The sequence below is a fragment of the Numenius arquata genome, chromosome W (genome assembly GCF_964106895.1).
Source record: "Numenius arquata chromosome W, bNumArq3.hap1.1, whole genome shotgun sequence".
Taxonomy (NCBI): domain Eukaryota; kingdom Metazoa; phylum Chordata; class Aves; order Charadriiformes; family Scolopacidae; genus Numenius; species Numenius arquata.
Genome location: NC_133615.1, coordinates 24,715,089 through 24,859,267, shown reverse-complemented (window position 1 = coordinate 24,859,267; position 144,179 = coordinate 24,715,089). Strand labels below are relative to the sequence as shown.

The 144,179-nt window shown below is 43.2% G+C and overlaps 2 protein-coding genes across 4 annotated transcripts; one reads left to right on the top strand and one right to left on the bottom strand.

Annotated features, from left to right (window-relative positions):
• Positions 1 to 28,177: 28,177 nt before the first annotated feature.
• Positions 28,178 to 81,402, top strand: LOC141476802 (mitogen-activated protein kinase kinase kinase 1-like). The gene is given in 15 exon segments (XM_074165603.1): positions 28,178 to 28,608; positions 35,362 to 35,483; positions 44,227 to 44,308; positions 44,440 to 44,620; positions 54,936 to 55,226; positions 55,655 to 55,773; positions 56,964 to 57,055; positions 57,311 to 57,500; positions 57,833 to 59,104; positions 62,281 to 62,431; positions 63,738 to 63,900; positions 65,767 to 65,898; positions 66,874 to 67,016; positions 67,841 to 67,972; positions 81,253 to 81,402. Coding segments are annotated over 15 exon segments (3,651 nt in total).
• Positions 81,403 to 122,176: 40,774 nt separating this feature from the next.
• LOC141476572 (mesoderm induction early response protein 3-like) lies at positions 122,177 to 143,663 on the bottom strand. Of its 3 annotated transcripts, none has more exons than XM_074165280.1 (12): positions 143,627 to 143,663; positions 141,273 to 141,418; positions 134,818 to 134,952; positions 133,185 to 133,305; positions 130,903 to 130,988; positions 130,615 to 130,687; positions 127,958 to 128,109; positions 127,560 to 127,641; positions 124,717 to 124,811; positions 123,108 to 123,235; positions 122,775 to 122,914; positions 122,177 to 122,634 (listed from the first exon to the last, which is right to left on the bottom strand). In XM_074165280.1, exons 2-12 carry the CDS (start codon positions 141,369 to 141,371, stop codon positions 122,177 to 122,179), a joined length of 1,569 nt encoding a protein of 522 aa, XP_074021381.1. In that variant the 5' UTR covers positions 141,372 to 141,418; positions 143,627 to 143,663. The 3 variants fall into 3 exon arrangements, with proteins under 3 accessions (XP_074021381.1, XP_074021382.1, XP_074021383.1); XM_074165281.1 differs by having other exon boundaries at positions 141,273 to 141,430; positions 143,624 to 143,648; XM_074165282.1 differs by having other exon boundaries at positions 124,717 to 124,808; positions 143,627 to 143,648.
• Positions 143,664 to 144,179: the final 516 nt, after the last annotated feature.

The window sequence follows — 144,179 nt, the reverse complement described above, 5'->3', positions numbered from 1 at the left end:
GAAAGGACATGGACCTGATGGAGCGGGTCCAGAGGAGGGCCACCAAAATGATCAGGGGGCTGGAGCACCTCTCCTATGAGGACAGGCTGAGGGAGCTGGGGTTGTTTAGCTTGGAGAAAAGGAGGCTCCGGGGAGACCTCATAGCGGCCTTCCAGTACCTGAGGGGGGCCTACAGGAAGGCTGGGGAGGGTCTGTTTACAAAGGCCTGCAGCGACAGGACGAGGGGCAATGGTTTTAAGCTGGAGAAGGGGAGATTTAGATTGGATATTAGGAAAAAATTCTTTACCGTGAGGGTGGTGGAACACTGGAACAGGTTGCCCAGGGAGGTGGTTGAGGCCCCTTCCCTTGAGATATTCAAGGTTAAGCTCGACGAGGCCCTGGGCAACCTGGTCTAGTAGGAGGTGTCCCTGCTGACTGCGGGGAGGTCGGACTAGATGACCTTTGGAGGTCCCTTCCGGCCTGGACCAATCTATGAATCTATGAATCTATGAATCATGGTTTAAACCATAATGCTGGCTGCTGATGGAGAGCCTTGTGTAATCTTGTGGATCTTCTTGATTAATGATGAAAAATTACTCTCTCTTTGAGGGAGCAGGACACTGGCCTTCTGGCCTTGGGTCAGCCAACGGGTTTGGTAAGATGTAAATGAGCAGCAAATCTTATTTCCAGCCTCTACTCCCCACCTCCTTCCTCACTAGCACAAAGAGGGGATGAAAACAGATATACCCTAAATTAAGTTATGAAACACCAGCCTTTTGAATTCAGCTTTGCCTCAGTAAAATGACAATGGTTTAGCTCTTATTAGTTCACTTTTCTCCAGTGTAATTAAGACCATCGGAATCACCGAGGCTGAACAAGGTCATCAACATCAATGCGCTAACTTTGAGCACATGGGTACTGACTGCTAAAAATGAAATTACCTCAAGTGAGGGGTATCTGAGAAAGGATAAATTGCATTAAAACACGTTTCTACTTTTTACATGTTTACTTCCTGACTTTGTTACAGTGAAATTAGATTTATTTTGTTTTAGTTTGGTACCCTGGTGTTTCTAGAGGTCCCTTGACCTTACCTCATTTGTGCAGGTCCCTTGACCTTACCTCATTTGATGGCAAAACCGGCTTCCAGAAGGATTCGAATTACCTTCTCTCCCTTCTCTGGGAGAACTTCTTCTGCTGTATCACCCCATACAATGATGTCATCAATGTATTGCAGGTGTTCTGGAGCTCCACCCTTCTCCAGTGCAGTCTGGATCAGTCCATGGCAAATAGTAGGACTGTGGGCAATTGCTTCCAGGTATACTGGACACCCCTCCAGGTGAAAGCAAACTGTGGCCTGCACTCGGCTGCTAAAGGAATAGAGAAAAAGGCATTAGCAATGTCAGTTGTAGCATACCATTTAGCCTCTTTTGACTCCAGTTCATAGTGAAGTTCTAACATATCTGGGACGGCAGCACTCAATGGTGGTGTGACTTCATTCAAGCCACGATAGTCTATTGTCAGTCTCCATTCCCCATTAGGCTGTCACACTGGCCATATGGGATTATTAAAGGGTGAGCGAGGGCTACTGATCACCCCTTGGCTTTCCAGCTGATGGATCAACTTCTGACTAGGGAGCTGTGACGAAACGGGAAAAAGGACTTCACTGAGAGGTTCAAATTAACAATTTATTTGGACTTCACTCACAGGTCCAATACGTCACTATTGCGAGTTCTATGTGTACAATGGCGATTACACTATTGCAATTTAAAAGCAATTCGCGGAATACGCTATTGCAACCTACAAGTGATCCCGAAAAGTAACAACACAAACCACAAGCGCGCTAGATATTAATACCTTAAAAGAGTGCACAAATCACGATCTTAATAGCATGCCATATACCATACGTATGTTTCTTTATCACTTACCCTTTCTCTCAGGTAAGGTCGCTCAATCCCTGGGAAGTTACCCTGTACAGCGTCCTGGACAAGGGGGGGGACGAATCTCCTACAGGCCAGCTGTATCGTTGGAAGATTACCCCCCATTTTCCTCCTCAAACCTTGCGGTTTATATTTCCTGATTCTGTGGGGGTGCAGGATTATGCCTGAGTGGATTACACTATCTGGGATGTTTACCTCTGGTGGTGCGATGGCCAAGTCTCTGTTGCCAATTTTGTGATGTCTAGCACTCAAAGTCATGGGACTAGTGGTGGGATGGGACTCAGGGCATTTTATTTGTTAAGGGAGTTAAGGCTCCATTCGGTTTCGGTTCTTATTGTGATGCAATCTTGAGACAACCCCGGGCTGAGCCGGTTTTGCAGCTCCCCCCAAGTTATCTCTGCATAGACAAGGCAAGGCAGAGATGAAGCTGAGTCAGATGACAACCCCCTGCATCTCACCTACTGTGCTCTGAAACCGGTTTGGCTGGGTGCTCCCATACAGGAGCAAAGAATCTGGGTTGGTGTGATATTGTCACCTATGCACAGCTGTAGTAGCAATGGGCACATTTTGTTCCTCGACCCTCAGCAGCCCTGCAATAGAAGGGTCCTCTGACAGGCCAGGCAAAGTAGACAGTTGCACAACTTTCTCCGTCTCCACCGCGGCTAAAACAAACGCCTTTGATACAGTCTCCCACAGTATCCTCCTGGAGAAACTGACTGCCCACGGCTTGGATGGGAGTACTCTCCGCTGGGTTAAAAACTAGCTGGAGGGCCAGGCCCAGAGAGTGGTGGTGAATGGAGTTAAATCCAGTTGGCGGCTGGTCACGAGTGGTGTCCCACAGGGCTCGGTACTGGGGCCGGTTCTCTTTAACATCTTTACCAATGATCTGGACAAGGGGATTGAGCGCACCCTCAGTAAGTTTGCAGATGACGCCAAGTTAGGTGGGAGTGTTGATCTGCTTGAGGGTCTGAAGGCTCTACAGAGGGACCTGGACAGGTTGGATCAATGGGCCAAGGCCAATGGGATGAGGTTTAATAAGGCCAAGTGCCGGGTCCTGCATTTCGGTCACAACAACCCCAGGCAACGCTACAGGCTTGGGGAAGAGTGGCTGGAAAGCTGCCCAGCAGAAAAGGACCTGGGGGTGTTGGTCGACTGTCGGCTGAACATGAGGCAGCCGTGTGCCCAGGTGGCCAAGAGGGCCAACGGCATCCTAGCCTGTATCAGGAACAGTGTGGCGAGTAGGACTCGGGAGGTGATCGTCCCCCTGTACTTGGCACTGGTGAGGCCCCACCTCAAGTACTGTGTCTAGTTTTGGGCCCCTTACCACAAAAAAAGACATTGAGGTGCTGGAGCGGGTCCAGAGAAGGGCAACCAAGCTGATGAGGGGTCTGGAGAATAAGTCTTATGAGGAAAGGCTGAGGGAGCTGGGGTTGTTCAGTCTAGAGAAAAGAAGGATGAGTGGAAACCTTATCGCTCTCTTACAACTACCTGAAAGGAGGTTGTAGTGAGGTGGGGGTCGGTCTATTCTCCCAAGTCACACGTGATAGGACAAGAGGAAATGGCCTCCAGTTGCGCCAGGGGAGGTTCAGATTGGATATTAGGAAAAATTTTTACGCTGAAAGGGTTATTAAGCATTGGAATGGGCTGCCCAGGGAAGTGGTTGAGGCACCATCCCTGGAGGTATTTAAAAGACGGGTAGACACAGTGCTTAGTGACATGGTTTAGTGATGGTTTTTATCAGAGTTAGGTTGATGGATGGACTAGATGATCTTAAAGGTCCCTTCCAACCTAGACAATTCTATGATTCTATGATTCTATTCTATTATTCTATTTCCCTCAGATTCTTAACACCTCAGTAGTTGTCTACTTGGATGGCTGGTACATGATATCATCCCTATAGGGATACCTGCTCCTCAGCCTTAACAGGAGTCGCCTCCAGAGGGTGAGGGATTGTGGTGGTCTTCCAAGAGCTCTGTCAATACCCGATTCTCTAGCCAATGGTGCTAGCCACTTGGCTTCTCTACCATCTAAGTGCAAACTATCAGCTCCAGTGTCCCAGCATTGGAGCAGCCAAGTAATCGCTTGTTCTCCTTCCTGACGGCTGTAATACTTATGTCTTGCAGCTCACTTAGGGTTAATGATTGAGTGGTTTCCTCTGTTACCATATTGCCTGATGTCCCTGGTTGACCATTGTCATCTGATGCTACTGCACGTTTCCTCTTATGTACAGGGCTGACTGACACTGGCCCTGATTGAGTCTGTAGGTCAGCTGCATCATCCATCACCAAGGTCAGCATAGATTTAATACCCATTGCAGCTGCAGGTCTTCGTCATGAGAGCCAGCAGGGTCTGGATAAGATCAGGGTCTGTCGGGAGGGCTGGCGAGGTCTGCACGGGCACAATGTCTATCGTGGGGGTCAGCAGGGTCTGCGCAGATACAGTGGTTGTTGCAGGAATCATAGAATCATAGAATGGTTAAAGTTGGAAGGCTCCTGTAGGCTCCCTTCAGATATTGGAAGGCTGCTATGAGGTCTCCCCGGAGCCTTCTCTTCTCCAGGCTGAACAACCCCAGCTCTCTCAGCCTGTCTTCATAGGAGAGGTGCTCCAGCCCTCTGATCATCTTTGTGGCCCTCCGCTGGACCCATTCCAACAGGTCCATGTCCTTCCTGTGTTGAGGACTCCAGAGCTGGACACAGTACTCCAGGTGGGGTCTCACAAGAGCAGAGTAGAGGGGCAGAATCACCTCCCTCGACCTGCTGGCCATGCTTCTCTTGATGCAGCCCAGGATGCGATTGGCTTTCTGGGCTGCCAGTGCACATTGCCGGCTCATGTTGAGCTTCTCGTCCACCAACACCCCCAAGTCCCTCTCCTCAGGGCTGCTCTCTAGCCATTCTCCACCCAACCTGTATTTGTGCCTGGGATTGCCACGTCCCAGGTGCAGGACCCTGCACTTGGCCTGGTAGAACTTCATGAGATTTGCATGGGCCCACTTCTCAAGCCTGTCCAGGTCCCTCTGGATGGCATCCCTTCCCTCCAGCGTGTCGACCATGCCACCGAGCTTGGTGTCGTCGGCAAACTTGCTGAGGGTGCACTCTATCCCACTGTCCATGTCTCCAACAAAGATGTTGAACAGCACTGGTCCCAATACCGACCCCTGAGGAACTCCACTCGTCACTGGCCGCCACTTGGACATTGAACCATTGACCACAACCCTTTGAGTGCGGCCATTCAGCCAGTCCCTTATCCACCGAGTGGTCCATCCATCGAACCCATGAGTTTCCAATTTTGAGACCAGGATGTCGTGCGGGACAGTGTCAAACACTTTGCATAAGTCCAGGTAGATGACGTCTGTTGCTCTGCCCTTGTCCACCAAGCCTGTGGCAGTATCATAAAAGGCCACCAAATTTGTCAGGCACGATTTGCCCTTGGTGAAGCCATGCTGGCTGTCTCCAATCACCTCCTTATTTTCCATGTGCCTCAGCAGAGATTCCAGGAGGATCTGCTCCATGATCTTGCCAGGCACAGAGGTGAGGCTGACTGGCCTGTAGTTCCCTGGGTCTTCTTTTTTTCCTTTTTTGAATATTGGGGTTATGTTCCCCTTTTTCCAGTCAGCGGGAACTTTGCCAGATTGCCACGATTTCTCAAATATGATGGAAAGCGGCTTAGCAACTTCGTCCGCCAGCTCCCTCAGGACCCGTGCGTGGATTTCATCAGGTCCCATGGACTTATGCACCTTCAGGTTCCTTAAGAGGTCTCGAACCTGATCTTCTCCTACTGTGGGCAGTTCTTCATTCGCAGAGCCCCTGTTTTTGCCTTCCGTGACTTGGGCAGTGTGGTTAGAGCCCTTGCTGGTGAAGACTGAGGCAAAAAAATTGTTCAGTAGCTCAGCCTTATCCATATCCTGGGAGGCCAGGTCTCCCGTTTCCTTCCGGAGAGGGCCCACATCTTCCCTAGTCTTGCCTTTATCCCTGACATATCTGTAGAAGGTTTTCTTATTGTTTTTTATGTCCCTGGCTAGATTTAGTTCTGCCTGGGCTTTCGCTTGCCTGATCTGGTTCCTGGCCACTCGGACAGTTTCTTTATATTCTTCCCATTCTATCCGTCCCTGCTTCCACCTTCTATAGGCCTCCTTTTTGGTGCTGAGCTTGTCCAGCAGTTCCTTGTTCATCCACGCAGGCCTGCTGGCTATTTTGCCTGACTACTTCTTTTTTGGGATGCACCTCTCCTGAGCTTGGAGGAGGCGATCCTTGAATACCAACTAGCTTTCTTGGGCCCCTCTCCCCTCCAGTTCTTTCTCCCATGCTACCCTGCCAATCAGATCTCTCAGGAGACCAAAGTCTGCTCTTCTGAAGTTCAGGGTAGCGAGCTTGCTGCACAGCCTCCTCGCTGCCCTATGAATCTTGAATTCTACCATTTCGTGGTCGCTGCAGCCGAGGCTACCCTTGAACTTGACATTCCCCACCAGTCCCTCCTTGTTGGTAAGGACAAGGTCCAGCACGGCTCCTCTCCTCGTTGGCTCCTCGATCATTTGAAGAAGAAAGTTATCATTAACGCATTCCAAGAACTTCCTGGATTTCTTGTGCCCTGCCGTGTTGTCCCTCCAACAGATATCGGGGCGGTTGAAGTCCCCCATGAGGACCAGGGTGTGCGAGCACGATGCTGTTCCTATCTGTCTATAGAGGGCCTCATCCTCCCTGTCACTCTGATGAGGTGGTCTGTAGCAGACCCCTACTGTAACATCATCTGCCCCCGTGCTCCCTTTAATCCTGACCCATAAGCTCTCTGTCAGGTCTCCATCCATCCCCAGGTGGAGCTCCACACACTCCAGCTGGTCGTTGACATAGAGGGCAACACCCCCACCCCGTCTGCCCAGCCTGTCCTTCCTGAAGAGTCTGTAACCCTCCATTCCAACACTCCAGTCATAAGAGCCATCCCACCACATCTCAGTAATGCCAATAAGATCATAGCCCTGGAGGCATGCGTGCGTCTCTAACTCCTCTTGCTTCTTCCCCATGCATTTGTGTAAAGGCACTTCAGCTGTGCGCCCAATGGGGCTGACTTACTGGCTGGAATGGCTCCATTTCCTTCGTGTCGCTCTTCAGGTGGCCTTCCTTTGTGGTGCTTTATCTGTGTTTCCCGGATTCCTTTTGCCTCAGGAGCCTCGAGGACAGGCCTGATGTTATCATCCCCCTCCCCCTTCACATCTAGTTTAAAGACCTGTCAATCAACCCCACAATCTCTTGGGCCAGAATATTCTCCCCCCTTTGAGAGAGGCATCTTCCATTTCCTGTCAACGAGCCCGGTGCCGTATAGGCCAACCCACTATCAAAGTACCCGAAGTTATGGTGGCAACACCAGCCACGGAGCCATGTATTGACTGATTTGATCCGTCTGCTCCTCCCAGCATCATTGCCTGCCACTGGAGGGAGTGACAAAAAAATCACCTGCACCCCGGATTCCTTTACTAAGCCTCCCAACTCCCTGAAGTCTCTCTTTATAGCTCTTGAGCTTCGAGTCGCTGTCTCCTCTGCGCCTACATGGAATATCAGTAGTGGATAATAATCTGAGGACCGTACTAAACCAGGAAGTCTCCTGGTGACGTCCTTCACCTGGGCTCCAGGAAGAGAGCAGACTTCCCTCTGAGGAGGGTCCACCCGGCATATTGGGCCCTCTGTCCCCCTCAGGAAGGAGTCCCCAACAACTATAACCCTTCGTTATAGTTGGGGAACCGGCGGTGTCTGCACAGACACAGTGGTTGTCGTGGGGACCGGTGGGGTCTGCACGGGTGCGGTGTCTGTCAGGGGGGCTGGCGAGGTCTGCACGGACACAGTGGTTGCCATGGGGACCGGCAGTGTCTGCACAGGCGCAACGTCTGCCGCAGGGGCCTGTGGGGTCTGCACTGGAGCTGTGGGGTGGGCCGCACGATGACCAAAACATTCCATGGGTATTCCAAACTCTCAAAAACTGTTACTATTGAAGCTACCAGACCACACAAGTCCTCAAAAGATGTGTGTGTGTCCCCTTGCTAAATGGCCAGTAATATAACCCAAGGTGTAATTAAGCGCAATGCCCAAAAAGGGGCTCCCGCAATCCCAAGGTGAGTCTGACCGTGGCGATTCGCGAGATGCAATTACATAAGTGACAAAAACCGGAACGATTACAAAAGACCCGATAACATAGCAAAATACCACCACACAAGATAACAAGGCAATGTTTTTAACTCCACATTTAGAAATGATAAGCTGCCCTAAACCAATGAGAAATGGCAACAAACTTGCACCGCTCCCATAGCTGCCCACATATGGCTACAGAGAGATACCAGAGAACTCTGTCTACAGTCCTTTGAAACCACTCCAACAGATCCATAATGACTGTTCTACAAATCCAATCAAATCTGTTTAAAACTTCAACCCTTCAGAACTCTCAAATTAAGGCCCATGGGTCTCCCATCACTATTTGAATTAAGTGCAAACTATCACGTTAAGTGCCAAGTTCGTTAAAATACCACACTGCATGTCAAACTTTGTTAAAATACCATGTTATGCACCAAATTCATTAAAATACCACATTGGGTGCCAACTTTGTTAAGATAGCACGTTGGGCACAAAATTTGTTATGGTTTGAGAAAACCCATAACAATTTATTGTCATTTAGACAATTATTCAATCACCCAGTGACCCCTCCCCACCCAGAAAGGGGAATCGGGGAACACAAAGAAACACGAGGGTTGAAATATAAATAGATTTAATAGGATAAGACTAAATAATTAACAAGAATACTAAAGAACCAGTATTAATCCCAATACTGATATAAGATATACAAGGATTATACTCAGCCAATCATATCAGTAGGAAGCTGTGCACTCCCAGCAGTGGACAACAAATCTCGGACACTGCGAGCACAACGGCTTCAGGAGGAAAGGAAGGCCTCAGGGGTCTGGCACCGGGGCAAGGAGTTCTCTGGACCGCCGCCATCAAGGGAGAGATAACCACGCAGCAAACTTTTCTAATTTATATTGAATGTGATGTCCATGGTATGAAGTAACTCTGTTGGCCAGCCTGGGTCAAATGCCCAGGCCTCACTCCTCCTCATCCCTGCACCTGGCAAGTCTCGAAAACATTGAGACCTTGAATCCCACATAGCCTAGCTGGCTATAAAGTAAATATTTTCAAGAATTCAGACACCAGAATCTTCTAAAAGTGCAGTTTTCCCCAGCATTAGAAGAGAAATTAGTTTTGTGTACTCAGCCCAGGACAGAGATAAAGGTCAGGTTGGCGCCTGGGGAGGGGGGAGCACGTCATCACACTTCATAGGAAAAGTGCTTCAGTCCCCTGATCATCTTCATGGCCCTCCTCTGGACCTGCTCCAACAGGTCCATGTGTTCCTTTTTCTGCGGGCCCCAGAGCTGGACGCAGTACTCCAGGTGGGGTCTCACCAAAGTGGAGTAGAGGGGCAGAATAACCTTCCTTGAACTGCTAGCCATGGTTCTTTTGATGCAGCCCAGGATGTGGTTGGCTTTCTGGGCTGCCAGTGCACACTGCTGGCTCATGTTGAGCTTCTCGTCCACCAACACCCCCAAGTCCTTCTCCTCAGGGCTGCTCTCTAGCCATTCTCCGCCCAACCTGTATTTGTGCCTGGGATTGCCACGTCCCAGGTGCAGGACCCTGCACTTGGCCTGGTTGAACTTCATGCAGTTTGCACAAGCCCACCTCTCAAGCCTGTCCAGGTCCCTCTGGATGGCATCCCTTCCCTCCAGCGTGTCGACCGCGCCACCGAGCTTGGTGTCGTCGACAAACTTGCTGAGGGTGCACTCTGTCCCACTGTCCATGTCTCCGACAAAGATGTTGAACAGCACTGGTCCCGTGGACTGATCCAGACTGCACTGGAACATGGTGAGGCTCCGAAACACCCGCAGTACATTGACGACATCATCGTATGGGGCAACACAGCAGAAGAAGTTTTTGAGAAGGGAAATAAAATAATTCAAATCCTTCTGAAAGCTGGTTTTGCCATAAGACGAAGTAAGGTCAAGGGACCTGCACAGGAGATCCTGTTTTTAGGAATAAAATGGCAAGGATGATGCTGTCAGATCCCGATGGACGTGATCAATAAAATAGCAGCTATGTCACCACCAACTAGTAAAAAGGAAGCACAAACTTTCCTGGGCATTGTGGGTTTTTGGAGGATGCATATCCCAGATTACAGTCTGATTGTGAGCCCTCTGTATCAAGTAACCTGGGAGAAGAGCGATTTTAAACGGAGTACTGAGCAGCGACAAGCTTTTGAACAAATTAAACAGGAAATAGCCCACGCAGTAGCTCTGGGGCCAGTCTGGGTGGGACAAGATGTTAAAAATGTGCTCTACACTGCAGCCAGGGAGAACAGCCCTACCCGGAGTCCCTGGTAGAAAGCGCCAGGAGAGACTCGTGGTCGACCCCTAGGGTTTTGGAGTCTGGCATACAGAGGATCCAAAGCCCGCTATACTCCAACAGAAAAGGAGATACTGGCAGCATATGAAGGGGTTTGAGCTGCTTCGGAAGTGGTTGGTACGGAAGCACAGCTCCTCTTGGCACCTCGACTGCCAGGGCTGGGCTGAATGTTCAAAGAAAGGGTCCCTGCCACACATCATGCAACTGATGCTACATGGAGTAAGTGGATTGCACTGATCATGCAGCAAACTCAAATGGGAAACCCCAGTCGCCCAGGAATTCTAGAGGTAATTATGGACTGGCCAGAAGGCAAGGATTTTGGAATGTCACCGGAGGAGGAGGTGACACATGCGGAAGAGGTCCCACTGTATAATAAACTACCAGAAAATGAGAAGAGATATGCCCTGTTCACTGATGGGTCCTGCCGGATTGTGGGAAAGCATAGAAAGTGGAAGGCTGCCGTGTGGAGTCCTACAGGACAAGTTGCAGAAGCCACTGAAGGACAAGGTGAATCAAGCCAGTTTGCAGAGGTGAAAGCAATTCAGTTGGCTTTAGACATTGCCGAGCGAGAAAAATGGCCAGTACTTTCTCTCTGTACTAATTCATGGATGATGGCAAATGCTCTATTCAATAATAGAAATGTCATTTCTATTATTTGTCATGCAGCATTATTTTATGCCATTTGCTTTTGAGGTGTTTCATTTAGCTACTGATGATTCAGGATGAGTGTGAACTCTGTTTCATATTTTTTAGCTCACAAATACTCTCAGAGAAGAGAAACACAAGGTGGTCTCCATTTTGCGGGGCTGGTTACCTTGCAGATTTTTTAAGAAGGCTGCAAGTTATAATTTCTATTAATATAGAATTACTACTGCGGTTCTCATAACATCAGTGGTCTCTAAATTAATGTAACTATATAAAGGAATGGTCTGAGGAAATCCAAGTGTATGGCTAACATTTCCACAGCCAGTCACTGAGGTTAGAGGAAATTCCTGTCTGAAATAACTTAAATTGTAAAATTTCCCACTCTAAGAGCTATGTAAGCAGACCATTCTTGTCAAAGAAAAGCACAAACATATAAGCCTTTCATGTTTTGACATCCCCAGTTGTTTATGCTGTTTTCTCATATAATAAAACATCATAATCATAAAGATTGTTCACGGCGTGAGAGAAAATGTTTAACACCCTCTACCCCTTTTAACTACATCCTCTGTTCAATCAAAGGGAAGTAGTAAATACACAATAGGAGTGAATAAGATACATTTTTATATCTTCTTCATCACTTTTCTCTTTTATTAGTGTTCAGATTTGCTCCCCAAAGTGTGGGCAAACAACACTGAACTTTTGTAAACATATGTTTATGATCACAGCACACAGGTTCAAACCATGCAGAAATAATAATGTGTTCTCTTATAAAAGACTCAGACCTTTGGTCTGCCTGCTTTCTGTCTCCGGTCATGTTATTTTTGCTTTTCTGTCTTGGCATTTTATTGCCTCAAAGTCTTCTTTATCTGTGCTGTGTTTTCTCCTCCTTTTCTTTCTCCCCTAAGTATTGATTTGGTCCTGAATTGCTTAGGGCATTGAAGGCCCCAAGGTAACTTCTTGTCTAAGGACAGAATAAGATGAACTGCAGAACACAGCATAGTCACACAATCCTACCAGCTCAGCGTAAGCCTCTGGTTTGTAGGGCTATCCCATCTTCTCTGTGATCAGTGTGCAACGTCCTAGTAACTGTGTGTGATGCCCTTGCTACATCCTTGCACTTACAGCAGCACGCAAGTTTATAATCATGCACATTTTGAATCTAATTTTCCAGTGTTTGGGTCCACAAGCTTGCAAGAATATAATCTGAAGTGTAACTTTGTAATAGATATACACAAATGTGCTTCCAGATTTTTTTCATTGTATATATTAAAATGCAAATGCATAGTGTTTTTCTCCAAGTCAACAAAAGGATTAATGATGCTTAATCACGCATGTACATCAAGTAATTTGGAGTCCAGGAGAGCGACTCTGTTCCTCTTGGTTCACAACTCCTAGGAGCATGCTATGCACAGGCACATCCAAAGTCTTCAACAGTGCTTTCAGTAGAGCAGGTTCTACCTACTGAATGTGATGAGTTTCCTGAAAGATAAAATAGCCTGTTACACTGAAATTCCAGCTAACTGGACAGCCTTCAAATCAAGTTAAAGAAATCCAGATATAATGTGCTCTTGTAATCATAGAATCATAGAATCGTTTAGATTGGAAAAGACCTTTAAGATAATCGAGTCCAACCGCAAACCTAACACTGCCAAGTCCACTACTAAACCATGTCCCTCAGCACCACGTCCACACCATGTTTTAAATACCTCCAGGGATGGTGACTCAACCACTTCCCTGGGTAGCCTGTTCCAAAGCTTGACAACCCTTTTGGTGAAGAAATTTTTCCTAATATCCAACCTAAACCTCCCCTAGTGCAACTTGAGGTCATTTCCTCTTGTCTTATCACTTGTTACTTGGGAAAAGAGACCAACACCCACCTCCTTACAACCTCCTTCAGGACTTGAGGATCTAAGTCCCATAACTGATTCATGGACAATCCTAAAGATTTTTCTAGATTGTGTTAAACGTTGCATGCGCTTATGTGATAAGTACTTCCTAAGTAACTATGATATGACAACTTTCATAGCCATTTCAGTAACCTATTCAATGTTCCCTGAACAATGGGACATCAAGAGGCATTCAAACACAGATATCATGAGCACCAGCTAATTTAGCTCATTCCAGCAATATTAGGCAGTGATAAAACATTTTGTAGGCCATTTTTTAGTATTTTGCAAAATGCATCTTGGCCAAATAGAAGACTGTGAACTTTGTATTCTCTTTTTCAGTCCAGGAAAGTATGTTTCACCATGAACAATCACATTAATATAAAAAAGACTTCTATTTAGATTAAACATCTCTGCCTTCTCACATCTCTATATCCGTGTGTTACTTTATGTTTTTAAAGGAAAATTAACCTTCCTCTGCCTTTAATATAAGTGCCATATGAATATGTTTTCACATTTATTCCGATGCAAATTTTATTCCAAACTTTGTAATGAAGATGGATATTCCCTAATTCTGTCCCTCTGCCCCTAACAGCATCTGGTATATTATAGAAGAGTGGAGGTGAAGCCAATATGATCTAACAATAGAGTTCAGACAAAGCACCACATGCTGTGTACCAGCAATGTGCTGTAAGAACAGTCTGATCTTATATAAATTGTAAATTCCTTTCCCTGAACATAATGCTTTCTTGTGCATCGGACTACCTCAAAAAGAAAGTATTTTCAAGTGTTTTCTTGCAGGAAAAAAAAAGCCTGCCTTTGTTTATTTTATTTTTCCAGACATGTAGATAATTATTCCCCCAATTTTCTGTTGGGGTAATTGGTACAATGAGAAACAAGTTGAGAAGAGAGATGCATTAAGCCTGAAATTTTCCCTGCTATGCCAAAAAGCCATACATGGTTTGGCAGAAAATAAACCACTTGAATTAGGCTGCAAGTCTCTTTTTGATAAAGTCATTTCAGGGTTTAATAAAAATTCTATGTTATTATTATGACTGGAGCAACTATGAAGCTCCCTTATCTAAGCAGTACATCACAGGTTAAATGAAAATAGTACCAATTTCTGAATACAGTGCAAATGACGCAATCCTTTCCTGCCCTGGAAGTCTCTTGACCTCTCATTTAGAAAGATGATCTCTTCTCATGATCATTCCTTGTCCCCAGACTGTCAGCTATATAGCAGTAGTGATGAGGATATGTAGCCCTTAAGAAATGGAAGATGGACACTTAGAAATCAGATAACAGACTTTTTTATTAGTACTATGACCTACCCCAGAACTGAACTAGAAATTATTCTAACCGATCTAATAATTCTAACTTAATTCTATCTTAGTAGACTTTAAAATTGGCTTAAAGTAGTACAGACCCAGAGTGTGCATACCTGTAAACCAATTTAATCCTTGTTGAAATCAGTTCACACATTACTTACAAGATAAAAATTGCTCTAAGAGACTCTAATACATATTCCCTTTCAGATCTTTGAATTTTGATCTCCAAAATGGCTTTGGTAGAACTGTTCTTATGCTACAGGTTGTTAAAACGTGAAAGCATTGTAATTGAAAGAATACTGAAATTTTGCATAGCTAGTCCACATTTACAAAACACAACTTTCAGTGCTAAATATGTGCAGCGCTGTATCCATATGATCATGATTCATCTTCTCTGTCTTTCTCAGTTGCTAATTCTATGCCAAGTTTCACTACTGGCACTTTTGTATAGTATAAAGATTTGAAATCAGTATGTGGTTGGCAATAATTACAGAAATAAGTTAAAAGATCCCAGTTCATTTTTTTTTTTTTTTCTCAAGTCAGTAGCACAAATCACCCCTTTTGTGTCTTGGGCTAGGCTTCTTTCAGTTGCTGTTTCACAACATCAGTTTCGCAACACTGAGGCAACAGGCAAACTAGTCTGCCTTGGCAACAGGCATTGCTATCAGTTTACATTTTCTTTTAAATATTGCTGGAAAATAAGGGAGGTGGGGGGGTTGCTGCAAAAATACATTTTAGCGTCATTGAGTTAGATATGAGACGAACACTTATCTCTGACTATAATTGCAAGAACTATATATGAGGCATAACTGATAAATCTTGATGCTACTTCATGTCTCAAGCTTTTTTTCAGCAAGTACACAAGATTGCTTGGGTTTTGCCACCTTGCGGGAGGCAGACAGGGTAGCTCAGGTGATGAACACAGGCGTAGGTGACTAGGGCCATATCATTAAGTTAAAACCCAAAGAAGGGGAGGTGCTGCTGGAAAACATATTCTCTGGCTGTTGTAACTGGCCCGCCAAGTGGCTACGTTTGTCTCGTGGCTTCCCAGAGCAAAGAAAGTGTGTTGTGCTGTGCTGCCGGTGCTGGCATCACAGGCCTGCAGTGGGGCACATCGGTTGCTATCAGTACATTTATAACAAGGAACTGTCCATCCTTTGCCTGTGCCCTGCAGCGAACTGTGCTGGCCCTTAGCATCCTGCTGCTGCTACAGGGAGAGGAGTTCCTGTCACTCCAAAGCATGCAGGTACAGTGATTTTTTTGTCTGCAGATGTTAAACTGGATTGTTTTCCCATTCTTTTTATTTACAGAGGAAAGCATTATAAGTCACAAATATGAACAATGCTGCGGTGACAGTCATCTGTATTGCCTTCTTCAAGGTCTTTCATGTTCCAGTCCCAGATAAATTAATTTATTTTGGACATCATGTCTTCAAGTCAGTAAGATGTTGATCTACATTTAAGTGCATGTAGTCATGGCCTTTATTTGCATAGTTCAGATGACAGAAGAAATGACACTTCCGGTTTTGAAGGCTCTGCCACTGGATTATTAAAACTCTGCACATATGGTTCTTATGTGAGTGGTTAATATAAAACAAACAAATTCCCTGTTTCTTACCTCTGTTTACTGGTTCTTGTGGTGGAGTAGAAGGAGGTTTAGGAGTGGTTTGGACAGAAATGAGGCTGATGTCTCAGTGTCCTGCTGCTCTGTTGCAGGGCAGGCTGATCTGTGTCCAGACCTTCTTCCAGCCTGTGTTGACTCATTTCTCTTCAGATGGAAGGGATCTGGCTACTTAACATGCTCTATGCCAGCACACCCTGCTTTCAGTTGCTTTCAAACCCCGCCCATCAAAATTTCCCTAGTGTGGCAGCTACAGCTAGCCAGAGCAGACAGAGCTGGGTATCAATGTGGGAGGGGACAGTCCCTCCCTGGAGAGCATGTTGGGGTGAGTAAGTCTATGCAGAGCTCCAGAAAAATCTCAGATTCCCCAAGCCTTGTCCCACTGACTTCGTTGCTGGACTCTGCTGGGACTTGGTTGTGCCAGCGTCTCCTGCAGTTGCTGTCCTACGCACATACGTGCCATGGGCACTGATAAGGTTTTCTTTGGGAAGAACTACCACAGAGAATGAGAATGCTTGTAGGGCCCATCTGACAGAAGGTGACATTATCAGGATAGGGGCAGCAGGGCATATCTCCCTGTAGATAACAATGACTGAATATGCATATTTGCAATAACTGGACCAAATTCCCTTGTCATATTAGAGCGGGGCTGTGGCTGTACATCAGGACCCTGTCAAGACAGAATGCAATTTTCGAGGTTATCAGCCATGGCCCCTTATTCCTGCCTCCCGGGCTAGAAGCTACCATCTTCTCTGTTGTACCAGTAGCTGTTGCTGTATCTGCTCTTAAAACTGGATATGCTTATGATCTGACTCAAAAAATAGCAAGCAAACAAAAAGAGTGACTTTTTAAGAAGGTTCTAATTCACCAGGGGGAAAAGCATGCCTCGAGACAGCTGATAAGGTCATTACTGACAATTTTATTTCCCTACTCCACAGTTGCAAGAATGGCTGAGATGTACACGAACAAGCTGCTGAACCAGCACAGTTTATAGCAAACTTTGAAGACAAATGCCACGTTGTAATCTGCAGTACTTCAGCAGCTGATCCACCTTCCACAGCTCAGCCATCTGTGTACAGAGAGCAGTGTCCTGAGCTGCCAGCCTCAGCCATGCCATGTCTGCTCAGGAGTCAGTGCTCTTGGCAGAGGTGGTTGGGATTTTAAGCAGGGTCATTGCACAACTTTGGTTTAGACAAGTGTCGTGGTTTTGGCCGGATTGGCCAATCAGAATGACGGATGGCCCCTCCCTCCCCCCTCTTCAAAGAGAGGAGAGGAAGAGATAAAGAGATTTATGAGTTTAGAAAAAGAACTACTTTAATGAAAACATTAATAAATAATGAAATAATAAATAATAATAAGAAGAAAATAATAAATAAAGAAAAAAGTATACAGTATATACAAAACCATATCAAGCTCCCAGGGTGATGATCACATCACCAGCAGGCACAGGGGAAAGTCCCAGGCTGGACTCAGTGACAGACAGGAGCTGGATTCCGGATCTAGAGTCAGGAATGCACGGATCGGGATCAAAGGCAGAGAGAGTCCTCCTCCGATATCAGCCATTGAAGGAAGAGAGATGACCCTTTGATCCCTCAGCTTTTATACTGAGCATGATGCAGATGGGATGGAATACCCTGTTGGTCAGTTTTGGGTCACCTGTCCTGTTCGCTCCTCCCCACAGGTGGATTTTCCACTTCTGACCCTCCAACAGGGCAAACAACAGTTAGCTGACCTTGGTTGTTATAGCAATAAGTATACCTCTCTACATACCATTCCTTGGTATTATCAGGTCTTATCACTCCTCTGAGAGTGGACAGTTTCTGAACAATATGCTGTTAATTTCAGAGTTTAGTTAGTTAGAAGAGGCCCAGCTAAAAAGTAAAATTACTGAACAGAAAATTGGTTATGTTTTACCTCAAACCAGGACAACAAGCCATATAAGAAACAAAATAGACACAACTGCTGGGACAGAAACTTTTGGGATGCTTAGACCAAGGTGCTGGGCTCAGAATTTGGTAATGTCTTGAACAAATCTGTTCCCAACAGACTAGTTATGTGCAATGGGAATCCAGGCTGAATGCAGAGATGAACTGGACCAGAATGCAGGATTTGAGTATGACACAGCTTGTGATTCAGAAGGCTATAAAAGGAGAAAATATGTATTCTCCAGTGGCAGTTTGGAGGTTTATGCTCCCAAAACTTTCTGGGTTTTATATGGTGAAAAAAAATCACTGTATACAAAAAAAAATCCCCTAAAGTAAAAAAGACTAATAAGAAACATAAGATTCTTTAATTTAAAATGAAGCAACAAAAGAGCTTTCTTCATACACTAACACTTTAGGAAATGTTAAATGTGAACAGTTAGAAATCCATGGCCTATTCCTGGAAATATTTATTTGCAGAAAGTTCTTCCTCATGTATATCTTCATTTCCTGTACTGAATTCTTCTTTAAATATACATTGTCACAAAGCCTGTGAAATAAAGAAGCTGGACTCAATAGCCAATGTGACTATCAAGCAGTATTCTTTATTGCAGCGCTGGGGTTGCACCGGGATTTTTCCTCAAGGTGCTCCTGCTCAGCCACGATTTCAACAGGCTTATATTTACAAAAGTTTTGCATAATCATAGTCTTTCTGCGACATGATTAACATAAGTCCACCTTTCTTAGAACTAATTACATATTCAGGAGGTGAGTTTCTCCACGGTCTTTGCTGCCATTTATTGACCGTTTTCAGGAACCACAGTCACTCTGGTGGTCGTTTACTTCATCTGGTGGTCGTATCTTCCTCTTCATCTGTTGTCCCCTAGATGAACTTGGGTTGTTTTGCTCCCTTTTCTTGCTGACTTGGTAGCCGGCCTTGCTTCAAGCCGGTTTTCTCCAGTCTTGTTGTCTGAGCTCCCTCTATCTTGTTTTCTAGTTCTTCTTATGATAAGCGAGACTAGTTACTCCATTGTCTAACAATCATGCAGTAACCTTAGAATGTTGACAGTCACACAACAGCTTACAACAGATAAGCAAATTATTAACTGCTTTAGCAAGATTCACTAATAATCACAAGGCCCTTTATTTCACCTGTACATTTCATTTCAAGTCTAATCATTATGTGATCAATTTATATACTGTAATATTAAATAAATAATAACTTAAAACTGCACAGGAAAAAAATTAGAAAACAGCCGAACAGGACAGAATCTTTAAAGGGCTTCTTTACCCAAACAAAATTTAGCCAAATAACTATATGCCAAACACTATTTTAGATGTGATTACACTTCTAGGTAGAAAATGGTTCCCTTAACTCTTTCTGCCTTGCTCTAATTAACAATAATGCATAGTATATATGTGAAAATAGTAGCTTCATATTAGCTATGCCCCATATAACATGCTTATACTTCTCTTGCTTTGGCTTTTTCCCTGTAACAAAAAAAAAGGTGTCTTTCCAGTTCTAGTAAGACATTGGTAATTAAATAGGACTGTGGTACCTTTCCCATCAACGAATCCTTCATGCAAGTTAGTAACCTTTAGAAGACAAAAAGGTAAGACAAAAGTTACAGAACACAATGCCTGTGCTGATCTGCAGTTTTCCCCCTTTTCTTGCAAAGGGAAAGATGAATACCAGAGTCCAGAAAAGGGCTAAGTATTGTTTGTAACAGGAACTCACCTTCTTATTCACCTGTAAAACTGGGTTACTGACTGTAACCTATTCATAAACTTCTTCAGCATCTCCTTATATATTGGTTGAGGCACCATCCCTGGAGGTTTTCAAAAGACGGGTTGACATAGCACTTAGAGACATAGTTTAGTAATGTGTGTGTGTGGGGGTGTTGTATGGTTTTCTTTTTTTTTTTTATCAGTTAGGTTGATGGTTGGACTAGATGATCTTAAAGGTCCCTTCCAACCTAGACGATTCTATGATTCGATAATACAAGACCTAGCTAATATAAAAACTCGATTAATTCCTCTCCTACCATAACAGACAGCATACTATAGCAAATCAAGTGTTTCTATTTTTCTGAGATCAAGGGTTTTACTAACTTGGCAATTCTGCAAGAGCTCATTCATTCTCATGCTTTTTTCAGATAATAGAAGCCAATCAAAATGTAAGATCCATTGTATTCACACCAAGCTTAAAAATCACAGGACTGTTGAAACGTTGTTTGGAAGGGCTCTCTTGAGGTTATCTAGTCCAACCTCCTGATCAAAGCAGGATTATTACCAGCATTAAATCAGGTCAGTTGTGCTGTTGTCCAACTTAGCCTTGGAAACCTCCAAGGATGGAGATTGTCACTACATCCTTCAGCATTCTGTTCCAGTGACAGAGAAAGAAGGTTTAATAGAAAAAAATATACACTAGCAGCCCACTACCTAATAGCTCAGTGTTAGGATAGCTTAACTGAAAACATAAGTGTCATGGTTTCAGTTGGGATAGAGTTAACTTTCTTACTAGCAGCTGGTATAGTGCTATGTATTGGATTTGGGATGGGAAATAGTGTTGATAACACACTCGTGGTTTTGGATGTTGCTAAGCAGTCAAGGCCTTTTCTGCTCCTCATGCTACCCTGCCAATGAACAGGCTGGGGAGGGCACAAGAAGTTGGGAGGGGATACAGCCAGGACAGCTGACCCCAACTGACCAAAGGGCTATTCCATACCATATGACATCATGCTCAGCAATAAAAAGCTGGGGGAAGAAGAAGGAAGGGGGGGGACATTTGGAGTTATGCTGTTTGTCTTCCCAAATAACCATTACGTGTGATAGAGCCCTGCTTTCCTGGAGGTAGCTGAACACCTGCCTGCCGATGGGAAGCAGTGAATGAATTCCTTGTTTTGCTTTGCTTGCATGCGCTGTTTTGCTCTACTTGTTAAACTGTCTTTATCTCAACCCACAAGTTTTTCCTCACTTTTGCTCTTCCGATTCCCTCCCCCATACTAACTTGGGGGGGGGGGTAACAAGCAGCTGCGTGGTTCTAGCTGCTGGCTGGAGTTAAACCACAACAGTAAGCAAAGCTTATCTCTGCATCCAGATGGCTGGATGGAAAATGAGGTGATGTTTCAATACAATCATTTTTATTGCTTCTTGCTCCTTGTTAAATTTTTTTATGCTCATACTTCAACTGTTTTATATTTTGCTATAGCACTGTATTTTGGCTGTTAGATGGTTTATTTATCATCTAAACATAACTGGAGTGAATTTTCTGTGGCCTGACTTTGATGGGGGAAGAGAGACTCTAGACGTTTTACAGATGCTTCCAATATTTTTTGCATTGGCAAAAAGTAGGTTCTAAGAGATGGAGGCTCTTTTCTGAGCTAACATTGTATAAAAAACACTTTAAAGTACACCAAATAATAATTTTGCATTTTTTACAATTTGATTGTGATTACTAAGAAATCACCAGTGCATCATTACAAGGTTAGCAGAAATGTGATCCTCAAAACACATTCATGGCAGGAAAACTTGGAAACCCCATGTGGCTTTGTGGCTGAAACACTGAATTGGGCCGACGCAGCTTTTTATTCCCAGCTTTCTACTTGCCCACAGTAGGCAAATCATTTAATCTGTTCCCCATCTGCAAAACAGAGTAAATGGCAGTGATCTACTTCATAAAGTACTTTGAGATATATTGATGAAAAAAAAAAAATGAGAGATTTGCTGATATTAAATAAAAGGTCTTATCTCTGGGAATTACTCAGAGTGCTCCGAGTACTCATACAAGAGGATTGCTCTGATTTAAATATGTTCCTTTAGAAACTCATTCAGTTAAATCATTGCAACTTCTGTAGTACATACAAGACCAAAGAAAAAGCATGAAGTAATAAGTACAGGGGAAAGGGAATGGATTTGCAGGTCAAGCAGTGCATAGCAAAATTTTCTGAAGTGAGCACTTCAGTCACAGCCAGTTCTCATTGGCTTTCACCTCCTTCTGTTTTAACTTGGGATCATGCTATACAAATGAATATAATAGCAAATGAGATCCAGCCTTTTTACCTGAAGTTCAACCACATGTTATTCCGTGCTGCAGTATTAACCATACTTGCAACTTTCAAGTTTCACAATTGCACAGCCATGGAGGACAATTAAAAAGAACTAAGGAACAACCTGTTTCAGACATAGACTTCCTAGTATGTTTTAAAGTAGAGATGATTCATTTTGACAGCAGTCCAAAGCCTAGGGGGAGACTTAGCCTGAAGGATAGATGGTGTTGTCACTGTCATCCTTCCTCATAGTTTTGTATGGAACAGCTTAAGAGCCCAAACCATGTCACCCCATAACTCTTCTCTCTCTCTACAAGGAGATGAGCCTATGCCTGGTGACCAGAGCAGATGGCCTCATCTAATTTAAATATAGCTTAGGCCATGAGTTTTCTGTATGATGGTAAGTTGTTTCACTTGTCTGTGCTTTAGGAATTGCTGTTGTACAATTAAAGTCTGGATATTCAGAGAATGACAGTGTGGGGCGACCTTAACACTTTTCCTTGCAATGAATGCTTTGCTTAAGTATATCTTCATATCAGTATTAATATAATATGACTCATACCTTTCATTAGACCCATGGGATGACACACAATATTTTGATTTTTCTTTGCTTCATTTGGAAAAATGCCTTCCATTTTTGAAGAGATTCTTCTAAGCTTGAACTTATAGGGACAAGATCCAGAACCCTTAAAGTTGGGCTCTGGGCAAAAGAGGACTTCTGGCAGATGTTGCCTTCACTGGGCCCAGAGACCTTAGCAGGAAATGTAACAGGATCCTTCCCAGGTCACTGGAGTTAAATCATCTAGACTGTGACTGGTGCCCTACAAAGGCTTAGTTGAGATTGCAGTGTTAAAGAGAAGTGGATAGATTTTGTCTCTTCTCTGTAGTTTCAGAGTCTCCATATATCCTCTTCTAGACCAATGAATGCCAAAATACTCAGTAAATCATATGGTAAGCCTGGACTTAGTAACATAATTTTCATTCATACTTTCTCATCTTCTGCAGCAAGACATCAGTGGAATTCAGACCTATGACCTTCTGAATATTCACAATGAATTCATTTTGAAAACATCATACGCTTCAGTCTCAGGACAGCTTTTGTTGTCTTTGGTGTGGTACAATTACTAAAATAAGATGGTTGGAATGCTTTTCCATGTACCAACACAGACTACAAACACCCTCACACAGTTCTGTAACATGCATCTGATATCAAATCTACTTTTGGTTATGTTTTTTAAAAAAATAATTTGCAGGCTTATAAAGCTAGTCTAGGTCTCATATATGAACATTGTTCCAAATAGTAGCTATTTCTATCATGCTTTGTTGTGGGCAGGGGAAATAAAAATGCTTTCTTTTTATAGCTACAACTTTGGCTTTCATGACATCATAAAAATGCATTGGAATTTAGCTTCTCTTCTTTCAGTACTTTAAAAAAAAAAAGAGGGAAGGAGGTGGGAGTTTGTTACATACTTTTCTAATATGCTGTCATTAGTAACAGTTTTAGAATGAAAAATAAGAACAAAAGATAATTTTAGGGAGGGGAAATTACGTACAAAGAATTTTGCATTTATTGACTGATTAACACACATGTTCACACGAGTTAAGGAAATACTCCTGATTTATTTCAGACATAAGTTGGTTTATACCACTCATGTTAGGGGAAATGCTGGGTTTAAAAAATAGGATTTTTGTCTTCCTGCAAGCACTTCCAGTTGGCCACATTCTTCCTTCATAATTTTCTGAAGTGACACTTCTCTGTTGTCATGCTCAGTATATAAATGAGATGCACAGAAGAGAAAACTGTGGAAGCAATATAATGTAGAAAATTAAATATTTTCATATTATTCATATTTATTCATATTTTCATATTATTCATAAAATATTCAATATTTTCAGGATAGGCAAATGCCTACTACTCTTATCCAGATCATCTGGCTTTGGAGGTTATTTAGTTTAGATGGTAGCTTAGGACACTGTGATTAAATGGCTTTGGAAACACCATTCTAATGGTCTGTCACTGGCACACAAGCAATAAAGTAGTGTTGGACCTACTATAATTGCTGGAGGGAATAACTTATATTTAAGAGCTTACGGAAAATATGATGTGGACTTTTCTAAAAAGGTGGATATAATAAAGATCTGGCTGTTTGCAATTTGAGTTCAGTTCAACCATCTGCTTCAGAATTTGCATGCAGCTAATCTCATCCCGCTTTTACAAAGCACATACTTTTCTCTGTTCTTCCCAGCATTTAGTAACATCCTCACTTTGACAATAAGGCTTGGTTTAGGAATCTTCCAGAAAACTGTCCCTAATTTAGTATATAGTTGAGACTTCAAATAAGAGAAGTGTCAAATACTGCATTTATGAAATTCAGAATTAATTTCTCTTTAAATGTACATCCCTGAGTTGTACATTGCAAGAGGATATTTAGATGACCTGTTTATCCCAAAGGTACCCTATTCACAAGATGACAATGAACACAACTGACTTTCTCACAGCATCCTTCACTGAAAAATCTTCATAAGGGTAGTTAGAACATGGCATTTTAACAGACCATTTAAGTGATTCACTTAGTGTGACTTTGAGGCCATGTGCATACTGATACTATTCTGCAATTATATGGAGTATCATTTGAAACAGTCTCCTCAAGCTTTTGCTCTTGCAAGTCTAGAGGAAAAGAACTCTTCTAACCTGCTCATCACATCCTTCAGCAAAGACTCTACGTTTAGGTTAGCATATGATCACGTATGTAAGACAAAGCCCTGGTTTGAGCAACACAGGACTAATTTATCTTTCAGTAATTTTACTTTTCAGTAGTCTCTTCTAATGCCTGGGAAAAATGCACTTTTAGAAGACTCTAGTGTCTGAATTTGTGAAAATATTTACTTTATAGCCATCTATGGTTATGCCAGTTTCAAGGTCTCGGTGTTTTCAAGCTAGCCAGGTGCAGGGATGAGGAGGAGTGAGACCCAGGCACTTGACCCAAGCTGACCAACAGTATTATTTCATACCATGAATGTCACATTCAATATAAATTCAAAAGTTTGCTGCATAGTTCTCTCTCTTCTTTGATGGCTGCGATCCTGAGAACTTCTTGCCCCGGTGCTGGACCCCTGAGGCCTTCCCTTTCTCCCAGAGCCTTAGCGCTTGCAGTGTCTGACATTTGCTGTCTACTGCTGGGAGTGCACAGCTTCCTACTGATATAGTTGGCTGAGTATAATCCTTGTATATTTTATATTGGTATGGGGATCAATATTGGTTCTTTAGTGTTATTAATGTTAATTATCTAGTCTTATTCTATTAAAGCTGTGCATATTTCAACCCTCCTTGGGTTTCCTTGTTTTTTCCCCAATTCCTCTTCCTGGGTGGGGAGGGGTCATCGGGTGATAGAATAATTGTCTGAACAACAATAAATTGTTGTGGGTTCCTCAAACCATAACAGACAAGAAAGAATCTGCTTCTGTTACAAGGTACTTCTCATCCAACTAGCACTTCAGATCAAAGCAGCGATCCCAGCAAAGTGACCATACTAAAAATCATCAAGATACTTAGTTAATGCTACACTTGGGGAATACACATCAAATTCTAAGAAATAAGCTTAAGATATTAAGCTAAAGAAACAACAACCCCAGGCAACGCTACAGGCTTGGGGAAGAGTGGCTGGAAAGCTGCCCAGCAGAAAAGGACCTGGGGGTGCTGGTGGACAGCCAGCTTAACATGAGCCAGCAGTGTGCCCAGGTGGCCAAGAAGGCCAACAGCATCCTGGCCTGTATCAGGAATAGCGTGGCCAGCAGGAGTAGGGAAGTGATTGTGCCTCTGTACTCGGCCCTGGTGAGGCCTCACCTCGAGTACTGTGTTCAGTTCTGGGCCCCTCACTACAGGAAGGACACTGAGCTGCTGGAGTGTGTCCAGAGGAGAGCCACCAAGCTGGTGAGGGGTCTAGAGAACAAGTCCTATGAGGAGAGGCTGAGGGAACTGGGCATGTTTAGTTTGGAGAAGAGGAGGCTGAGGGGGGACCTCGTTGCCCTCTACAACTACCTGAAAGGAGGGTGTAGAGAGGTGGGTGTTGGCCTCTTCTCCCAAGGGAATAATGACAGGACCAGAGGAAATGGTCTGAAGTTGCAGCAGGGGAGGTTTAGATTAGATATTAGGAAGAATTACTTTACTGAGAGGGTGGTCAGGCACTGGAACAGCCTGCCCAGGGAGGTGGTGGAGTCACCATCCCTGGAGGTATTTAAGAAATGTGTAGACGTGGCACTTCAGGGCATGCTCTAGTGCCCGAGATTGTTGGTTTACGTCTGTTTGTGGGTGGGTGTGGTTGTGGGTGTTTGTTTTGTGTGGTTTTTGTTTTGTTTTTTTGTGTGGTTGTGTTTTGGTTTTGGTTTTTTTTTTTGTGGTTGTACTCGATGATCTCAAAGGTCCCTTCCAACCAAGAAGATTCTATGATTCTGTGAAAAGTGCTTTGAACTGTGTGACTTCTACTGTATCCAGAATCCCACCAACGTGAAAACAACCTGGCATGCATAGCAACATACAGTTTTTCTTTCATTGTCTCAGATTAAATCAGCATTCAAATTGGAGATTTTCAAGACCCACCTGGATGCAGTCCTGAATAATGTGCTCTAGGCAACCTTGCTTTAGCAGGGGAGTTGGACTAGATGATCTCTAGAGGTCCCTTCCAACTCTGACAATTCCGTGATTCCATGAAATAGGTAGACTTGTTTAACAGCAGCAAAACAGCACCTCTCCAACAACAATATACACCCTTGTGTTCTTGCAAATTTTAAGTCCCTTCTTCCCAGCTTGGAGGTTGAAAGCAAAACCACCCAAATGTGGTCAAGTGGAAATCTAGACCAAGAGTAAATTTTACTTGGACCTCCCCAAGGTTCTGGTCCTGTGATATCTCCTGCTTTTCTTCTCTCTTCCAGTCTCTTGGGAAACAGCCACAGCAGTAGGTATATGTGGCAGGCTATAATCTAAACTAGATGTATGCATGTCATAGTTTAACCCAAGCTGGCAACTAGGACCGTGCAGCCATGTGCTCACTTCCCCCAGTTGGGATAGGGGAGGGAATCGGAAGAGCAAAAGTGAGGAAAAACTTGTGGGTTGAGATAAAGACAGTTTAACAAGTAGAGCAAAACAGCGCATGCAAGCAAAGCAAAACAAGGAATTCATTCACTGCTTCCCATCGGCAGGCAGGTGTTCAGCTACCTCCAGGAAAGCAGGGCTCTATCACACGTAATGGTTATTTGGGAAGACAAACAGCATAACTCCAAATGTCCCCCCCCTTCCTTCTTCTTCCCCCAGCTTTTTATTGCTGAGCATGATGTCATATGGTATGGAATAGCCCTTTGGTCAGTTGGGGTCAGCTGTCCTGGCTGTATCCCCTCCCAACTTCTTGTGCCCTCCCCAGCCTGTTCATTGGCAGGGTAGCATGAGGAGCAGAAAAGGCCTTGACTGCTTAGCAACATCCAAAACCACGAGTGTGTTATCAACACTATTTCCCATCCCAAATCCAATACATAGCACTATACCAGCTGCTAGTAAGAAAGTTAACTCTATCCCAACTGAAACCATGGCAGTGTACATACGCACACATGGAAACGGGTATACTCCAATGAAACATTAATGCTTCTAATGAGTTACAGACATGGAAACGTATCAGAGGACAGGTGAAGTGCCACCTGCCAAATGAGGGCAACTCAGAGAAGGAAATGTGAAGGCTGCAAGCAAGGATGTGCATTGAATTTCATGCTAATCTCAGAGACAAATGAGCAGGTAAGCTTGGGCACAGCAGCGATTTCAAGGTGACTTGCTGCAGCACAGAAAGGCACCGCATGCGTTTTGCTCCTTTCTCACCTCTCACCTGGCTCCTGGGGAGGACGTTGCCTGGGGAAGTTTTAAGAGCACTAGGGAGAGAAAGTACACAGACAGGGTGTTGTGAGCTGGGGCCCGGCTCCACTAGGAGCCAGCCCGAGTTTCGGGAAGGGCTTCCCCGCGTTGACCCACAGCACCAGCTCCTCACAGAGCGGCAGCTAACCCACGTCACGACCCCACGCCTCGAGACCGCCAGAGCAGCCACCGCTCTCCTGCGCATAAGAAAGGCCACGTGGGGGCAGGGACACCCTCCTCATCCAGCACCTCCACCAAGTCCCAGGCGCAGTTTGGCTCCGTCCGCCCGCAGCCAAGTCCTGTCCTGTCCCTGACGAGCGAGCGCGACGCCAGTACCTGCGTGGGGAGGAGCAACGCTGCGGTCCGCTGTACCTATAGGCGACCAATCCGCGCCTGCCTTCTATTCTCCCTCCCTACGCTGTTTTCGTAGTGCGTTGGAATACTAGCTTCCCCTAAGCCTTGGGAGGCCTATGTGACTCGCTAGAGAAAATGGCGGTGGTGAGGAGTCGCACTTCATCGTCGGGATTATCCTCAGGCAGCAGTACTGAGGCGGCTGCTGCTGCTGGGAACCTGAAGGGCAGCGCGGGAAGTGTCGCTGGGAGCGGTGGGGGGCTCATGCAGGAGGTGGGCGGTGGCTGCCGGGAGCAGCGCTCTGAGTGGAGACGGAAGCAACCGCGCAAAGTGCGGAGTGTGGAGCTGGATCGGCTGTCTGAGGCGCCCCTCTTTCTCGCCGCTTCCTCGCCCTCCTCCTCTTCGCCGGAGCCTCCCGAGACGCTGCTGCTCCACTACCTGCCTGGGCCGCGGTCCAGCCCCACCAGCCCGGTTGCCTCCCCTGGCTGCTGCGCTGAGTTCCTGGAGCCGCTGCTGGTGGGGACCGACCCTGCTGCGGAGCGGAGGATGGAGCCGTGGCCCCCGGCGAGGTGGGGGGGGGGGGGCAGTGGAGGCGGCGGGGCTGTTCCCGCGAGGAGGGCTCGGACGCCCTATTCCCATTCCCCCGTGGGCGCTGGGCCGCTGTCTAGCCGGGAGCGGGGGCGGTGGGAGCCGCCCGCGAAGTGCAGGGCTGGGGCGCGGCGGGCAACCCTTGCCCGCTGCCTTCCCCTGGGGCGCGAAGGCACTTGGTGCGTGCTTGAGGGAGGGATGGCTGCCAGGCAGCCCGCAGCTGTCAGCTGGTGCGGGGCTGCGCGGGGCCCAGCAGCCGGCGCCGGAGAAGTGGGACGGGGCGGCGCGTCCTTGCGCCGTGGGCGATTAGCTGCGCGGGAGCCGAACTGTGTGGGTGGGTGCTTCTGTGTTTAATTTTTGCCGGAGTCCCAAAAAGCTTTGGAGTTTGAGGTGGTGGCAGGGACCGGGGTCGGAATGTCAGCCTTTGGATCTCAGTGCGGGTGGAGCCTGTTAACTCTTCCTGCAGCTCTGTCGCCTCAGTGCTAGAGCAGGGTGGGAGGGTGCGGCGTGATTCAAGTGGCAGCTATGCTTCTGCTTCGGGTACTCGCCTGACTGCTTGTCCTGGTTTGAGTGACACAGGATTAATTTCTCTTCTAATGCTGGGGAAAACTGCACTTTTAGAAGACTCTAGTGTCTGAATTAATGAAAATATTTAGTTTATAGCCAGCTAGGTTATGTGAGATTCAAGGTCTCATTTTTTTCGAGCCTTGCAAGGTACAGAGATAAGGAGGAACAAGGCCTGGGCACTTGACCCAAGCTGGCCAACAGGATTGTTTCATATTATGAATGTCACATTCAATATAAATTCAAGTTTGCTGCATAGTTCTCTCTCTTCCTTGATGGCTGCCATCCTGAGAACTTCTTGCCCCGGTGCTGGACCCCTGAGGCCTTCCCTTTATCCCAGAGCTTTAGCGCTTGCAGTGTCTGACATTTGCTGTCCACTGTTGGGATATAATTGGCTGAGTATAATCCTCATATATTTTATATTGGTATTGGGATCAATATTGGTTCTTTAATGTTAATTATCTAGTCTTATTCTATTAAAGCTGTGCATATTTCAACCCTCCTTGGGTTTCCTTGTTTTTTCCCCGATTCCCCTTCCTGGGTGGGGAGGGGTCATCGGGTGATAGAATAATTGTCTGAACGACAATAAATTGTCTAAGGAAGGCTTTCAAACATAAATACTTGATATGGTGTGGTCCTAACATATAAGAAATGTATCTACTTAAAGAAGGATTAGTGGGGAATCTTAAGTGTTTCAGGAGGGGAAAAAATAATGTATGAATTTTAGCAAGTATCTTGAGCTTTTTTTGAGACAAAGATGGTGCTAAGTCATGAGTCGGGAATTTATAATGTACTGTATCTCTTAATATAGTTGTATCCAGTTTCATTGCTTTCAAGGAAAATGAAGAATCAGTGTTGGAATGTGTTTAAAACAACTCTGTCTCCTGCTGATAGTAAGTGGGAATTAGGCTTGATATTAGAGGTTCAGGAAGATCATATGTCGCACTGATGCGGAAACATTGAGTCCATCCTTGCTAGTCAGTCCCACAGCAGCTGTGGACTTTTTTCCTTTCACATGGACAGTTTTTCTTACTTTTAAGTACCTGCATTCGGACAAGTCAGTGTTTTCAGTGTGTGCATGAGTTAAAACCTTTCTCCCCAAATGTTCTCACATTTGACTAGGAACGCTAACAAATCACAGAAAATGCTAAATGCCAAGTGCTTTTCTCTTTAGTATTTTAGTGAGATAGTCAACTTGTCAACTGTCTTCATGATAAATTTAAATACATGGCAGCATTAATAGTGATTTTTCTTCAAAAATATCCTATAAATGCTCATGTAGAGTATCTCAGTAATTCTGTATGCCGTGTTACCAGTAAATGTTAGACAAAGTACTATTCTGTCAGACCATATCAAGAATTTAAAACATCTCTCTGCCCTTATTGTAATATTATTCTCCCTCCTTCAGCTAGAGCAAGTTAATTTGTATGTGAGTAGCAGTTAGTGTATTGCACGTTAAATTTGTGCATGCAGCTGTTGCCCAGACATTTAAGAGGCAAACTGAAGGGCATAATCAAAATAATATATTATGTGGAGGTTTTCTGTTTCGTTTTTAAATACGGTAGCTGTACTTTCTTGTAAGATATACTGTTTGTTAAAAGATACTGTGCTTGCTCTGAAGTCATCCTGTCAGTCTCTGGTATTACAGTCACTTTCTTTTTAAATAAATCTTCTGTTTATGCTGGAAGATCTGCATGAGCCTCAGAATGAAGCTGAGAGGGAAAACTGACTCTGCTATTAAGTCCTGAATGTAAATAATACCTTTTTTCTTTAATCTCTGAAGCATTCTGCTTGTCAGCGCAGTAGAACAAATATTTTCACTAAAAGCTGTGAACATTATAAGTTATCTTTTTATATCACTGTAAGAGGAGGAGGGAGTTGTTTTACTAGGTAATGCAGCTTCAAGATAAAGCACTTCAGACCTTTTATCCCATGTTAATATAATAATGGTATATTGATTTGGTTTATAGAGAAAGATCCTAATAGTGAATTCAGTGATAACTGTAGTATGATTTCTTGTAACTTGAGTTATAACTTCTGTTTTGGGGTAAATCCATGTAGGCAAAATGCACCTCCTTCTCTGCGACCTTAACAATGTTCTCTTAAAATGTTCAAACCATTTAAGTGATGTTTATTTGTATCTGAAATTGGTCTAGATGACTTATTACATCCCAAATTAATTTTATTGCCGTAACCCTGTTTTTATAAAAATGAAAAGCAGGAAATGCTATGATTAGTCTCCTCTGCATACAGTAAACATGTACTGTGTGACTTGGGTGAAAATTAAGTGTTTAAATTTTGAAAATACATATGCTAGCTACGGTGGACTTGTCAGTTCAGCTACAAGACAACCTTTGTAGGTACTTATGCTATGTTTTCTGCAGTTGCTGTTTGTATTGATGACTGCTAGAGATACCAAAGACATGCTGTGAAACTGAAGTTTTGACTATATGTACAAGTGTACTATTATAAAGCATAGTGTGGCCGAGGTTTGACATACATTGTTTTTTTGGTTTTTTTTACTGAAATGATAATGTTCTCAGTTCATGTTGTCAGAATGTAGCTAAGGTAAAAAAAATACAGCTTATTTACTGTGGCAAGAATAGCTAAGGTAAAATAAAATTTTATTTTATTTTTTAACTAAGTCCATAATGCTGGATATTTTTCACTGTCTGCTTAAATAAGCCGCCAAATTTTCTGCTTCCAGTTTAAGCTGAATACTACTGTGAGAGAAATTTCACCTCCTACCTCTTCTGTACTCTGTGACTTGAGAGTATTTTTGGAAGAGGGTCACCCTCTACCACATCTGATTCTTATCACTATTAGTTATTGCAAGTGGTAGGGTTCTACTTAAATGGTTTGATCTAGTATGGCAGTTTCTTTGTTCCTATGCAAAGTAAATAGATTGTAACTAATCTGGAGCTTTCCATCTCATTGAATTTAGTGATACTAAAGGTTCAGTCTTCACTGACCGTCAGTGGAGTCTAGGTACCGCTCAGTGCGATACCTGTGTGTAGAAGTGTGCAATTGTGTCTTACCCAAAACTCAAATGTGTAGAGTACAAGATACTTTTGAAGAACGGTTTTTCCTGCTGTATGATGGATTTTAACTTCATGAGATCTTTTACCATGCTAATGCATTTGTTACTGTTTGAAGTTGGAGTAAAGATAATGGTGCAGCTGTGCAAAAGTTCATCCCAGTGCAGGAGAGGATGTGCTAGGAGGAGGAACAACCAGCTGGGGGTAGAGTAACTGCAGGAATGCTTCTGTTGGCTTTTGCTGGCTTCCAGTATTGGTAAAACTTGGTTTAAGCTTGTATAAAATAGAAATTATATATTGCCATGTAGCTGTTCTTTAAAGAACCTTGTAAATTATTTTTTTTTACCTTAGCTATTCTTGCCAGGGTAAATAAATTTTAGCAGCAGTGGTGATAAGTGAATGGATCTGGTTTGAGTTCTGGAGTTTCTAATGCTAATCTCTGTGTTCTTGGAAGACCCAAGGGTTACCTTTTTTTACTTTTATCTGCTCTGTTCTCACTTAAAACTCTAGAATTAAAGTTCATTCTCTTGCTCGAGGAAAAGAGGATAGAAAGCCTTTAAGAGAGCTTCATTACTTGTCTTTAGGTGACTAGGAGAATGTGCTTAAGTGGAAAGTTGCTTCCCTCCCTTTTTATCTTTAGCAGGAGGCTGAACACGTTGCCTGTAGGACACTTCCAATTTTCTGTCTTGCCACACTGCAGAACTGGAGAATCCTGCTTGGTGGTGAATATCACGGAATCACGGAATTGTCAGAGTTGGAAGGGACCTCTAGAGATCATCTAGTCCAACTCCCCTGCTAAAGCAGGATTGCCTAGAGCACATTACTCAGAACTGCATCCAGGTGGGTCTTGAAAATCTCCAGAGAAGGGGACTCCATAACCTCCCTGGGCAGCCTGTTCCAGTGCTCTGTCACCCTCACCGTAAAGTAGTTTTTCCTCCTATTTGAATGGAACTTCCTATGTTCCAGCTTGTGCCCATTTGCCCCTCGTCCTCTCGCTGGCAACCACTGAAAAGAGTCTGGCTCCCTCCTCCTTCAACCCACCCTTTAGATACTTATAAGCATTAATAAGGTCTCCCCTCAGCCTTCTCTTCTCCAGGCTAAAGAGTCCCAGCTCTCTCAGCCTTTCCTCATAAGGGAGATGCTCCAATCCCTCAATCATCTTTGTTGCCCTACGCTGGACTCTCTCCAGTAGTTCCCTGTCTCTCTTGAACTGGGGATCCCAGAACTGGATGCAGTATTCCAGTTGTGGCCTCACCAGTGCAGAGGAGAGGGGGAGAATGACCTCCCTCGACCTACTGGCCACACTCTTCCCTATGCAGCCCAGGATTCCATTGGCCCTCTTGGCGACAAGGGCACATTGCTGGCTCATGGATAGTTTACTATCCACCAGGACCCCCAGATCCTTCTCCTCAGAAGTGCTTTCCAGCAGGTCCACCCCTAACCCATATTGGTGCCTGGCATTCTTCCTCCCCAGGTGCAGGACCCTACACTTGCCCTTGTTGAACCTCATTAGGTTCTTCTCTGCCCAGCTCTCCAGCCTGTCCAGGTCACGCTGGATGGCAGCACAGCCCTCTGGAGTTCTTCTTGTTATCTTTAACCATAGTGGCCAGGTTGAGTTCTGCTTGAGCTTTGGCCCTTCTAATTTTCCCCCTGCATAGCTTCACTATGTCTTGGTATTGCTCATAAGTTGCCAACCCCCTTTTCCAGAGATCATAAACTTTCCTTTTATTCCTGATGTCCAGCCAAAGCTCTCTATTTAGCCAAGCTGGTCGTCTTCCCCATCGGCTCATTTTTTGGGACCTGGGGATGGCCTTCTCCTGTGCTTTTGAGAGTTCCTCCTTGAAGTATGACCAGCCTTCCTGGGCACCTGCGCCCTTCAGGACTGTCTCCCAAGGGACACTTTCAACCATGCTCCTAAACAGGCCAAAGTCTGCCCTTCGGAAGTCCAAGGTGGCAGTTCTGCTGGCTCCCCGCCTTGCTTCTCCAAGAACTGAAAACTCCATGATTTCATGATCACTCCGCCCAAGATGACTTCCAACCTTTACGTCCCCCACCAGACCTTCTCTGTTAACAAGCAGCAGGTCCAGTAGGGCACTTTCCCTGGTTGGCTCCCTCACCAGCTGTGTTAGGAAGTGGTCTTCCACACACTCCAGGAACCTCCAGGATTGTTCCCTCTCTGCTGTGTTATATTTCCAGGAGACATCAGGGAAGTTGAAGTCCCCCACGAGAACAAGGGCGAGCAATTGCGAGACCTCTGCCAGCTGCTTATAGAATATTTCATCAATCTCTACATCCTGGTTGGGGGGTCTGTAATAAACTCCCACCATGATGTCTGCCTTGTTGGCCTTCCCCTTGATTCTAACCCATAAACACTCAACACTGTCATTCCCATTATTAAGTTCTAGGCATTCAAATCTGTCCCTAACATAGAGGGCCCCCCCACCGCCTCTCCTTCCTTGCCTATCCCTTCTGAAGAGTTGGTAGCCAACAATCGCAGCCCTCCAGTTGTGTGGAGGTATTTAAAAGACAGGTAGACGTAGTGCTTAGCAATATGGTTTAGTGATGGTTTTTGTCAGTGTTAGGTTGATGGTTGGACTTAATGATCTTAAAGGTCTCTTCCAACCTAGACAATTCTATGATTCTATCAAATAGTCTTTAGTATTTACAGTTTTCTGTAATGGGCTATCTTGTGACTTAATACTCTGAAAGGAGTGTGGAAAAAAAGTGCATGTAGCTCTCAAAAAACTAAAAATTTCTTATTTTTTTTTTAAAACCAAAGGATAAGTGAAAAAAAAAAATATGGTTTGTTTAAAGAAGCCTGGTGGGAAAGGGGGAGGGAGTGCCTAAGGCTGGGCCTTTCAATCTCTAATTGGTATCTGACCTAGTTTGAAAAGATGTCATGCATTTTGTGATATTCCTGTTCATTGCAACAAAGTGTTGTCTGTTCTCAGTGCTTCCAAAAATTTGGTTGCTCACTTCTTTAGACCAAGGTTTAGGAGAATGATTCATGAATAGCATATAGTTATTCGGAAGTGACTGTTCCAAACTGGAAGCTAATCTTTTTCACTGTTAAAGCCTATTCTGAATTCTGATATGCCATTTTTACAGTCACAAAAATTTTTTTTTTTATAGTATGAAGGATGAAGAAGAACAGATGTGCCCCATTTGTTTGTTAGGCATGCTGGATGAAGAGAGCCTAACTGTGTGTGAAGATGGCTGCAGAAACAAATTACACCACCACTGCATGTCAATATGTATGTTGTTTTCTTTGTCTCATTAAGTTCTGGTGACTCTAAATATGCAAAAGTATTATAACTTAGTATGTATGTGTTGTAGGGTTTTTTGTTTGTTTTAAAAGTTAAACAGAAACCTGCTCTTAACTGGTGACTGTAGCTCTTTGAGAATTTGGTATCTGTGGCGTGTGAAGAAATCACGGACTTGTAGGTCATGCAGTAAGCGAATCCAAATCGACCTCCTTTATTGCTGCACAGAGAAACTTATATACACTTAAGACACAAACCCACTCCCCTCGTAATGCCCAATCATGGACTTACAAAAATATTTTCTACCTTCTACTGAGCTTATCACTATAAGAGGTACTCTGCTACCAGGACAAGTTTTGGTTCCCAGACTGTGCTCTGTTTTTGTCAGGATGAGCTTCAGGATGTGAAACTTATGTTTCTCATCCTCCCCTGCTCTCAAGGTCGCTACTGGCACACACTGTTGCTCCAGATGCACGTAAATCTTAGCTGTGTGAGTGAACTTTAACTGAACCCACATCTCCCCCTCCTTTATTAGTTAGAATAGAAATCAAAGCAAGGGTCATCACAACCTGGCGCTGAATACCACGCATCTAATTAATAACTGAACCTAGGAACCCAAAAGGAAAGAAAATTAAACAAAAAGAGCAAAGCAGCTTCAAGGGCCTGTAATCATGTACTATAGCAAAAGTTAATCACTCAAGAAAGCACTTAACCCTCTTTTTGGTATTTTCAACTTCATCCTTAAGAAGTCTAACTAAATAACCTATACCATCTTGCTCTTCCCATTCACGCGTAAAATTAACAGGTATCCATAGTTCTGGTCATCTTCTAAAAGAACAATAGTCATATAATTTCCTAATGCTAAATCAACATGTGTAATACAATTCTTAAAGAAAGGATTGTGCTTCTAATGAATACAAACTATCATTAAAGGTTACATTAAGATTACAAGCTAATGCGAATACATATGGGTGAGTAGTACACACAGTTATGTTAGCACAATGCAAAACCCATCAGATTGATTAAGGTAATATTTTTCTGCATATACAACTGATATACAGTTCGTGTTAAACCTGGCAAAACTAATCTCCATAGATCTGTTGTAATGCTAGAATGATTGTCCTTAGAATCAAAGGTCCTGCCATTTCCCATCATGCCAAATTAGGCTTGCATTATCCTTACTAAAAGATAATGCTAAACGATTGTATTTTTGATTCCAAAAGGTGTCATGCGGACCCCAGTCAATAACAAACCCAAATGAGAAATTTTGTCTTTGAGGATACAACCTCAGACATGGTCTCTGAGCCAATTGTTGTAGATCTTGCAATTTTTGCAGGTTGCATGCTGGAAAAGAGGACAAATATGGGATAATACCCTCCTCCTCGGTATTGCTTGGACTTGGCAGAGTGACCATAGTGTAATTAGTTTTGCCATTTAGTTTTAATCCAATAAGATGTAACTGAGTAGTAAAATTTATTTAAGGAGATTGATTCTCGGGCCTAGTGACATTGGCCCATGTGACACATGTAAGTCACTATAAACTATCTGGCTAGTCTCAAAGGAATTGTTAAGATCGTCGCAAGATGGTGGTAGTCAAACTCCTCTCATCCATCTCGTGTCATTATTACTTAAAGGTGACACTAGATCCCACCATGTGAGAGGCCTGAACAGAGGCAGGTCTAAAACATGCACCCAATAGACATAAGCTCTAGTTACTGAGCTACATAACATACATGTGATAATGCGAGACACATGCGACATGATTAAACCTGAGGAAGATTAGAATCTTCCTCTTTATCTTCACCTTGAGAGACGTCTTCAATAGATTCTGCATCTTTCTGGATAGTGTTGGCAGGCTTGATATTTTTCGCAGGTAACCAGTATGGTCCTGTGGATAAAGAAACACAACCATAACCACGACAACAAGGGTACTGGACCCATCCATTGTCCTGATTGTAAGTCTTTATAAAATACAGTAGGCTTCGTATTTGTCTGATCCGGCAAACCATATCGCCGTCGATTAGCAGTCAAATTGTCAGCATGCATAAGATTCAAAAAATTTAGAACATAAGTGGCTTTATCTAATTGTTCCTGAGGTGTGATACCCAGGGGATTCCCCCTTTTTTGTTTATGAAGCATATTTTTCAGAGTAAGATGAGAACGCTCTATAATTGCTTGACCAGTCGGAGAATGGGGAATACCTGTAATGTGCAGGATACCCCACTCAGCTAAAAAGGTTTTTGTCTGTCTGGCAAGATAGCCTGGCCCGTTATCAGTCTTAATTTTCTGTGGAATACCTAAAACAGCAATTGCACGAAGCCAATGGCGACAGACATCTTTAGCCTTTTCGCTCCTGTGTGCAGAAGCAACGATAAACCCAGGAAAGGTGTCAACAGTAACATGTACAAAGCGAAAAACTCCAAACGCAGAAATATGAGTAACATCAGTTTGCCATAGTTCGTTGGGCTGCAATCCACGAGGATTAGATCCAGTCTGTGTAGGAAGTGGCAAGAGACACTGGCAGTCTGGACAGGCAGAGACAATTTCTCATGCCTGCTGCAGTGTGAGCTGGAAATCCTTGGAGAGTGCCTTGGCATTCTGATGATAAAATTCATGGGAGAGTTGAGCCTGTTGAAGTTTCTTAGGTACCACAACAGTCATAGTAAAAGAATCGGCAACAGCATTACCTTCAACCATAGGCCCAGGCAATGTAGTGTGAGAACGTAAATGAGACATAAAATAAGAATGAGCTCTCTGTGAAATCAATATATACAGTCTGGAGAGGAGATCAAACAAGTCCTGATTTGCAACTTCCTTTAAAAAGGATTTTTCTAATCTTTGTATAATACTAAAGACATAGGCAGAGTCAGTGACAACATTAAGGGGTTCAGCAGGAAATAAACTGAATGCATGGATAGCAGCTGCAAGCTCAACCAATTGAGGAGAACCTGACTGAAGAACAACAGAGTGTTGCCACCCATGTGTGGCCTCTTGCCAGACAACAGCAGCTTTGCCCATTCTTCCAGAGCCATCAATGAATGCCGTTCGGGCATTAGGGATTGGCGAAGATTGCTGTAAAAAAAGAGGCTGTAGAGGAACATCTTTTAGGGAGTTAAGCAGACGGTGCTTCGGCAGAGTATAAAGTATTTTGCCAAGGTAGTCCGCAAAGGCTGCCTGTAAAGACAAACTCTCACAAAGCATTACCGTAAAATCTTCCTTTGTGATGTACATATGCATGAAATCCGGATCAGTTCCTCGAAGTTGCTGGCATTGCAGTCGACCTGTAGAAATTAATCTCACAAACATCTCAAGCAAAGTAGTTACAGGTTTTGAAAATGAATGAGGAAGGAAAAGCCATTCTAGTACAAATAGCTGTTGTTCCTTTTCATCCCATTGGCCAATAAGCACATACGGCTGGAAAGAATTAGGGATTAAAAATAAACGAACAGGTAAATTTAAATCACACCTGGATGCAAAGGCTGTATTAACCCTTTCTGCCACAATCTGCAATGCTTGTGAAGCTTCCCCCGTAATCGATCTTGGGGATGACAAATCAGAATCGCCTTTCAAAAGGTCAAACAGGGGAGATAATAATTCTGTAGAAATCCCCAACAAAGGTCGTAGCCAATTAATGGTTCCCAATAATTTTTGTAACTCCTTCAATGTAGTTACTGTATTGACAATTCGTATGGGTTGTGGAATAATGGTTTTATCTAAGATTTGCCAACCCAGATATTTCCAAGGTGGTATAGACTGTACCTTCTCAGGTGTAATTCAAAGTCCGTAGCGTTCCATGGCTAATTTCACCTCAGCAAATGCAGATTGTAACTGAAACTCATCAGGCACAGCAATTAAAATATCATCCATGTAATGATAAAACAACATAGTAGGAAATTGTGTTTTCACTGGTTTCAAAGCAGAATAAACAACAAATTGACAAATAGTTGGACTATTTTTCATGCCTTGAGGAAGCACTACCCAATGATATCTCTCCATAGGCCCTTCATTGTTAATAGAAGGTACAGAAAAGGCAAAATGTGGACAATCATCAGGATGCAGAAAAATTGTAAAGAAACAATCCTTTAAATCAATGACAAGAAGATTCCAAGATTGTGGTATCATTGTAGGATTCGGCAGTCCCGATTGCGGTGCACCCATTGGAGCTATAATAGCATTAACTGCCCGTAAATCTTGCAATAATTGCCATTTGCCCGATTTCTTAGGTATTACAAAAATTGGAGTATTCCATGGGCTTGTAGAAGGGACAATATGTCCTAACTGCAATTGTTCTGCAACCAGCTCTCGCGTTCGCTCCAACCGCTCACCTCTGAGGGGCCACTGATCAACCCAAACAGGGGAATTGGTTAACCACGTAAGTTTGAGCCGCGGTTGGACATCGGCGACCCCAGTCAAAAATGTGTCGTTAAAAGCAAACCCCATTGTGAAATCAAGTCACGGCCCCATAATGTACAGGGTACTGGTAGAACGTATGGTTTCAATTTAGCTATTTTCCCATCCGGTCCTTCAACCAGCAGGGATTGTAGCGATTGTTGAGGAAGCTGAGTTCCTCTAACCCCAGTAATTAAAGCAGCTGTGTCCACAACAGGCCATTCAGATGGCCATTCAGACTTATGGATGATAGAAATATCTGCTCCAGTATCTACCAACCCTGAAAAATCTTTACCATTAAGTCGACAAGTAAGAAAGGGTTGTTGAGTCGTGATCTGCTGAGTCCAATAAATCTGTGGGACACCTGTACTCCCAAAACCTCCAGCTCCACGGATCGGTGCCGATGCAGCAGTGTCGTCTGTTAAGGGAGACAAACTAGGGAGAGGTATTAATTGACCAATGCGTTCACCTGCTGGTATGGTACAGGGAGGATTCGGAGTCCATACCATGATTTTAATTTCTCCCCGATAGTCACTATCAATAATCCCAGGTAAAACAAACAAACCCATCTTTGTAGTGGAAGACCATCCCAGTAACAAAGCATGTCCTTTAAAAGGCAGCGGCCCTTGCAGTCCCATCGATATCAGGTGCACAGAAGTATCATTTACGTTTGTTGTGGCGACAGTTGCCACGTCCAACCCAGCACTTCCGGGGGTGGCACGGCGGGGGGTTGATGCCTGCATTGCTTGTCCATTCCCCTGCTGTGGTGCTAATTGCAGCATCTGCCCTTGGGCCCTGTTGGGATTGCATGGGGCACCGGACTGCGCGCCCCTCCTGGTGTTTCCCGACTGTGGAGAGGGTAAGGGATTACCATTTTTATCATATTTAGAGTGACATTGATTGCTCCAATGATATCCTTTCTGGCACCGAGGACATAATTCATTCGGAGTCTTATCCAATAATCCCCTTCGTTTTGGGCAATCCTTTCTCGTGTGTCCGTCCTGCCCACATGAAAAACATTTAATAGCAGCACGAGCCACGGTTAGTTGTTGAGCCAATGCCGTCACTAACATCTCAAACCTGCGCTCTTCCGTTCCTACATGCTGACACGCTTTAATAAGTTCATTCAAAGTGGTGGCCTTGCCACGTATAGGGTCTAAAGCCCTGCGGCATTCAGTGTTAGCATTTTCCACTGCTAATTGCATTAATAAAAGTTCAGCAGCTGCTGGAAGTTCAATCTGTCGAGAAATAGCTGTTTGCAAGCGGTCTATGAATTCTATGTAAGGCTCTTGCGCCCCCTGGTGGATACTCGCAAATGACAGTTCTGTACCTTTACCATCGGGAACTCATTTTAAAGCCCGTAAGGCGAGCGTAGATGCTTGTTGGAAAGCTAATCTATTCATTTGAACTTGCGCTGCTGAAGTCGTGTATTGCCCTTGTCCCATCAAGTGATCAGCCCCAATAGGATGCCCAGCTGTCAAATTTTCCATTGCTTGGGCAGCAACCAACTCACGATATTCTGTTAACCAGATGGAATATTGCCCTGCCGTTAACATCAACTTTAACACCATTTTCCAATCTGCAGGAACCATAACATACGACTCCGATATTGCTTCCAGCAAACTAATAGTAAAGGAGGATTGTAAACCATTTTCCTTAACGGATTTTCATAACTCTTTGATAACTTCATATGTCAGTGTCTCATAGTGAGGAAGCTGGTGGGGTCTATAGATGACCGGCATAGCTTGAAGCATTTCAATATCACCCTCTTGCAAAGCCCTTTTTCTACACTCTTCCATGAAATCCCTTCTTGCCTTATCGTGAGAATCATTAGGAGGCATGTCTAGAGAAGGAGCATAAGGCGGCGGGCGCGTAACGGAGGCACGACTAACAGTCATTCATTTAGTATTTTGTAAGATCTGTTCCGCAGTTGGTGCAGAAGCCACCATAGCTTTAACCGGAGTTAAAGACGGGTACAAATCAGGCTCTTGATCAGAGTCAATAGGACCTGGATCGAAGGGATCCTCAGGTATCTGTGAGTCTGAGTCGTCGGCTGCTTCTACTGTAGCAGCTAACGGCAATTGCGGCTGCTGAGCTGAATCACAGACAGGCTCAGTGTCAGGGTCTGAACCAGCCGGAGCTGTATCCTCTAAAGTTAATAAATCAGCCGGCGGAGGCGGAAAATCTGAGTTAGCAAACACTTTATCGGTAGGGAGGAATGTTCTTAACACTGTATATATGACATGCCATGTTACGATATTATTGGGATTAACATCATGATCAGTAATTAGTCGGACTTGCAAGCATTCTCCCACTTTCTGCCAGTCAGAAGGATCATAAGACCCGTTGGGGGGATACCACGGACAATGATCCCGAATCCATACTAAAAGCTGTAAAAGTTTAAGAGGCTGTAACTTTAATCCTTGTTCCTTAACGATTTTCATTAAAAGTGCTTTATGTATCTGCTGCACTTTTGTCGCAGACTGCCCCATTATAATAATACCTTCCCCGGCCCCTCGCTGTGCTAACCTTATATCGTGCAGCGATGAGTATATAGGAGCTTCTTGGTGATCAACGTCTTCCGTCCGGCTCACGGGGGTACGCCACCGATCCTTGATCACCGTCGTGCTGAATCTTTAACCCTGTTCGGGCGCCATTTGTGGCATATGAAGAAATCACAGACTCGTAGGTCATGCAGTAAGCGAATCCAAATCGACCTCCTTTATTGCTGCACAGAGAAACTTATATACACTTAAGACACAAACCCACTCCCCTCGTAATGCCCAATCATGGACTTACAAAAATATTTTCTACCTTCTACTGAGCTTATCACTATAAGAGGTACTCTGCTACCAGGACAAGTTTTGGTTCCCAGACTGTGCTCTGTTTTTGTCAGGATGAGCTGACTTATGTTTCTCATCCTCCCCTGCTCTCAAGGTCGCTACTGGCACACACTATTGCTCCAGATGCACGTAAATCTTAGCTGTGTGAGTGAACTTTAACTGAACCCACAGGTATCATTCAGGTACTGTTGATATTCCTTATTTCTCAGTTATCAAGTTACAACTTAATCTTTCTCAAAGTATTCACAAATTAACTGGAGGGTTAGCGGTTTGAGCCTCTTACCTGAGTGAGAAGATCATGTCCAATTAGAGCAAGGTTAGGAACAGACATTTACCCCTCTGACTTGTCATTAGAATGCATGAAAGTCATCTACTAAGATTATATAGGGAATCATGGAGTATGTTTTTATATACTGCATTAAATAAAGTATATAAATAGTTTTTCTTTAACAAATAAAATTCCATCTCATAGAATCATAGAATGGTTTGGGTTGGAAGGGACCTTAAAGATTCCTTAAAGAGTTCCAACCCCCCTGCCATGGGCAGGGACACCTCCCACTAGACCAGGTTGCTCAAAGCCCCATCCAGCCTGGCCTTGAACACTTCCAGGGATGGGGCATCCATGACTTCCCTGGGCAACCTGTTCCAGTGTCGCACCACCCTCACAGTAAAGAATTTCTTCCTAATATCTATTCTAAATCTCCCCTCTTTCAGTTTAAAACTGTTACTCCTCGTCCTATCGCTCCACTCCCTGATAAAGAGTCCCTCCCCATCTCTCCTGTAGGCCCCCTTTAGGCAGTGGAAGGCTGCTATAAAGTCTCCCTGGAGCCTCCTCTTCTCCAGGCTGAACAACCCCAACTCTCTCAGCCTGTCTTCATAGGAGAGGTGTTCCACCCCTCTGATCACCTTCATGGCCCTCCTCTGGACCCTATCCAACAGGTCCATGTCCTTGTTATGTTGAGGGCTCCAGAGCTGGATGCAGTACTCCAGGTGGGGTCTCACGAGAGTGGAATAGAGGGGCAGAATCACCTCCCTCAACCTGCTGGCCATGCTTCTTTTGATGCAGCCCAGGATACGGTTGGCTTTCTGGGCTGCAAGTGCACATTGCTGGCTCATGTTGAGCTTCTCATCCACCAACACCCCAAGTCCTCCTTCTCCTCAGGGCTGCTCTCAATCCATTCTCTGCCCAACCTGTATCTGTGCTTGGGAATGCCATGACCCAGGTGCATCTCCCTTGTTTTAATCCTTTTGAAAAAGTATTGCTTATGTTTGAGACACAAAAAGACCTGCATTACAATTCATAACTTTTAATATTAATTGTAGTGCTAAGCTGAAGTGTTTCTGCATGCAAAAATGTTTATCAGACTTCTGCACCAGGTTCAGTTCAGAAGTGTTTATCCTGAAACTGACATTCTTCAGTAAAACTTAAAAATAATAATGCCATCTTCTGGTTTTATGCACTGTAAAACTGAAATATGTATTATCCTGTTGCTGTGTTCCAGGAGCGGAAGAATGCAGAAGAAACAGAGCGCCGCTTATATGTCCTCTTTGTAGATCTAAATGGGTATCTCATGATTTCTATACGTAAGGATTCAGTCTGAGTATAACAAACTATCTGTTTCTGGATCCTTAGTTGATGTTCCTAAATATGCTGAAGTATTTACTTGGGTAAATGTTTCATTCGTTAATCCACGTTATTTGTTGTTAATCTGTAGTCATGAATTGCCAAGCCCTGTGGATTGTTCTTCTGTTCTCCATGCGGTTCATCAACAAATTCAGCAGCAATCTACAGCTGGATCACATAGAAGAACTCAAGATGGCAATTTTAACCTTGCTCATTATGAGGTCCAGCAGATCCCCCTTGCCTATAAAAATTTAGCTGAGCCATGGATTCAGGTAATTTTATTTTGTAAAAGAAGCTTCAAATACAAAAACTGATTTTTTTTTTAACTGTTTTGCTAGATTTGTCAAATCAACAATTCAAAAATTTGTTTTGAATGGTTGATTATTATTGGAAACAATTATATTTAACTTGCATCAGAAGAAAAGTTTTTCCGGTCTTGTTTTCACTGGGGTTTTCAGGTTTGAACTTCATCTCAGGCTTCGTATTAAAGGTCCATGAAAGAAAATGTAGCATTCTTAATTCCTGTCGTGGTTTTGGCTGAATTTACCAAAACCGGACCGACAGATGGCCCTTCCCCCCCCCCTTCCCCCCCCTCTAAAAGAGGAGAGAGGAGGAGAAAGAGATAAGGAGATTCAGAAGTTTAGAATGAACTAAACTACTTTAATGAAGAATTAATATTAAAATAAAAATAAGGATGAAAATAATGAAATAGATACAATATATACAAAACCGTATCAAGCTCCCAGGATGACAGTCACGTCACCGGCAGGCACTGGGGAAGTCCCAGACTGGACTCAGTGACGAATAGGAACTGGATTCCAGCTCTGGAGTCAGGAACACACGGATCGGGATCAAAGGCAGATGAACAGAGAGTCCTCTCTGGACGTCGGCCATCGCAGGAAGAGGGCTGACCCTTTGATCCCTCAGCCTTTATACTGAGCATGGGGCAGATGGGATGGAATAGCCCAGTTGGTCAGGTTTGGGTCACCTGTCCTGTCCACTCCTCCCCACCGATGTGACCCCTCTACGTTTTTTCCGTTTCCGACCCTCTAAGGGGGCAAATAACGAAATTGGCTGACCTTGGTTGTTATAGCAATAAGTATAAGCAAGGGCCTCTCTGCATACCATTCCTTGGCATGGAGCACAAACATTGGTCTTATCGTTGTGAGAACGAGCAGTTTTCTCCACAACATGCCGTTAATTTCAGAGAGTTAGAGGAGGCCTAGCTAGGATGTAAAGTTACAGAACAGAAAATTGGTTCAGTTTTACTTCAAACCGGGACATTCCACCCCTTATTCCATACCATTTGCATCATGCTTAGATTACAACTACTATCATCTATAAAATCTATACATACATACATATATAGATAGATATATGTAAATCACTCAGTTATAATTTATCTCTATATACAAAAGCTTAAGTCCATTTCATAGCAGATCAGGTTCTCAGGGTAGGAGAGACAGTGTGAAATTCATTGTGGTTCGTGCCCATGGGTAACATGTCCATCTCAGAGAAGTTTTACTGGACGCCACTTGATCAATCCGGCTAGGTTTCATCATTGCAGTGTCATCCTGAAAAACACTCATAGAACACTGTTAGTATTATAAACAACTAACATCATACTCGGAATTAAGTAGTCTCACCCAGGGTCAAATTCCCTTGAGGTACACATTGAACTTCTCCATTCTTCAGCATCACCCACCAAGTACATCCAGGTCCTTGAGCAAAAACAGTCCCACGAATGGGTTTGCCTTTGCCCGAGGCAGGAAAAACCCATACAGTTTTCCCTAGCATATTCCTTTAATGCACCACGGGGACTTTATCCCCTTCTACAATATGTAAAAGGTCTGATTGAGCAGGACCAGCTCGATTGATGGATCCCCTGGTATTAACTAACCAAGTCGCTTGAGCTAAATGCTTGTCCCAATTTTTAAAGGATCCACCACCCATCGCTTTTAGGGTAGTTTTTAACAATCCATTGTATCGTTCAATTTTCCCAGAAGCTGGTACATGATAGAGGATATGATATACCCATTCAATTCCATGTTCTTTTGCCCAGCTACTTATAAGATTGTTTTTGAAATGAGTTGCATTGTCAGACTCAATTCTTTCTGGAGTACCATGTCGCCACAAGACTTGCTTTTCAAGGCCCAGGATGGTATTCCGGGCAGTGGCATGGGGCACGGCATAGGTTTCCAACCATCCGGTGCTTCCTTCCACCATTGTAAGCACGTAACGCTTACCCTGGCAGGTTTGAGGGAGTGTGATATAGTCAATTTGCCAAGCCTCCCCATACTTGTATTTCAACCACCGACCTCCATGCCACAAAGGTTTTAACCTTTTAGCTTGCTTGATTTCGGCGCATGTTTCACAATCATGGATAACCTGCGCAATAGCGTCCATGGTTAAATCCACCCCTCGGTCACGAGCCCATTTGTACGTTGCATCTCTTCCTTGATGACCCGAAGTGTCATGGGCCCATCGAGCTAAGAACAATTCACCTTTATGTTCCCAGTCTAAATCTGTCTGGAAAATCTTAACTGCTCGGTCCACTTGCTGATTGTTCCGATGTTCCTCAGTGGCTCGACTCATAGGTACGTGGGCATCTACATGGCGTACTTTCACGACTAGTTTCTCTAGCCGGTCAGCAATATCTTGCCATAATTCAGCAGCCCAAATGGGTTTACCCTTGCGCTGCCAGTTGCTCTGCTTCCATTGTTTTAACCATCCCCACAGAGCATTTGCCACCATCCATGAGTCAGTATAGAGTATTGGCCACTTTTCTCGTTCAGCAATGTCTAGGGCCAGCTGGATAGCTTTTACCTCTGCAAATTGACTTGATTCACCTTCCCCTTCAGTAGCTTCTGCAACTCGTCGTGTGGGACTCCATACAGCCGCTTTCCATCTTCGATGCTTTCCTACAATACGACAAGATCCATCAGTGAACAAAACATACTGTTTCTCATTATCTGAGAGTTCATTATATGGCGGGGCTTCCTCAGCACGTGTTACCACCTCCTCTGGTGGCATTGTGAAATCTCCGCCTTCAGGCCAGTTTGTGATCACTTCTACAATTCCTGGACTATTTGGGTTTCCTATTCGAGCTCGCTGTGTGATTAAGGCAACCCACTTACTCCAGGTAGCATCGGTGGCATGATGAGTAGAAGGAACTTTACCTTTGAACATCCAACCCAACACTGCCAATCGGGGCGCCAGGAGGAGCTGTACTTCAGTACCAATTACCTCTGAAGCAGCTCTAACTCCTTCATACGCTGCCAAGATTTCTTTCTCAGTTGGAGTATAGTTGGCCTCGGAGCCTTTATAGCCTCGACTCCAAAATCCCAGGGGTCGACCTCAAGTCTCCCCTGGTCCTTTCTGCCATAGGCTCCAGGTAGGGCCATTATCTCCAGCTGCAGTATACAGCACATTTTTAATGTCCTGTCTTCTTCGGACTGGTCCAAGTGCTACTGCACGCACAATCTCTTGTTTAATTTGTTCAAAGGCTTGTCGTTGCTCAGGACCCCACACAAACTCATTTTTCTTTCGAGTCACTTCATAGAGAGGTTTCACAATCTGACTATAACCTGGAATATGCATTCTCCAGAATCCCACAACGCCTAAAAGGGCTTGTGTTTCCTTTTTGTTAGTAAGTGGGGACATAGCTGTTATTTTGTTAATCACATCCATTGGGATCTGGCGACGGCCATCTTGCCATTTAATTCCCAAGAATTGGATGTTTCATGCAGGTCCCTTGACCTTACCTCTTTTCACAGCAAAACCTGCTTTCAGAAGAATCTCAATTACTTTCTTACCTTTCTTGAAAACTTCTTTTGCTGTATTACCCCACACGATGGTGTCATCAATGTACTGCAGGTGTTCTGGAGCTCCACCCTTCTCCAGTGCAGTCTGGATCAGTCCATGGCAAATAGTAGGGCTGTGTTTCCACCCCTGGGGCAATCGATTCCAGGTATACTGGACACCCCTCCAGGTGAAAGCAAACTGTGGCCTGCACTCTGTTGCTAAAGGGATAGAGAAAAAGGCATTAGCAATGTCAATTGTAGCATACCACTTGGCTGCTTTCGACTCTAGTTCATATTGCAGTTCTAGCATATCTGGCACAGCAGCACTCAGTGGGGGTGTGACTTCATTCAGGCCATGGTAGTCTACTGTTAGACGCCAGTCACCATCAGACTTGCGCACTGGCCATATCAGGCTGTTAAAGGGTGAGCGAGTCTTGCTGATCACTCCTTGGGTCTCCAGCCGACAAATCAGGTTCTAAATAGGAATCAGAGAATCACGGTTAGTGCGATACTGTCGTCGATGCACCGTGGAAGTAGCAAGTGGTACCTGCTGTTCTTTAACCTTCAGCAATCCTACCACAGAAGGGTCATCTGAAAGGCCAGGTAAGGTAGACAGCTGTGTAACACCCTCAGTCTCTACAGCTGCTACACCAAAAGCCCACTGATACCCTTTCGGGTCTTTGAAATACCCTCTCTTGAGGTAGTCTATGCCAAGGATGCACGGAGCATCTGGGCCAGTCACAATAGGATGCTTTTCCCATTTATTCTTGTTCAAGCTCACTTCGGCCTCCAGTACAGTCAGTTCTTGAGATCCTCCTGTCACTCCTGCAATAGTGACTGATTCTGTCCCTTTGTGATTCGATGGCATTAGGGTACACTGTGCACCAGTGTCCACCAGGGCTCTATACTTTCGTGGCTCTAATGTGCCAGGCCATCGAATCCACACAGTCCAATAAACTCGGTTATCCCTCTCCTCCTCCTGGCTGGAGGCAGGGCAACCCTAATGCTAAGGACAGCATCTCCAATTGCAAGGTGAGTTCCTGTCTGGACAGGGGCAGTGCATATTCTGAACTGGAGCAGCCATATTCATGTAAAAATCCTTCCTTCTGTTTGCTTTACCTTGCAACTCAAGCACTCATGACTGTAGGGCTGAAGTAGGTTTTTCATCCCATCTCCTCATGTCCTCTCCATAATTGCAGAGGCAAAGCCACAGGAAACCTCGGAGCGAGTCCTGTTTCCCTTTGGTTGGTCTCATAGGAGGGCGTTTTTTCTTAATGGCTGCAACTCTGGTCTTAACTGCAGCTTGGGTCTGAGCAGGCACCTCAGTCTGAGATGCAACTTGGATCTGAGCAGGAACTTGAGCCTGAGCTGCAACTTGAGCCTGAGCTGGAGAAGAGTAAGATTCTCTCCCAATCTCAGCAAGTTTTTCAAGCAGTTTGTGAAAAATTGTCTCGTTTTGCTCAACTATTGCCTTGGTCATTTTCTCCATTGTCTCATTCTGTGTCTTAGCTATATTCTCTATTGCCTCAGTCTGTGTTTTATTTTGTTCAGCCACTTTCTCAGTTTGTTCAGCCACTTTCTTAGTCAGGTTTTCTATTGCTGCAACACCGATGGGACGAGAGAGACTATCTTCATACTGTCGTACCTTATCAGCGACCTCATTTACAGTTGGTGTATCAGTATCAGATGCTCCACAGACCACTGTTGACAAAGTGTGGGAATACACTGATGGTGCACTCTGCACAAACTTTTTCAACAAAGGTCGTTGACATGGCATTTCATCAGGATTTATAGTCACTTGCCAATCGCCATAAATCACTTCTCGAATAGCCAGTTCTCTCAGGTATGTAATACCTTTCTCCATGCTGGTCCATTGCCTTGGATGGCATTGGATATCATCCTTAAAGTGATATCTGCTCTTTACAGCTGATAACAGTCGCCTCAAGAGACTGAGAACATCTGCCCTATTCCCAATCGCTTTATCAATGCCTCCCTCTTTGGCCAGATTTCCCAGCTGGTTGGCTTCTCTACCATCTAAGTCTATGGAATTAGTTCCACTGTCCCAGCATCGGAGCAACCAAGAGAGAAGTGGCTCCCCATCATGACGAGTAAAATCCTTCCTTAGATTTCGCAAATCCTTTAAGGACAAAGAGTTAATAATTACATCTACATCTGAGGCATCATCCTGTATCGAGGCTGGCTGAGAAGGACCCTCTCCCCTATCTACCTGAGAAGGAGCTCCCCAACTGGTTGACTGTGTTGTAAGGGCATGCTTTTCTTTATCCCCATCAGAAGGACCCTGTCCTGGGTCTTCATCAGAGGAGTCTTCTCCCTTGCTGTCTGGCTTGGGCACGTCTTTGTCGTAAGGGGCAGGGGACCGAGCCGACCTCTTTTTCTGCTTCCTGGTCACCGGAGCAACTTGTGCCGGTTCTGCTGGCGCTGGGGAAGCAGCAGTGCTCGGTTTGGGAGCTGGAGCAGTGACAGCGCTGGCTGTCGGGGCCGGAGCGGCCGGTGGGGGGGCGACCACTGCCGCTGGGGCCGGTGTCGGCGGGGCCAGGGGCGTGGTTTTCGCCAGTGCCGGAGCCTTGGCTTGTGCCAGTGGCTGTGGGGGAGCAGCCGGTGCCGTTGGCACCGGTGTTGTCATGGCCTTGGCTGGTGCCGCTGGCTTGGCTTGGGCCGGGGCCGGGGCAGGGGCCGGGGCCGGGGCTGGTTCTGTTTGTGTCTGCACTGAGACTCTCGCTGGGGCTGGGGCAACAACTGTTTGCGTCCCTGCTGTGACTGTCGCTGGGGCTGGGGGAGCAACTGTTTGTGTCCCTGTTGTGGCTGTCACTGGGGCTGGGGGAGCAACTGTTTGTGTCCCTGCTGTGACTGTCGCTGGGGCTGTGGGAGTAACTGTTTGTGTCTCCGTTTTCTGAGTAGCGAGGTTGCCTATCACACAATGCTCATTCTGATACTCCTCAAATCTAATAACATCTAACGCCTGCAGCACATTCAGTGTCATAAGCATCAAAATCAGGCCCACATGACAGAGACAATCATAACAATCATTCTCTGACCAGCCCGAAGGTTTTTCACCCCTCAGTTCAATTGGTAACATTTTGAAATAATCACGAACAGGCAAAGTAAACTTTCCCCAGGTAAAATCAAAAGTGTAATTAGCAACAGGATCTATTATATGATGCCCGAAACATGAAGATACCTTACCAATTGCAAATCTCAGATTATACACCTGAGCACCAGCCCACACCAACAAAGCACGCCTAGGCCACCGCATCCAAACACAGAACCAATATAAACCCATCTCAATACAACAAGTCAATATGTCCGACCAGTTAAGCACCACTACATCAATCAACTTCATACAAGGGTCTCTAAAAATATCATATACCACATTCTGTAGGTACAACATGGTGAAAGCTGTCGGTTCTCCCTGAGCAAACTGGAATTCAAACTATTCAGGCAATCTTAACAGACCACAGTCATCGAGCCCCACGTTGGGCTGAATTTACCAAAACCAGACCGACAGATGGCCCTTTCCCCCCCCTTCCCCCCCCTCTAAAAGAGGAGAGAGGAGGAGAAAGACATAAAGAGATTCAGAAGTTTAGAATGAACTAAACTACTTTAATGAAGAATTAATATTAAAATAAAAATAAGGATGAAAATAATGAAATAGATACAATATATACAAAACCGTATCAAGCTCCCAGGATGACAGTCACGTCACCGGCAGGCACTGGGGAAGTCCCAGACTGGACTCAGTGACGAATGGGAACTGGATTCCAGCTCTGGAGTCAGGAACACATGGATCGGGATCAAAGGCAGATGAACAGACAGAGTCCTCTCTGGACGTCGGCCATTGCAGGAAGAGGGCTGACCCTTTGATCCCTCAGCCTTTATACTGAGCATGGGGCAGATGGGATGGAATAGCCCAGTTGGTCAGGTTTGGGTCACCTGTCCTGTCCACTCCTCCCCACCGATGTGACCCCTCTACGTTTTTTCCGTTTCCGACCCTCTAAGGGGGCAAATAACGAAATTGGCTGACCTTGGTTGTTATAGCAATAAGTATAAGCAAGGGCCTCTCTGCATACCATTCCTTGGCATGGAGCACAAACATTGGTCTTATCGTTCTGAGAACGAGCAGTTTTCTCCACAACATGCCGTTAATTTCAGAGAGTTAGAGGAGGCCTAGCTAGGATGTAAAGTTACAGAACAGAAAATTGGTTCGGTTTTACTTCAAACCGGGACAATTCCAATTTTGGTTGTGCAAGTTTCACGTAAATACGAAGTTGGTTCTTACTGTTACCCAAGTTGGGTTGCAGGAGCCCAATGACCTAAATAACGTCTAGAGGTGGGTTCAAATGAGCAGGAATCACATACTTAAGAGTGGGAGAACTTGTATTGCCTATGTGGATGTGTATGTTGTTTACCTGGACTTTAGTAAGGACTTTGATACAGTCTCCCACAGTATCCTCCTGGAGAAACTGACTGCCCACGGCTTGGATGGGAGTACTCTCCGCTGGGTTAAAAACTGGCTGGAGGGCCGGGCCCAGAGAGTGGTGGTGAATGGAGTTAAATCCAGTTGGCAGCCGGTCACAAGTGGTGTCCCCCAGGGCTCGGTATTGGGGCCGGTTCTCTTTAACATCTTTATCAGTGATCTGGATGAGGCGATTGAGTGCACCCTCAGTAAGTTTGCAGATGACACCAAGTTATGTGGGATTGTCTACCTGCTTGAGGGTAGAAAGGCTTTGCAGAGGGATCTGGACAGGCTGGATCGATGGGCTGAGGCCAATGGGATGAGGTTCAACAAGGCCAAGTGCTGGGTCCTGTACTTGGGTCACAACAACCCCATGCAGCGCTACAGGCTTGGGGAAGAGTGGCTGGAAAGCTGCCCAGCAGAAAAGGACCTGGGGGTGTTGGTCGACTGTCAGCTGAACATGAGGCAGCCGTGTGCCCAGGTGGCCAAGAGGGCCAACAGCATCCTAGCCTGTATCAGGAACAGTGTGGCAAGTAGGACTCCTGTACTTGGCACTGGTGAGGCCCTACCTTGAGTACTGTGTTCAGTTTTGGGCCCCTTACCAACAAAAAGACATTGAGGTGCTGGAGCGAGTCCAGAGAAGGGCAACGAAGCTGGTGAGGGGTCTGGAGAATAAGTCTTATGAGGAGAGGCTGAGGGAGCTGGGGTTGTTCAGTCTAGAGAAAAGGAGACTGAGGGGAGACCTTATTGCTCTCTTAAAACTACCTGAAAGGAGGTTGTAGCGAGGTGGGGGTTGGTCTCTTCTCCCAAGTCACACGTGATAGGATGAGAGGAAATAGCCTCAAGTTGCGCCAGGGGAGGTTCAGATTGGATATTAGGGAAAATTTTTACACTGAAAGGGTTATTAAGCATTGGAATGGGCTGCCCAGGGAAGTGGTTGAGGCACCATCCCTGGAGGTATTTAAAAGACGGGTTGATGTGGTGCTTAGTGACATGGTTTAGTGATGGTTTTTTATCAGAGTTAGGTTGATGGATGGACTAGATGATCTTAAAGGTCCCTTCCAACCTAGATAATTCTATGATTCTGTGTCTGCTATAACTTTTGTCTGGTGTGGCTGGACCTTGGTTTCAGGGTTGTTAATATTAATGACTAGACACAAACTCCACACTGAATAATTAAAATTCAGAGTGAATGAAACCATCCATACAGTCATTCCTCCGCTTCTCTTAACAGAGTTTTTGGAGATCTGATGACTTAGAAATGAAACATCATAAATGATGTTAAAGGAGAAGTCGCTGCCCAAGCATTCTCACACCATTCAAGGAGTTGCATATGTACCACCTGAGTCTTTAACTGCTTGGACTGGAGTCCCTTTGTAGCGGGTGACTCCAATGAGCCGATGGGTGCCCTTTTCAACTCCAGACACACACTTCCTCTCAGGCATGCTTCTTCCCTCAGGCTTGACCCTAGGTTTTCTGCAGCAGTCTCAGGTGTTGGATTTTATAAAAATAAATAATTTAATTGAAAGGTACAGCAGCAGGGTCAGCATGGGGTTGGGTACCTCTGGAGAGAGACCTTGAACAAAGAAATCATTGGTCAATTATACCCTTGCATTCTATACACCTGCCCCTTGTGTGCTCTTCATGTGTCTTTTAGTCCAATGGTGATTCCTGGTCTGGGGTCTTCTAACACCTTATTGGATTCTTTCTCTGTGTCCAGGCAGGCAGGCAGGCCGTTGTCTGCTCTTATCTTGTTGATTTGCAGTCTCTGCTGATGGTTGTAGCCTCCTTATTTTTTGATTTATGCTACTTGTGTACCTGCGCTCACTGGCAGAACATGGGAAACTGAAAAGTCCCAGACTTAGGGAAAACACTACTTGGCAACAACCAAAACATCAGTGTGTTATCAAAATTTTTCTCATACCAAAAGACTAAACAAAGCACTATACCAGCTGCTAGGAAAATTGCTAAGAAAATTAACTCTACTGTGGCCTAAGGCTTCAGCAAATCTAGCTACTCATGCTAAATAAGTACAGCTAGGCAAACAGCATAAATCACACCATATTATAACCCTAAGTTATTTATTCTAATTGAAACTCACTTATTTAAGCTAAACAGCTAATATCTCTCAACAAATGATATTACAGAATCTTTTTTAAGATGCTACCTTCTGGCACACTTTTGCTGTCAGGCTTCTTAAGGTGATCTTTCACCAGAAATATTTTTCTTTGCTCTTTTTGATTGCTTTTAAGTACTTAAGTTGCAGTATTATTCAGTTTGACTCCTGTAATGTCGCGTTTTCCTTGGCAGGTATTTGGAATTGAGTTAGTTGGCTGCTTGTTTTCTCAAAACTGGAACATACGAGAGATGGCGCTTAGACATCTTTCCCATTATGTTAGTGGTGCTCTATTACTGGCTAATGGTGAAAGCACTGGAAATTTTGGAAGTAGCAATGGAAACAACACAAGCGCTGGAGCTTTGGGAGCAATTAGTGGGTCATCTCGGACCGGTATGTCAGGAGATGTGGTGGTAGAATCCTGCTGCAGTGTGCTGTCTGTGGTCTGTGCCGACCCTGTCTACAAAGTGTATGTTGCTGCTTTAGTAAGTAACTGTTTACTTGTTGTGTTCCAGTAATTTCCAAATGACTTCATTTTTTGAAAGGGAGGAGATATATGAAGTCAGGAATCCTAATAATTGTTGTTGAGCACCACTGACTTGACTTTTAACCATCATCTGAAAGTGGGTTGAACAAAATCCTCAGCAGGAGTGATATGGCATGACTCCACTGGTCAAATAAGGAAATGCTTGCTACAGTGCTAAGTGTTAACGGTACTTGTATGACCGGATTCTTTCCAATCTCAAGGAATAAATGGCTAATTCTAACAGTGAATATATTGTAAGCTGTTTATTCTTTGAACACGTCACTGATATTTTGAATGCAATTTATATAGAACTATTTACAACTCTTAAAAAATAAAGTTTGTATAGCTAATTTGATTTCATATGTATTGTGTTTTCCTTTCACTTAGAAAACCTTAAGAGCCATGCTGGCATATACTCCTTGTCATACTTTAGCAGAGAGGACTAAACTACAACTTCTCAAGCCAGTTGTAGAGACAGTACTAGTTAAATGTGCAGATGCCAACAGGTATGGTGTCTCATGAACTTCAAATTCATCTTGGATTGTTACTGAAATGTCTTGAAGCTTCGTTGCTATTTTATATGGAACTAGGAGACCATTTATAGGTGGTGGTGAAATAAAATGTGTGGATCATATGTTTAAATGTTTTTGTTAAAGTCTAGTTGTGACCAATCAACTTCTGTCTTGAAAGATGTAGGTTTTGAAAGGCACCTGATTATATTTTTCCAGTAGTTACAGATCTGAAATATGATGCTTTTCTTGCATAAGGCCTTTTTTCCCCTTAAAATGAAGGAAGATTTGTTGGGTACAGTCATCAACCATCCCCTTCATCTCAGTTGATATTGCTTTAGTCTAATTCTCATGACTCCCCTTTAAGCAGTCAGTAAGTACCCTTCAGCAAGTACCAATCATCAAATTTTGTATCTTTAATATATACATATATTTCCTACTTCAACAAAAGCTATTGTACATTTATGTCATGAAGTGTTAACATAACACTGCTACTTTTTACTTCATAATGTAATGTTAGAAGATGGCTATTCTGAATGAATGCATTTGGCAGTTCTGGCTTGAGTAGGCCTTGTCTTCTTCTCCCAAGCTACCTCCTCTGCTCTGCCAGATCCACCGTTTCTTCAGCTATACTGTAAACTAGATGCAGAAGTCCACCAGATTAATATTTTTTTTATATTTTTTTTTGTCTATTTCAGTTTAGCTCCTAAGCAGCATTGCTTCTGAAACTGCAACTAGAGATGCACTGGCAATAGTTTAGCAATAGAAAATCTAAAATCAAAGGTGTAAGTGAAATAGAACTGTTCCTTGTGGTACTGGATTCCTGGATTTGGCCTGTTTGTGCAAGCAGATGAGATCCTAACATGCAGTTGAATTAATGTCTTTTAATATAGGTTATTGCCTGAAAGTCTCAAAGAATTTGGGAAATGGGGAAGCTGATTTCTATTTCGGTGTTTTATTTATTAGTGATAGACATTACATTTCTGGAAGTGTCCTTGTAAAAAAAGTCACAACTACTGGTAGCTTACAGATAGAGGACTACAGAAGTGTATTGGAATAAAGTGATATGAAATAATTATTCCAAGCACAATTCTAAGCTAACGATTATTGAAATGTAATGATTAAAATGTTTTTTCTTGAAAGCATCTGCTAAAAGTTGTTTGGTTTTTTTTGTTTTAATTTTTTAGTCGAACAAGTCAACTTTCAGTCTCAACGCTATTGGAGATGTGTAAAGGCCAAGTGGGAGAGCTGGCAGTTGGGAGAGAAATACTTAAATCCGGTAATAATAGTTCTTCATATATAATTGAATTATAATTACAAGCAAATATACCAAAGTGTTTTAAATTTAACACAGGTTTTACTCTGTATTTGCCAGCATGACAAAGAGAACAGTGTTGCTCTCGGCAGTTTGGGGGGGAGGGTGGTGTTAATTTAGGTGCACGTTGTGTATTTCTGTATGATATAGTTCTGATCTTTAGATCAGAATTTAGATTGTGAAACATATCTAATCCTTATTTTATCAACTTTTTTATAGGGTCTATTGGTATTGGTGGTGTTGATTATGTCTTAAACTGTATTCTCGGAACCCAAACAGAATCTAGCAAATGGCAAACTCTACTGGGACGACTTTGTCTAATAGACAGGCTTCTGCTGGAATTTCCTGGTGAATTTTATCCCCACACTATCTGTGGAGGTGTTTTACAAGCTGATACTGTAGTAGACAGGTACTTACTTACACTATGTGACTAATACTCTTTGTAGTTGAATGTGGTGGTGCTGATTTCTTCAAAAATTGGTTGGTTTAATTCCTGTAAACAAGTAGTGTATATTTAAATGCAAAAGTGCACCTACTTTAGAGTAAATGCTTGCCTTTTTTAAACTTCTGACCTGTGAAATAATTCTGAAGCACCGGTGCAGCAATAAGTCTCCTTTCTACTGCACAACTGACAGCTAAATAGATTATCTAGAAATTGCATTCTTAGCACTAGTTAACTAGACCGTATCAGTTTATAAGACGCTTCTTTTTTTTCTTTTTCCCCCCCCCCCCAACTTTCAGGTATAAGAAACTTCTCTCTCTCTTAAATTTCGCCCTGCAGTCAATTGACAATTTCCACTCAATGGTTGGAAAAGTATCGCGGAGAGTATTTTTGAGTGCAGCAAGAATGGTGTCAAGAGTGCCCCATGTTTTTGTAAAGCTGTTAGAAATGCTGAGTGTGACAAGTTCAATTCATTATGCAAGGATGCATCAACGTCTGATGGCGATAGCAGATGAAATGGAAATTGCAGATGCCATCCAGCAAGGCGTGGAAGAAATGCACTCTGGGGAATGTCAACATGAAGACTTTTTTCAGCTACCTGTACCGGATAACTCTCCAGAAGCTACAGAAAGGAATACTCCTAACAATACTGTCCAGTTATCAAGGAAAAGTGAGAAAAGTTTAAGTGATAAAAAACTGAGTGCTGGTCCAGAGGATGCTTCTGAGATGTTGGCTGGCCTTGCTGTGGGACTTCCTATTTCATCAGTAAGCACTGAGCAACCAAAGCCAACAATTCAAACAAAAGGAAAAAACCCCAGTCAGTGTTTGAACTCTTCTCCCTCATCCAGTCATTCTCAGTCGCTATTCCAAATGCTTCTGCCTCCTTCAAACACATCTGTACTAGCTGGCACTGTAACAGATGTCTCTAAACTTGAACTTCAGGGATTCATTCCCTGTAAAATCCCATCATCTCCTCAAACACAGTGGAAACTTTCTCTCCAGTTTCAGATAAACTGTTCTGAAAATAAAGAACCAGAGAAACTTTCTCCAGTTTTTACCCAAGTCAGGCCATTGCCATCTATTCACATACACAGGCCAAAGCCATCACAACCCACCCCAAGTGATGTGAACAAGCAGGAAGAAACCTCAAAAAACAGTATGACACTGGACCTGAATGATATTTTGCAGTGTGATGGTAATAGTAGTAGCAGTGCAGCTATACCAAGCAAAGAGACAGTGTTCACACCAGTAGATGAGAAATGTCAATTGGATGTTAATGCAGAGCTCAATTCCAGTATCGAGGACCTGCTTGAGGCCTCCATACCAACGAGTGATGGCACAGTTACATTCAAGTCTGAAGTTGCAGTTCTTTCTCCTGAGCAGGCAGAAAATGATGATACTTACAAAGATGATGTAAATCATAATCAAAAATGCAAGGAAAAGATGGAAGCTGAAGAAGAGGAAGCTTTAGCTATTGCTATGGCAATGTCAGCATCTCAAGATGCCCTGCCAATAATTCTCCAACTACAGGTCGAAAATGGTGAAGATATCATAATCATTCAGCAGGATTCATAGATTCATAGATTGGTCCAGGCCGGAAGGGACCTCCAAAGGTCATCTAGTCTGACCTCCCCGCAGTCAGCAGGGACACCCCCAACTAGACCAGGTTGCCCAGGGCCTCGTCGAGCTTCACCTTGAATATCTCAAGGGAAGGGGCCTCAACCACCTCCCTGGGCAACCTGTTCCAGTGTTCCACCACCCTCATGGTAAAGAACTTTTTCCTAATATCCAATCTAAATCTCCCCTTCTCCAACTTAAAACCATTGCCCCTCGTCCTGTCACTGCAGGCCTTTGTAAACAGACCCTCCCCAGCCTTCCTGTAGGCCCCCCTCAGGTACTGGAAGGCTGCTATGAGGTCTCCCCGGAGCCTCCTTTTCTCCAAGCTAAACAACCCCAGCTCCCTCAGTCTGTCCTCATAGGAGAGGTGCTCCAGCCCCCTGATCATTTTGGTGGCCCTCCTCTGGACCCGCTCCATCAGGTCCATGTCCTTTCTATATTGAGGGCTCCAGACCTGCACACAGTACTCCAGGTGAGGTCTCACCAGAGCAGAGTAAAGTGGCAGAATCACCTCTCTGGATCTGCTGGCAACACTTCTTTTGATGCAGCCCAGGATGTGATTGGCCTTTTGGGCTGCGAGAGCACATTGCCTGCTCATGTCCAGCTTCTCGTCCATCAGCACCCCCAAGTCCCTTTCCTCAGGGCTGCTTTCTAATACCTCATCCCCCAGTCTGTATTTATACTGAGGATTGTTTCTTCCCAGGTGCAGAATCCTGCACTTGCCCTTGTTGAACCTCATGAGGTTCATCTGGGCCCACCTCTCCAGCCTGTCCAGGTCCCTCTGAATGACATCCCATCCCTCTGGTGTATCGACAACACCACACAGCTTGGTGTCATCTGCAAACTTGCTGATGGTGCTCTCAATCCCTCTGTCTATGTCTTTGATAAAAATGTTAAACAGTACTGGTCCCAGGACGGACCCTTGAGGGACACCACTAGTCACTGTTCTCCATCTGGACTTAAAGCCATTGAGTACCACCCTCTGGGTGCGACCATTCAGCCAATTCCTTATCCACCGAACCGTCCACCCATCAAATCCATATCCCTCCAATTTGGCAAGCAGGATGTTGTGAGGAACTGTGTCAAAGGCCTTACAGAAGTCCAGATAGATCACATCCATAGGTCGCCCCTTGTCTACTGACCTAGTCACTTAATCATAGAAGGCCACTAGGTTAGTCAGGCAGGACTTGCCCCTAGTAAAGCCATGTTGGCTCTCCTGAATCATCCCCCTGTCCTCCATGTGCCCAAGCATGGCATCCAGAAGGATCTGCTCCATGATCTTCCCAGGCACAGAGGTGAGGCTGACAGGTCGGTAGTTCCCAGGGTCCTCCTTTCTTCCCTTTTTAAAAATGGGTGTGATGTTTCCTTTCTTCCAGTCTGCAGGGACTTCACCTGACTGCCATGACTTTTCGAATATCATGGAAAGTGGCTTTGCAACTTCATCAGCCAGTTCCTTCAGGACTCTGGGATGGATTTCATCAGGTCCCATGGACTTGTATATCTTTAGATTTCTTAGGTCATCACGTACCATGCCTTCAGTTATAGTGGGATGGACTTTGTCACCTGGATCCTCAACTTGTGGGCCATCAACACAAGAGCTAGGAGGAGAGGGGTTGCCAGTGAAGACTGAGGCAAAAAAATTATTGAGAACTTCTGCCTTCTCTTCCTCCGTTGATACAAGTTTCCCACTGCTGCTCATTAGGGGGGGGTACATTTTCTTTAACCTTCCTTTTCTGATTAATGTACCTGTAGAAGCCTTTCTTGTTTTTCTTTATGTCCCTTGCCAAGTCCAATTCTAGTTGTGCCTTGGCCTCCCTGACCTCATCCCTACACAGCCGGGCAACATCCCTATACTCTTCCCAGGTTGCCTGTCCCTTCTTCCATTTCCTGTGTAGCCCCATCTTGCCCCTTAGTTTGACCAGCAGGTCCCGGCTCAACCATGGTGGTTTCTTGCCTTCCTTACCCAATTTCCTACATGTTGGGATTGAGATCTTTTGTGCTCTATGGAGAGCATCCTTAAAGATCTGCCAGCTTTGTTCTGCTCCCTTGTCCCTAAGGGCAGTTTCCCATGGGGTCCTAATGTGTATGTAAGTATACATATGGTAATCTAGCATAAGTCTTAACTGAGGCTCCCTGAATTTATAAAGCAGTGCTGTTGTATATAGTTATATAAAACCCAAAGGGATTCAATACCCTCTCCTAGAAGTTGGAGTATAAACAGTCTACCGGTTGAGGATGCTAACAGAATCATATGGCTATTAACAAGTTTAGAAGACAGTATTTGGAAGAGAGACATCATATCATATACTAACCTTTAAAACGGCAAAAAAGAAAGTGTAAAAGTGGGGAAACAGGAAATAATAACAAAGTTTTTAACCAGGAGTAGAATTGTACTGGGTCTTAATGCTGTTTTATGTTGAAGGCAATTGTACAAAACAAAATTAGTTTCTGAAAGAAAAGGCCAGAGAGTAGGAAGTGATCTTGCTGTCAGTACATCTTGAGAGAGATGTGAAATACTTTAGAAAGCAGAAAAAATGTTTGCAAATAGACAAAAACATAAGAAATAAGAATAGAGAAAGAAAGGAGTATTTTATAAAAGTTCACAAAATGGTTGACTAACTTGAGAGTGACAGGTGCTAGGAGCTTGTGAGGCTGCATGCCTAGGAAAGGTAACAGACTTGGTAGAGTTACTGGAAAGAGGAATGAAATGTTGGGTTTTGTGATCCTTTGCATGAGGTAACAACATGTCAAGCATAAAAGGACAGAAATAAATTAAGTAGAAAACATGATTTTGTTTGTGTTTACTATAGGTGCTGACTAAAAACTTTGACTAGATTTGAGATCAGGAATAGAAAAAAGTCTTACTCCTGTTTGTGTCCTTATGTCTTGCCTTTTACCTTCAGGTAGTAACATAAAAGAGGCTCTCTGTTCTTACACACAGTAGGAATATGTGGATTAAGGAATACACTGGTGTTCTGGTCTCAACTGAAACATGTATAACATGCAGTACAAATAACTGTAAGGGAGAGGAGAGGCATATAAACTTGGATATTTCATAACTTTCCAGAATGTCTACATTTTAGATGCATGTTAGTAAACACAGGATTAATTTGGAATTTAATTTGCAGACTCCAGAAACCTTGCCTGGACATACCAAAGCAAAACACCATTACAGAGAAGATGCAGAATGGCTTAAAGGTCAGCAAATTGGTCTTGGAGCTTTCTCTTCTTGTTACCAAGCTCAAGATGTAGGAACAGGGACATTAATGGCTGTAAAACAGGTAAATACTTCACTTCCTTGAATATATTCTGCTTGTTCTTCAATATTTCTTTGAAATATTAAATATAAAAGCGCTCTGCTCTCACAGACTTCGGTTCCCTACTGCCTCGTCACCCTGTTGTGTACTCACATGATACATAATACGAAGTCTTTATGTGCATGGAGTTAACATAATGTTTTCAGTTTCTTTTATTTCTCCTTAAAAGGAAAAAAAAAAACAAAACTTTTTATATGCCCCTTTTCTTTCATAGTTCTTCAAATGCATTTTTGTTTTTATCAAGGTCACAAATCGGTGACAGAGATAGGAATGGAGTTCAAGTCTCTTGATTCCAAATTGATGCTCTATTTGAAAGATAGCTATTAAAAGCAATTTCAAGACTTTTTCCGAAAACAGATTAATCAGGAAATGTAGTTTAATGCTTGTTTCCTCCATTCCAACAGCCAACTTTGAGGCAAGCATTTTTAATATTTAAATTAGATACAAAAATGTGACTAAGAGGCCCAAATGCACATGCTTTGCTCAAGATTTTGGAAGGTTCTAGACATAAGTAAATCTTTCACATTTAAGGTGCCCTAGGTCTGAATCGGTGATATCAATGTAGAGGGAATCATAGTCCTAACATTTTCTTATTAATTCTAGAAAGAACTTATCTATGGAATTGAGCAATTTCAAAACACTTTAATTGGGGAAAGAATGTCTATCATCAGGTATTTCTTCTTTGAGACTCGCTTGTGAAAGAGTAGGACTGTCCGTGTGGTCCTTGAGGCTACTCCTGGAGAGATGATGATGATGATTCTGGGGCCCAGGGGAAATTCTCTGCAGACTTAATATGGATCAGAGCTGGGGTTGGCTCCAGTTCCATTGCTGGACTTCTGATCAGCTTTTTTTATGCCCATCCATTTTCTTGGATAAGATGTTTAGTTATGAAACAGGTAATATGGTTAAACTTACAACATCACTGTCAGAATCCTGTTTCAGGCCTTATCTTTCTTCCTTTTCTTCAACATCTGAAAAAAAAATAATAATTTCCTAGTTTAAGCAGAGGAGAGTAAAGAAGAAAGTTAACCCACGCCACACTTAGATTTTTGTTGGTATTTCTCAAGAAGATCACTCTTAATTTTCTATGACTGTCTCACATGGAGATATACAGTCTCAGCTGAAGGTACTTGAGATAAAAAAAATACTTACTATTTCCAGATGGTGAAAAGGGACAGAAAGCCATCCATTCTTGTTACTGTACTGAAGAGGGATGGTTACAAGACTGGTAATTATGTAAGGTAAATCTGAATACTGCATTTCAAAACAGGTGACGTATGTCAGGAACACATCATCTGAACAAGAAGAGGTAGTTGAAGCGCTGAGAGAAGAAATAAGGATGATGAGTCATCTGAACCATCCTAATATTATTCGAATGTTGGGTGCTACATGTGAGAAGAGTAACTATAACCTCTTTATTGAATGGATGGCAGGTAAACAACTGCATGCCAAAGAAAATGAAAATATCAGTTGAGTCTTGAACTGTGTAGTTTGATACTGCAAAATATTCCATGCATCACTTCAGTTTACAAACTTATATTTTTATTGCTGTTGGTAACCAGTATACAGGTCCACTTCCAGAACAGTTTAAGCAGTATTCTTACTGGTATCCTTTTTTGAATTGGAATTTTCCATACCTAATCTGTCATACAATTAAAGTAACTGGAAGCCCTGAACAAAAATTCTACTACCTCAACTTCTGAATTTAAATGAGGAGTTATGTATTGGTTTTTCGTGGCAAGGTTTTGGTAGTGGGGGGGCTGCAGGGAGTGGCTTCTGTGAGAAGCTGCTAGAAGCTTCCCCTATGTCTGATAGAGCCAGTGCCAGCTGGCTCCAAGATGGACATGCTATTGGCCAAGCTGAGGTAGCACCTCTGTGATAACATATTTAAGAAGGGGGGGGAACCTGTGTAACACCAGCAGCAGCCAGAAGAGAGGAGCGAGAATATGAGAGAGAAACAACTCTACAGACACCAAGGTCTGTGAAGGAGGTGGAGGTGCTCCAGGTGCTGGAGCAGAGATTCCCCTGCAGCCTGTGGTAAAGACCATAGTGAGGCAGGCTGTCCCCCTGCAGCCCATGGAGGTTAACAGTGGAGCAGATATCCACCTGCAGCCTGTGGAGGACCCCACACTGCAGCAGGTGGATGTGCCTCCAAAGGAGGCTGTGACCCTGTGGAGAGCCTGTGCTGGAGCAGGCTCCTGGCAGGATCTGTGGAGAGAGAGGAGCGGAGCCCACGCTGGAGCAGGTTCTCTGGCAGGACTTGTGACCCTGTGGGGGACCCATGCTGGAGCAGTCTGTTCCTGAAAAAGATGTTCAAATCTCAAATATATGAAGTGGTAATTCTGGTAATAAATAGTGAAATCTCTTGACTATTGTACAGAGCAGGTACAAGAAAGTTTATATCCTTTTTTAAGAAGGAGCTTTATTAATTTCATGAATGGGATTATATGTTGTTGCAGTCCAGTTACCAAGACTAGATTTGGTGGTTTATATATACTTGTCTCTTTTATAAGAAAACATTGAACCTTAACTTAGGTTCTCTGGCAGAAGTCGCTTAGCAATACCGAAGTGCTAACAAGCAAAGCCCAAGTTATGTGTTACTACAAGCAATAGTGCAGAAAATACTTTCCCAAAACTAAGCGTGCTTAACTCTTAAATATAATTTTTCTGAAATATTATTATTTAGATAAAGAAATGTCAGAAATTGTCTTTACCTCATTCAAGCCCAAATTATATTAGAATACTTTGAGAGGCACAATGGAAATCTAAAATCTTGAGGATCTAGATACCACTTTTGGAAAACGGAGGAAGATAGTGCTTTTCCTTGCTTGTATATTTGCTTCTATATATTGGTACTTAGATGATAATAAAAGTAAATTAAGATCCTCAGAGGGAGCGCTTATTGGAGGCTGCACATATCTATTGTCCCAAAGAAAGCTAGTGTTCTACTACTTAAAAACCTTAGTGCAAAATGTAGATAAAATACGTGTAGTTTTTTATCAGCAACAGTTGTTGTACGGTCCCTTTGTACACCAAGGGATTTTTACATTCTTTTGAGGACATGAAAATATTAGGAAGCATAAAGACTTATGTCTTTGTAATGTGTACGGTTCAGGTAAAAAGTAATTAAGTAACCAAATATGTTACTTTTTGCCTATGGAACTTCTAGTGTTTGGGAGGGGGGAGAATCTAGTTATAAATTAGGAATATCAATACCAAGTTCCAATTTTAGGAGGCAGTGCTGCATTCTACTAATAAAAAATATGTCTTGATAAATTGTATTTTTTTTTATCTTCTAGGGGGTTCAGTTGCTCATTTATTAAGTAAATATGGAGCCTTCAAAGAATCTGTTATTATTAATTATACAGATCAACTGTTACGTGGCCTTTCCTACCTCCATGAGAATCAGATAATTCATAGAGATGTTAAAGGTGAGAATTATTTAGAATGTATTTTTAAAAAAGAGTATTCAGAAAGCAGCACCTATTTTGACTTGAGACCTATTGCTTCTCGGATACCATCTCAAGAGTGTTATTTTTATTGGGTTTGTTTGATCATACTTAAGAACCTTTAATTACTGAAATTAATCAGAACATTCATAGTATGTTTGGGGATACTTGCTATTTGTGCCAATGATTTAGAAAAAATCATTTTCTGAATTTGTTAAAATAAAGCTATATGGCAACTTCATAATTTAAAGATTATTAGTTAATTTAATGTAAATACCCTGAAACGACAGTAAAATCTGTGAACAAGCCAAAATAAAGAAGTCAGACTTCAGATGTATAGGAATATTATGATGGGTTTTCTTCCTTCATCCTAATTGAATATAAATACAATTGTACTGTTTGACAAATAAAATGTGGACTTAATTGGGAAATGCCAGTCCTATTAAACTTCTCCTTGTAATGTCACTGTAGCTGTCCATAAACTGGAGAGATGTCCAGATAACAGCAACATAGCAATGGCAAATATTTGCCTTTAATATTTCTTCTTAAAATAGGAAAACTTTCAATTGCTCTGTAATTTTCTTCAAGACAACTCAAAGTTGCTTAAGGATGAAATAAGTTTAAATTTCGCAGGGACCTACAGGTAATGAAAACCTTCAGGATTTTAGGGCACCATTTTCTTTCATTATTCCATCTCCAGGTATTGTTCCAGAATCCTACGTTTGCCCTCCTTTTACAGTTTACTTCTCTAAATCTCCCGGACAGCTTAAAGCTGTGTGCAGTATCGTTCAGGCATAACAGAAAAGTGACATTATTAGACTTTGTCCTTGATTTTTAGATGATATTGTGGGTGGGGATGATCAACTTTATAGCTTTGAAACAGAGGGAGAAAGAGTGTCTGTCCTTTTGCCTTTAATAAAAAGCCAACTAGCAGTATTCTTATTATGCTGTTGACAGGTGCCAATTTGCTCATTGACAGCACAGGTCATAGATTAAGAATTGCTGATTTTGGAGCTGCAGCCAGGTTGGCATCAAAAGGAACTGGTGCTGGGGAGTTTCAGGGACAGTTGCTGGGAACTATTGCATTTATGGCACCGGAGGTAAGAAGCCAATTTTGGAAGTTACTTCAAAAAGTTTGTTTGTACCCTTTAAGCTAATTCATATGGCCAAGTAACAGAAAATTGCCATTGAATGTTTCAAATGTGTTTTAAAAGTACTTGTTCTAAAAAATACGAATGATTCCAACATGGCGATAATGACATTTCATGCTATCACAGTTGTTATAGAATCATAGAATGGTTCAGGTTGGAAGGGACCTTAAAGATCATCTAGTCACAACCCCACTGCCATGGGCAGGGACAACTCCCACTAGACCAGGTTGCTCAAAGCCCCATCCAGCTTGGTCTTGAACGCTTCCAGGGATGGGGCCTCCACAACTTCTCTGGGCAACCTGTTCCAGTGCCTCACCACCCTCAGAGTGAAAAATTTCTTCTTGATACCTAATCTAAATCTACCCTCTTCCAGTTTGAAACCATTACCCCTTGTCCTATCACTACATGCCCTTGTAAAAAGTCCCTCTCCAGCTTTCTTGGAGGCCCCCTTCAGATACCGGAAAGCTGCTATAAAGTCAATTATTTTGTTACAAGATACATAATAAGTATTGTTATTAAAGCTCAAATGACCATTTGGTCCAAAGCTAACTATTGCAAGATACTTTGCTTTGCACCTTGATCAGGCATTTATTTACTAGCTCTCTACAGCTGTATAAATCTTATGGCATTTACATCATTGATCACTCTCTCAACTTGAAATGTTAATCAGAATGCACTTGACTGAAGATTTTTTTAATTTTTTTTTAAATCTAAATTAATTAGAGTTAAGAGACTTTGAAGCAGATAATCTGAGCTTTGGCCTGTCTGTTCAGGTTCTGAGAGGTCAGCAATATGGTCGGAGCTGTGATGTGTGGAGCGTTGGCTGTGTTGTTATAGAAATGGCTTGTGCTAAACCTCCCTGGAATGCAGAGAAACACTCCAATCATCTTGCTCTCATATTTAAGGTGAGGTACTTCATTGCTACAAATACGCTACAAAAGAAACTGACTAATTTCATATACAGCAATGTGAATTTTAGAAAAGTATACAAGTAGGGTTTGTTGCAATGGCTCTTCTTTATATTGGAGCTGTTAGTACAAAATCAATATTGATACCAACATAATAATGATTTTTATTTTTTTTTAAAAAGGCTACCAACACTATAGTATGCAGAAAAAGCTCTGTTCTAAGATATAAATACATAATGCAACAGGATAAACAAAAAAAAAAAAAAATTTATAGAATCATAGAATAGTTTGGGTTGGAAAGGACCTTTAAAGGTCATCTAGTCCAACCTCCCCTGCCATGAGCTCAGAGCCCCGTCCAACCTGACCTTCAGTGTTTCCAGGGATAGTGCATCTACCACCTTTCTGGGCAAACACTTCCAGTGTTTCAACACCCTTATAGTGAAAAATGTCTTCCATATATCTAACTCTGAATCTACCCTCTTTTAGTTGAAAACCATTACCCCTTGTCCTATCGCAACAGGCCCTGCTAAAAAGTTTGTCCCTATCTTTCTTATAAGCCCCCTTTAAGTACTGAAAGGCTACAATAATATCTCCTCAGAGCCTTCTCTTCTCCAGACTGAACAACTCCGACTCTCTCAGCCTTTCCTCATAGGAGACGTACTCCAGCCCTCTGATCGTTTCTGTGGCCCTCCTCTGGACCTGCTCCAACAGGTCCATGTCCTTGTTATGTTGGGGGCCCCAGAGCTGGACACAATACTTCAGGTGGGGTCTCACTAGAGTGGAGTAGAGGGGCAGAATCACCTCCCTCAACCTGCTGACCACACTTCTTTTGATGCAGCCCAGGATATGGTTGGCCTTCTGGGTTGCGAGCACACATTGGCGGGTCATGTTGAGCTTTTCATCCACCAGCACTCCAAGTCCTTCTCGGCAGGGCTGTTCTCAATCCACTCATCCTCCAGCCTCTATTGATACTTGGAGTTGCCCTGACCCAGGTGCAGGACCCTGCACTTGGCCTTGTTGAACCTCATGAGGTTCATATGAGCCCACATCTCAAGCTTGTCCATGTCCCTCTGGATGGCAACCTGTTCCTCAGGTGTGTCAACTGCACCACTCAGCTTGGTGTTGTCTGTAAACTTGCTGAGGGTGTACTTGATCCCCCTATGTCACTGATGAAGATATTAAACAGTACTGGTCCCAATACAGACCCCTGAGGGACACCACTTGTCACTGATCTCCATCCGGACATTGAGCCGTTGACCACTACCCTCTGGATGCGACTATCCAACTAATTCTTCATCTGCCAAACAGTCCACCCACCAAATCCATATCTCTCCAATTTTGAGAGAAGGATGTTGTGGGGGACCGTGTCAAAGGCCTTACAGAAATCCAGATAGATGACATCCATAGCTCTTCCCTCGTCCACTGTTGTAGTCACACCATCATAGAAGGCCACGAGGTTGGTCAGGCAGGACTTGCCCTTGGTGAAGCCACACTGGCTATCTCGAATCACCTCCCTGTACTCTATGTGCCTTAGCATAGCTTCTAGGAGAATCTGTTTCATGATCTTCCCAGGCATAGAGATGAGGCTGACAGGTCGGTAGTTCCCAGGGTCCTCCTTTCTCCCCTTTGTAAAATGGGTGCGATGTTTCCCTTTTTCCGGTCGCTAGGGACTTCACCTGACTGCCATGACTTTTCAAATATCATGGAGAGTGGCTTGGCCACTACATTAGCCAATTCCCTCAGGACTCTGGGATGTATCTTGTCAGGTCCCATAGACTTCTATATGTTCAGGTTCCTCAGGTGGTCATGAACCTAGTCTTCTCTTACAGTGGGAGGGACTTTGCTCCCCCAGTCCCTGCCTTGCGGACCATCCATTCAAGAGGTGTGGGAAGAGAGGTTGCCAACGAGGACTGAGGCAAAAAAGTTGAGTACCTCAGCCTTCTCCTTGTCTGTTGTTACCAGTTTGCCTTTCTTGCTCATCAGGGGGAGTATGCTTTCTTTGACCTTCCTTTTCTGGCTGACATACCTGTAGAAGCCCTTATTATTCTTTGCATCCCTTGCCAAGTTCAGCTCCAGCTGTGCCTTGGCCTTCCTGACCCCATCCCTACACAACTGGGCAACATCCCTATACTCTTCCCAGGATATCTGATCCTGCTTCTACTGCCTGGGCATTTCCTTCTTGCCCTTTAGTTTGACCACCAGGTCTTGACTCAGCCATGCTGGTCTCCTGACATCCTTTCCTGATTTCTTACACCTGGGGATCAAGAGCTCTTGTGCTCTATGGAAAGCATCCTTAAAGATCTGCCAGCTCTGTACTGCTCCCTTGTCCCTGAGGGCAGTTTCCCAGGGGGTCCTATTGACTAACTCCTTGAACATCTGGAAGTTTGCTTTCCTAAAATTCAGGGTTCTGACTTTACTCTTTGCCTGACCCATATCCCTCAGGACTGCAAACTCCACCAGTGCATGATCACTGCAGCCCAGGCTGCCTCCAATCTTGACGTCACTGATGAGCTCACTTGCGTTGGGGACTGTCGCGACGGAGGGAAGACAGGGCCACTCAATATGAGTGATCAGCAAGCTTCGTTTATTGATTCACACAGTTGCCTTTTATGTCCTAACATAATTAGCTCATACATATTACAAAAGTTAAGCTCATGATTGGTTAGTTCTTAGAAAGATCAACTCCGCCCTTGGTTCCTTCTTTACAGTTACTTTCATCCTCTTTTCCCATGCCTGAGCAGCTGCAATCTCCCTGTTATCATACAACAATTATAGTCAAGGACAAGGTGTCCTTGCCAGCCCAGCAGTTACGGGGGCTGAATCCGATGTTTCTCAAGCTTTTGCTCGGCCAGCTGGATCATGTCTACGTGACCCTTCTCAGCTAGCCATTCTCCCACAATTCCCCCGTTTTTATTTTGAATGACACAGGCTTGGTTAAACATCCGTAACACAAGGGTTTTCATACAAGACAACATACAACTCACACAAAGCAACGCTATTAGTACAATGATTAAGACTAGCAATCCTGTCTGTAAAAGGTTTCTCAGCCATCCGGACAGACCCAACCAGTCTCCAAGAGCACCCAGGCCAAAGAATCCCGAATCTTGTTGTATCTTTTGAGTATGTGTCTACAGTTACGTGCAAGTACTTCAGTCGGCCAAGCGCAGAGACATGGGTAACATCCATTTGCCAAACCTCATTAGATTTCAATCCCCTAGGGTTAACTCCTCATCCGAGTCCTAATCCCGAATTGTGATGACTGCATATGGGGCAAGCTTTGACAATGGCTCGGGCTTCCTCTATGGAGAGTTTGTAAGTCCGAGCTAGCCCCTTCGCATTTTGGTGGAAGACAGAGTGAGCCTCTCGGGCTCGGCAGTGCGGTGCCAACGGAGGCTCTGTGGTGACCGTAACTAGGCGGTCGGCTCGAGCATTGCCCTCTCCGAGGCCTTCTCCCCACTGGTGACTCCGGATGTGAATCACCGCGTACGGGTCATTTCTTTGCGTGATTGCGAGCTGCAAGCTGACTAGTAATTCTGTTAAGCGTCGATTCTTCAAGTCTCGCAGGCTCGCATCTTCAATGCGATTAACTATGCCTGCAACGTAGAGAGAGTCCGTGACTATATTTAGTGGGATATCTTTCCATCTGATGAATGCCCAGACCACTGCAAAAAGTTCCAGCGTTTGTAGAGAGTCCTGTGGCTGTGCCTGTAGGATTTGATGCTGCCATCCTTGCTCATCCTTCCAGGTTATGGCGGCAGTTCTGGAACGTCGGCCTGCATCGGTAAAGGCCGTGAGAGCCTGTGAGATAGGCTGGCTGGATCGCTTTGGCTTAACTATCCAGCTCATGTTCTCCATCCACGATAGGATGGGCGATGGTAGCGGCTTAATTATTAACGCCGCTCCATCATAGAGTAGTGCTGCTTGCAATTCTTCGGAATTCTGCAAGTACCACTCTAAATCAGTCTGCTTCATTGGCACCCATATCGTGTTTGGAGGGGTACCCTCTATCTGTAGAATACGGCACCGGCCCTTCTTGACCAAGTCTGCCAGCGTGGCAATTTTTTCCTGTATTGTCCGCCTTGGTTGTAGTGGAGGGGCTATCCATTCCAATACGATAGTGGTGGACCCCTGCTTCTCCCCCGTTTTTATTTTTTGCTGAGTTAAGGCTGCCATAAGGTACTGCTCACCACATAAAACAGTCAAGTCAATGGGCAGACCTTCAACACGCCGATGCGTGGAACGCGTAGTTACCATGGAAGCTATTTGTTGCAGCGTTTGTCTTTGTTGCTCAGTAAGCTGCACTGGCGTTGCAGGATCCGTTCCTCGCAGTAGGGGGCGCAGTTGATTCAGTAGTTCATTGGGGATGCCTGTAATAGGTCGAAGCCATTGTAGATCACCTAGCAGTCGCTGAGCATCATGAAGAGTCCGAATGTCCAGGTGCAGTGATAATTTTTGAGGCTGAATTGTCGTATCAGTGATGCGCCACCCGAGATACTTCCAGGGGCTTGATTCTTGCACCTTTTCGGGTGCTATTACCAGGCCTCTCTGCGTGAGCTGCTCTGCTAGCTCCTGCTTTTGTTGTGGAGAAAAGGGTGTCGGTTGAGCCAGCAAAATATCGTCCATATAATGATTTAGAGTACGGGCCCAGTTTTGTCGCAGTGGCTGCAGGGCGGCATCAACGTAGATTTGGCACAATGTGGGCGAATTTCGCATTCCTTGCAGAAGGACTGTCCATTCAAAGCGTTGGTCCGGCCCCTCCCGATTAATCGCGGGAAGGGTAAAAGCAAATCTTTGTCTATCATCTTCATGCAAAGCAATAGTGAAAAAACAGTCTTTTAGATCCACAATAAGCAGGTGCCAGCCTTCCGGTATCATAGCTGGGTTGGGCAAACCAGGCTGTAATGCTCCCATGTCATACATTTGTTTATTTACAGCTCTCAAATCATGGAGCAGTCGATATTTCCCTGATTTCTTCTTAATAACAAAAATGGGAGTATTCCAAGGGCTTGTCGATAGCCTTAGGTGCCCTTGTTCGAATTGTTCTCGGACGAGTGTGTGCGCCTGTTCTAGACTTTCCCGTTTTAGTGGCCATTGCTCTACCCACACTGGTTCTGTTGTTCTCCAGCGAAGCGGGATCGGGAAAGTCCAAGCAATGGCCGCTCCTAAAAAGGGGGGTCCGAAGTAAGGACCATTCCCATTTGTGCAAGGATGTCACGCCCTATCAATGCATGTACCCCCTCAGGCAATGGGACAATAGAAACAGTACAATTCACTACCTTGTCCCCTATGGTCCATCGTAGAAGGGGTGATTTGCGAGCAAGGGTCAATCCTCCTACTCCCGCGACCGTGGCGCTGCTCGCGTAGGTCGGCCATTGAGCCGGCCACTTATGCGTGCTGATTATGGAAATGTCAGCGCCAGTGTCTAGAAGAGCAACAAGTGATATAGTTAGGTTGGCGTATTGCACAGCAACCGGGCGTTGTGGCCTTTGGCGCAAGCCGACAGTTAGTAGGGCCATTTGTCCTGTAGATCCAAAGGCTCCTTGCCCTCGTGGCTGCTCTTGCAGTGGTGGAAGGGCTCCCGCAAGATGTGGTAGGGGAATTAATTGCGCCACCTTGGTGCCTTTAGCGATGAAGAGCGGTGGGAATAACGTGTGGGCCATGATCTGGATCTCACCGTGGTAATCTTTATCAATCAGTCCCACCAACACATTAAGTCCCAGCATGGTGGCCGATGAACGGCCTATAAGTAGTGCTCCGACAGCTTGTCCATTGATACAGATTGGTCCTTGAGTGCTAGTAGCAATCCGGACAGGCTTTGAGTCCAACAGGGTACAATCTACTGCTGTTGCCAGGTCCAAGCCGAGGCTTCCGCTTGTGGCTGGTCTGAGCTGAAGGGATTGAGTGCTGCCGGATATGCAGCCGCTTTTTGTGTCGGCGCGGGGCGGCTTTTCCCGCTGAATCGTCCATTTCCCGGTTTAGAAGCGCGACATGCAGTCTCATTGTGGTTGTCCGACCGGCAGTTTCTGCACCATACTGAGCCGGCGTTGCAGTTCCGTCTGATGTGTCCAGCAGCGCCGCAACGGTAGCATCGTGGGCGAGATGATTCACTAGCATTTAATCGTTGAACGGAGGCTTGCAAAGGAGCAAGGGCTGCAAGAACTTGACTCTGCGTAGCCTGCGCGTGTTCCTTTAAACTATTCCCTAGTTCCTTTACTGCCTCAACTAACATTGCCTGTGGCCCTACCGGTACCTGAGCCATCCTTTCTAGTCCTTCCTCGATAGTCCATGTCCCTGGCAATGTAGCCAAGATGTTGCGTGTGGCCGGATTACTATTTTGTATAGCACACTGCTTTAGTATAGTGCCTCTGAGATAATCGGGCACCCCGGCCGCCTGTATGGCGTCTGCTACTCGATCTATAAATAGGCCAAATGGTTCCTCTCTTCCTTGCTTAATACCCATATATGAAGGCACACCTCCAGGTTCCTTAAGACGATCAAAAGCCTGTCTTGCCAATGTCATTGATTCTTTTACTTTATCCGGTCCCATAAGTGCCTGTGCTTCTGGCCGCAGATACGGTCCCACCCCCAATAGCTCATCAAGGGTGACTCCATGTAACGGATCTCCCGGTTGCCTTACTGTGGCAACTGATTGCTGACAAGCAGCCTGCCAATGCGCATTAAACAACAGCTGCTGGTGTTGTGTCAAAATCAGCTTCATAATACTACGTACATCCCCCGGGAGTAGTATATTGGTGCCCCAGATAAAGTCTAGCATTTGCCTTGTGGGCTCTCCTTTGATCCCTGAGTCACTCACCGTGGATCGCAACTGAGTTAATAACTTCCAATCTAGGTTCTGAATTGTGGCAGTTATTTGCCCTTGGTCATCTGGCTGGTAAGTTACCGGGAATGCCTCATGTACAATGCTCGAGGCAAATTCTCTATCTCCGGAGGCCATCGCCTCCTCTGCAATTTGCTGCCACATCCTCTGTCTTTCTGTGGTAATGCTCTGCCCCTCCGTGGAGGGATTATGACTCATTCTTTTCCCTGCATAACTTTCTTCTGCCTTCTCTCCCTTCTCTGTTTCCATTGGGGGGGCCGATGGGTCCTCACTATCTCCAGGTGGCTCGGGAGGAGATGGAACAAAGACCGAGTGCTCCCACGCTCCCGCTACCCCTTGAGGGACGACTATAGTGCGAACCGAGGGAGGCAACGGGCAACCCGAGGGAAGGGTAGCTGGCTTTTGTTGCGAGGCAGTTGCACCCGTCCCAGTTGATCCCCCTAACCTTTCAGACGCAGCAGCAGCAGCTCTCTGCTCTGCTTTATGCATCACCAGAGCGTTCATAACTGCACGCCAAGGCTTCATCAGTTTCTTGGCTAACTTCTCATCACTTATTACTTCATCAAATAATTTATCCCCATATCTCCGCCACTCCTCTTCCTCAAAAACTGTATCGGGATTGGCAAAGAATCCTCTAGCTGCCCCGTAAGCTAATAACTCTGGTAATTCCTTTTTACAATGTAAACCTTCTATGCTCCGCTTTTCTAAAAAGCATTTGAGCAAATCATACGCCGCTTGTCTATTCATACCTTCGTCAGCGCGCTGTTGCAGCCTTCCAGACTTCGGCGGCGCGTAGCCGGCAGGACACTCTCTATAGGTGCTCCTGGGCGCGGGGACCTTTTCCTTTAATCCCTTTCACTCTTGGGCGCGGGGACCTTTTCCTTTAATCCCTTTCGCCTCCTGCGCTGCTTACAGGACCAGCACTGAGACTCCGTTGACCGTGGCTCGCAGGTTCAGCCCTCTGTAGGGTCCCTGTTCGGGCGCCATTTGTCGCGACGGAGGGAAGACAGGGCCACTCAATATGAGTGATCAGCAAGCTTCGTTTATTGATTCACACAGTTGCCTTTTATGTCCTAACATAATTAGCTCATACATATTACAAAAGTTAAGCTCATGATTGGTTAGTTCTTAGAAAGATCAACTCCGCCCTTGGTTCCTTCTTTACAGTTACTTTCATCCTCTTTTCCCATGCCTGAGCAGCTGCAATCTCCCTGTTATCATACAACAATTATAGTCAAGGACAAGGTGTCCTTGCCAGCCCAGCAGTTACGGGGGCTGAATCCGATGTTTCTCAAGCTTTTGCTCGGCCAGCTGGATCATGTCTACGTGACCCTTCTCAGCTAGCCATTCTCCCACAGGGGACCATCAGGTCCAGTATCGCATCCCCTCTGGTGGTCTGTCTATTACCTGGCTTAAGTTACCCTTGATGTATTCCAGGAGTCTCCTGGATTGCCTACAGCTTGCTGTGCTACTTTTCTAGCAGATCTCAGGATGGTTGAAGTCCCCCAGCAGGACGAGAGACTGTGAGTACGATGCCTCCTGTAGCTGGAGTAAGGCAGCTTCGTCAGTAGGCTCTGCTTGATTAGGCGGCCTATAGTAGACACCAACTACAAGGTTCCCCTTGTTGCCTCAGTCTCTAATTCCTACCCATAAGCTTTCAACTTGCTCATGGCTATTCTTCAGAGAGAGCTCTTCACACTCTATCCATTTATTGATGTAGAAAGCAACACTTCTGCCTCTCCTTCCTTGCCTGTCCCTTCTGAACAGCCTGTAGCCATCGATAGCCACACTCCAGTTATGGAGTCAAGTTTCAGTAATGACAATTAGGTCTTAGCTTTCTAGAAGCATGGTGGGTTCCAACTCCTCCTGTTTGTTGCCTATGCTGCATGCATTGGTGTAGAGGCCGTGTCACCTTCTTAGAGGAACAACCCTTAATTCCTTTGGGATATTTCACTGGTGTTTTCCTCTTGGTTCCTATTACCTCAGGAGCCCCTGGCTCCTGTAAGACTTTGTGTGCTGCATTATAGCCATCATGTCTCAGAGCAACAGGCTGATGGCCCTCGCTAGCAACATGTCCCTCTAACCGTTGCCTGTTGTCCCACAGCTTGTCACGGGCAAGCCTGATGTTGCTCTCCTCAAGCCTAGTTTAAAGCTCTGTCAATGAGCTCTGCTAGCTTGTGAGCAAAGACCCTCTTCCCCCTTTCAGAAAGGTGACTCCCATCTGATGCCAGCAAGCCTGGTGCTGTGTGTAGGCCATCCCATTATCGAAAAACCCAAAATTGCGGTGGTGACACCAGCCATGGAGCCATGGACTGGGCCTCTGTTTCTTCCAATGTCACTGCCTGTAACTGGGAGGAGAGAGGAAAAAATAACCTGTGCTCCAGATTTCCTTACCGTCTCAAAGCCCTGAAGTTTCTTCTGAAAAGCCCCCTTGGACTACATGTTGTGGCTTCATTGCCACCTACATGGAAGAACAATAATGGGTAATAGTCTGGGGGCTGTACCAGGATAGGAAATTTCCTAGTGATGTCCTTAACCTGGGCCCCAGGGAGGCAGCAGACTTCCCGAAGAGGAGGGTCTGTCTGGTATATTGGACCCTCTGTTCCCCTCAGAAGGGAGTCGCCTACAACTATAAACCGACTTTTCTTCCTTGTGGAAGTGGTCATGATACAGGCGGTAGGCCTTTCTGACCTTGGCAGCACCTCTGGTGAAGATGGACTGTCATCCACATCATCATCCAGACTGGCCTACATCCAGAGCCTCATACCTGTTGTACAGAGACACCTGGGAAGGTGGGGTGGGCAAGGAGGGGATTTGCCTGCCACCCCAAGCATGGACTTTCCTCCATTCACTCCTCTCCTTTAAGCTACTGCATTCAGTCTGTCAGGGGGAGGATACAGGATCCCCTTGATCTTGTTTTTTTTTCTAGTGGTGGTTCCTGTTTCTGTCTCAGGGAGGGCAGAGTGTGGTTCCACCAGTCTGTCTTTTTCTTGGACTCCCTGATGCTCCTCAACCTTTCTGCTTCCTCTTGTAGTTCTGCCACCAGGCTGAGCAGATCATCCACCTGGTCACACCTCACACAGCTGTTTTCACTACTGCCATCTGTTATCAGTGAAAGACTCTGGTACTTCCTGCAGCCCGATACCTGGATGACTGCATGTTTTTGTGGGAGCTTTGTCTGGGTTGCTACATCCATGCTGCTAAGTGCAGGGGGGACGTGGCTTTCAGCCAGGTAGATACCATAGCTGTGCTCCTTCTGAGAGGGTGACAATCACCAATTGAACTCATCTTCTGAGGTGGTAGGGTGACTATGCCCTTCCTGCATGCCCTTCTGCACAAATTGCACAGTATTTGGGAATAGAGTTGATCTTGACTCTAGGCAGAAGATTGGTGTTTGTACTCTTTACAGTCCTGTAAAAGACAGGAGCAAAAGATGTTTTTCTACCATAAAATATTTATACATATTCATAGTGGGGAATGTCTTTTGGTAAAAACCTGGTGTTCCATGTTCAGATTTTGCTGAAAGATATTTACCATTATGCCATGCTATATATGAATAGTATTCCTCCCTCTTCTAGGTCATCTGTTTTGGCATTTATGTTTCTTACTAAAATCAACTAGGTATGCTAAAAATCTAGTTGAACTGTAGGCATGAATAAAGAAAATACTGCCACAAGTGATGAAAGTGATTAGCATCTTCACTAGCATGAGTGAAGTGTTTCCACAAAACAGAACTAGCACAGTGGTATTCAAATATGTTCTAATTAAGTACAAATCACTTATAAAAGAGATGTAGTTGTCTTGGTTCTGTGTCTGTGTGAATCTGGTGGTGCCACTCTAGTGTTCTCAGTCTTGCTTAATTTGATCTAGAGAAGATCAAAATTAATTTGGTTGGGAGTGATCTTCTGTCTGAAATTGACCTCTGGGGTGGTAGCAGAAATACATTAAGACAATGCAAGAGAGCATACCCAGCTTAACATATCATAATGTAACATCATTCATCTTAATATATCTCAATGTTTGATTACTCTATGCCAGTTAACAGTGATGACAAGTATTAGACTAAAGAATAAGGAACTGCTGGACAAACTCAGGACCAAAAAGGAGGCCTATAGAGGGTGGAAGCAGGGAAAGGTAGACTGGGAAGAATACAGAGAAGCTGTCCGAGTCACCAGAAACCTGATCAGGCAAGCAAAAGCCCAGGCAGAACTAAATCTAGCCAGGGATGTGAAAAATAACAAGAAGAACTTCTATAGATATATCAGGGATAAAAATAAGACGAGGGAAGCTGTGGGTCCCCTCCGGAAGGAAACGGGAGACCTGGTCACCCAGGATATGGATAAGGCTGAGCTACTGAATGACTTCTTTGCCTCAGTCTTCACTGGCAAGGGCCCTAACCACACTGCCCAAGTCACGGAGGGCAAGAACAGGGGCTCTGCGAATGAAGAACCACCCACAGTACAAGAAGACGAGGTTCGAGACCTCTTAAAGAACCTGAAGGTGCATAAGTCCATGGGACCTGATGAAATCCATCCACGGGTCCTGAGAGAACTGGCGGACGAAGTTGCTAAGCCCCTCTCCATCATATTTGAGAAATCGTGGCAGTCTGGTGAAGTTCCCACTGACTGGAAAAAAGGGAACATAACTCCAATATTCAAAAAAGGAAACAAAGAAGACCCGGGAAACTACAGGCCGGTCAGTCTCACCTCTGTGCCTGGCAAGATCATGGAGCAGATCCTCCTGAAATCCTTGCTAAGGCACATGGAGAATAAAGAAGTGATTGGAAACAGCCAACATGGCTTCACCAAGGGCAAATCGTGCCTGACAAATTTGGTGGCCTTTTACAATACTGCCACAGACTTGGTAGACAAGGGCAGAGCGACTGACGTCATTTACCTGGACTTATGCAAAGCATTTGACACTGTCCCGCACGACATCCTGGTCTCAAAATTGGAAACTCATGGATTCGATGGATGGACCACTCGGTGGATAGGGAACTGGCTGGATGGCCGCATCCAAAGGGTTACAATCAATGGCTCAATGTCCAGGTGGCGGCCAGTAACGAGTGGTGTTCCGCAGGGGTCGGTACTGGGACCAGTACTATTTAACATCTTTGTCGGTGACATGGACAGTGGGATAGAGTGCACCCTCAGCAAGTTTGCTGATGACACCAAGCTCGGTGGCGCAGTTGACACGCTGGAGGGAAGGGATGCCATCCAGAGGGACCTAGACAGGCTGGAGAGGTGGGCTTGTGCAAATTGCATGAAGTTCAACCAAGCCAAGTGCAGGGTCCTGCACCTGGGACGTGGCAACCCCAGGCACAAATACAAGTTGGGTGGAGAATGGCTGGAGAGCAGCCCCGAGGAGAAGGACTTGGGAGTGCTTATGGATGAGAAGCTCAACATGAGCAGGCAGTGTGCACTGGCAGCCCAGAGAGCCAACCGTGTCCTGGGCTGCATCAGGAGAAGTGTGGCCAGCAGGTCTCGCGAGGTGATTCTGCCCCTCTACTCTGCGCTCGTGAGACCCCTCCTGGAGTACTGTGTCCAGCTTTGGAGTCCTCAACACAGAAAGGACATGGACCTGTTGGAACGGGTCCAGCGGAGGGCCACGAGGATGATCAGAGGGATGGAGCACCTCTCCTATGAAGACAGACTGAGAGAGCTGGGGTTGTTCAGCCTGGAGAAGAGAAGGCTCCGGGGAGACCTTATAACAGCCTATCAATACCTGAAGGGAGCCTACAGAAGAGCTGAAGAGGGACTCTTTGTCAGGAAGAGTGGTGACAGGACAAGGGGCAATGGTTTTAAATTGGAAGAGAAGAGATTTAGATTAGATATAAGGAAGAAATTCTTTACAGTGAGGGTGGTGAGGCACTGGAACAGGTTGCCCAGGGAAGTTGTGGATGCCCCATCCCTGGAAGTGTTCAAGGCCAGGCTGGATGGGGCTTTGAGCAACCTGCTCTAGTGAGAGGTGTCCCTGCCCATGGCAGGGGGGTTGGAACTAGATGATCTTTAAGGTCCTTTCCAACTCTAGCCATTCTATGATTCTATGATTCTATGATATCCGTAAATGTGGCATAAGAGCTTTTCTTATGGCCTGCTTAGCAGATGGTTACTGCAGAATCTTGCTGTAAGAGGAAAATTTAGAGAAAAGTGCAAGGAGAGAGGCAGACTGTGAAAAGCAATAGAGCATATGTTATTGGGGAAAGAAGCATAAAGGGAACTTAAGACCCATTTTATAAAATGGAAGCAGTAATGTAATCTTCAAACTGCAGTAGGAAATATGCTATAAGTGGATAAAAGCTCATAATATAACTAGTCAGCTGAAAATGATTAGCTTGTTGAAGGGTTTTGGGGTAGGAGAGGGGGCTTAAGAATCACTGACTTCTTAAAAAAAAAAAGTGGGTTGTTTTTTGGTTTTTTTTTTTTTCCCCTTTGTTCAGATTGCTAGTGCAACTACTGCTCCATCAATCCCTTCACATCTGTCTCCTGGTTTGAGAGATGTGGCTCTTCAGTGTTTAGAACTTCAACCTCAGGACAGACCTCCATCAAGGTTGCTGCTGAAACACCCAGTCTTCCGTACAACATGGTAGATACTTATGCATAAGGCTGATATATTGAACAAGATGCTATTGAATATATGATAACTGTCTTGCAATGCAGTTAAGCACAGGAGCTTGTATTATTCTGCTGGCCTTAATGATAGATATATCAACAACATAAGGCCAGTGGAGGACCCTACCAAAGTATGTGACTGACAAATCAAGATCTTTACCTAAACTCAGTATGCAACATTTCACAACCTGTGCAGACTTGTAAACTGTGCCTTTTCAAACATCTGGCTCTATGTGAACACAAAAGCTTTTTTTTCCTTAAATCTGTATGATTATTTAGCAGATAAGTGATTTTTATTTTATTTGGAACACTTTTTCAACAGTATTAGCAGCTGAGGGGCTAATGATCTATTTTAATATAGCAATCATTGTTCCATTTCACATCATGTAGATGTAAGCAGAGAGTTCTGCAATTAGTCAGTTTTCAGCACTAGGTAAAAGGAAGTTTTGTATCTGTGTCTTAATTATACAAAGTTCTATGAGTAGCAAATCCAAACATTGATGGATACTTTAAAAAAAAAAAACAAAAAACATTTTGCTTTCCTTAAAGTAAGAGCAGGTAGTTTTGGTTCACTGTGCATTTACTGCTGGTCATGTAATTTCTTTTGAAATAAAAATACAATGAAAACAAACTTTTAGCTTTCAGGGAAAGGTGATCTTTTAAAATAGTCTTTAGAAAAAGATGCAAACTGTGTCATGGAACATCTTGCTGGCACAAGTTTTTAAAACAGATTTGTTGGAAATCTGGAATAAAATAAAATGCCAGTCAGTGTTTCAGCCTCTGACAGTATAGATTATTTAAAAAAAAAAAAAAAAAAAAGTTTTGCATAGAACAACTTAGTCTCAATCATGCTAAAAGTTGAGCCTTCTTTTCATGTAGCGGTTTTTTTTTGGCAAATAGTGTAGAGAAGTTTCATGTCAAAGGCCCCAAACCTAGCTCCCATTGAAGTTTATGGGAGACTTTGTCCTGTAATTCAGTGGGACCTATGAGCCACCTGGGAGCAAATGTCATTCTTTGTGTAACAAAACTGAGGACGCATTCTCCACTGGTAACAAGTTTTACCTGCTGTGCATCATCTATTTACTGTAGTAAATAATGTAGTAGTGATAACTTAATTTGAAAACGTTAAAAATATTACCATAAGAAAGGTATTTATTTTAATAAGAAACAAATTTGGACTTGAAAAACAAGGTTAAGTAAAATGTGAAGTAAAGCTTCACCTGTAGTGCAAAACTTGTGTTTTTAAAAGGTGTGTTTTAAAAATTATTTTAAAGGCAGGTTTTTAGATTCTGATGCATGTAATGCTGAAGGAAAATGGCAGCTTTTCTTTTGCCTTTTTAAGGGGGGGGGATATTTTTAAATCAAATGCTCATTGTGTTTAATCAATTTTGAAAAAAAACCAGCCAAACAACTGATCATGTTTTAACTCTTTAGAAGCCAGTTGAATTCTTAGACTGAAATAGAATTGGTTACTTTCAAAGACTCGGGACAAACTAAATAAGCTATAGTACATTAAAAATGTACAATACAAATTGGAAGAAAAACATCTTAAAGGTAAATTTACAGGGATGGTAATGCTCATACTAATAAAAAGCAGTGTCATTAGTTGTGAATGTGTTTCTTTTGGAAACTTTACGTGCCTTTTTTTGAAAGATTGGCAGACTTTGAAGAGTTAAAAAATAATACTAAAATGTGAAGTTTGTTAGTTCTGTTTTGTACTTGACTTTTTGACCACTTTATAATTTCTCATTCTCATAAAATTGTTTCCAATGCTTTCTTATGTGCAGGCTTTAAAGGATGCCAATTCATGTACTGGAAGATCAGTTATCAGATTAATACTGTTTCTGGCAGAAATGTAAACTGTATAAACTGATGAACCTCAGCTAATCAGCATTACTTTGTAGATCACCATGCTTACCATATTTCAAACTTAAACTCTAGGTGTCCAGATGTATTTGAGTTTGTTTTCCTCAGCTTGCTGGTAATTGGTGTTTTTAAAATGCAGATGTGATGCAATATTTTCTTTGGATCAAAGCTGGACTGAAAACTGTATTGTGTAAGTATTTTTTTGTGTGTGTTCTTATTGTTATTTGGTACTTCAGTTGTAAATAATGTTTACTGCTGTTTATTTCAGTTTCTACTACCTCAGGTGTCCTATAGAGTTTCTTCTACCAAAGCTCACTTTGACAATGAAATTATATTTGCTATGTGACAGATTTCTAACACTTCCAGGGCTTAAGGGCTAACTTCTATTAGCACCTTATTGTGCAAGGAAATTTTAAAGAAATCTCTGGGTTAAGAAATTTGGCTTCATTGTATCCTTTGTTACTTTAATATATCTTGATATATTTAAGTTTTTACCCCATTGAACCAATTTTATATAGAATAATTTGTACCTATTTTTGTGAATTTTCTTTACAGTAAATAAAAGTTTTTGAACAGTTGTTGTCCTTTGCTATTTTAATGTAAATATAGAGTCATAGAATGGTTTAGGTTGGAAGGGAGCTTAAAGATCATCTAGTCCCACTCCCCCTGCCATGGGCAGGGACAACCCCCACTAGACCAAGTTGCTCAAAGCCCCATCCAGCCTGGCCTTGAACACTTCCAGGGATGGGGCCTCCACAACTTCTCTGGGCAACCTGTTCCAGTGCCTCACCACCCTCAGAGTGAAAAATTTCTTCTTGATACCTAATCTAAATCTACCCTCTTCCAGTTTGAAACCATTACCCCTTGTCCTATCACTACATGCCCTTGCAAAAAGTCCCTCTCCAGCTTTCTTGTAGGCCCCCTTTAGGAACTGGAAGGCTGCTATGAGGTCTCCCCAGAGCCTTCTCTTCTCCAGGCTGAACAACCCCAACTCCCTCAGCCTGTCTTCATAGGAGGGGTGCTCCACCCCTCTGATCATCTTTGTGGCACTCTGCTGGACCCTATTCAACAGGTCCATGTCCTTGTTATGTTGAGGGCTCCAGAGCTGGATGCAGTACTCCAGGTGGGCTCTCACCAGAGCAGAGTAGAGGGGCAGAATCGCCTCCCTGGACCTGCTGGCGGCACTTCTTTTGATGCAGCCCAAGATGCGTTGACTTTCTGGGCTGCCAGCACAAATTGCTGGCTCATGTTGAGTTTCTTATCCACCAAGTCCTTCTCCTCAGGGCTGCTCTCAACCTGTTCTCCCCCCAACCTGTATTTATGCTTGGGATTGCCTTGACCCAGGTGCAGGACCCTGCACTTGGCTTGGTTGATCTTCATGAGGTTTGCACAGGCCCACTTCTCGAGCCTGTCCAGGTCCCTCTGGATGGTATCCCTTCCCTCCAGCATGTCAACCACACCACACAGCTTGGTGTCATCTGAAAACTTGCTGAGGGTGTGCTGTCTATGTCACCAACAAAGATGTTAAACTGCACTGCTCCCAGTACTGACCCCTGAGGAACACCACTCATCATTGTCTTCCACTTGGACATTGAGCTATTGATCGCAACGCTTTGAGTGTGGCCACCCAGTCAGTTCCTTATCCACCGAGTGTTCCACCCATAAAATCCGTGTCTCAAATTTAGAGACAAGGGTGTTGTGCAGGACAGTGTCGAATGCTTTGCACAAGTCCAGGTAGATGATGTCTGTTGCTCTTCCCTTATCCACCAATGCTGTAACACCATCGTAGAAGGCCACCAGATTTGTCAGGCATGATTTGGCACTGGTGAAGGCTGTCACTAATCACCTCCTTATTTTCCATGTGCCTTAACAGAGTTTCCAGGAGGATCTGCTCCATGATCTTGCCTGGAACAGAGGTGAGATTGACTGGCCTGTAGTTCCCCATGTATTCCTTTTTTCCCATTTTTAAAAATGGGGGTTATGTTTCCCCTTTTCCAGTCAGCAGGAACTTCATCGGACTGCCACAACTTCTCAAATATGATGGATAGTGGCTTGTCAGCTTCATCTGCTAGTTCCTTCAGGACCTGTGGATGGATTTCATCAGATCCCATGGACTTGTGCACCTTCAGGTTCCTTAGATGGTCTCAAACCTGGTCGTCTTCTTCTTTGCAAGTTCTTATTGAAAGGCAATGATTGCTTTCAGAGCATGTTGTAATGTTATGAGGGTCATATATTTCCTTTTTATCATCTGAGTGGGTAAACTCATGCATGGCTGTTCTGCCCTGACTGTGCCCATTTCCTGAGACACTATTTCCCTTACAAACTTTTCTCTCATTGCTTAGTGTTCCTTGCTGAGCTGTAAATCATGAATGTGATAATCTTGCTTTTAAGAGCTGGAATATACATTTACTGTGGCAAACGTGCATGTTATTTTCTCATTAAATTCAGAATTTCAGTTGTGAATTGCTACCTTTCTTCTATGTCATTACCAAGAAAGTCCAGAAGATGGCAGGAAAGCACTTTGAGCCAGCTAAAGGCTGAGGTTTACTCTGATGTACTGTGCGGTTTCCTTCTATTTGGTTTCCCTCAGTTATTTCAGTTTGCAGTATATCATTGCTCAATTCCTGTTCTTGGAAAAATGTACAAGACCAACAATAGAAATAAAGTGAATATGGATTAAATCAAGAGGCATTTTATAAATATTTGCAAGGCTCTGAGATGAGAAGTGAATTCTCCTGTTTGTTTCATTGCTTTGTGGGTCTGACTCAAAATCCCAAACTCTTGGCAAGAGTTCAGATCCAGACATAGGAGTTAAGCCTTGACAGTGACTTGGTTTGCTTTCTCTGTTCACCTGAAAACCAACTCCCAAACACTAGCTGCTTATGACACTTTTTTAAGCTGGTTTCCTAAGAAAGATATATGCTGTCATGCTCTGTCTTGTTTTCCCAATAACTTTTGACTTTACTGGCAGATTTTTAACTAAAATTGCAGATCAGGAGCAGCATTAAAGATACAAGTTTTATGAAAGTAGGTACCTAAGCTGAGAAGGGAAACTGAGACAGAACAGTGACCAAGGACATCATAAGATTACTCTTATCTTGATATCTCTTAACAGGTTCTAAATTTATGATGTGTAAAGAATAATTTGGGGGCCTTTGTCAGAATAATGTACCTTGCTCATAAGAACACCAAATATGGCTTGGGTGGGTCGTAGCATGTAGTGCAGGTTGTGTTAGCACTCTAGTCAAGGTTTATGGACAATGTCATCACTTTCTTTAATCTTGTTCTATGAAGTTGATTGATAAATGTTTTTATCACCTTCCCCAAATGTTACTTCATCTACATATGGGCTGATTTATGTAAAGTTACACCTAGGTACCAACACATAATGTAGTTAATTTTTGAAGATCAATTGCTGAGTGATTGTTTTCTTTGCTAGATTTTTTTGGTTCATTTTACAGACAATTGATGATAGAATGTGGCATCAAAAGAGGTTTTTGCCCCCACCCCACATACACTTGAGTCCTAAATGCACATGATTTGTAAACACATTCCTTTTGTTAGGTTTGTTGTAAATCATGCAGACTGCTTCACATCAGTAAGTGGGCTGTACATTTTAAGCTGCAGTTGCTTATGATGCTACAAAGTATAACTCATGTCTCCTTGTCATCAGGGCCAAATACTATTCAAAAGTGGATAGAAACGTTAACAGGTTTTAGTTCTGGGCTATTGATCTACTCCTATGAAGTGGATCATCTGATGTGCTAACAGTCTTCAACATCAGTAGATACAGGCACAGTACAATTTTTGAAAGGTAAGCCAAGCCGATGATAGTGTTTGGATTGCTCCTGAATATAGAATTGTCAAGGAGGTAGGGTTCAACTGCTGCTTCTATCTCATTTTTTTAAACTTGTTTTGGTATCAGATCTTGCCTTTTTTGATTGTTTAATAAAACATATAAGGGGCGTGTAACATCTTTGAGATAGAGGTGTGTGTGTATTTACATATATAAATTTGCACCCATGGGATACAAGTTTTCTTTTCCAGTGCCTGTAACTCTCCCTTTTTTGGTGCAAATATAACATGACTTTATATGTAGCATCCTATGGTTAACTAGCTCTTCATATGCTGTCAGCTGTTGAAGAACAGAGTCCCAGCTGCATTTGAGTCCAGTTTCATCAATGAACAAATCTATGTTGGCATTAAAAAGTTTCTCATGGTCCTTGTGAGCTGCCTTCTCTCCTTAACTGGGTGAAAGCTGCTCCCTGCCCAGCTGTTAAGTTGTGCATGGCAAGTCAATCCATTCATATTTCCCTGGTCATACTTTCCTGGCTCTAGGGAGTGATGGGATTGTGCCTCAGGTGCATGGGGGGCAGAGAGTGAGGAAGCCCTCTTGGTCAGTCAGTTCAGTGCTCTGATGGGCTGACTTGTACTTTTGTCATGGTTTGAGAGAACCCATAACAATCTATTGTCGTTAGACAATTATTCTATCACCTGATGACCTATGTCTTTGGTATTATACGAAGATTGGAAAAATCCTTTTTAAAGGAAGTTGCAAATCAGGACTTGTTTGATCTCCTCTCCAGACTGTATATATTGATTTCACAGAGAGCTCATTCTTATTTTGTGTCTCATTTACGTTCTCACACTACATTGCCTGGGCCTATGGTTGAAGGTAATGCTGTTGCCGATTCTTTACTATGACTGTTGTGGTACCTAAGAAACTTCAACAGGCTCAACTCTCCCATGAATTTTATCATCAGAACGCCAAGGCACTCTCCAAGGATTTCCAGCTCACACTGCAGCAGGCACGAGAAATTGTCTCTGCCTGTCCAGACTGCCAGTGTCTCTTGCCACTTCCTACACAGACTGGATCTAATCCTCGTGGATTGCAGCCCAACGAACTATGGCAAACTGATGTTACTCATATTTCTGCGTTTGGAGTTTTTCGCTTTGTACATGTTACTGTTGACACCTTTCCTGGGTTTATCGTTGCTTCTGCACACAGGGGCAAAAAGGCTAAAGATGTTGTTATGGTTTGAGAGAACCCATAACAATCTATTGTCATTAGATAATTATTTTATCACCCGATGACCCCTCCCCACCCGGAAAGGGGAATCGGGGAACACAAAGAAACACAAGGGTTGAAATATAAATAGATTTAATAGACTAAGACTAAATAATTAACAATAATACTAAAGAACCAGTATTAATCCCAATACTGATATAAGATATACAGAAATTACACTCAGCCAATTATATCAGTAGGAAGCTGTGCACTCCCAGCAGTGGACAGCAAATATCGGACACTGCGAGCGCAATAACTTCAGGAGGAAAGGAAGGACTCAGGGGTCCGGCACCGGGACAAGGAGTTGTCTGGACCGCCGCCATCAAGGGAGAGGGAGCGCTACGCAGCAAACTTTTCTAATTTATATTGAATGTGACGTTCATGGTATGAAATACTCCTGTTGGCCAGCCTGGGTCAAATGCCCAGGCCTTGCTCTTCCTTGTCCCTGCACCTGGCAAGGCTCGAAAACACTAAGATCTTGAATCCCACACAGCCTGGCTGGCTATAAAGTAAATATTTCCACAAATTCAGACACTAGAGTCTTCTAAAAGTGCAGCTTTCCCCAGAATTAGAAGAAAAATTAGTTCTGTGTCTCTCAACCCAGGACAACTTTGTTCTACTTTATTTAAATACCTATGTCAATTTTAGTATTTAAAGATAATTTTTTAAAATTGGATTGCAGTTATGCCTTCATGTGTTCTAAGTGCACAGCAATGTTACATTAAGTAAATCTGCTACCAAGCTATCTGCTTTCTTTTATCTGTCCTCTTAAGTGATGTTTGATCTCATGTGTGGGGTACTGCTTGTTATTACAGCCCGCGGTGCTCCAAGTTCCAGCCGGGCCCTGGGTTTTGGCCGCTTGAAACCTGCATGCAAATATGGACGTGTGTTTGGAGTAGCGATTAGCTGGGCCGGCTGCACGGGCACGAATCGAGAGAGCGCATTGCGCCCAGGACAGCCGTGAGGGAGCGGGCATCACTTGTTCGGCGCCATGATGTGCACCCTGCTGCGGTGCTGGGGAGCTTACATGTACCGTTTTGTGCCGTGGTTGGACCTCAACCTTTGTCGCAAGCATAGGTGAGGCGGAGGGGCAGGCCCTAGGTAGGGGTCAGCTCCCCCAGGCAGCAGTGAGGCCCTTTTTGCTTTCCAGTGAGGTGAGGCGGTGGCCTGCGCTGCCTGGTGGGTATCCCGCAGGGGTTTCCTTCCTTGAGTAGCTGCTGGAGGTGGGGTGGAGGAGAGCTCCCCTCTGGGGGTGAGGGTCTGCCATGGCTGAGACCCTGCTTCCCCCCCTCCCACCCCCGCCCTTCTTGGGAGTGATCAGGGGTATCACAGGAGCTAACTCAGGGTTTTCACTGGGACGTGGCTGCTTTGCAAAAGCGATTCAGTCTTCTGTGTCACTTTGCTGGTGTAAAAATCTAGTACTTGGGTGCTTCTTTAGAATGGTACTTAACATTAGCATCAGAGCTGGAGGTAGCCAGATAGAAATTTTTTCCCCCCTCAATGACTGCCATCTTTTCAAAAGTAAAAGTAGTGCTTGAATTTAAATGAATACAACATTGTTGTAAGTAACATAAATTAAAATGTCTCTAGTCAGCATAATATTTGTCCTCTCCTCATTTAAAGTTTAATGACCTTATTTTTTATTATCAAAATTTGTATTAAAATATGTATATTTTGTTTTTGATATGTTTGTCACTAAGAGCTCAGTGGGGTTTAACCTACTTGTGTTGCTGTAAATACATCAGATGATGGATTTTATAGTAGGACCAGTATGAAAGAATATTCTTTAGAGTTTAGGTTTGTTTAAAACAGATAACTTGCTGCTGTAAAATGACTCTCCTGTATTTTATTTGGGAAAAATGTAATCATAAGATTTTTATTTTTTTTACAGGACCCTCTGATATGTTCCCAAAAGCTCCCAAGACAAAATTGTCTCCGATGAAGATGTCCTTGAAACACTACTGAAAAATATTTAAAGCTCTGTTCATAAATTATTTCAGTAGACAAATGCATATCTTGGCTTTACTTCCAGAAATTAAATGTAAATATCTGGAGTTACTGACTGTTGAGAAGAAGTGATAAAAAGTAAATTCATGTAAGTATCAGAGTCAATGTGTGTTTAGTCCAGAGGAAGTTCTGTTTAATACACTAGGGTTCAGTATTACTCGAGACCAAAGTTCCCTGGTGTCTGCTGGAATTGGAGTCTGTTACGAAAGATTTTGTACTGAAAGGGATGGTTGCATCTATGTATCCTGGTAATGAAATGTTCTTATTTCTGGTTAAGTTAGATGTGATTTTTAACACTCTAATTATAGAATGCTAAAATTCTACAATAACTTTTTTTTTTCCATGGGTATTATTTCTGTCATTCCTTAACAAAATCACAAATTAGATGAATGAGAATATTTCTGTATAAACTAACTAGAGTTATTTTGGAAATAAGCAAAGCAATATTTGGGGGGAGGGGGGTAATTTTGTTTCCAAAAAAAAAAAAAAAATCACCTTTCCATATTCAATGTCTGATTTCTCAGCTGCTAGAACAGTTGTTCCAGATTCTTTAAACACAAATGCATGGGAGCAATTTCAAGCAGGTGAACAATCCTTTGGGGTTTCTGTTTTGGATAAAGATCTGAAAAATGGGTTTTTAAGGTCTCCACACAGATCAGCAGACAAGATATTGAATTTTTTTCAAAGCACAAAAATACAAATTGGAGAATGAAAATAAACCTTTTACTAAGTGGAACTCTCTTTCAATAAAGCATGTCTGGAAAATCAGCACTTCTCTGTTCTTCCTTCTAATTTCTTGGAACTGTATTTGCTTATGTTTCTTAAAAAGATTTGTAATTCTATCAGCATGGCCAAGCTAGGACAGATTCCTTCTCCAAGTGGTAGAGGAGCTATTGAGGAGAGGAGCTATGCTGGATCTTGTCCTTACCAACAAGGAGGGGCTGGTGGGGAATGTCAAGCTCAAGGGTAGCCTTGGCTGCAGTGATCATGGAATGGTAGAGTTCAAGATCTTTAGGGCAGCAAGCTCACTACCCTGGATGTCAGGAGAGCAGACTTTGGCCTTTTGAGAAATCTGCCTGTTAGGGTAACATGGGATAAAGCCCTGGAGGGGAGAGGGGCCCAGGGAAGCTGGTTAGTATTCAAGGATCACCTCCTCCAAGCTCAGGAGCGACGCATCCCAACAATGAAGAAGTCAGGCAAAAAAGCCATGAGACCTGCATGGATGAACAAGGAGCTCCTGGACAAGCTCAAAAGCAAAAAGGAGGCCTACAGAGGATGGAAGCAAGGACAGGTAGCCTGGGAGGAATACAGAGAAATTGTCTGAGCAGCCAGGGATCAGGTTAGGAAAGCTAAAGCCCTGATAGATCTAAATCTGGCCAGGGGTGTCAAGGACAACAAGAAAAGCTTCTACAGGTATATCAGTAATAAAAGGAAGACTAGGGAAAACACGGTTCCTCTCCAGAAGGAAACAGGAGACCTGGGATATAGAGAAGACTGAGCAGCCAGGGACCAGGTTATGCAAGCTAAAGCCCAGATAGAATGAAATCTGGCCAGGGGCAACAAGAAAAACTTCTACAGGTACATCAGTGATAAAAGGAAGATTAGGGAAGATGTGGGCCCTCTCCGGAAGGAAACTGGAGACCTGGTAACCCAGGATATAGAGAAGGCAGAGGTACTCAATGACTTTTTTGCCTTGGTCTTCACCAGCAAGGACACTAACCACACTGCCCAAGTCGCAGAAGGCAAAGGCAGGGACTGGGAGAATGAAGAACCACCCACTGTATGTTAAGATCAAGTACGAGACTATCTGAGGAACCTGAAGGTACGCAAGTCCATGGGATCTGATGAAATCCATCCACAGGTCCTGAGGGAGCTAGTGGATGAAGTTGCTAAGCCACTTTCCATTATATTTGAAAAGTCGTAGCGGTCTGGTGAAGTTCCCACTGACTGGAAAAGGGGAAATGTAACCCCCATTTTCAAAAAGGGAAAAAAGGAAGATCCAGGGAACTACAGGCTAGTCAGTCTCACCTCTGTGCCTGGCAAGATCATGGAGAAGATCCTCCTGGAAACTCTGCTAAGGCACATGGAAAACAGGTAATCGGCAACTGCCAACACAACTTCACCAAGAACAAGTCATGCCTGACAAATCTGGTGGCCTTCTATGATGGGGTTACAGCATTGGTAGATAACAGGACAGCAACAGAAATCATCTACCTGGACTTGTGCAAAGCATTTGACACTGTCCCGCATGACATCCTGGTCTCTAAATTGGAGAGACACAGATTTTATGGATGGACCACTCGGTGGATAAGGAACTGGCCGGATGGCTGCACTCAAAGGACTGCAGTCAATGGCTTGATGGCCAAGTAGAAACCAGTGACAAGTGGCCTTCCTCGGGGATCAGTGCTGTTTAACGTCTTTGTTGGTCATGTGGAAAGTAGGATTGAGTGCACCCTCAGCAAGTTTTCAGATGACACCAAGCTGTGTGGTGTGGTTCACAGAATCACAGAATTGCCTAGGTTGGAAGGGACCTTTAAGATCATCTAGTCCAACCTTAAAAAAAAAAAACCAAAAAAAACCAAACCAACAATACTAAACCATATTCCCGAGCACCATGTCAACTCATCTTTTGAATATCTCTAGGGATGGTGCCTCAACCACTTTCCTGGGCAGCCGGTTCCAATGCTTGATAACCCTTTCAATGAAGAAATTTTTCCTAATATCCAACCTGAACCTCCCCCGGCACAACTTGAGGCCATTTCCTCTTGTCCTATCGCCTTTGACTTGGGAGAAGAGACCTACCCCCGCCTCTCTACAATCTCCTTTCAGATAGTTGTAAGAGAGCAATAAGGTCTCCCCTCAGCCTCCTCTTCTCTAGACTGAACAACCCCAGCTCCCTCAGCCTCTCCTCATAAGACATTCTCCAGACCCCTCACCAGCTTCGTTGCCCTTCTCTGGACCCGCTCCAGCACCTCAATGTCTTTTTTGTGGTAAGGGCCCCAAAACTGAACACAGTACTCGAGGTGGGGCCTCACCAGTGCCAAGTACAGGGGGACGATCACCTCCCGAGTCCTACTCGCCACACTGTTCCTGATACAGGCCAGGATGCTGTTGGCCCTCTTGGCCACCTGGGCACACTGCTGCCTCATGTTCAGCCGACAGTCGACCAACACCCCCAGGTCCTTTTCTGCTGGGTAGCTTTCCAGCCACTCTTCCCCAAGCCTGTAGCGTTGCCTGGGGTTGTTGTGACCAAAATGCAGGACCCGGCACTTGGCCTTGTTGAACCTCATCCCATTGGTCTCAGCCCATCGATCCAGCCTGTCCAGATCCCTCTGCAAGACCTTTCTACCCTCCAGCAGGTCGACAATCCCACCTAACTTGGTGTCATCTGCAAATTTACCGAGGGTGCACTCGATCCCCTCGTCCAGATCATTGGTAAAGATGTTAAAGAGAACCGGCCCCAGTACCGAGCCCTGTGGGACACCACTCATGACCGGCCGCCAACTGGATTTAACTCCATTCACCACTACTCTCTGGGCCCGGTCCTCCAGCCAGTTTTTAACCCAGCGGAGAGTATTCTCATCTAAGCTATGGGCATCCAGTTTCTCCAGGAGGATACTGTGGGACACTGTATCGAAGGCCTTGCTAAAGTCCAGGTAAACAACATCCACAGCCTTTCCCTCATCCACCAAGTGGGTCACTTTGTCATAGAAGGAGATCAGGTTTGTCAAGCAGGACCTGCCCCTCATGAACCTGTGCTGGCTGGGCCTGATCACTTGAGCGTCCTTCATGCTCTGCATAATGGCACTCAGGATGATCTGTTCCATGACCTTCCCAGGCACTGAGGTCAGACTGACAGGCCTGTAGTGATAAGGGGAAATAACACTCAGGGGTTAATAGCAGGGCCATTGCTTGGCTTAAACTGTGTATCTATAGCCTAAAGCCATTGCCAAGGTGTTTAGGCAAAGAAAGGATGTGTTGAAACCATAAAGTGGTCACATGGGTCTCGCTGGGAGGTAAGGGAACAATTGGTATTCTCGGTTGTCCTGACAGAGTGATCATCTGGTTTCCCAACCCCGTGGCCTGGAGCAACACATTAACATTAAAAGCGAGAGGTACACAGCGAGGAAGACATGGCCTTCATCCCCGAGACCCCGGCCCACGACCACCAGGAGACACTGCGCATGTGCAGCTGGGAGGAGTTAAAGGCAGAGACTATGGAAATGATTTCTCGTAACTCATTGTAATAAAGACCGCCTTTTTGGGGAAAAGTCATGGATATGTATAGGCGCCCCTTGAATATGTAAGATCTGATTGTATAAATCCTAAGCTAACTGCCGCGGTGGGTGCGCACGATTTTGGTGGGGCGACCCCCCGTGCTGCCCAGCGCCGAATAAACATACCTACTTTGCAACCTCACAGGTTGTGGAGTCTGCTTTCCGCACGTCAACACACTCCAGGAACCTTCTAGACTGTTCCCTCTCAGCTGTATTGTGTGCCCAGCTGATATCTGGTAGGTTGAAGTCTCCCACCAGGACAAGGGCAAGCAAGCTTGAGACCTCTGCTAGCTGCTTATAGAACATTTCGTCAACCTCTACATCCTGGTTGGGTGGTCTGTAACAGACTCCCACCACAATATCAGCCTTGCTGGCCCTCCCCCTGATTCTTACCCATAGGCACTCAACTCTACCATTTCCCTCAGTTAGTTCTACACATTCATAATCCTCCCTAACATACAGGGCCACCCCTCCTCCTCTCCTTCCTTGCCTGTCCCTTCTGAAGAGCTTGTAGCCATCCATCGCAGCACTCCAGTCATTCGATTCATCCCACCACATTTCCGTGATGGCAACTACATCATTGCTTTCCTGATGCACAGTGGCTTCCAGCTCCTCCTGTTTGTTGCCCATGCTGTGTGCGTTTGTGTAGATGCACTTCAGCTGGGCTAATTGTCCTGCCACTCTTTGGGGGGGACAAGCCCTATTTCCCACCCGACTGTGTTTAGTCCCTTCTATAGTTGCCAACCTATTACTTCTCCTTATGACTTCGCTACTGTATGGAGGTTGGAGGCCCTTGCTATCACCCCATCCTTCCTACCCTGATGTGTCATCCTGCCACTTGCCGCAGACCCTTCTGATATTATCGTTGTCATCTGCCTCAAGTGAAATGGCAGGCTGAAGGCTGTCCTTAGGCTCATCTCTAGTGTACCTGTGTTTAACCCCCTCCCCCTTCGAGCCTAGTTTAAAGCCCTTTCGACAAGCCCTGCCAACTCATGTGCCAGGATCATTCTCCCCCTCTGAGACAGATGTACTCCATCTGTAGTTAGCAGACCAGGTGTCATATAAAAGTCCCCAAGATCAAAAAACCCAAAATTTTGTTGGTGGCACCAGCTTCTGAGCCACTTGTTAATCATGCCTGACTTCCTATTCCTTTCAGTATTCCAACCTGCAACTAAGGGTATTGATGAAAAAATTACCTGTGCCCCTGTTCCCTCAACCAGTTTCCCCAGTGCCTTGAAGTCCCTTTTGATTGCTTTTAAACTTCTCTTATCAACCTTGTCGCTTCCCACCTGCATAACTACTAAGGGATAGTAATCAGAGGGCTGTACCAGACTAGGCAGCCTTGTGGTAACATCTCTGATTCGGGCCCCAGGTTGACACACTAGAGGGAAGGGATGCCATCCAGAGGGTCGTAGACAGGCTTGAGAGGCGGGCCCATGCAAACCTCATGAAGTTCAACAAGGCCAAGTGCAAGGTCCTTGCACGTGGGTCACGGCAATCCCAAGCAAAAATACAGACTGGGTGGAGAATGGGTTGAGAGCAGCCCTGAGGAGAAGGACTTGGGGGTGTTGGTGGATGAGAAACTCAACATGAGCCGGCAATGTGTGCTTGCAGCCCAGAAAGTCAACTGCATCCTAGGCTGTATCAAAAGAAGCATGGCCAGCAGGTTGAGGGAGGTGATTCTGCCCCTCTACTCTGCTCTGGTGAGACCCCACCTTGGAATACTGTGTCCAACTCTGAAGTCCTCAGCACAAGACATGGATCTGTTGGAGTGGGTCCAGAGGAAGGCCATGAAGTTGATCAGAGGGGAGGAGCACCTCTCCTATGAAGACAGGCTGACAGAGTTGGGGTTGTTCAGCCTAGAGAAGAGAAGGCTCCAGGGAGACCTTATAGCAGCCTTCCAGTTCCTAAAGGGGGTCTACGAGAAAGCTGGTGAGGGACTTTTTACAAGGGCATGCAGCGATAGGATGAGGGGTAATGGTTTTAAATTGAAAGAGGGGAGATTTAGAATAGATATTGGGGAGAAATTATTTACTGTGAGGGTGGTGAGACACTGGAACAGGTTGCCCGGAGTTGTGGAGGCCCCATCCCTGGAAGTGTTCAAGACCAGGCTGGATGGGACTTTGAGCAACCTGGTCTAGTGGGGTTGGAACTAGGTGATCTTTAAGGTCCCTTCCAACCCGAACCATTCTATGGTCTGTTGAAATGCTTTGGATTTGTTTCTGTTTCATCTGTCAACACAATTGTTGTGGTTTAGGCCTAATTGGCCAATTACAGGCAACAGATGCTCTCCCCCCACTTATTGCTCTGAGGAGAGGAGGAGGAGAGATTAAGTTTTATGAGTTTAGAAGGAACTAAACTACTTTAATGAAATATTAATAATAAAATAAAAGGAAAACAATGAAATAGATACAGTATATAGAAAACCATATCAAGCTCCCAGGATGACATCACCACCAGGAACTGGGGAAGTCCCAGACTGAACTCAGCGACAGATGGGAAATGGATTCCAGCTCCGGAGTCAGGAACACATGGATCGGGATCAAAGGCAGATGAATAGACATGGTCCTCTTCAGACATCGGCCATTGAAAGAAGAGACCCTTTGATCCCTCATCTTTTATACTGAGCATGAGGCAAATGGGATGGAATAGCCTGTTGGTCAGTTTTGGGTCACCTGTCCTGTCCGCTTCTCCCCGCAGGTGGGACCTCTCTATGCTTTTCCATTTCTGACCATCCAGCGGGGCAAATAACAAAGTTAGCTGACCTTGGTTGTTATAGCGATAATTATAAGCAGGAACCTCTCTGCGTACCATTCCTTGGCATGAAATATAAACGTAGGTCTTATCACTCTGAGAACGAGCAGTTTTCTCCAGAATATGCCGTTAATTTCAGAGAGTTAGAAGAGGCCTAGCTAAGGAGTAAAATTCCTGAACAGAAAGTTGGTTCTGTTTTACCTCAAACCAGGACAAGAATTGTCCCCTGCATGTGGTCTCTAGTTTATGCTGGTGGTATGGGTTTGGGACCAGTCCAAGAACTGGGCAGCAGAGCATGTTTAATGCAATAAGGATGAATTAAAGCTTCTATAGTTGGCTGTGTATCTCCTGTGTAAATTCAAAATAGGACTTGATAGGAGTGCAATAGCTCCCGACAGAGGCATGGTTTTCAGACTGGATGAAGAATCTGATCCTTTTGCAGTAGTACATTAGGTATTTTTTACACATCTCTCAGCCCTATCTAAGAAATTCTCATTTTCAGAGAGACTTGCTTTTTTTTTTATTATTTCTTGGGTTGTTTTTTTTTCTTATTTCTAGAAAAAGCTGCCAATGTGTGTTATCAGGAGTTTGATGTGCTGGGATATTTTTCAGTAGAAGTAAAACAGTATCTACCAAACATCATCTACAGTCACAACAGAGAAAGTTAGCAGTGAATCAAAGACCTCATAAATTTGTATGATTCAAAGCATGCTGTATGTCTAAAAAAGACAGACATGGTTGAAGAAGAATATTACTCCTTATTACACAAAAGTGTGCACCTGTGTAGAAGAGTTAGTTTTTTTAATAGACCATTTTTAAGTGATTTACAAGACTATTTCTTTTTGTTCCTTTTTCCTCATCTTTGCAAATGAGATCAGCATGGCTCTGAAGATGTGGGTTTTACAAGCAGTGGTTACACTACAGTGTAGTAGTTTTGTTTGGAAATGTGGGAAAAGTGACAAATAGATGAATATTTACAAGGAGCTATCTGCAAGTGGGTGTCCTGTACTGGTATATAGTCAAGAATAACTTTGAAGATGTGAGAAAGTAAGTTGTAATGTTGGTCCTGAATTTAACACACCAAAGAAATTGCACTTCTGGTCCAGTTGCTACCTTCAGGGACCAAATTAATCCTCTTCTTAATTTAGCAGATGTATAAGGATTTTAGAGCAGATCATCTAGACTTGTAATTCTGGAGATATTTTAAAGCTCTGAAATTTGGTTGGAGAGAGTTATGGTGCATATTGGAAAAATGACTTTCTTGATTAACCTTAGACTTTGTTGAGGCTAGGTTAAAGATGCACTTGTAAACTGCAGATAAATAAATAAATGCCAATAAAAGAAGAGGTAAGACTGAACTTTCAGGAAACCTGGATGCTGTACACCTGAGGTGTGTAGTGCTTGTCACTCTGAGACATCAAGCAAGGAGAACTTTTTTCTAATTACTCCACTGTTGATAACTGAATTAATAGATTCAAGACTGAAGAAATTTGCATCATTAAAATACTTATTGTATGTGTACTTCAAGCTTCATGAGCATTTTTACACAGAGGGCTGTAGCTTTACCATTAGAAAGCAAGCTGCAGGCTTGTATTTCCCTGAAAATATTCCACATTTGATGCAGAGGTGAAGGTTTAGCTGTTTACATCATTAGGTTCTTAGCTATCTACTGTTGTTGATATTATTGTTTATTGGTGATCAGTTGTCCATATAATATCTCATAAAATAAAAATGTAAGTTCTGGACATGTCATTTAATTTTCTAGTTTGCACAGTTGTCTATAACTGTGGCTTAGTTTTATTATTTTGCTATTTCGCTTCTCATGCTTACAATGGACACAATTTGTAGAAATTACTTCCCTCTTGTGAAGTATGCCTCAGATGATCCTCAGTAGTTTCCAGTAATTACTAGTTCTTGCTCTGTTTTCTTGGAGTTGGTTCTATTCTCTTTGGTATCTGCTTCCTTTTAGAAAGTATTTTAGTGTAGCCAGTTGTCCAAATCTCTTATGAAACCTTTTGGATAGTGATAACATGCGCTTCTGATGGTCCTGCATGATGATAGCACATCAAAAGCTTCAACCACTTGCTTTAGCTATGCCTGTCTTGGGGTAGCAGGAAAGATGCTATGATGTCTTGAGGCACTGTCCAACCCTAGTTTTAGTGGTTCAGTGAAGGTTTCCTGGCACATGGCAACTTTAATAGCTTTTATTCTCAAAGAACTTCATGTTGCAGTGTAGCTGAAGGAAATAATGCCAACCAAGTGTGCTATGTATTTTTTTTTTAATGAGTTGCTGGCATAAACAGAGCCAGCCATTTCCATGTTAATTCTTGCTGCTGTCTGCAAACAAGAGACAGCTTGTCAGTCTTCAAGTCTGGCTAAACAGCTTTCTTGGGAAAGAAAAATCAGCCCAGTATTTTACTGCAAAAGTCCAAGTAAGCTTCCCAATGAATTTGTGGTTGGCATAAGCTCATGAGAAAGGAGGAGCCGGGAAATGGTGTGCTCTAACAAAACTGGTAGTGATTGTGACAACCAAGGTGCCCTGCTTAGCTGCAGAAGCATCTAATTTCCTTTTCAGAACTCAAAGCTTTTTGGTGTCTGTGTTATTTGGTCTCCTTCCAAGCCTGAACTGTCTTTTGTATTCATCTGGAGGTTCTCAGATTTAAGATTTAAACAGCAGAGCTATGAAACAATAGCATGTGGCTCAGGATGGGTTGTATAAGCTTTATGAAGATGCTCGGGACAACTTCTAGTGGCAGCCCTTGTTGTGTCTTCACTGTGGTAACAGATCAGAGCAGATGGTGATCTCCAGTCTACTGAAGAGGATGCTCCTCCTCCATCATTCTGAGGATCCCAGCTCTCTCTGGGAGGAGGTTATTGGGCATCTCTTGATCTTTGAAGAGGAGGCTGGTTGTCAGAGTGCCTGCAGTGTTTCTTAGTTCAACAGGTCAGGGTTTATGGGTAGGTGGGGAATAGTAGTCTCAGCGTGCCAGAAAAAGCAGGTGCTGTTCATGTTTCTCCAGGCTGAGATGCCATCATGCAAGGGCATAGATTACTTCACCTGTCTCATTATACACTTGTTAATCATTATTAAATGACTCAATTTGAAAGTATATTCCTGTCTGACAACTGTAAAAATTAGGTTTACAACTCATTTATTGAGAACGGTTTGCTTTACTGCACTTGCTGCCTCCTGGATGTGAATGTTTCACAATAGTGGCGGTTTGCAGTGCTGAAGTGCAGGCTGCATATCACTAACAGGACACGTGGGACTGGTTTCTCCTTGCTGAAATACAACCTGACAGCCTGCTTCAGGGATTGCTCATACATGAGGGAAAGCAAGACCTGGCCTGGAACTGGCAGCACCAATTGATTATTTTTTTTTTTTGTCTGGTGTCTATAGAAAGTCAAAAACTGGCAGGAGAAGGTGCAGCCAGGTGGTACTTCTGAGCAAGAAGCAGCACAACATGGCAACTGAGCAGGAGAGAGGAAAGTGGAAGAGTAGAAATAATGGCCACAGTAAAGTGCTACAATCTATGGAAATGGCTTCAGGTTATATCAGACTTTTCCTTTTTGTCTTTAGACTCCTGTTTCTTTGTTAAAGCTGAAAGTCGTTCTAATTCCCTGTGTGTCCATTCCTTACCACCAAACAAACACCACCAGTGCTTAAGAGTAGGATGCATTCTGATGTTATTTCAGATGTAATGTGCAATCTGATTAATAACCCAGTAAAATTCCCCATACAATCTATTTATTGTTTGTTAATAATAATAAATTATTCATTACAGTAAGTACAATCTCTCTCTTGAAAGATGATTTTCCTGGATAATTTTCATTGGAATTCCCTAAAAATAGGAACTTCATTGGCTAACTGTACCTCTATATGCCTGTACACTTAGTGGTAGAAAAAGGAAAGGAAAATCAAACTAAAACGTAAGGTAGTTTCAACTCATTGGTCTACTTATAGGCCAGGTCTGTAAAGTCCTTCTCCCAGATGCAGACCTATAGTCTGCACATGTTAAAATATTGTACTAATTCAGGAGCTAATTTATATGTTTAAATCTATTGCCAGCTGTGATGCGCTGGCTTGGATCCCCAGTGAGGATCACCAACATAACAGAAAAACCAGGAGTGTGTGGGGAAAAGGGAAAGGGTAAGGATGAAGGGGAAGGCTAACAAGGGAGACTTGGTGCTGGGAGTCTACTATAGACCACCCAACCAGGATGAGCAGGTTGATGAAGTATTCTATAAGCGGCTGGCTGAAGTCTCACAATCGCCAGCCCTTGTTCTGGTTGGGGACTTCAACCTACGGGATATCTGCTGGAAATATAACACAGCAGAGAGCAGGCAGGCTAGGAGGTTCCTCGAGTGTATGGAAGATAACTTCCTGACACAACTGGTAGGTGAGCCTACCAGGGGAGGCGCCTCGCTAGACCTACTTTTCACAAACAAAGAAGAACTAGTGGGAGATGTGGAGGTCGGAGGCCATCTTGGGCTTAGCGATCATGAAATGGTCAAGTTTTCAATTCTTAGTGAGGTAAGGAAGGGGGTTAGCAAAACCTCCACCTTGGACTTCCGGACGGCTGACTTTAGCCTGTTCAGAACCCTGGTTGGGAGGGTCCCTTGGGAAATAATCCTGCAGGGCAAAGGGGTCCAGGAAGGCTGGACGCTCTTCAAGAAGGAAATCGTAAAGGCCCAGGAGCAGGCTGTCCCCATGAGGCGCAAAATTAAAGGGCGGGGAAAATGGCCGGCCTGGTTGAACAAAGAGCTTTTGATGGGACTTAGGGAAAAAAGGAAGGTTTACCACCTTTGGAAGAAGGGACAGGCAACTCAGGAAGAGTACAGAGATCTTGTTAGGTTATACAGAGAAAAAATTAGGAAGGCAAAAGCCCAGCTGGAACTCAACCTGGCCATTAATATAAGGGACAACAAAAAAAGTTTTTATAAATACATCAACAAAAAGAGAGTCAGGGAGAATCTCCATCCCTTACTGGATGCGGGGGGAAACATTGCGACCAAGGACGAGGAGAAGGCTGAGATACTTAATGCCTTCTTTGCCTCCATCTTCAATAGTCGGACCAGCTACCCCCAGGGTGTACAGCCTCCTGGGCTGGAAGATAAGGATGGAGAGCAGAACAACCCCCCCGTAATCCAGGAGGAAGTAGTTAATGATTTGCTTATGCACCTGGACACGCATAAGTCCATGGGGCCGGATGGGATTCACCCAAGGGTACTCAGGGAGCTGGTGGGAGAGCTCACCAAGCCTCTCTCCATCATCTATCAACAATCCTGATCAACAGGAGAGGTACCAGATGACTGGAGGGTGGCCAATGTGACGCCCATCTACAAGAAGGGCCAGAAGGAGGATCTGGGAAACTATAGGCCTGTCAGTCTGTCCTCAGTACCGGGAAAGATCATGGAGAGGATCATCTTGAGTGAGCTCTCACAGCAAGTGCAGGGCAGCTGAGGGATCAGGGCCAGCCAGCATGGGTTTATGAAAGGGAGGTCCTGCTTAACCAACTTGATCTCTTTCTATGACCATGTGACCTGCCTTCTCGATGCAGGGAAGGCTGTGGACGTTGTCTACCTAGACTTTGGTGAGGCCTTTGACACCGTCCCCCACAGCGTTCTCCTGGAGAAGCTGGCGAATCATGGCATAGACAAGTGTATTCTTCACTGGGTAAAAAACTGGCTGGATGGCCATGCCCAGAGAGTTGTGCTTAATAGGGTGAAATCTTGTTGGCAGCCGGTCACCAGTGGTGTCCCTCAGGGCTCAGTTTTGGGGCCAGTCTTGTTTAATATCTTTATTGATGATCTGGATAAGGGGATTGAGTGCACCTGTGGAGGAATGGCTGAGTGAAAAAGGGCATGACTTGATTACAATGAGCAACCCAGTCTTTGATAGGGATGAGAGCCCGGAGGAGGCTGTGAACTGTCCTTGAGAAACAGAAGTATGAAGAAGTAGCTACATGATAAGTAAGTGATAAGCGGTACTGCCTCCGGGAGATAGAGAAACATCTGCTGCGCGTGGACAAGAGGTCTGCACTAATTGTGTGAGCGCTCTAGGCGCGTGAACAGAGACTGTAAGCCAATCGTATAACTGTTGCTAGCGCGTGCTCTGCTTGTCTGTCTTTATATACTCTGTGAGAACTTGAATAAAGTGAGAACGACCATACTCATATTGAGACTCATCGTTATTCCGGGTCCGTCTCCCACTCCGACATCTGGTAGCAGAGGATGCACAGAGATCCATAGCTCAGCGGGACTGAGTTCTCCGAGTCTGCGGTAAGCAGCTAGAGGAGGGGAGTGGGAAACCACAGCTGGGAGAAGTCCTGCTCGGGCGCAAAGGCGGGAGCAGACAACGGTGCGAGGTGGCCTCTCGCCTCCCAGGCGCAGTGATGCAAGTAGAAGCTGCGGCCACGCTACTCGCTGGAATCCTCTCTAAGAGAGATAATGAAGTACCAGCGAAACTGTTGATCAAGTTAATTAAATTAGGACAGCGATGGGGTCATTTTTCTGACACACCTATGCTGTTTTCTGTTTCGGAATGGCGAGATTTTGGAGGTACGATGTGGCAAAAAACAATTGAGGGGGATGAAAAAGAGGAGAAGGAGATAAAAGCCGTCCGTGGGTTGTGGCATACTGTGCTAGAGACTTTAGAAGCGATGAAAGCGGAGCGGGAAGTAGCCTGTGCAGCTGCTCAAATGTTAGGTCCAGGAGCGGCCGCCTTAAAACCTGAAAGTAAGCCTGGACCTATTGTGCGGTTCTTTGGGCTGCCCGCGGTAAAGGGAATGACCGGGACTGTGTGTAAAACTGTTGCTGAAATTCGAGCTAATGAGGACTCTGACCGTCCTGAGAAAAGTAAAGACTTGCCGCTGAACCCCTTGCAAAACTCGGGAAAAGTGGAAGCGACCGATGCGAAACCAAAACAGAAAAGTAATGCAAATGCGGAAGCGCCTCCTCAGAAAACTCCAGCAGGGGAGGGGCCTGAAACGTCTACTGATCTCATCGATTTGGGAGGAGCAGCGTGTCGGCCTCCGCCCACAGCACCGCCTCCAGCAACTCCGTCTCCCTTGTATCCATCGCTATCCCCTCCAGTGACTCGTCTGGTCCGCCAACTCCACCTCCCGACAAGAGTCGTAAACTGTCCACAAAGTGCTACAGACAGTTTTAAGGCGGCTCGACAAGTTAGATTTACGTGTGGCGAGGAAGGATGATAACATGCCTCCATGGCTAGTGAATCCCTCAACACCTCCGAGAACTGCACGCTGGAATGGCATTATTAGAGACGCTATACTAGAAGGACAGTGGGGAGCAGCCGCTAGTTTGGGCGGAACTCCACCTCTCGCGTGTCCCGTCGTACATGTAAACAATACTGGCAAATGGGAACCACATGATTGGAAAATTTTACAACAAGCTCGCACCACCATCTCAACTTATGGAGTAAAATCTGAGGCTACCCGACAAATTGTCAGCTGGATTTTTTCTGCTGATCTGATGTGTCCATATGATTGTCGTAACCTAATGAGACTGTTGCTTACTCCGACACAATATTTGTTGTGGGAGTCCTCCTGGCAACAACGAGCCATGAATGAAGCATCTCAAAGACAAGGAGAGGGAGACCCCCTCCGTGGAGTCACGGCAGAGATGTTCACAGGGCACGGAAAATTTAGTGATTTGCAAGTACAATTGACGTTTCCAGCAAACCTATTACAGCGATCGGCGCAACTTGCCCTAGAGGCGTTTCTCGGCCTCCCAGGATCTACTATTCCGTCATTTGGTACCATGATGCAAGGAACTACAGAAAAATATAGTAACTTTGTTGACCGACTGTGGGAAGCAATCATGAATCACCCTGATTTAGATGACAGCGGTAAACAACAGATGTTCAAAGTATTGGCTTTTGACAATGCCAATAAGACCACCAAGCAAATTCTAGCCAGTCTACCAAAAGGAGCAGGCGTTGAAGAAATGTTATTGAGAGTAGAAAGGACTGAAGCTCAAAAACAAAGCACCACGGTCCATCATAGACTCCAAGATTCGACCACAAAAAACCGAGCTCGCAACTCAATTGCGCACACTGACTGATGTCCAAACCCTGCTTGGAGACATTCAATGGGTGCGGAACTGTGTTGGCATTTCCAATACCGACATTGCACCCTTAACAGAATTATTGAGAAGCAATCATCCAGCCGACGGCGTTACTCTGACAGTGACGCAGCAAGCAGCACTACAACAAATTGCACAAAAACTGCAATCGACGTGGTCATCTCGACGCATTTTAATGTTGCCAGTGTCTCTGATAATATGTAATGGAAAAGATTCACCATATGCAGTCATTTGTCAGTGGCAAAACAAAAAGGGGGAACTTGCTACTCTCTTTTCCTTCTTTGGTGATGCCACTGACAAATGTGAAGGGAAGGTAACAAAAGAGAATGTGTTCAATGTCTTAGAATGGGTATTCTTAAGTGTACAACCAAAAACGAGCATTCAAACGCGAACTGAAGCAGTAGGTGAATTGATACGAAAAGGAAGATCACGAATCATAGAAATCAGTGGTAAAGAACCAGAGGATATTAGCATACCTGTTAACGCTGTAGATTTAGAATGGTGGCTGCGCAATGACGCTGCCATGCAAGAAGCCTTGTTAGGCTACAGTGGGAGAGTGCATTCACAACAGCCACAAGGGAAATTGTGGCAAGTTCTAAAAAGAAATCAGTGGCTAGAAAGACCCAAGGTACGGAAAGACCCATTGTCAGATGGTATCACTGTGTATACAGATGCAGGCAAACGCTTGCGGCGTGCAGCCTGTGTTTGGCAGGAAAAAGGTCAATGGTGTCAGCATATCATAGAGGGACAACCTCGAGATTCCCTTCAAACATTGGAACTAACTGCAGTAGTATGGGCCTTGAACAATTGGCTAAGCACTCCCTTGAATGTAGTAACAGACTCATTATATGTGGCTGGAATAGTGCCACGCCTGGAAGACGCTCTACTTAGAGAGACAGCTAATCCTAGGCTGGGGAGTTTATTTATTCGGTTGCGATCTGTACTTGACCAAAGAACAGCTGCCTGTTGTGTTATCCATATTCGTAGTCATCAGCTAGACCTTGGATTAGGCCAGGGCAATCAACTTGCTGACAGCCTGGTTAGTCCAGTGTGTCATGTGCCTCCTATGGATAAATTTCGACAAGCTAGGCAGAGTCATGAGAATTTTCACCAAAATGCAAAAGGGCTAAAAAGACAATTTAATTTAACAGAAAATGAGGCTCGAGGCATTATCCAAGCCTGCCCGAAATGTGGGAGCCATGGCCCAGGAATAGGGTTAGGAGTGAACCCAAAAGGATTAAAGGCGTTAGAGTTGTGGCAGATGGATGTCACACATATCCCAGAGTTTGGTCGCTTGAAGTATGTACATGTGACCATTGACACCTTTTCAAAAATGATCTGGGCAACCGCATTGCCTGGAGAAAAGGCACATCATGTCTGTAAACGCTTGCTTGCTTTGCTGTATTAGGAGTGCCTGAATGCATTAAAACTGATAACGGGCCTGCTTATGTTAGTCAAAAGGTTAGAGCGTTTTTGCTAAGATGGGGAGTTGATCACACGACAGGGATCCCACATTCGCCTACGGGACAAGGATTAGTGGAACGCACTCATCAAGTATTGAAGGACTATCTAGGTAAACAAAAGGGAGTAGAGACAGATGCTCAGCAAAGGCTACATCGTGTGCTCTTTACGTTGAACTTTCTCTGTCTCATGGGTGATCGAGAGGAACCGCCAGTGATGATTCACCATCAAAACCTTAAGTTCAATAGTACAACAATACTCCCGCAACTCAAAGTGATGTATAAAGATCCAGTCTCTGGAATTTGGATGGGGCCTGTTCCTGTTATATTTAATGGTCGAGGTTATATGTGTGTCTCCACAGATTGCGGTCCAGTGTGGGTGCCCAGTCGAGCTGTAAAACCTGCTCTGACTCGACATGATCCGCCTGACAACCAAGATGTTCAAGATCCTGGCCCTGGGGATATTGATCCCGGCGGTAATGACCCTCCACAAGATTGAACCTAGGGAAAACATGTGGGTCACCTGGGCGAATAAGACAGGACAACAAGCCTTTTGTCTATCGCTTGCCTCTGCTACAGAGCCTTTTCGGACATGTTTGATAGGAGTGCCTGGTTTTAAGGTAGAAGACTTTAGCAAGTATAGTAAGCAGAACTGCACTAATTCTCAGAGTGTTAGTAATTGTAGTGCCACGCTCCTTAATAGCTTGAATGTTACGCTGCCTTGGGACCCTCAAGAATTAGAACTGTTAGGATCAATGAGAATTGGAAATGTCTCCCAGAACTGGACTCAAACCTGCATATTTTTTGGAGGACCTGCCTTTATTGGCGTAAATTATTATCGATCATTTAATTGGATGGGGTGGACAAACGTCACTCCGAAAGCAAACTACTATGACTATAGATATAAAGGTGCATTTTGTGGCACAAATGACACTTCAAAACAAGGATTGGGAGCCCTTGGGGTTGGAACAAAAGGGGAACAGCAAATTTGGAACAATGGCACCCCAAAAGCCTTGCCGCCAGACGTGTTTTTGATATGTGGTGACAGGGCATGGCAGGGAATACCGAAAAATGTGATAGGTGGTCCATGTTATCTTGGCAAATTAACGTTGTTGGCCCCAAATCAAAACTGGTGGAAAAATGTGACCAAGGGAGAAAATGCCGCACGTACAAAACGGGCGGTCACGGGTCTCCCACCAAATTGCAATGATGAAGTTACCTTACTCAGTCCCACTGAGTGTTTTTATCCTTGTTTGTACCTGGGGCAGCAGCAGGCAGAGCTTTGAAGGAGATAGGACGGTTAGCTTGTTGGGCTGAAAAACAAGCTAAAGTCACCACTGAGGTAATAGAAACTCTGTTAGGAGATCAAAATAGCTTACGCCACGCAATTTTGCAGAATAGAGCGGCAATTGACTTTTTGCTATTAGCTCAAGGTCATGGTTGCAAGGATTTTGAAGGCATGTGCTGTATGAATTTGTCCGATCACAGAGAATCAATTCATAAACAGTTGCAGTGGTTAAAAGAGCATGCAAACAAAATTCATCAAAACCATGGGTTTTTCGATGGGTGGCTGACTAACTTGTTTGGGAATATGCCACAATGGTTAGTAGGCTTGCTTGTTGAAGGCTTGCGCATTATAATAACTCTTGTGATTATAGGTCTATGCTTATGTTTAGTGCTTAGTTGTATTAAGAGAGCTATGTTAAAAGTAGTAAACCAAGCCTGGATTGCTCAAAAACAAAAAGGGGGAATTGTGGAGGAATGGCTGAGTGAAAAAGGGCATGACTTGATTACAATGAGCAACCCAGTCTTTGATAGGGATGAGAGCCTGGAGGAGGCTGTGAACTGTCCTTGAGAAACAGAAGTATGAAGAAGTAGCTACATGATAAGTAAGTGATAAGCGGTACTGCCTCCGGGAGATAGAGAAACATCTGCTGCGCGTGGACAAGAGGTCTGCACTAATTGTGTGAGCGCTCTAGGCGCGTGAACAGAGACTGTAAGCCAATCGTATAACTGTTGCTAGCGCGTGCTCTGCTTGTCTGTCTTTATATACTCTGTGTGAACTTGAATAAAGTGAGAACGACCATACTCATATTGAGACTCATCGTTACTCCGGGTCCATCTCCCACTCCGACATGCACCCTCAGTAAGTTTGCAGATGACACCAAGCTAGGTGGGAGTGTTGATCTGCTTGAGGGTCAGAAGACTCTACAGAGGGACCTGGACAGGTTGGATCAATGGGCCAAGGCCAATGGGATGAGGTTTAATAAGGCCAAGTGCCGGGTCCTGCACTTGGGTCACAACAACCCCAGGCAACGCTACAGGCTTGGGGAAGAGTGGCTGGAAAGCTGCCCAGCAGAAAAGGACCTGGGGGTGCTGGTGGACAGCCGGCTTAACATGAGCCAGCAGTGTGCCCAGGTGGCCAAGAAGGCCAACAGCATCCTGGCCTGTATCAGGAATAGCGTGGCCAGCAGGAGTAGGGAAGTGATTGTGCCTCTGTACTCAGCCCTGGTGAGGCCTCACCTTGAGTACTGTGTTCAGTTCTGGGCCCCTCACTACAGGAAGGACATTGAAGTGCTGGAGTGTGTCCAGAGGAGAGCCACCAAGCTGGTGAGGGGTCTAGAGAACAAGTCCTATGAGGAGAGGCTGAGGGAACTGGGCATGTTTAGTTTGGAGAAGAGGAGGCTGAGGGGGGACCTCGTTGCCCTCTACAACTATCTGAAAGGAGGGTGTAGAGAGGTGGGTGTTGGACTCTTCTCCCAAGGGAATAATGACAGGACCAGAGGAAATGGTCTGAAGTTGGGGCAGGGGAGGTTTAGATTAGATATTAGGAAGAATTACTTTACTGAGAGGGTGGTCAGGCACTGGAACAGCCTGCCCAGGGAGGTGGTGGAGTCGCCATCCCTGGAGGTATTTAAGAAATGTGTAGACGTGGCACTTCAGGGCATGCTCTAGTGCCTGAGATTGTTAGTTTGCATCTGTTTGTGGGTGGGTGTGGTGTGTGGTTGTGGGTGTTTGTTTTGGTTTGGTTTTGGTGGTGTGGTTTGGGTTTTTTTTGGTGGGTTTTTTTTTTTTTTTTGGTGGTTGGACTCGATGATCTCAAAGGTCCCTTCCAACCAAGTAGATTCTGTGATTCTGTGAAAGACTCAGAATCACAGAATCACAGAATCACCTAGGTTGGAAGGGACCTTTTAAGATCATCTAGTCCAACCAATGAAAAAAAAACAAAAAAACCAAAAAAAACCCAAAAAAACACACACACACCCCACCACACCACCCAACACTAATCCATATTCCCGAGCACCATGTCAACTCCTCTCTTGAATACCTCCAGGGATGGTGCCTCAACCACCTCCCTGGGCAGCCCATTCCAATGCCTGATAACCCTTTCAGTAAAGAAATATTTCCTAATATCTAACCTGAACTTCCCCTGGCGTAAATTGAGGCCATTACCCCTTGTCCTATCATCTGTAACTTGGGAGAAGAGACCGACCCCCGCCTCTCTACAGCCTCCTTTCAGATAGTTGTAGAGAGCGATAAGGTCTCCCCTCAGTCTCCTCTTCCCCAGACTGAACAACCCCAGCTCCCTCAGCCTCTCCTCATAAGACTTGTGCTCCAGACCCCTCACCAGCTTCGTTGCCCTTCTCTGGACCTGCTCCAGCACCTCAATGTCTTTCCTGTGGTAGGGGGCCCAAAGCTGGACGCAGTACTCGAGGTGGGGTCTCACCAGTGCCGAGTACAGGGGGACGATCACCTCTCGGGTGCTACTCACCACACTGTTCTTGATACAGGCCAGGATGCTATTGGCCTTTTTGGCCACCTGGGCACACTGCTGGCTCATGTTCAGCCGACAGTCGACCAACACCCCCAGGTCCTTTTCTGCCAGGCAGCTCTCCAGCCATTCTTCCCCAAGCCTGTAGCGCTGCCTGGGGTTGTTGTGACCCAAGTGCAGGACCCGGCACTTGGCCTTATTGAACCTCATTCCGTTGGTCTCAGCCCATCCAGCCAGCCTGTCTAGATCCCTCTGCAAAGCCTCTCTACCCTCCAGCAGATCAACACTCCCACCCAACTTGGTGTCGTCTGCAAATTTGCTGAGGGTGCATTCGATCCCCTCGTCCAGATCATTGATAAAGATGTTGAAGAGAACCGGCCCCAGTACCGAGCCCTGTGGGACACCACTCATGACTGGCCGCCAACTGGATTTAACTCCATTCACCACTACTCTCTGGGCCCGGTCCTCCAGCCAGTTTTTAACCCAGCGGAGAGTATACCCATCTAAGCCATGAGCATCCAGTTTCTCCAGCAGAATACTGTGGGACACTGTATCAAAGGCCTTGCTAAAGTCTAGGTAGATAACATCCACAGCCTTTCCTTCATCCACCAAGCGAGTCACTTTGTCATAGAAGGAGATCAGGTTTGTCAAGCAGGACCTGCCCCTCGTGAACCCGTGCTGGCTGGGCCTGATCACCTGGGCATCCTTCATGCTCTGCATAATGGCACTCAGGATGATCTGTTCCATCACCTTCCCAGGCACCGAGGTCAGACTGACAGGCCTGTAGTTCCCTGGATCATCCTTCCGACCCTTCTTGTGGATGGGCATCACATTTGCTAGACGCCAGTCAGCTGGGACCTCCCCAGTTTGCCACGACTGTTGGTAGATGATGGAAAGTGGCTCTGCAAGCACTTCTGCCAGCTCCCTCAGAACCCTCGGGTGAATCCCATCTGGGCCCATAGACTTGTTTATGTCGAGGTTCTGGAACAAGTCCCTCACCATCTCCCTTAGAATTACGGGGGCTTCATCCTGCTCCCCGCCCCTAACTGCTAGCTCAGGGGTCTGGGTACTCGGGGGACACCCTACTGCACTGCTAAAGACTGAGGCAAAGAAGGCATTCAGTACCTCAGCCTTCTCCTCATCCTTTGTCACTATGTTACCTTCCATATCCAGGAGAGAGTGGAGGTTCTCCCGAGTCCTCCTCTTGCTATTAATATATTTATAGAAATTCTTTTTATTGTTTTTAACATCCAGGGCCAGGTTAAGTTCTAGCTGAGCTTTGGCCTTTCTAATCTTTTCCCTGCATAACTTTACTACACCTTTGTAATCTTCCCAAGTAGCCTGTCCTTTTTTCCAAAGGACATAAACTTTCCTTTTTTCCCTGAGCTGTGACCTTATCTCTTTGTTCAGCCAGGCCGGTCTCTTCCCTCGACAGCTCGCTTTCCTGCGTTCAGGGATGGCCTGTTCCTGCGCTTTTAAGACTTCCTCCTTGAAAAATGTCCAGCCTTCCTGGACTCCTTTGCCCTTCAGGGCTGCCTCCCAAGGGACTCTGTCAAGCAGACTTTTGAAAAGACCAAAGTCTGCCCTCCGGAAGTCCATGATGGCAGTCCTGCTGGTTCCCCTTCTCGCTTCCCTGAGAATCAGAAACTCTATCATTTCATGATCACTGTACCCCAGATGGCCTCCAACTGTTACATCCCCCACAAGTTCCTCTCTGTTTACAAACAGAAGGTCAAGTAGTGCTCCTTCCCTAGTTGGCTCACTCACCAGCTGTGTCAGGAAGTTATCCCCGACACACTCCAGGAATCTCCTAGACTGTTCCCTCTCAGCTGTATGGAGTGCCCAGCTGATATCTGGTAGGTTGAAGTCACCCACCAGGACAAGTGCAAGTGATCTCGAGACACCTGCTAGCTGCTTATAGAACATTTCATCAACCTCTGCATCCTGGTTGGGTGGTCTGTAATAGACTCCTAACACAATATCAGCCTTGCTGGCCCTCCCCTTGATTCGTACCCACAGGCACTCAACTCTACTATTACCCTCATTTATCTCCACACATTCATATTCCTCCCTAACATACAGGGCCACTCCTCCTCCTCTCCTTCCTTGCCTGTCCCTTCTGAAGAGCTTGTAGCCATCCATTGCAGCACTCCAGTCATTCGATTCATCCCACCACGTTTCCGTGATGGCAACTACATCATAGCTTTCATGCTGTACAATGGCTTCCAGCTCCTCCTGTTTGTTGCCCATACTACGTGCATTTGTGTAAATGCACTTTAGCTGGGCTAGTTTTCTTGCCACTTTTATGGGGGGGTGAGGCCCAACACCTCCCTGACCATGCTCAGACCCTTCTGTGGTTGCCAGCCTATCACTGTCCCTCATGTCATTACCACATAGGTTACGATCCTCCACCTCTGCTGAGGCAACAGGCCACAAGACCTTGCTAGCACTTTTACCCATCGGCACTGGTAATCTGCTCCCAGGCTCCTCTTTAGTAATCCTGCTTTCATCCCCATCCCCCTTCAACCCTAGTTTAAAGCCCTTTCAATGAGCCCTGCTAATTCTTGTCCTAGTATTCCTCTTTCCCTTTGGGTAAGGCTTGCCCTACCAGTTGCCACCAGGTCTAATGTCCTATAGATCATCCCATGATGAAAGAAACCAAAGTTCTGACGGTGACACCAGCCTTGGAGCCAAGAGTTAATCTGCTGGCTCTTCCTGTTTATACCCTCATCAATTCCTGCAAGTAATGGGATGGAGGAGAACACAATTTGTGCTCCTGATCCCTTAACCAGCTGTCCAAGGGCCCTAAAGTCTTTCTCCAGGGCCCTTGGACTACTGTTAGCTACCTGATCCCTGCCTACTTGAAATACCAATAATGGATAGTAATCCGAGGGGCAGACCAGGGTAGGGAGATTTTTCTTTATATCCTTAATCCTGGCCCCAGGGAGGCAGCAGACTTCTCTGTGGGAAGGATCCGGTCTGCAAATGGGGCCTTCTGTACCCCGCAAAAGAGAGTCACCCACCACAATTACCTTCCTCTTTTTTTTTGCTGCTGAAGTCTGAAGGCGTGGGGGTGGCTGGCTGACTCTGGGTAGTTCACTGTCTAAATCCTTGTCCCTATCCTCATATGCCTGGCCCTCGATTTCCAAAGCACCGTACCTATTTTGTAAGTGCAACTGGGAAGGTGAGGGGGGCTGGCAGGAGTTTTGCTTGCCCTTCCGAGGAGGGACCTGCCTCCATTCCTCATTGTCCCTTAGGTTCCTTTCTTCTGCCTGGTGACAAGCAGAAGGGAGATCATCCACATCCTGCAGAGCCTCTGCCCCACTCCTACGCCTCAGTGTACGGCTCCACCAATCTATTTCGCTTTCACTGTCTCTAATACTTCTAAGTCTATCCACCTCTTCCTTCAGTTCAACCACCTGCCTGAGCAGGTGGTTTATTTGATCACACCGCACACATGTGGTGTCTCTGACTCATTACTGCATGGAGAGTTTTAGGCTTATTTTTCGGTAAATGTCCTGGCAGTCCTGGTGCTGCCAGTGAGGGAGTCCCCTGATTGCAGGCACCAGTGCTCAAATGCAGCTAGCCAACTTGAGTGTGAGAGGCTGAGAAACTTAGTAGGTTGGGCTGAATCCATGTGCCTCCTCAGCAGGAGGATGGAGCCTGTGACACTACAGTATTGATTTGGAAACTGTGAGGGCTTCCTGCTCCTGTTCAGATGGTGAAATCAGATCTTGGAATAAATAAAATTGCATCAAGAGACACCCAGCTCCTCTCACCTGGCTCTTCTGAAGACAATTGGTCTGCAAGGCTCTGACTTTTGACTTCTTAGGTCAAAAGGCAAAGCTGATGGTAACAGTCAATTGTAATTCTCCAGGAGGTTGTTAACTAGAATCCTTGTTGATTCAGGATGGCAGGAAAACAGAGGTGCTTGAAAGATCAAGAGATGAGCTAAAAAACTTTGCAGAGGTTTACATTGTATGGACATATACTCAATATGCTAAAACCATTTTTATGACTCCAGTATTACATAGCTAACCATTAGTTGCATCAAAACAAGAAAGGACTAGATGGGGCTGATCATTATGCTTTGTTTTGTCTAACAACATTGATATTTATGCAAAACAACTGGAAAAAGGGAGGTGTAGATATTTTGGATAGGTATTTTGTTTTGCACCTTGTATCAACCATCATTGAAGACACTTATCTTGCATCTCTTCCTCTTAGCTCTTAGAGAAAGGGAAGCAAAGCCCATTTAAATTACTTGCAAATTACTGCTTTTGCTGTTCAAATTTATAGGAGCTTGTACTACTATCTATTAAAAAAAAATAAAATAAATCCTTTCTTTCCCTGAAACAGTATGGTGCCAGCCATTGCAAAAACAAGCAGGCTGGGCCTAGGAAACCACAGCACTAAATAATTCTGGTCCTTGACAGAAGTGGTATGTAGGATCTTGGAAATAACACAGTGCTTTTCAGGGTCAAAGATTAGTGTTCATTTTGTTGAAGGAAAGAGAAAAAAAAAAAAAAGACAAAAAGCATTTCAAATAGTCTAATTTAACCTGACATGGATTTAAGGATTTGGGTGGGTTTTCTTACAGAAGAGAGCAGCTGTGATACGTTACGCTGGAGCTATGTCTAAGTCCCATCCAAAATTTTTTCTATGCTAACACCATAATGTTTTAGTGTTTGAGGGAAATTATTACTTACTACTTTACCTGCATCTCTGTATGTTATTTTTTTTTCATTCCTCCCTTTCATAGAATCATTTAGGTTGGAAAAGACCTTTGAGATTGAGTCCAACTGTAAACCTAACACTGCCAAGTCCACCACTAAACCATGTCCCTAAGCACCATGTCTACACATCTTTTAAATACCTCTAGGGATGGTGATTCCGCCACTTCCCTGGGCAGCCTGTTCCAATGCTTGACAACCAGTGAAGAATTTTTTCCTAATAGCCAATCTAAACCTCCCCTGGTGCAACTTGTCCTATCACTTGTTATGTAGTAAAAAAGACTGACGCACACCTCCCCACAACCTCCTTTCAGGTAGTTGTAGAGACTGAGAAGGTCTCCCCTGAGCCTCCTTTTCTCCAGACTAAGCAACCCCAGTTCCCTCAGTTGCTCCTCGTAAGACTTGTTCTCCAGACCCATCACCAGCTTTATTGCTCTTCTTTGGACATGCTCCAGTACCTCAATGTCCTTCTTGTAGCGAGGGGCCCAGAACTGAACACAGTATTGGAGGTGCAGCCACACCAGAGCTGAGTACAGGGGGACAATCACTTCCCTAGTCCTGCTGGCCACATGTCTTGGTTTAACTCCACTTGGCAGCTAGAACCACACAGCCGCTCACTCACTCCCCCTCCCCAGTTCGGATGAAGGAGAGAATCAGAAGAGTAAAAGTGAGAAAAAAAAAAAAACTTGTGGGTTGAGATAAAGACAGTTTAATAGATAGAGCAGAAGCCGCACAGGCAAGCAAAGCAAACCAAGGAATTCATTCACTGCTTCCCATCGGCAGGAAGGTGTTTAGCCTTTTCCAGGAAAGCAGGGCTCCATCATGCATAACAATTACTGGGGAAGACAAATGCAATCACTCCAAATGTCCACCCCTCCTTCATCTTCCCCCAGCTTTATATGCCGAGCATGATGTCACGTGGTGTGGAATCGCCCTTTGGTCAGCTGGGGTCAGCTGTCCCGGCTGTAACCCCTCACCTTGTGATGGCACTCAAGATGATCTGCTCCATAACCTTCCCCAGCACTGAGGTCAGACTGACAGGCCTGTAGTTCCCCAGATCCTCCTTCCAGCCCTTCTTGTAGATGGGTGTGACATGATTTGCTAACCTCCAGTCAACTGGGACCTTGTAAGGGAGGACTCCTAATTTCCTCTTGTGCTTAAGCCACTGGGTGGTGTAAGGGACCACTTCTAATTTCTCCTAAACAAAGCAGCCTGAAGAGACTTAATGTCTGAAATGCTCTAAGTACCAGGCCTTCTGCTCAAGGAACTGATAAGGCTAACACCTGCTTATCTCGTGTTATTCATGGGAGAGAGAGAGAGACGGGCACCTTGAGAACTAGTCTTAAAGAAACAGAACAGCCCTGTTTTTTCTCCTGTGAAGGATGAGCTGTTTCTCTGAAAAAGACGCTATGCCCAGTGTTGACCCTTGCCTCATTATCCATGAAATGCATATTAAAGTTCACACCCCTGCATATGCTAATGAAGATTATCAAGATCATACTAAATATATATGACTATAGCTCTCATCTCCCCACCCAAATCATGCTGCACGTCACCTGGGGATGGGGGGAGAAACTTGAGACAAAACTGCCCCTAGGAGTGGGTGAACATAAAAGGGGGAAGACTTTCCCTAAAGAAAAGAAGATGATTTATGACCTGGGAAGGTTTTTTCCCTGAAGAGCGCTTCTATGACCCACACTGACTGGAGTAACACTGGAACCGGGACCAGTGGTCTCTCTCTCTCTCTCTTCCTTTCAATCTTTCCTTCTATATCCCTTTGTTTCTTTCCTTTTTTTTTTTTTTCCCCTTTCTTCTTTCTTTCTCTTTCCTCTCAAAGAAATAACGCAAGGCATACCATACTGCTTGCTATAATTCATTGTATATCTGTTATTAAGTACCACTTGCCCTAGTTTCTTGTATACCTGTTGCTAATCAACACAATGCATGCCTTACCACTTGCAATAATTTGTTATATACTTAACTAATTATCATGGACCCAGTTAAGACCTGGCTACTAATCTAATAAACATTTGTATACGGACCTTGAGATTTGTCTCATCTTAGTCCATGCCACTGGGGATTTACGAATCTGAGTCACTTACCCTCCCTCCTTTCTGAGTGCAATGTGACAGACCTCCCCAATTAGCCAAGACTGCTCATAAATGATTGAAAGTGGCTTGGTGAGTACTTCTGCCAGCTCCCTCAGTACCCTTAGGTGGATCCCTCCAGCCCCAGACTTGTGTGTATCTAAGGGGTGTAGCAGCTTGCTAACCATTTCCTCTTGGATTATGGAGGGTTCATTCTGCTCCCTGTCTTCCAGCTCAGGGGTCTGGGTACCCAGAGAATTATTGAAGACTGAGGCAAAGGAGGCATTAAATGCCTCAGCCTTTGTCACTATGTTTCCCCCTGCATCCAATAAAGGATGGAGATTCTCCTTAGTCCTCCTTTTGTTGCTAATGTATTCATAGAAACAATTTTATACTCTTTTACAGCAGTAGCCAGTTGGGCTTTGGCCCTTCTAATTTTCTCCCTACATAAACTCATGACATCCTTGTAGCCTTCCCAAGTGGCCTGCCCCTTCTTCCAAAGGTCATAAACTCTCCTTTTTTCCACTGAGTTCCAGCCAAAGCTCTCTGTTGAGCCAGGCCGGTCTTCTTCCCTGATGGCTCATCTTTCAGCACATGGGGAGGGCCTGCTCCTATGCCTTTAAGATTTCCTTGTTGAAGAACGTCCAGTCTTCCTGGACTCCTTTGCCCTTCAGGACTGCCTCCCAAGGGACTCTGTCAAGCAGGCCCCTAAACAGGTCAAAGTCCGCCCTCCAGAACTCCAAGGTAGCAGTTCTGCTAACTCCCCTCCTTACTTCTTTGAGAACAGAAAACTATCATTTAGCCATCGCTGTGCCCAAGCCGGCCTCCAACTGTCACATTACCCACAAGTCCTTCTCCATTTCCAAACAACAGGTCCAGCAGCATGTCTTCCCTAGTCGGCTCACTCACCAACAGCGTTAGGAAGTTATCTTCCACACACTCCAGGAACCTCCTAGACTGTTTTCTCCCAGACATTTGCTAAGTTGAAGTCCCCTGTGAGAATGAGGGCTAGCAATCATGAGACTTCTACCAGCTGTTTATAGACTATTTCATCTGTAAAATCAGGTAGAGTGGTAGCGTGCACTTCAGCAGTACCCAGAGTATCTTAAAATGTGTTCAGAGTTATTGCTAAATAACTCTGAACAGGAAGTAGCAAACAATTCAGATGCATGAAAAGCTTTACAAGTGAAGAAAGGTTTCCAGACATTTATTTCTGGAATTTTACACCAGGTATTAAAGTACAACAAATACAAAATAATGCTAAAAAAAATCTCAGTGTTTATGTACAAATATTAAAACCAATTCAACAATAGCGACTTTCTCTTGAACATCTGATATTATAAACATGTTCCGATTGTCACTAAATTTGTTGTTATGCACAGGGTACTTTGAATAACTGGAATCTCTGTTTTATTAAGAGGACTATAACCATACCTACTGTATTTTACAATTGATAGTATTTTCCTTTTTTCCAATGAAATATAGGAATAAAAAAATAGTAACCTTGTCATTATTTTATAAATTACTGTATTTAGTTTCCCCATCTGTAGACAATGTGCTTGTAGTGCTGGGCTAATAGTGTCCCTGTTGGTCAGTTTATCCATTAGTTTACATTCAAAGTTGAAATATTCACCTAAAAACTTTGGTTAAATTAAGTAGTATTACTATGTTCTACTTGATCTGGAGTTTCCATACATTTTTGACCCTCAGTTTTAAAAATTAAAAACAGGAAACAATTGCACAATTCATTGACCTAATAGTACACAATTTAGTATCCTTCAAGTAAATTCGGCAGTTTGACCATGACAAGAGGAAAACTAAACATTTAAAAACTTAGCATGAGAAGATGACATACAAGTAACCAAAGTATTGCTATAATCACAGCACCAAGTTACACTTCTAAATGAATCAGCTATCCTCTTCAGATTCCCTGTACATAAAAAGGATACATTTACCAACAATGCAATTGCCCATTATGGATTTTTGGTTTGTTTGTATGAAGAAAAAGTATGGCAGAGGACAAAGAATTCATCACAGTTTGTTACAAGAATTGTGCTTCACCAAAGAACCAAGGCGATATAATTTCTTCATATGGTTGCAATTCATTTATCTTCATGCTGTCTTACAAAACACAATTCTTTTAATAAACAGTAACAAGTTTGCCATTTTAAATGTTTAAACTGAGAGAAAAATAATTAAGTCCAGCTTCTAAAAGAAAAATTCAATAAATAGCTATTTTACATGGATAAAGTCATAGTGGTACAAATTTATAAATGTCACATCAAGCATGCACAAAAGTGTTACTATACACAGAAGTAGTCAGAAAATATTGAAATAGATATCTAAAAAGATATGAAGATTTTACATATTTACAAAATCTTGCAAATTATTGCCTCATTTTAACAAGGAATTAAAAGTAAACGATACCAGCTAGCTAGCCAACAGGCTAAATAAGATCAGCATTAAAAAAAAAAAAAAATATCTATCATACTAGCTGGAATTCATTTTTCTCTCATCATTTTCTGAATTTTGGTCAAAAGTCTTTATTAAATAACTAAAGTGTCCATTCAACTTGCTGACAACCCAAACCTTAGACAAGTCTCTGTCTACATTAAGAGCCCAGCAATGCATAGATAAATTGAATATATTACTGCATCAGCTAACGAGAATGGGCATGTTCATTTAAGTGCAACTGGTATAAGCATTCAGTCAGCTTTGTATAATGATTTTTATACAGACCAGCCACTCACTGTAAATCCATATACTTGAATGTATAACAACGAAAGATTATGGCCAGTATTTTACAAAATTGCATAAAATGTGTTGATTCATGAACAAAAGAAACAAGGTACACAGTTCAGCACAAAACACAGCAACAAGAAGCTGACAACTTGGCTAAAAATGTCAAAGTACAACACAGGGCCAAGGCTACCCATTGTTTACTGTGTACTTTCTAGTAAGTAGATATTTCAGATGTATAAGTTAAGAATTGATTACAAAATTATCTTTACTGTTGTCCACGGTGCTAAACTAATTTGCTTGAATATGGTAAATGTGCTATTGCATAAATGCTTCAAAGCAATCTTCATTACAATGCTGTAACGAAAACTCCATATGCTGCATCCACAACTTAAGATATCAATGCAGTTCACAGTATACATAATAAATACCCTCTTCCCTTTCTAATATTAAAGTCACTACTTTCTAATTACTCAGCATAACCTTGAAGCAACTATTACAAATATCAACAATGCAAGCTTAATCACTTCAATAACGAAAACAAGTTAGTGGCAATCCAATTTGTAATACAAACAGTGCAAAGAAAAAATATTGAAGTATGGATGGAAAGAGGTAATCATACCAAAATAATGTTCTCCTGCAAGAATTAGAACAAACATTTGCAAGACAAACTTTGTGGATGGCTAAATTGCACTCAATATTCAAAATTAAAGTTTACTGAAGTTAAATAGTTGCTTTTATGGGAAACATTTTTACTTGTCCTTTCCTAGTTGACCAAGGTAGCGAAGTGGCATTTTTGAACCAATGACTTGCCAAAACAAATAAATGCAATTCACATTGAAGAAAAACTTTCAAATACATATTTCAAGGTTCTACTACTTTTATATAAACTAGATAGTCCCTCAAAACTGTAACACTTTGAACTGCAGTGCTCCAAACAATGTAAGATGTCTTCCAAAACGTAGACTGTTTAGTGGTAAATCCTAAACTGTGCAGGCTGTAGCTTTATACAACACCAGCTGCCTTGGGAAAGTTAAGTTACACAGGTGCATTAATCTTCAAAAGTTGTGGGCAAAACTCATCTGAATACAATAGCCTAAAATGCATCTGTTTAAGCCAGTAAGTTTAAAGTACACAGGTATCTCTGGCAGCATAATTACTTCTGTGTAAGGTAGCCATGGCCTATAATTTTGCAACGGCATCCAAGTGTAGGTCTTCATACTTTACTCATGTTAAGTCCCTTGTGCTAGCTTCCACCAAGATAAACTTGCTGTTTTTTAAACTGAAGTGCTCTAGTTTAGTATCACATGAGAGAAGGTTCCATTTAAAAAACATCCTTGTATGTTTGTGCAGTTTAAGTTAAAGAAACCCATCCCTGCCTTTATAAGAAAAAAAGCTACATTGAGCAGGGATCAGGATTGGTACCTGTAAACATTGTTATTACAATGCATCCATTACTGCAAAAGTAACTTAGACCAAAAAGCCACTCCAATCAGTTCAGAACTTCTGTGCTGGTTTTGAAATGGTGGCTTCTGTCTACAGGCTTTAAAAAAAAAAAAAAAAAAAACACAAAACAAAACACACAAAAAACACCAAAACACACCACACACAAACAACAAAAACAAAAAAAACCCCAAAAAACCGAAGCAGAGCTTAAAGCTGCACCACACAATTCTCTTAGTCTCAAACTCTGCCAAACGTTTCCACATTTATGGACTGAAACAAGAAATTACTCTTGATAAATCAAGATATAGTTCTATACATAAAGACATCACTGATGTCAAGAGTTCAAACTTCCAGTGAAAGACTAAGCAAACCTGATAGCTCCCATCAAGTTTACTACTACTGCATAAAGTACCTACTGTTTGTTTAGTTTTCCACAGTCATTCTGAGTGAAGAGCAGTATGTTGGTGAAGAGCATGGGTGTTGATAAAATCATTTGTCTCGTTTGCAGATAGACTGCTGAAGTCAGCCACTGAAACAGCCATTTTGGCACTGGTAATACGGTGTGTGTGGTTCTCAAAGTCCACACCAAGGTTATTTACAGAGACATCATTCATGAAAGATTCTGGGACAGCAATTCCCATTTTCAATCTCTTTGCAGGTCTTTCTGTCTCCTCACTGCACATGTTCATTGGGTTTAGCTCTGAATGATAAAAGCCAGTTTCAAATAAATTAAAACAATCACTTTCACCATTGCTAGGCAAGTTAAGCAATTCTTCTGTTCCAACAGGCACATGATTTACTGGTACTCGGGGTAAACTGTCCATAGGAGGAAAGGCATCATCCAGGCAGTTCACATCTGAAGTGTGGCAGACTGTAGCTACACTGTTTGTCAATGCTGGAAAAAAAAGATGAACATAAAATGTAAATGAAATAGTAGTTTATATAGTTACAACAAAAAGGGTTTTTGTTTGTTTTGGGATCTTTTTGGTGATTTTTCTTTTTTAATTTTTATTTTTCCTCCTTCCCTTGATTTACCTGTCAACTCATTGGCAGTGATAGAGTTCAGAATGCTTAGCTGTTGATCAGGGATGGTTTCTGCTCGAGTATTAGAGGCTGAAGAATGTACTGCTCCACCAAGGGCTTCTGCTTCATCTACCAAACGATCCATGTAGTCCCTTAAAAAAAACATAACCCATTATGAATGTCATTTAACAGGAAAACAAGGTCTAAAAACAACAACAGATTTAATTTCAAGTTGCTATAGACACTGCAGCATTACACTGCAATGATGGGAAGAAAAAAAAAAATAAAAATCTTCTGCATTTATGATTTGCAACAGAAAACATATTCCAAGAATGTTTTACTTACGTAACTCCTGGATGATGGTTATATCTCTTCTTTCCAAATCTTGTTTGCTGAGCAAAGTAATCATAACGTTCTGACTTTTTCCACATGTAATAGAAAGCCACACACTCGGCAACTGTTCTGGTTCTTACCTAAAAGGCAGCAAGAAGAATTGACAAGACTAATGCAAAGAATTATGTCTTGTCATCTCCCCAGTCCCCATATTCCTGCAATATTGTTAGTTTTACTGTTCTAGTATCTGGAACAAACCAATTAAATCAGGAGACTTGAAAAAAGAGATCTACAGTTTCAAATTTCTTTACAGAGAGGGTGGTCAAACACTGGAATGGGCTTCCTAGAGAGGTGGTCGATGCCCCAAGCCTGTCAGTGTTTAAGAAGCATTTGGACAATGCCCTTAACAACATGCTTTAACTTTTGGTCAACCCTGAAGTGGTCAGGCAGTTGGACTAGATGATCGCTGTAGGTCCCTTTCAACCGAAATATTTATTCTATTCTAAATATTACAGCTGTTCTATTGCATGCATGATTGTTGTTTGATTTTTTTTGTTTTAAACTAGATTGAAACTGTATCTTCATCTGAAGCATTTCAGTTAATAACCTATATAACATTTTTTTAAACTATAAAGACAGACTCTCTTAAGATGGAAAAAGCTGAGCAAATCAATGACCTAAGAGAAGTGAAGCAGAAAAGACTTTGGGTACTTAGACAAATTCTGGTTGATAGTGACAGATAGATCAATTCGTGTGCTTTGTTGCGTGTTGGGAAAAAAAAAATTAAATTATTTCTTCGTATCTCTGGTGAATTACTGTTTATTGATAAGGTCCATTTAAAATTTAAACCACCCAAATATTTATCATAGGACAAGTTAAGCCAAGTGTTGAGCAGGACTGATTGTTGTTGAACAGCATCCACAACCCTATAAAGTACCTGAAATACAACAAAACCAGTCTCCTAAAGAAAAAAAAACTTGTTGTGGTTTAACCTTGGCCAGCAACTAAGCACCACACAGCTGCTTGCTCACTCCCCAGGAGCGAGGGAAGAATTGGAAGGGTAAGAATGAGAATGATTCATGTATCATGAATCATGATATTCATGTATCATTAAAAAAAAAAAACCAACAAAAAAATAAATTCCTATTCTTCAGGCATAGAGAAGTCAACCAGAAGAAATCCAGATCATGATTAGAACTCCTTCGTTTGCCAGAAACCAGAGTACTGATAGATAACTACACTTTCTGAAAACACAGAGCTAAGCCTGTTTCTGTAGAATTACACCTTCCTGGTGACAAAAATAATAAAGATGTATTTCCATTGGTATGGAAATACTATACTTCTAGGAGAGGAAGACATTTAAACTAAATTATAATATAAATGCATAAATGGAAGTAATGTCAACATAAGTTGATTTCAGAGATAATATATTGACTCATCTTGCAACACCTAGCTTTTCCAATGACATCAGAGGTAAAATTAGCACAAAAATGCCAAGCTGGTTTTACTATATTGGTTCTTATTTCACTCTCCTGCACGAATTCTGAAAAATGCATTGTTTCTACAAATTTTCAGCATCATATCATTTACCAATTCTTCCCTTTAACTGTAAAATACTAACCTTGTTTTTCTGTATGAGATGAAAGTCTTTTCCATAAATCAGAAGTGCATGTTCAAAGCTTCTGCATTCTTCTTCTGTCCATGCTGTCATCTCTTCTAGACAATTGCAAAAATAGCATGATAAACTTTTTTCACTCACTAACCTTTTACAGAGAATAAAAATATTTGCATTGCTAATGCATGAATATCCAAACTCACCCTAAAAAACCCCAATAATTCAGTTATTTAGATCCATGTTCTTTCCTCTACTGTACAGATATCCTACCTGAAGTCTAACATTCTTGTTTATAAAGACTCATAATAAGAGTCTGATTACTGAAGTCTTTTATCCTAGAGGGCAAAGAAGATTCAAAAGACTCGATTTATTATTTCTTAAGTTTGTCATAAAAAAAAAAACCCAGAAGATTTGATAACAGCATTGAGATACCAGTGAGATTATTTTTCTGAATATTTCTTCTTGCATCAGATACAAAGAACAGTGGCTGTTGGAAAAAAAAAAAAAAGTGTGAAGGAATGTCCTGGTTTGAGCAACACAGGACTAACTTCTCCAATGCTGGGGAAAACTGCACTTGTAGAAGACTCTAGTGTCTGAATTTGTGAAAATATTTACTTTATAGCCATCTATGGTTATGCCAGTTTCAAGGTCTCGGTGTTTTCAAGCTAGCCAGGTGCAGGGATGAGGAGGAGTGAGACCCAGGCACTTGACCCAAGCTGACCAACAGGATTATTTCATACCATGAATGTCACATTCAATATAAATTCAAAAGTTTGCTGCAAAGTTCTCTCTCTTCTTTGATGGCTGCAATCCTGAGAACTTCTTGCCCCGGTGCTGGACCCCCGAGGCCGTCCCTTTCTCCCAGAGCCTTAGCGCTTGCAGTGTCTGACATTTGCTGTCCACTGCTGGGAGTCCACAGCTTCCTACTGATATAGTTGGCTGAGTATAATCCTTGTATATTTTATATTGGTATGGGGATCAATATTGGTTCTTTAGAATAAGACTAGATAATTAACATTAATAACACTATTAAAGCTGTGCATATTTCAACCCTCCTTGGGTTTCCTTGTTTTTTTCCCCCAATTCCTCTTCCTGGGTGGGGAAGGGTCATCAGGCGATAGAATAATTGTCTGAATGACAATAAATTGTTGTGGGTTTCTCAAACCATAACAAGGAACAACTTCTCTCTCTCTTTTTTTTTTTTTAAATATAAAACTGAATTTTAGTTTTACAAATTAAACAAAACAAACAAGAAAAATCACTAAAAAAGAATAAGAGTTTTAAAACAAAGTAGCTCAAGCTGTTCAAATAAGTTAGTTTTGTCTCAAGTACTGTTACTTGCCTATCTTGATTATAGTTTTGTGTGTCTATATAATAAAGGAGGGATATTTCAAGGCATCTTACATTCATAATGGTGATCTGTTCAGCTGTCATTTAAAGCCAAACCAATTCAGGTGTCATTTAAAGTCAAAAAAAACCCCCAACAAAACCAACCACACAACACATTTCAAAATATTTCTGGAAGCAGACACTGGAACCAAGACCTTTCTGCTCCCAGATGAAGGTGATAATCATTCCACTACAAGGCCATTTTCTTTCTTTCTCACTCCATTAGTTTTGCACTCCTTACTACAGAGTTTTCAAGCTTCAAAGAGAAGAGAAGATCCCCATGTGAAGTCTCACTGTTAAAAAATTATCCTGGGAGATGTGGATTTTTAACTTTCATCTTGAGAATAGCAGTGAACATCAGTGGGTAGAGTAGATCATAGCACAATGGTTACTTTAAGAGACAGGCACTAACAGTATTATCATCCTTTACCATTTTTAATGAGGGTATAAATCCCACCTGATTTCGGATGGGGGAGGGGGTGGGTACTAGTCCTTAGGACAGAATTTGGGGCTCTGACCCACAAACGGGCAGAGGTATTTTTCAATCCCAAAACAAGAATCTAAATCCTAGAGAGGTGTGCGGTTTAGGATACAGCCCTGCAACTGATACTTCCTTATCTTTTAGCTCTACACACTCTCTTCTTGTAGGATAGCTTTTTGAAGCACCGCTCCGATATTCTTTATTGCCCCCTTCAGCTTTACCTTGGATACTTAGCTTTCACAGCACTTAACTCATAAACACTCAAATTCCCTTTGGATCCAGTTCCGAGTAGGGAATATCTGCCAGAATACCAACTTACACCAGGGCTCATAGTCCATTTCTGCTTTATGCAACACACATACAGGACAAAAAACAATCTTTGCTCAATGATAAACTCTGATTTTTAAGGGAATAATAGTTAGGGACAAACAAGATGGAAGCTCCTTTTCCACTGTGAACTCAAGCTAATCTCTCCACACTCTACCAAAGACCTATAGAACTATACAGTAGAACCAGTTTAGGGTTGACATAGCACAATGTCAGTGTGCACAGTAATGAAGAGAGTGGGGCTTGCTCACATAGCCAGCTATGTTCTCCTGATTCTGGTATAAATGCCAACAGACTATAATTGATCGTGATCTCAAAAAGGTACTGTAACGTAGGCGAGAACTGCCTTTTGGGAGCAAAATCACAACTCCCCCCATCCTTCTCCTCCGTCTGTGCCATTCTTAAAATGGCAATGAAGGAAAGAAAGGAAGAAATGCAAATTATACAAATATTACACAAATTGCAAACTTCTCTAGCAGAAGTCTGGCCAACAGTCAGATCATACCTAATTATGCTCAAGATATCACGGAAAGGGATGTGCTCGTCAATCTGAATCTTACTCAAGGTTTTTCTATGCAATTATTTTTCTTTTTTTTTTTTTTTTCCTCTCCTCCAAACACACATTTCTTAAAAAGCAGGTACTCTCTCTTACCCTGAGATGCCTTTCCATTTGAGCAGTATCTCTCAATTGCTTCTTTAACATTATGGCTACTTTTGAGAAGTTCATATAGCGCCTATAAAATAGAAGAAGTCTTTAGAGGCAAGGTTTAATTCAGCAAACATAAATCATCACACGCAATTATTAGAAAAGGTAGATTTGTTAACAGCATGGCAATCGGAAACATCACAGATCACAATATTGCCAACATTCAAATACTCATAATTTTAAGCACGTGCTTAAAATTACAAATAAGATCCCGATTCAAATAACATCTAATTAAAAAAAAAAAGAAATTGTATATTGCTGCCTTTATAATACAAGGCAGGGAAAGAGAACACACATTAATTACAAAGCAATGTGTCACAAATGGAACAGGATATAAAACATACTTGTTCATTGTCCCGTGTATGTAGTCCTTCAGGAATTCTGCCAATCATGTTTTCATTTCCTGTTCTTAAGGACATTTCAAAAAGGTATTCTTTAACTTTACTTTCTGAGATCACATCAGGTTTCCAAAGTAAATGGTCTTCATTTTCATAGGCTGTTAAAACAGAAATCCATTAATGCCAGGTGTGACATTTTTAAGGCTATAACATAAAGAGCTATTTCACAAAGAACAGGAATACAGAAGTAATCAAATCAAGCACCATCATGCCACTTTTAAATTGCAGCGCACTTTTTACCCAAAAGCTTCAGTTAAGAGACAGACTCTGCAGTGTGGTATGGCGAAGAGATTCAGGTTCCATGAGGACAAGATAAAGGGACTGAACTCTTGAGACAAGGTCTTTACAGAGGAACAGCTTGTTGACAGCTAGATGATTCAAGTCAAATTCTGCATATGTATCCATCATCTTCATATAAACAAACTAGCAAAACCACTCAGTTTTGTTCAGCTGTTTTCAACAAATAAGCTATAGTTTATAGTAAAAGAGTGCAGGATATTACTTTAATATTTCAAATATTACATGTCAATAAAAAGGTGGCTAACTTGTCTTTTTCAACTAAAATTTGCCAAAACTTAATTAACAGAATGGAAATCTAGGTCTCAATGTGGTAATTTCTTTTTCCGTTCGCTAACAACTGAATGCTGTTAACAACTTGTACGTTCCATATTTTACAAGCAATCAGGATGTATAGTCCTCCTTCACAGTATACTTAAATGAACCTCTTAAGTAGCTTATTAGAAAGACAATATATTGGAAATATTCAAGAGTTGGCCTGAACCTTTGTCTGTGCACATGTTTAAATTTTATATTAAACTATAGATCCTTTACTCTGATCAATAGATGTGATTAACATTACACATAATGCTTCATGTACTCTCTTGGCAATACAAAATTAGAGTTATTAAATTCAAACAGAAGCATAATGGCAGTTACAGTAGAAGAGATGAAGATTCTCATCTCTCTCATAAAACTGCAAGAAAGAACATTAAGCTAAGGTGAGGAATAAAATTACATCTCCTTTGAAAGTTCTGTTATGGCTTAAGAACACAGAAAGCTTTCAAACAGACGTGTTACAAGTGTAAGGCTTATAGAAGAACAGAACTGCCTTCTAACACAATTCCAGTAGCTGGGACTACATAGCAGAAATATAAGCCCCTGTTTGCCATCACAAGCTCTTCAGGGAGTACAGAAGAGGCTTTTACAGAATTCTCCACCTACATAGCCAGGTCCAACCTCTCCAAGCAATGCTGATGCTCAGCTTCAACCTCCATTATCAACCAAGACAACCCAGCACTTCTTGCTGGAGTACATACCCGATATTCTCAAGAGGAGCTCCTCAGGCTCTCCCAACTGGGAGCTACCTCTTTGCTCTTAGCCATGCCAGCAGACAATACTCTCACTGGTTCTCTCTGGAATGGGCTGGTGCTAGAGAGAGTTGTCAGATTAACGCCTTCCTGATCATCCTATGGCCCTTGGCCCTTCTCTAGTTCTCAGCCAAGGAGAAGTCACAAAGTATAAATAGTAAAAGGACTATCCAGATAAATCTGGTTCTTACTCCTCCATTTCTTACAACCAGTAAGCATCATGCTTGAATCTTAGAAAATAGGAGCCTTCCCTAGGTCTCTTAAACAACACAAGAGATGTTCACTTGCTAATGCTTCCAGCTCCATCCATACTAAACATTCTTCTCTATTGAAAAGGATCATTCTTCAAAAAGCAGTTGGCAGTGGTGAAAAGATTTGATATACTTCACTAGAATGATACTTCCATGAAATGTTACAGTTCAAACACAAATAACTTACTGAAGAAAAAAACAGAATGCCCTTCATTTATTAACATATCCCCCAAACTACTCCTTAATTTCAAAGCTGTTCCACTCATGAGCAAATTTCTTTCAGTATTTGCTTTTTGAATTCCACAGCTATATGTGCTATACTTTTCTCATAGTGAAGGTTTCTAAAGATACCAAATAAAACTATTAAATCAGGTTTTTTTTCTACTCTAGCACAATTGCAGTATTTAACCTAAATTTACACAGAAATAACATCATACTTAAAACATCATATTTTTTAAAAGACAAGGTGTATCAGGACCTACATCATCTATTCACGCTATGGAAATTTAAAATAGTTTATTGCTTTGTTTTTCATATCCATTTTGTAACCCACACTGTTGTGCTTGCCAAAAAACAAGCAAAAAAAAAAAAACCTACTGTTTTGAAGATCTTCAGTGTAAACTAGGTTACATGCTCATAGCCCAGTTATGATACTCTGATGAAAATATTTCCTTCTTGACCCACAGTTTGTTGCCTCCTAATATTACTAGATATTTCAGAATTAACACTGTAATCCACCCTCCTATGTCTTCTTGAGAATTTCCTCTCAAAGTTGTAGAATCACATTTCTGAGATATGTGGCTGTGTTACTTCAGGTGACTAGGTTTTGGTTTTTTTGTTTGTTTGTTTGTTTTGGTGGTTGTTTTTTTTTTTAAAGTCTCAGACTTTAACTAAGCCACTGAATTTGTCTTATAAATTTAAATAATAGTTTTCCATCAACTGCTACGTATAAATATAAGATAAAAAGTAAAACAGAAGAACTTACCCTTTTCGTTATCGCTGTATCTGCCAAGGTATGGTGGAATTTCAGCCTGATATTGTGAACCAACCATTATTTCCTGAAGATGTAACAAAAAAAAAAAAAAAAAAAAAATCACAAAAGAAAGGTACGACCTTAATATTTTGTGCATGGAAGCATTACAAAGTCCATTAACATGGCATTTTGCAGAGAATTCCACAATTAAGATACTATTTTAGATATGTACTATAAATCTTAATCCATTTTTCTTAGTAGTAAAGTTTTTCTTAATTTTTTTAAAGATATATTTATTACCTTTCTCAAATCTTCAGATGAATTACCATTGTCTGCCTCTACGTCTTCACCATCTGATTCCTTATCTCCATCACACGTAGTGTTTGCTTCAGACACAAAGAAGTTTGGTTTTAGCTAGGAATGATTTTCAGTTCAAACACAGAACTACAAGATATCCTTTACTTTTGAAAGGAGCCCCTGTTTTTATTCTGGAAGACACTCACCATGAGTCTGTTGATCTACATTTCTATCAAACTAGCATGAAGTCAGAAAGCACTAGTACTTGTATATTGCAGAACTGCAACATTGTCTCAGTTGCAGTGATGATAAATCTATTATATCTCATTTCCTTTTGACTGTTAGAAATAACTTTTCTTCATCAATTTTCTTCAATAAAGGCTTATACCTTACAGAAAGGGTATGAGAAAAACAGAAAACTTCCAGGGCTATGACTTAGCCCCAGGTTAAACACAAAGGAAGTAAAGTTGAAGGCAAGTCTCTATTACCTACTAAAGCCTTTCATCAGAAGTTTTAACAGGCATTCAAAACATTCCTTTAAACAAGGCTGCCTCAGCATGGAGTGAAGATATGGTAGATATACACAAAATAGAATAAGCAAAAGGCTGCTTATTCCTCTTTAATGTTTTGTTGTGATTTTTTTTCTTGAGAAGAAATACAGCAAAGCACTCTAAGTATTTCAAATACAGTACTCTATGGAATAACTCATTTTAGAATCTGGAACACTAGTACTGAGTTCTGAAGTAATTCTATTTTTTGTTTTATCCTCAGCAGAATGGAATCTTCAGTTCTGATAAGATTAAATTATTTTTGTATTCTCAATTTTCAGTAACAACATGCTCATAAATAGGGTTGTAATTTTAGCTTCATCACAACTAAATAGAATCGTCAACATCAGAGACAATATCCAAGACTGCATGGACTGAAGCTCCTCTTCTGTAGTCATTACTACAATCACCAGTCTATCTCTTTTTGCTGTTAGAAGTAGCAAGTAAGAAGCCAACATGAATGCATGAAACAACAATATGCCTGGATAATAATGTGCAATTATTTTTTCCAATTAATCCAAATTTATTAAAATAGCCTATGTGTTAGATGTGTTTATCTTAAAATTGAATGTTATCTTAGAGAAAGGGACGGGAATCAGAAAAAAAAAAAAAAAAGATGAAACTGTCAACAGCACCGAAAACTGACATTTCCCTCCCTGAAATGGTGGATATTCGATTTTAAGACATCCAACCAAAAGTTCTAATAGAGAAAGAGTAACGTTCTGCTAGAAAACCATAACTGAAAGCAAAGATGACTGTCTCTTAATCTCGAGCAAGATTTTTTCCAGAAAGCCATCACACTTTCAGTGTCATATTAACAGTTCACAAGCAATGTTTGAGTGCCAGCAAGGTTGGGGTTTGCTTAACTAAGAAAGGGGATTATAATTTTTAAGGTTTTTGCATTTCTCTCTCAATACAAATGTATTACATTACACAGTCAACAGCATGCAAAAAGGCTACAATTGCTGATGACTGAGACAGCACATCCCCTTTATCACCCCCCTTCCCTAGAGAGATGAAATCCCCCAGAAACAGCTCAAGATACTTGCCAAATTAAAACTGTGATAAAAATCCTCCACATTGTCTATTGCAGTTCATTTGTTCACTGGTGTACTAGAGTTGGAGCAATGAGGAATATCTTGCCAAGGTTGGATAACTGGACCACTGTTTCTCAGATCTTTCCCATAATAGTTCCATGGGTAGTGAAATTTTGGTGGTCATGGGTTCATAGACCCCATCCCATATAAAACCACTTTGGCTCATGAAGTCCCATGGAAAACTGTTGAATGTGTGAAGGGAAATAATCACAAAGAAACCACATCCCAGTTCACATCCACAGACTGAATGGGGGAGCCACTGCTTAAAAGCAGCAGCAAAAATTTTAGTAGGGAAACACTAATTTAAAAGAATGGGTTACATATTCACGTCATTCACTAACATATTGAAAATCACAAAGAGTTTTCCTCAACTCATTAACTATTGATTATGAAAAGTTACTGTATTTGTAGAAAAATTAATTGTACTCGTGCTTGGAGCACAGTAATAAATATAGGTCTTTTAGGTAATCAATAATACCAAACAAAGACAACATTCACGTGCAACATCCTGCAAAGCACTGTTTCTCAATTCCTGGTAAAGTCAGCACTACTCTGCAATTTTGCTATTTTAAACTAGGAAGCTATATATATATATATATCACTAAGACTCTAAGTACTATTATTAAATTAGGTTTCCTACATCTTAATGGCCGAGGAAAGAAGTCAGTAGCCTCATGTGAAGTAACTGATGGTGTCAAGTCATCAGCAGAGGACTGTGTTTCTTCATCATCACCCGACAAGAGGTCTTTAGCTATTTCCTCCTGTATCATTAAAATAAAAAAAATAAAACCTCAGACTGACTATTAAGTATAGTCTGGCAAGTATTTAGATTCAGCAAATTGTAAATCCCATTAATTACAATGAATTATTTTACCACATGGAATTTTAGCAGATCATCCTTTCTCATTTAAAAAGCTAGTTCACTCCTAAATCTCAGAACAAATATAACCATTCATTTCAGAGTTGAACACAGGGGTTCATTTCCCCCTTGTCTTCTATTAAAATAAATGCACAAGCAGCAACCTCTGCAAGCATCAAATCTCAGATGTTCCTCCAATGAAAAATGCCAGGGGAAATCTTTAGAATTCTGTCATTCTTTGCATCACAGATATACTAAAGCTTTAACAGGCTGCCAGTCCTTAAACTCTAGGGAAAAAAACACCACACACACAGAAACACAAAACACACACCAAAAAACCAAAGCAGCCAGGCACTTCTGTAGAGTTTTGCTGATAAGAGTTACAGATAATAGACAACCTGTTTTCTCCCAAATCACACACACAAAAAATATGTTTCTGTAGGTTTAAAAAAAAAAAAAAAAAAAGGAAGAACGAAAAAGCACACTTCCTCCACTAGCAGACGTATAGATTAGGGAAGAAAAGAACTATATTAGACAACAAGCCGACTACATTTCTGTAGCCTCAACATAATTGTGACTCCTAATGACTCAGATGTGCAGAGCCATCATTATACTCTGTGGAGTTTATCATTTCATCATACTTACAGAAAGTAAAAAAAAAAAACAATCAAAAAACAGGACACATACTACCTACAGATTTTTATAATACAAACTACTAGCTGCATATTCAGAATTCAAAGTTAGCCTGCGAATCACAAAAATGGAAGTTTCATGTTTTTATATTCAACAATGCAACACATAGTCATTACACATAAAATAATCTGTCTCTCACCCCCCAAAGTTGAGACCTTTCCAAATTATATGCATTTGAAAGGAGTATTCCAAAGCATTCAGGAGTGCATTTTCAAGTTATCCACAAAGTTTTGATAACACGACATATATGTTGGAAGCCAGAATTATTATTTCTGGACATTGCATACATTAAAATAAAATATAGATCTTTTCAGAAAAATCCCACTGATTTAAAAAGGAAATCTATTTAAAGTTCTCTGAATGTGTTTTAGAAAAACTGTTAACTTATTCATTTCTCATTTGTAGTAATATAGTGCCACTAAAGTTGCTATGCACATGTGAGATAATCATAATTAGATTCAGATCCTCAATACCCTTGAAAAAGAATGAATTCAGAGTAGAATCACAGCATCATTTAGGTTGGAAAAGACCTTTAAGATCATCAAGTCCAACCGTAAACCTAGTACTGCCAAGTCCACCACTAGTACAGTAACTCTTAATTGTATATTGAATTTGACAAAGATATGTATTTTGTAACATTAAGAGATAGTGAAATATAATTTAAGGTCACCTAGATTTCTGCTTTTAAACTGCAATACAGGGAAAAATAGTTCCGACTTACTTTATCTAGAGTCATATCTGGAAGTTCATCTGCAAGTTCACTTGGAGAGCTATCTGCACTGGAACTGACCATAACTGGAATCGCGGGTTCATAGCCGTAGAATGCCAGTAAGTCTTCCAATGGCATGTTTCCTTCCTAATACAAGAAGATTTACAAACATTTCAATATATTGCCAAATACTTCTAAACAGTTCAGGCCTAAAAGGATAAGACATATTTTGGAAAAAAAAAAGTAAAACACAAACAAAAACCCCTTAATTACAAGCAGGAATCTTGATTAAAGATCTAAAATATTTTCAGGCACAGGACTGAAATAATTCATAATCATGTCTCTTGGCATGAAGACCCATCAAGCTATTGAAGAAAACCATTTACCTGATGAAACTAAAGAGTAATTATTAAGAATTTGCTTCTTATCTGATTCATACCATTGAACACGATCTGCCTATGCTTCTTCAAGACAGAAGATATACTAGAAACACTAACAATCCCCCTACAAGAAAGAAACGCAGAAAAACTTTAAGACTTTAGTCCTATATAATACATCTACAAGTGTGCAAAACACCAAAAAAGTAAACTAATATAGCAACTTTTTATCCCTCCTTTCCATCTTCTGCACAATATATTTTATAGTGACTGTTAAGAAGGTGTTGTGGTTTAATCCCAGCCAGCAACTAAGCACCACACAGCTGCTTGCTCCCCTCCCCCCCGCAGTGAGATGGAGGGAAAAATCGGAAGGGCAGAAGTGAGAAAGAAACTCACGGGTTGAGATAAAAACAGTTTAATAATTAAAAGGAAATAATTTTTTTTAAAATATAAGGAAGAGAGGAGGGGAAAAAAACAAAAACCAAAACAACAAAGAGACAGAGGAAAATAAAACCCAACAAACGATGCAAAAGAAAACAATTGCTCACCACCAACCAACCAATGCCCAGCCAGTCCCCGAGCAGCAGCTCCCTCATCAACTTCCTCCCCAGCTTTTATTGCTGAGCATGACATCATATTGTATGGAATATCCCTTTGGTCAGATGGGGTCAGTTGTCTCAGCTGTGTCCCCTTCCAACTTCTTGTGCACCCCCAGCCTACTTGCTGGTGGGGTGGTGTGAGGAGCAGAAAAGGCCTTGACTCTTTGTAAGCACTGCTCAGCAATAACTAAAACATCCCTGTGTTATCAACACTATCTTCAGCACAAATCCAAAACATAGCCCCATACAAGCTACTATGATGAAATTCAACTCTATCCCAGTCAAAATCAGCACATTCTCCACCCCTTAATCCATACCATGTATGTCATGTTCGGGCATCACCCTATCGCAATACATCCTCATTAACCACCCCTTCCACCCTGTAAAATATTTGTGAAAAGTCCATAAATATCCATTAAATGTTCATTGAGTTCATTTCTTCTATTACTTTGGGCTTTATCTGTTATGGTATTCACTCAGGACAGGAGAGGTGGTGTGTTGAGTGGAGTTACTGGGCACCAAAGCTAGCTTACGTCGAGTCACTGCTGCACTTGCACTGCTTCTTGCGAGTTTTGTCCTTTATTGGTTCAGGTGGTTTCTGCTGTAGTCCTTCCTATAACATGCAACTCAAATCATGGGTTACAACAATTTAAAGGTGTATCCATTGCATTCTCCACCCCTGGTCCCTTTGGACTAGGCCATAAAGTTTAACATTGCAATGGATTCCTCCTCTTGCCTCTAGCCTGGCTAGCAGCGAGAGGTTCCTGCAATAATACCTTTGACATATGGCAGCCACAGCAGTGGTGACATACAGCATCACATAACATTGCCATCATAAAACTCAAGTCATGGATTATTTTCACCCAGGATTAAATCACCTTGAGGTACACATTGGACTCCCCCATCTTCCCGCATTATCCACCAAGTACATCCAGGTCCCTGAACAAAAAACAATCCCACAAATAGGTTTGCCCTTTCCTAAGGAATAGCCCAGACTGTTTTTCCCAACCAGTTCCTTATGTGTACTATGGGGATCTTATCTCCTTCCACTGTCCGCAGGGGTTTTGATTGGACAAGGCCAGGTCAACTGTCAGATCCTCTAGTATTAACTAGCCAAGTGGCTTCTGCTAAATGTGTACCCCAATGCTTGAATGTCCCAGCACCCATTGCTCTCAGTGTAGCTTTTAACAGTCCATTGTATCATTCAATTTTCCCAGAGGCTGGTGCATGATAGGGGATTTGATACACCCAGTCAATGCAATGCTCCTTGGCCCTCAACCCCACCACCAAGAGACCAGACAAGCTAGACAGCTGTTTAATCTTCTCTGTACTCAAGGCAGCTATGCCAAAAGCCCACCAGTACCCTTTTGGGTCCTTAAGTACCCTCTCCTGGGGTAGTCTATGCCAAGGATACATGGAGCCTCTGGACCAGTCACAATAGGATGCTTTGGCCACTGATTCCCAGTTAGGCTTACCTCAGACTCCAATACAAACAGTTGTTGGGATCCTCCTGTCACTCCAGAAATACAAATGGATTCTGCCCCTTTCTAATCTGTTGGTATTAGGGTACTCTGTGCACTGGTGTCCACTATAGCTTTATATTCCCATGGGTCTGATGTGCCAGGCCAAACCCACACAGTCCAGTAAACCTGGTTGCCCCTTTCCTCTGCCTGGCCAAAGGCAGGGCTCCTCTATTCCTGGTCTGAGTATTCATTGCTTGATTTCTGTAACTGCAAAACAGAAGTCCCTTCATCAGGGTCAAAAGTACGATCAGCCCTTCTATTCTGCCCAACAGACACTGGGTCAGTAATTTTTCTAGATGGATGCTTTTTGGCTATTGTTTTTCCTTGCAGTTCCTGTACCCCAAGCTTCTAGTCTCCAGGTAGGTTCACCATCCCACTTCCTCATGTCCTCCCCCGGTCGTGCAGACAGAACCACAGGGTTGCACATGTTGTGTGCCATCAATACACTCTCCCATGAGCAGAAAAAGGCTGACTCTTAATAGCCGAGACATTGGTAGGTGTGGGTGCGGAAGACCTATCCTTCTTGAAGTGCTGGGATAATTTTTGGGTCAGTTCCTCCACAACCAAGACACAGGTCCGTAGGTAAGAAGTGAGATTATCTTATGTTCTTGGAGTTGTCTGGCCAATCCATCCATAGTTAGTACCTCTGTGTCTGTACAGCTCATTATGACCAGGGTGTTGGCATATGACATCAGTACACTTAATACAAACTTTCACCGCATAAACCACGTGCACTGGATTTCATCCAGGTCTTTGTATACCTGGTTGTCATCCAGGTTGTTATAGATCACCTCCACCACCAATGGTGGTCCGTTTGCTTCAGGAATTTGCAAGTTCTTCCTTGAAGGGATACCCATCCCTCACACTTGACAAGAGTCACCGCCAAAGACTGAGGAATCCTGCCCTTTTCTAATCCCTTTGTCAATGGCCTCATCCTCTCATTCCTGTCTATTTGCCCCAATATCCCAGCATCTGAATAACCAGCTGAGAATCTGCTCACCTGGTTGACAGCTGAAATCTTTTCATATCTTGCAGCTCACCAATCATACGGATTGGGTGGTTTCTGTCTCATTTATGATTTCAGTATCTTCCTCCTCCTGTTCTTGTGACTGCTCTGCTGCAGAACAGGCTGCCTCTTCTGATTCTCTCTCCTGCTCCCTCTTAGAAGAAGCTTCTTCATCCCTTATTAAACGAGTTGACCTCTGTTTCCATTGTTTCTTTTTAGTTATAGGGAGGACTGATATAGTTGAAGGCTAGGTCTCTGGTTTAGCCATAGTGTCTGTTGATATGTTTTCAGATCCAGAGACCCTCTCTTCTTGAGAGTACTGAATAGTATTGAGCAGTGTTTGGTAGGTGCAGGCCAGGTCCCAGCACAGTGTGAGAAGTTGTACCTCTTTGGAATAGCCAGGGCATCTTCTCCTCGCCCCCCTCCCCCCCAAATTCTATCACTTCATCAGAATTTCGCACTTGTTCAGGAGTGAAGTTCCAGACCATCAGAGGTGAGAAGCTTTCTACCTGCCCATATTCTCCCACATACCTTGCCACCCATAACCACACAGCCACAGGGCCTGAGTCATATTCCTAAGCTTGTTAACCTTAGAAAAAGCCAAACAAATATTCCTAAGAAATACAATCAGAAGCATTTTGACTACCCAAGAATGTTCAAGATACTGAAGAGTTATTGTAACGAGGGAGAAAACATCATGGAAGAAGGTGAAGGTGTCATTCTGTATTTCCTCCACAAAAAACATCTCAGAGGAAGAAGTATAATTGTTAATTGCCTTCATGAGATGGCACCCAAAGTACAGTAATAGCTTCAGCACAGAGCCCAAATACTAGATTAAGCTCAAGGTCATTGTTTTAATAATAAATCTCCCAGGCAAAACATCACTAAGTGCTACAGAGCACAGCAAACTGCAAAAGCCAAAACCAGTCTTTAACACGTACAGCAAAAAAGGAGCACAGTATGGATCAGATAAACTAATATCAAGAAGAGATAACAGTTACTGGTCACAATACTGATTTAACAGATATAAATTCCTTCTAATACGCTCTGGTTGCATTTGTTACTTCAAACCCTTTCTAGCCCACATTGGGCACTAAAAAGGACTGTCATGGCTTAACCCTGGCCAGCAACTAAACACCACAAAGCTGCTCACTCAGCCCCCCCCCACCCCATTGGATGGGGGGAGAACTGGAAGTGTAAAAGTGAAAAAGTTTTATCTCAACTTGTGGGTTGAGATAAAAAAAGTTTGATAATTTTTTTTAAATGGTAAGGAAAAGGAAAAAAAAGAGAAAGTAAAACCCAAGAAAGATAAGTGATGCAAATGAAAACAATTGCTCACCACCAACCAACCAATACCTAGCCAGTCCCCAAGCAGTGGGGCAGTGAGAGGAGCAGAAAAGGCCTTGGCACTGTGGAAGCACTGTTCAGCAGGAACTAAGACATCAGTGTGTTATCAACACCGTTTTCAGCACAAATCCAAAATGTAGCCCCATACAAGCTACTACGAAGAAATTTAATTTCTTCACTTAATATCCCAGCCAAAACCAGTACAGAAGGTAATAGGAGAAAGACAGCAAATGATACAGAAGAAGAAGGAAAAAAAAAAAAAAAAAACCAAGAGAAAGGCTTGGTTTATAACTTGTTTTTTCCAACAGCTTTTGATCAAATGGCTTTACTAAATATCATACTTGCATCCTAACACAATTAATAAAACAACAAACTGTAGAGTTTTTTTTTAGTTACCCGATTCAAGTCATCAAAGAATTAGAAGTATTTTCCAATATTTATACCTTTAAAAATTATATTACCTTTAAAATTTTCTTGTTGAACTCACGCACTGATTAAATTACTTGTTTTCTTTAGTCAGCTAAGGTCTTAGTCCTGCAAAGACTTTTCACAATGGGTAAATGTAAACTCACATCCAAGTCTTTCCAGGATCAGGACATAAAGTGTTTAAGATGAGTGCCTCTCAGTTCTTTGTCCTTCTATTATAGAAGCAATAAGATTATTTTGTGGAGTAACAATTCATTTTAACCACCAGACTTGGCAAGCTGCTTTGGTATTGTAATTGCAAGTTCATAATCAGCAAAAATATGATTGTAAAGGTAGCAGGACAAAAAAAAAAAAAAGTCAGGAGTATAAATACTGTCAACTCTATGCTTAGAAAATTTGTTTTTATATGGACTACAAAAACACAGCTTCATATTTAATGCTAAAAATTACACTTCCCTAGAATTGTTGACCAAAATCTGCATTTATTCTGAGTAGTGTAAGTGGGTCACTCAATGGTAATGCAAGCAGCATCAGTTTATGAATGTTTGGCATTCAGTAGACATTTAAAATGGGTGATGCACTGCCACAGATCAACAAGAGGTGTAAATAGGAAAACCACATAATTCAAGAGTGTAAAAATGAATAGGAAAAGCCAAGGAGCACGCTGGTCATTTTGTACACCCACCAAATGCCAAACTGATGAAACTGAGACCCAGAACTACAATTTATGTAGCAAATGGATGCGATCCATCATGTCTAAAACAGGACTGCATTTCCAGATTGGAAAAATAAAATCTGACCAACAGAACGAAACATAGCTAGCTGTCACTTAACAGTATGCAAAACATACAATTTCAACTTATTTCCAACTTATAAAACTTAGAAGTGATAAGTGATATTAAATGATAGAACTCAAACCTACTTCAGTAATTTCTCTTCCAAAGTGAAAGGATTATGAAACGAAAAGAAGAATCTGAACTTAACACTAATATCTTTGAGAAGCTAAGTTCAGCCTTTTTGTGAGGATGCACTGCTATATCCTAACCAAACCTGATTTTCTTTTCTTTTTCAAACAAACTGCAAAGGCATTTTGCAGGAAGTTGCATTATACAATACAAAGTAAAGAACAGGTTGAGTGTTCTTTTCACTAAAAAAAGGTACAACATATAGGAGAGAGCAAGTCACTTACCTTTTCTAAATCTTCAATTTCAGAGCTGAAATTTTTGTTTTCTTCCATCATTTCCTCTTCTTCGAGAGTTCGCTCATCATCATAATCATGTACCAGCATTTCAGCAGAAGGGTCAAAGTCATGATCCTCAGACGATAAAGAGCCAACTATCAAAAAACCCTAATTTAAGTAATTATTTTTTTTCTATACTGACACATGAAATTACACCACAGAAAAAAAAAAATAAGGTTGCATGAATTTTTACATACAGGGTCAGAACTCTCAATGGAATAACTGGAACAAATTCCTAACTACTCGACAAATACAACTATTTTAGCTGGCCTTCCCTTTTCATACTTGTAAACAATAGGTGCAGTTTTCTTTCTTCTAGTACAGAGTATCTAGTACAGAGTATTGGGAGAAGCATCTAAACTACTGAAGCAAAGTTTCAGAAAGTACAATCTCAAATTAATATTTTACTGAATAAAATTGTTCAAAACATCCTTGAAATCATCATTAAGGTATAAAGTTCACATATCACAAGATTTCAGATGCTGCAAGACACCGATTTATAGACTCTGACTCTATATGATTTATATGGTAACTAGCATCGTTTTTTCACTGGCAAACAGCTAACTTAGGTTGCTAATCAGCTTCCTACTAACAGCAAAATAAGCAGCAAGACTCACTTCAGATTAGTTTAGCCTCACAGATGAGATCTTTTAATAAAACTAATTTAATTCTTAGCACCTGATCTAAAAAGGAAGAACAAACATAGCAGAGTTTCAAGAAACATAGAGGAAAATATACCAGAAATAACAAAACACTTCTAATAAATCACATTAATTAACAAGCCATTGTGACAGCTCTATGGTCCAACAGATACTTTTTTATTACTCAAGAGGATACTCATAAGTCATCAAAAAAGCACTATTATTTTAAGTGCATTTTGTCAACTGTTAGGTTATCATTAGATTCAACAAGTTTTAAAGATGCAAATATTCTGCACTGCAAAGTCAGTGTTCTACAGTGAAAATTACTGAAACACAGGGTTGTTTTGTTCTTTCTTAAAGCTTTCGGGATGGAGAAAAGAAACAGACTAGGATATTTCCCTTTCACTTCTGATTTCCCCTTCTAGCTCTTACGTGCTAGTGCTCTGTTGCAATTTTTGGCTTACAAGCAGCAAAGAAAAGTTTTATTAATCCACATAGTGGAAATAATAGAAGTTTTGAAGGAAATAACTACAAATTTTCAATGCTTTTCTTAAAAAAATAATAATAAAAAAGCAGTATGTCTCTGCACTGCTTCTAGCCTTCAAGGAGACAGTTGTATATACTATCACTTCTGAGTCTTAAAGCATCTAATTAATTTTTCAGCAATTATGCTAAGCGTTCATTCCTTACATGCAGATAAAGTAAACTTTGTCCGTTTAGCTCGCTGAAGACAATACTGCGAAAGTTCCTAACACCATACCGTAGGGAAACATTCAAGCCAAAAATGCTTTTTACTCACATGCTATTCATACTGTGGTCTCATAGAACTTTCAGTATAGCTGATAATACTACTCCAATTATGACATATTGAATTTTTCTACTGTTGGCCATCACATTCTGATCCTATGGCTTTTAAAGAACTGTCAACTGCCTTAATATAATATATATTTTTATATATATGTATGCTCAAGATTACTGCTTCTAATTGCTGTTCTAATGCATTTTATGTTTGAGTAACTCAAGTGGAAGTTCTATTCCACTCACAGACTTTAGATTAAAAAAAAATCCCTCCTCTTTAGTAGCTCTGAACACTCAATATCTCATTTAAAATATTTAAAATCATATTCAAATAATACAAACTCAATAAATATAGAGTAGTTTAAAAAAAAAATTTTGAAAGCGGTTACACAGAAGCAAATGCATTCCCCAAATACTTCTTCATAAGTAGCCCTGCTGATGTTAAACATACTTGCTTGTATAAAGCATTCCAAAGAACCAAAACCTTAACAATTGCATATCATTATGATTTTAAATGTTTTGTGATATTATCAAGAAGTCAAAGATTTACACAGGCCTGCAGATATCAGCAACAAGAGAAGCAGTCTCTCTCCAGGCTACATGGCTTTACTAAGATGCTGACTTAAAGTGCTACAAAACTTTGTTTTCATTTTGGGTTCTGAGCAACCAATTACTAACTGCGACCAGAGTTAAGGGAAGAGCTCCACAGCACACATCTCTTTCTCTTAAAAGTCAGGCAGGCGGTTAGTTACGCGAACATGAAGCCTTAGGAAAGCTACGAGGCAACAGGGGGTAACTTTGGGAAGGAGCAGGAAGTGTGGGCAGCAGGCTAGGTGCCGGGGCAGGAGGTGGGCGAGGACGAACCTGGGCTCGAACTCCCAAAGGAAGCCTGCGGGGAGAGGAGAGAACGAGGTGAAACGCGGGCTCCCTCCAGCCCAGCAGCAGGTAGTGGGTCTCCATTTCACGACCTCTCCTCTCCACCCCCAGAGCCGCCCCCTTTCCCCACCACCTCCCCTTTCCTGCCGCTTCGCGCTCCCCGCCGGCCTCACCCCCGGCCTGCTCGCCCCTCCATCCCGTTCACATCCCTCCTTCCCTCACTCGCTTCCTGTCTGACTCTTTCCTTTCCTCCTTCCCTGGTAAAAGGCCCCCAGGAGTCGCGCCCGGCCCGGTACTTCCATCCCCTCCGACCCTGGCGGGACACGACAGGGGCAGGCAGAGGGAGCCGAACCAGCCGCCTCTTCCCCGCTCCCAGCCCAGGGCTCGCTCCTCCTCCCTCCCACCAGGCGTTTCTCCATCGCCCGCGCCGCGGCGGTGCCGCCGGCGGCCCGTCCCGCGTCCACCGGGGGCCAGCGTGGCGGCCACGGCCGCGCTCCCCTCCGTGCCCGGCCACTACTTGTCGGCCGCCCGCGGGCTGCGA

Bases quoted from the DNA above. Each gene is read 5' to 3' on its own strand.
- LOC141476572 (XM_074165280.1), bottom strand. From the start codon at position 141,371: ATGCTGGTACATGATTATGATGATGAGCGAACTCTCGAAGAAGAGGAA. The intron at 133,306-134,817 runs GTAAGTCGGAAC...TTAATGATACAG, and splicing joins CAGATATGACTCTAGATAAA to GAGGAAATAGCTAAAGACCT. The intron at 130,688-130,902 runs GTAATAAATATA...TTACATCTTCAG, and splicing joins CATCTGAAGATTTGAGAAAG to GAAATAATGGTTGGTTCACA.